Genomic DNA, 131,226 nt, shown 5'->3' on the forward strand with positions numbered 1-131,226 from the left:
TGTATTAGATAGTAAGACACAAAAACAAAATGAACAAAGATGGCTCCTGCCGATAAGAATGGAAAACACTGGGTGTTTGAGAACAGTGGGCTATTTTAGGCAGAATGCCAAGGTTCTGACTAACATGTCAGAGTTCTCAAAATGGGAGAACTTAAAGGTTTGCTTGGGGAGAGATTTGCAGTGCTAGTGTCTGGGTGTCACCCTGGTGATGGACATTACACTGTCGTAATTCCAACTGTGGCCTCACAGGAGGGATCATAACTAATGTGCTTGCAGCACATAAACCTGGAAAATATACATCCAACTTCAGATGTTGTTTAGCATTGGGCTTTCAAAGCTTGCTTTATAGAAGCATTTCTGATAGATGAATCCCCACTGCCAAAGAAACCACATAGGAAGCCACAGACAGATGGCAACGACAGAAGCTCTAAGGAGTAAATAATGATATTCCATATGGCACATTGTGTGGGGCTCATAAAAGTGGTTTTGACATCCAGAAATGAATTAACAAGCGATCATATAGGAATTAAATCTTCCTGCATGACCCTCATTGCAGTCCAGGAGTCCATTGCAAATCAGCACACATGCAGTAGGAAGAACAGCACCAAGTTAAAGTAAAATGAAATGCAAATCAAGCAATCAGCAATAGAACCATAAAGCTTTAGTAGGCTAGATCACAGTGGCAGCTATTGGTTGAAGGTGTTGAGATTTTACATGAACAGAGTTGGAATTTTAACATAGGAGCAATATTCTAACTAAAGGGTGAGTATGCTACAGCCCACAGCCCAGACAGGGCCCACTACCTATATTTGTGCAGCCTGTAAGCTAAGAATGGATTTTATATTTTTAAAGAGTTAAAAAAAAGTCAAAAGAAGAATAATATTTTATGACACATAAACAAATGAGCATGGCTGTTTTGCAATAAAACTTTATTGGAAGCTGTGGAAGTCTATTGAGAGTCCCAATAGAACTTTGAATTTCTATAATTTCTATGTGTGTTTATTTTATTCAGTGTTAGGAATATTATTCATACTCCTCTGCATTTGATCTGGATAAAACATCGCACTACAAGGTCCCTGCTTCCTGTGGACCAGATGACATAACTGGGAAGTATGAATGAATCTCAACCAGTGGGAAACAGAAGACAGGAGAGTCAAGCAGTTAAGTTTTCCCTCCTTTCTCTCTTCCAGGTACTACTCTGAGATGCTTCAGAGATACTGTAATCCTTCTGTTGAGTGCAACCCTGTTGCTCTTTACAGTTTGCTGATCTAGTCTGCATGGTAACACATTGCATTGCACCTTCTCTTGACTCACTTCCCTTTTGCCTCACCCTCACCACCCTGGGCTTGTACCTGACAATGAACTGTTAGCTTTACTTCCTAGAGAACCTGACCTGACATCATTGATCTGCCCCTTTCTTTTTAAACAGTTGCATAGTTTTCCAGTTATGCATATTTAAAATGTATTTAAGCAATCTTCTACTGGTGGACATTTAGGTCATTTCCAAATTTTTACAAGCATGAATATTTAAAATATTAATTGACTTGGGGATCTGTACTTTTATATCATCTCTTATTTGGCAGCATCACATTGCTATAGAATTATTATTTTTATCCTAAAAAGATAAAAGCTAAACACTTTTATAAGCATCTGGCACTAAATTTTCCATAAAGATTATTTTCTGTCTCTCACTTTTAAATTTCACATGATGGCAATTCTGAACTACTTGTAATTCCCAGAGCTCTCTTAAAACTCCCTGCCTTTGCAGACTGTCCTCTGCCTGGAATGCTCTGAGACGGTCTATCTGCTTGGCAAACTTCTATTAGTCCTTAAGCCGGTGTCTATATGTCCTCTATGAATCTTTCTCCAATTCCCTTTAGGTAGGGACTTCTTCCATAACGTAACTCTGCTCTGAGTATGTGACCATTGTAGCAGCTATCATGTTACATATTAATCATTTGTTTGCATTTGTGTCTCCACTGGTCCACTGTTCTCTATGAACAAGAATAACGATTTTTACCTTTGTAACTCCAAAACTGTAAATAATCAACAACAGTTAACAAAAAAAAGCTACACCATACTTACATCTAGGGACATAAACAGCGATCTGGTTTAAGTGGATTAGATGCCCTTCTTTATGAAATGAAGATTCTACTCATATGGCAAATATTTTGCCCTGTAAATTTGTCCCCCAAAAGGAAAGTATGGTTTAATTAAGTGAGACAGACCTGAGTTAGCTTTGCTGCTATCTAACTTATCTTGCTCAAGTCTCTCCAAGTTTGTGAACTTCAATTTCCTCACTAGTCAAATGGCTGTAATAGTACTTTCCTTGTGGGATTGGCTGTAAGGATTAAATGTAACAACACATGTATGTGTACCGTCTTTCCTGTACCTGGAATCAGGAGGATGCTCAAAGAGTGTTAGTTCTCTTGCCCTCCCCTCTCTCCACTGCTCTCTTCAGCATTGCATCTTTGCATAAATTGTGTGGTCTCTTCTCATTTCACAAGAGTTTTGAGATCTATAACAACAACACCAACAAACACTTTATATAGAGCACATTGTATGTCAAGCAGTATTTTATGTGTTTTACGTATATTGACTTAGTCACCAAAATTGATTAGAGCTATGTGTTGAGAGTGTTACCCTTTGATGGTCAGAATTAACTCTGAAAGCATGGAGCTGATAAACTATTTTTTATGTTGTCTTGGGTTGTAGTGAACCATACAAGGCTAGAGATCCCCATGGGCAGATGAGCAGTGCTGTTTTACTCAAAATAGAGACCAAGCATATATATTATGGCATCAGAAAAGTTGCAATCACCAAAGCAAAAGTTGGGGAGGGGGAGTGAACAGTTGACAAAGAGGACCCTCTTTGTCTTTCTTTACTTGTGTTGATTTGAAGTCTGTTTTATCTAATATGAGACTAGCTACACCAGCTTTCTTTTGATCTCCATTTGTGTGGAATATTGTTTTCCATACCTTCACCTTGAGTCTGAATGAATTCTTGTGGGTTAGATGTGTTTCCTGGGGACAGAAGATACTTGGCTTATATTTTTTAAATCCATTCAGCCAGCCTATGTCTCTTCAGTGGGGAGTTCAAGCCATTCATGTTTACTGAAAGAATTGATAAGTGGGTATATTTCTGTTCATCCTGTTGCATAGAATTTTATTGCTTTGTTTTACCTCTTGAAAGGTAAAATAGATACCATTGTGGTATCTGGGCTCAGAACTTTAACTTTTAGGTGGTTTTACACTCGTGGGTGCCAATCGTGCTGATCAGTATATAATGCAGATCTGAGTACTTCCTGCAGCGCCTGTCTGGTCTTGACAAATTCCATCAGCATTTATTTGTCTGAGAAAGTCTTTATTTCTCCCTCATTGTGCAGTCTCTGAGACTGATCAGATCATAGGCCACAAAAAGTATCTCCATGAATTTTTTTAAAAAAATAGAAATTATACCATGTATCTTCTCAAATCACGGTGGAATAAAATTAGAAATAAATTCCAAGACCAAGGTGGGTGGATTACTTGAGGTCAGGAGTTCAAAACCAGCCTGAGCAAGAGGGAGACCCCATCTCTACTATAAATAGAAAGAAATTAATTAGCCAACTAGTATATATAGAAAAAAGTAGCTGGGCATGGTGGCACATGCCTAGAGTCCCAGCTACTCGGGAGGCTGAGGCAGGAGGATTGATTGCTTGAGCCCAGGAGTTTGAGGTTGCTGTGAGCTAGGCTGATGCCACAGCACTCACTCCAGCCTGGGCAACAAAGTGAGACTCTGTCTCGAAAGAAAGAAAGAGAGAAAGAGAGAGAGAGAGAGAGAGAGAGAGAGAGAGAGAGAGAGAGAGAGAGAGAGAGAAAGAAAGAAAGAAAGAAAGAAAGAAAGAAAGAAAGAAAGAAAGAAAGAAAGAAAGAAAGAAAGAGAGAGAGAGAATTTCCAACAGAAACACTCACCTCTACACAAAGTTATGGAAATTAAACAACCTACTGCTGAATGATCATTGGGTCAAGGAGGAAGTTAAGATGGCAATCAAAAAATTCTTCAAACTAAATGACAAAGGGGACACAAGTTACCAAAATCTGGGGACTCTGCAAAAGCAGTCTTAAGAGGAAAATTCATAGCTTTAACAGAAAGATTACAAATCAACAAATTAATGAACCATCTCAAGGAATTCAAAAAGGAAGAGCAAATCAATCCCAAACCCAAACAGAAGAAAAGAAATAACTAAGGTCAGAGCAGAATGCAATCAATTCCATAAGAGTTATACAGAAGATTAATAAAACAAAAAGTTTGTTCTTTGAAAAGATAAACAAAATCAACATGCCAATCAACAGATTAACCAGAGACAGAAAAGAAAGGACCCTAATAAACTCAATCAGAAATGAAAAAGGAGATATTACAATTAATACCATAGAAATACAAAATACCATCTCTGAATACTATAAAAATCTCTATGCAAATAAACTTGAAAACATTGAGGAAATGAAAAAATTCTTGGAAATAACAACCTCCCTAGGCACAATCAGGAAGAAATAGAACTCCTGAACAGACCAATATCAAGTAACAGAATTGAAGCAGCAATAAAAAAATTTTCCTCACAGACTAGATGGTTTCACAGCCAAATTTTATCAGACCTACAAGGAATAACTGGTACCTATACTGCAGAAATTATTTCATAACATCCAAAAGAAAGGAATCCTCTCCAACTTGTTCTACAAAGCTAATATCACCTTGATACAAAAGTCAAGAAAGTACACAACAAAAAAAGAAAACTACAGACCAATATCCCTTATGAATTTATATGCAAAAATTCTCAATAAAATCCTAGCAAACTGAAGTAAGCTGCACATCAGAAAAATAAACCACAACCAAGTGGGCTTCATCCCAGAGATGGAAGGATGAGTCAACATACACAAATCTATAAATATGATTCACCATATAAATGAAGCAAAAACAAAGACCATATGATTGTCTCAATAGATGTAGAAAAAGCATTTGACAAAATTCAGCACCCTTTTATGATAAGAACTCTTAACAAAATAGGTATAGATGGAACATACTTCAAAATTAAAAAAAGAGAAATATGACAAACCCACAGAAAACATCATACTGAATGGGGAAAAATTGAAAGCATTCCCACTTAGAACTGGAACAAGACAAGGTTGCCCACTGTCACCACTATTCAACATAGTGCTGGAAGTCCTAGCGAGAGCAATCAGGCAAGAGAAGGAAATGAAGGGTACTGAAATGGGGAAAGAAGAGGTCAAACTATCACTTTTTGCTGATGATATGATCTTATATCTAGAAAACCCCAAACATTCTGCCAAGAGACTCCTGGATTTGATAAATAAATTTAGCAAAGTCTCAGGTTACAAAATAATCAGTAGCATTTCCTATATGCCGACAACAGTCAAACCTTTCACAATAGCAACAAAGAAAATAAAATACCTAGGAATATATCTAACCAAGGAGGTGAAAGTCCTCTACAGGGAGAACAATGAAACACTGAGGAAGGAAATCACAGAGGATGTAAACAGATGGAAAAACATATGCTCATGGATCGGCAGAATCAACATTGTTAAGATGTCCATATTACCCAAAATGATCTACAGATTCAATGCAATTCCCATTAAAATACCAACTTCATTTTTTTGCAGATCTAGAAAAAATAATTTTACACTTCATATGGAACCAGAAAAGAGCCCAAATGGCCAAGGCAACCTTAAGCAAAAAGAACAAATCAAGAGTCATCACTTTATCAGACTTCAAGCTATACTACAAGGCTATAGTAACCAAAACAATGTGGTACTGGCACAAGAACAGAGACATTAGACCATTGGAACAGAACAGAGAACCCAAATATAAAACCATTCTCATTCATATTGCCACTTGACCTTGACAAAGCAGACAAAAACATATACTGGGGAAAAGGATCCCTATTCAACAAATGGTGCTGGGAAAATTGGATAGTCACATGTAGAAGACTGAACCAGAATCCACACCTTTCACCTCTCACAAAATTTAATTCACAATGGATAACAGACTTAAACCTAAGGCACGAAACTATAAGAATTCTAGAAGACAACATTGGAAAAACTCTTATAGACTTTGACCTAGGCAAAGAATTTATGGAGAAGATTCCAAAAGCAATAATAGCAACAACAAAAATAAATTAATGGGACCTGATCAAGTTAAAAAACTTCTGCACAGCCAAGGAAATAATAGAGTAAATAGACAACACACAGAATAGGAGAAAATATTTGCATCCTGTATATCCATTCAATAAAGGGCTGATAATCAGAATCTACAAAGAACTCAAGCAAATCAGCAAGAAAAAAAAATAAGTCAACCTCATTAAAAAATGGGCAAAGAAACACATGAACAGAAACTTTTCAAAAGAAGATAGACTAATGGTCAACAAACATATAAAAAATGCTCAATGTCTCCAATTATCAGGGAAATAAATTCAAATCAAAACCACAATGAGATATTACCTAACTCCAGGGAGCATGGCTTTCGTCAAAAAAAATCCCAAAACAACAAATACTGGCATGGATATGGACAGATAGGAACACTCTTAGACTGCTGGGACAGCAAACTAGTACAACTTCTATGGAAAGAAGTATGGAGATTCCTCAAAGAACTAAAAGTATACTTACCATTTGATCCAGCAATCTCACTACAAGGTAGTGAGATGTCTTTCCAAAGGAAAAGAGGACATTATCAAAAAAGACATCTGCACCTGAATTTTTATAGCAGCACAATTCACAATTTCAAAGATGTGGAAACAACCCAAGTGCCCATCAATACATGAGTGGATTAATAAAATGTGATATAGGTATACCATGGCATACTACTTAGCCATTAAAAAACTGGCAAACTAACAATACGTCTTGTATTAACCTGGATGGAACTGGAGACCATTCTTTTAAGTGAAGAATCACAAGAGTGGAAAAACAAACACCACTTGTACTTATTATTAAATTGAAACTAATTGAATAACACTTATGTGTACATGTGCAAATAAAACTCATCAGAAATCAAGCAGGTGGGAGAGGGGAAGATGGAATGAGTAAATTCACCTAACAGACACAGTATACACTATCTAGGGGATGGACACACTTATAACATTGACTCAAAGTGTACAAACACAATATATATAACCAACATGTCTATACCCTAATAATATTCTGAAATATAAAATACATTTTTAAAAAAGAATCTAACATAGGGGGGATGGAGCAAGATGGCAGACGAGAAATACCACCAGACAGAGTGTCTCTGCAAAAAAAGGCAGTTTCTAGAAGAAATTAGAAGAAGGAAGCAAGCAGATGAGCATACATCGGCCGAGGGGCGGAAGGAGGGGTACCTGAGACCAGGGGAGACTCCACCAGAGGAGGCTGCGGAGGAGAACTGGAAGCAGGGACCTCCGGAGCAGCCCGCACACCAGCAGCAAGGGTAGGTGGATCGGTTAACTTTCCCCTCCCTTGCATCTCGGACAGCTGGTGGGCTCCCCAGCGGGTGGAGAGACCTGCGGACACCAGCCCAGAGACAGCCACCACCAGTGAGCGGAAAGCCTATAGCAGACATGGCACCAGGCTCCAAACCCCCTAAGGGCACCTCCGGGTGCACAGACCTGAGCCACGTGGCAGGTGCCATATTGCTATACTTTCCCCTCCCCCGACCCTATCCACGGCTACCAAGAGAGACAATATAGCCACCAGCTGGAGGCATTGCCAGGGACGTGATCTTCCCTTTTGGGGCCCTTCAGCTGACTGAGGGGAACTCAGACGGTGAGCTCCCTACCCGCCAGCCCTCCCAGGTGCTGCTGGCACGGTGATCCCAGGAGAACGGGGCAGACCCTGAGGCTGAGAGACATAGACCCAGCTTGGGCTCCTGTGGGTGAATTGGGACTGGCACTGCTCTCCCTGGTGGGGTTAGGGATTGAATTCTGGGGCCCAGAGGTCAGACCTGCAGACCAGATCCCGTGCACCCAGGTCTCGCATTGCCCGGGCCACAGAAGGGATATACGTGAACAGCCTGCTGAGGTGTGTGAGCCTTCAGGGGCAGACCAGCATCCTTGAGGGCAACCCTCCTTCCAAAGGGGGGCCGTGTGCCCAGCCCAGGTGGCATTCCTGCACAGGGAACCTCCCGTCCAGCATCACAGCCAGGGGAGGCCCGGTGGCGTGAGGTCTGACCTGCTGGCAGAGGCCCTGGAGTAGCTGCAGAGTTGGGGAGTGTGGAAAGGAGTGGGGCCCGCTCCAGACTGCAGGTCTCAGACAGCCCCACCCCATATGCAGACTTTCTGACTGAGTGGTGCCATTCCAGCCCCTCCCTGACAGCTTTTCCTGGAAGCAGAAAACAGAACCTTGACCCCTGCTAACGACATTGGTGGTGCCTGAGGGCAGGCTTACCCAACCCAGACCCAGACTCACTCCCAGACCAGCCTTCACTGAGGGGGAGAAAAGGACACATCTGGAAGTCCCAGGGCCCCACTGACCACCTGGGGCACTAGAATGCCTCTCTACAGGAACAAGAGCTGGTTACAGGACACACAAACAACAGTGTAGCCTGTTCCTCCAAGAAAGTGCCACCTACTGACAAGAAGGACATGATGCATTCCCTTTTCACGGCACCTACTGACTCATCATACAGGGTGTGGTCCAATCTTACCCACAAACACCACCTACTGGCTCAGAGACTAAACAGGGTATGTCATTACCTAAATTAAAACCTAAAGGAAAGAAGCAACAACAGATCCAGATGGGAAGAAATCAGCAAAGGAACTCTGGAAATATGAAAACTCAAACGGAAAACATACCCCTAAAGAGGAACACAAGCCCCTTAGAAATGGACACCAACCAAAATCAGACCACTAAAATGACAGAAGAATTTTGAGCGTGGATGATGAGAATATTCAATGAGTTGCAAGAAAAAACTGGATAATCAACACAAAGAAAATGCTAAAAGACTCCAGGACCTGGAACAAAAATTCACTAAAGAAATTGAAACAATGAAGAAAAGTCTAACTGAAGTCCAGGAAATGAAGAATCAATTCAGGGAACTACAAAATACCGTGGAAAGCCTCAAGAACAGGGTAGATCAAACAGAAGAAAGAATCTCAGAGATTGAAGATAACACCTTCCAATTAAATAAATCAGTCATAGAGATAGAGCAGAGAAACAAGAGAAAAGAGCAAAGCCTACAAGAGATGTGGGATTATGTGAAGAAACCTAATGTGAGGGTCATAGGGTTACCCGAAGGAGAAGAAGAAAACACTCAAGGCTTGGATAAGCTATTTGAAGATATAATAGAGGAAAATTTCCCAGGCCTTGCTAAAAATCTCAAGATATAAGTTCAAGAAGCTCAGAGGACCCCTGGGAGATTCAATGCAAACAGGAGGACCTCATGACATGCAGTCATCAGACTGACCAAAATATCAACTAAAGAGGCACTTCTACAAGATGTAAGACAAAAGAAGCAAGTTACATACAAAGAAACTGTCAAGAGAGCAAACAGACAACCCACAGAATGGGAGACAATTTTTGCAATCTACACATCTGATAAAGGGCTGATAACTACAATCTATTTAGAACACAGGAAAATCAGCAAGAAAAAATCAAACAACCCTATCAAAAAATGGGCAAAGCGCATGAACAGAAACTTCTCAAAACAAGACAGAATAATGGCCAACAAACATATGAAAAAATGCTCAACATCTCTAATCATCAGGGAAATGCAAATCACAACCACAATGAGATATCACTTAACTCCAGTGAGAACGGCCTTTATCAAAAAGTCCTCAAACAATAAATGCTGGCGTGGATGTGGAGAGAGAGGAACACTCCTACACTGCTGGTGGGACTGCAAACTAGTTCAACCTCTGTGGAAAACAATATGGAGATATCTCAAAGTGATACAAGTAGATCTACCATTTGATCCAGCAATTCCACTACTGGGCATCTACCCAAAAGATCAAAAGTCACTTTATGAAAAAGACACCTGAACTCGAATGTTGATAGCACCACAATTCACAATTGCAAAGCTATGGAAACAACCCAAGTGCCCATCAATTCATGAGTGGATTAATAAAATGTGGTATATGTATACCATGGAGTACTACTCAGCTTTAAGAAACAACAGTGATATAGCACCTCTTGTATATTCCTGGCTACAGCTGGAACCCATTCTACTAAGTGAAGTGTCTCAAGAATGGAAAAACCAGCACCACATGTACTCACCAGCAAATTGGTATTGACAGATCAACACCTAAGTGGACGTATAGGAGTAACATTTATTGGGTATTGGGAGGGTGGGAGGGGGAGGAGGGGATGGGTGTATACAACTACAACGAGTAAGATGTGCAGCGTTTGAAGGATGGACATGCTTGAAGCTCTTGCTCAAGCAGGGAAGGGGGTCTTGGGCATCATACGTAACTTTAACACTTGTAGCCCCATAATATGTTAAAATTAAAAAATTTGTTAAAAAAGAATCTAATATAGATAAGCTGTAAGAAGTATCAAAGATTTTAGAGCAATTTATTAGAGAAAAATATAAAAGTAAAAGTAAAATTTTTTTCTTTAGAGAAACCTCCATGTGGGCTCTCAGTGTGTTGCCAGGCTGGAGTCGGCTGCTATTCAGAGGCACAATCACTGTCGCCATAGGCCTCAACTCCCAGGCTCAAGCGACCATTCTGCCTCCCCACTTCCTGAGTAGCTGGCACTACAGGTGTGTGCCATCATACCTGGTCTTGAAATAATCTATTTTAATTTTTTCCCTGAATGGGTAAAAGTCACCCATTATTTGACTTAGTAGTAGTATGTCTAAGTTCAGTTTAGAGAACATAAGCACTATACCAAGATATTATGCACCAGCCATTCATTTAAAAGAGTGGTTTCGAAGAGATTAAAGTGGAGAAATCTTTTCTTCAAATAAAATAGTTACCCAGAATCAAAATATATAAAGCGGGTAAAAGAGGTGCTTCTGTGGTTAAAGGGGGCGGGACCGGAGCTTTCTTCTGAGGCCTTACTGCCTCCCTACAGGGCGTTCCCTACAATGCCCGGGACGCCTTCAAATGTAAAAACACTCATCACAAACAATCTTGTTCCTTTAAAAAAAACACACCACTGAAGTGGGTGGTATTCATGGGGAAAACTTTGGTAGTTATAGGTTGGCCTTTGTTTTAATTTCAAGTTACTCGGGGCAGAACTGGAGGGAACAAGGGAGAGGCCACAATGCGCCCAGTGCCTAGAGCTTCTGCGCAGCGCCCGCCCGGCTGGGCGCGCCGGGGCCTCTAAAGGAGGAGGGCGCGTCAGCCCAGGCGCCAGGTCGGGCTCCCGCCAGCCTCGCCGCGGGGCCTCTAAAGGAGGAGGGCGCGTCAGCCCAGGCGCCAGGTCGCGCTCCCGCCCGGCTGGGTGCGCCGGGGCCTCTGAAGGAGGAGGGCGCGTCAGCCCAGGCGCCGGGTCGGGCTCCCGCCAGCCTCGCCGCGGGTCCTCTGAAGGAGGAGGGCGCGTCAGCCCAGGCGCCAGGTCGCGCTCCCGCCCGGCTGGGTGCGCCGGGGCCTCTGAAGGAGGAGGGCGCGTCAGCCCAGGCGCCGGGTCGGGCTCCCACCAGCCTCGCCGCGGGGCCTCTGAAGGAGGAGGGCGCGTCAGCCCAGGCGCCAGGTCGCGCTCCGCCAGCCTCGCCGCCGCCGGCCTCCGGAGCGGTGCGGCTCGCTCCTTTCTTGCAAAACCAAGAAGTCTGGGGTCTCTTGAGTGTTGTCTTTCCTCTTCTTCGGCCTTTCAGCTGTGTCGTCGCTCGCTTGTCTTAGAAGTGTGTTAGCTCCCAACAACCAGTCGCCCTGCCTTCCGCCCACAGCAGGGCCGCCCAGGGGGCGCTGGTCTGAGCGCGCAGGCCCCAGGCCCCGCGGCCGCCTGAGACCTGAGCCCGGCAGGCGCAGGGAGCGAGAACAGGACTGAGACCCGCTCCTCTGGACAGGGCGCCTCAGAACAAGCCCTGGAGACACCTCCAGGCTTCCTGCCCAATAAAATTAAATGCCCTTAGGTATGAAACTATTAGAATTCTAGAGGAAAATGCTGGAAACACTCTCCTAGAGAGTTTATGAAGAAGTCCCCAAAGGCAATCAAAGCAGCAACAAAAATAAATAAATGGGACATGATGAAACTAAAAACTTCTGCACAGCCAAAGAAACAGTCATGAAAGTAAACAGACAACCTACAGAATGGGAGAAAATTATTGCATCCTACGCATCCAATAAGGGGCTGATAACTAGAATATACTTAGAACTCACGAAAATCAGCAAGAAAAAATCAAATAACCCTACTAAAAAGTGGGCAAAGGACTTGAACAGAAACTTTTCTAAAGAAGACAGAAGAATGGCCAACAAACATATGAAAAAATGCTCAACATCTCTAATCATCAGGGAAATGCAAATCAAATCCACAATGAGATATCACTTAACTCCAGTGAGAATGGCCTTTATCAAAAAGACCCTGAACAACAAATGCTGGCGTGGATGTGGAGAGAGAGGAACACTCCTACACTGCTGGTAGGACTGCAAACTAGTTCAACCTCTGTGGAAAGCAATATGGAGATACCTTAAAGCAATACAAGTGGATCTACCATTTGATCCAGCAATCCCGTTACTGGGCATCTACCCAAAAGATCCAATGACACTCTACACAAAAGACACCTGCACTCAAATGTTTATAGCAGCACAATTCATAATTGCAAGGCTGTGGAAACAGCCCAAGTGCCCATCAATCCAAGAGTGGATTAATGAAATGTGGTATATGTATACCATGGAGTACTATTCAACTCTAAGAAACAATGGTGATATAGCACATCTTATATTTTCCTGGTTAGAGCTGGAACTCATACTACTAAGTGAAGTATCCCAAGAATGGAAAAACAAGCACCACATATACTCACCAGCATACTGGTATTAACTGAGCAGCACCTAAGTGGACACATAGGTACTACAGTAATAGTGTATTGGGCAGGTGGGAGGGGGGAGGGGGTGGGTATATACATACATAATGAGTGAGATGTGCACCATCTGGGGGATGGTCACGCTGGAAACTCAGACTGGTGGAGGGGGGAAAGGGCATTTATTGAAACCTTAAAATTTGTACCTCCATAATATGCCAAAATAAAAAAAAAAAAAAACAGTGCCTGGCATCTAGTAAGCCTGAGTAACTGTTTTCTACTATTGTGAATATTGTTACTGCTAGTTATCAGACATTCAATAATATTACTTTCCCGTTACATTTACATATAGAACCTTGAGTAAGATAGTCCTTTCCATTGCAAATGATAGAAGCCAAACTCAAAATAGCTTTAGTCAAAAAGGAAGTAATAGGATCATTTAGCTGGGAAGTCCAAGTGCAATGATAGCCTCAGGTATGGCTAGATCCAGGAGTAAAACAGTGACGTTAAGGCTTTATCGCTCTTTTCCATCACTCAGTTCTGCTTCTTCTTTGGTGATGGGCAGTGGCAGCCTTTCTCCACAAAGGGCAATTTGGCACCCCACGCCTTAAGCGCTGTTGTCCACAATTCCAGAGGAAGAGACCGTGTCTCCTCCAGGAGACACACACCATTGTTCAAAGGTGACTCCAAGTGATCATAGCTGGTCTCAGAGCCAGAGCACTAAGAAGGACCAGTGTGGGCCCCAAGGCCACCACCGCTGGGACAACAGCCTGAGAGTCACTCTAGGCCCCTTGGGTGGGGGCAGGATGGCTACCCAAAGGCGTCGTGTGGACAAAGGTGCGTCTGCTCTCTCAGGACTGAACGTCCGCTTTTACTGCACACCCATTTTTGTGTCACCTGATCGCTGGCGTGTTCTGATCACTTACTGCATGTCAGGAACGACACTAAGGGTGAACATAAAAGTAAATGTAATAACAGTGAAACTCGATTGAATGCTTGATATGTGCCAGATTCTAAAATATGTATTCCGAATCTTCAATCTTCCTAAAATACCATGAAGGAAACACTATTATCATCCCCTATTGAGAAAATTGAGGTTAGAAGGATCTAGAAACCTGCCCAAACCCACACCCCTTAGTAAAGGACAGAGCTGGAATTTGGACCCTACATAAGCTGACCACAGAGACCTTGTTCTACATGTTCTGACTATTTGATTCTCATAAAAATCCTATGGGGTACTGTCTTATTAAGATCACTATGTTATAAAGGAAAACCCCACTATATTACAGATGAGGAAATTAGACTCAAAGAGGCCAAGTAAATTTCTCAAGGTTATGCTCAAGCACTGAGCTAGGCAAGTGGAAGACAGAGGTGAAGACATTGGCCCTGATAGGGCTGCTGTGTGTGGTTGTGGACATGAGCACTGCGCACAGGTGCCGGGCCCATGGGCAGAAGGGATGGCAGCAGTTAGGGGGGATAAGACTTGAAATTCAGCCGGAGCTCTGCTCATAAACCATGGCCATTACTCCAGCTGCATTGCAAAGAGTCTTCTACTAGCCAAGTTGTTTCTACGAGGCTGCAGCTAACCAGAGAGGGAAGTGTTTTACAAAGTGAGCAAAGCCCCTAGACCGGTTAACAAGAGCGCTGGTCCGGGACCACAAAAGCAGCCTGAAGAACAGATGATTACAATGGAACATGGTAAATACTGAGGGAGAGACTTCCCCAAACAACTATGTGGTATGGACACGTGCAGTTGGCTGCTCACCCTGCCCAGTCCAAACTTAAATAGGTCCAGGAGGTCCAGGGGCCCACTAGCCTGGCCACAGGCATGCAGGGCTGTGGGACGAAGGGTCCCACTCGAGTGGGAGTGCTGGGCCCTTCAGAGCCTGCTCTCTGGATCGACTCTGAGAAGAGCAGGCCCTGCGACCGTCTTAGCAGCCTTAGCCTGGCAGAAACACTAACTTTATTCCAAGACAATCATAAGACGTGGAAAAGATGTGTTCAAAGGTATGGCAATAGCTAGCAACTCACTGATCAGTATACAGAAAGACAAAGTTGGTCAAAGCCCCACGAGGGTAGCTGCTACTAGTTGCTCATCCATGATTATTCCCCAGCTCCTTCCTTTCAGGGCCCTGGTGTTCTGTGACCTTGGGTACCCACGAGTTACCCAGGTCTTGCCCAGCTCCAGAGGAATAAGTATTGATTAATCTAAGGTGACTGTCATGGTTTGAGTTCCTTCTTGAGTAAAGCCAAATACGATGAGTTGGTGCAAGTTGCCTATTTGGGAGGTGATCCCAGGAGGCTGTCTAAAAACACAGTTTTAGAGATCAAAGAAAATATATGTAAAGTATCAAGCACAAAGCCCTGATGGCAGTAGATGCTGATACATGATAACTGTCATTATCCTCTTGAGATAATTCCCTCCTGAGTTAGCATAGAGGTACCCAAAGCCATGTAGGACCTGAGTCACATGTGTGCTAGAATTACTGGTACCCTGGTGTCTAACATGCAATGCCGGGCTCACTGTCAACATGTGCTTGGATATGCAGCCCCTGGGGCCAACGGCATGTTTGAAATGCATCGCAACAATGTTTGCTTTATGGCAACACAGAATCAGTACTCAAGGAAGAAAAGTTAGTGGCAGGATTGGACTTGCTCTGGGAGTGATGGGGCCATCATCATCTCTTTCGGGAAGCAGGAAAAGGCATGAAGATTCTGCTCTGGCTGGGTTGTCACACTGCACTCCATGGAACTTTTACAACATAAACATAGCAAATTAGCCAGGTGTGGTGGTGTGCTCCTGTAGTCCCAGCTATTTGGGAGGCTGAGGCAGGAGGATCTTGTGAGCCCAGGAGTCTGAGGTTGTTGTGAGCTATGAGGACAGCTCTGTAGCCCAATTCTGTCTCAAAAAAAAAAAAAAACAAAAAAACATAAATATGGCTCAGTGCAGTGACTCAACCTGTAATCTTAGCACTCTGAGAGGCTGAGGTGGGAGGATCACTTGAGGTCAGGAGTTCAAGACCAGCCTGAGCAAAAGCGAGACCCCCATCTCTGCTAAAAACAGAAAAAATTAGCCAGGCATGGTGGTGCACACCTGTAGTCCCAGGTACTCAGGAGGTTGAGGCAGGAGGATTGCTTGAGCCCAGGAGTTTGAAGTTGCTGTGAGCCAGGCTAAAGCTATGGCACTCACTCTAGCCAGGCAACAAAGCAAGACTCTGTCTCAAAAAAAAAAAAATGTGTATATATATATATATATATATATATACACACACACACACACACAGACACACATATATCTCTGGTAAAAGGTGGGGGCAAATGAGAATGAATTCTGGCAGAGCACTTGAATCCACATCATAGTGAGGAATTGCTCTACTGCAGTCTTTTCTCACTTTTTCTCACATAATGAAGTTTCAGTTAAGCACAGGGCTGCCAGCCAGAGACTACATTTCCCAGCATCCCTTGCAGCTTGGTGCTGCCATGTGACCACATTCTCACGCCTTTTGTTTGGAAGAAATTGCTTTTCCCCTTCCTGGAAGCCCTTCACTTCGCTTTGACCATACAGAGAAGGGCTCATTTATTTTAAGTATTATCTTAGAAATAGATGCCCCTTCCTACAGTAAAACCCTGAAGTTCAGGATGTCAAAGGGTAGGCATATCAACAAAACTCCTGACCACACACACACACACACACACACACACACACACACACACACACCCACGCACAGGAGTAACGTAAGGCAACAAAAAAAAGCGTCCTTCCTTCCTGGAGGCAAACAGGGAGAGAGCAGGTAGGGAGGGGATGGATCTGCTGCTGACTCCCAGGCAGCATGTCAGTGACCTCAACAGCAAGATTTCTTTCTCTCATCCACGGGAGAGGTTGGCAGCTCCTCCAAACTGCGTGTCGCAGTCTGCAAAACCCCGTTTAGCATTCTTCAAAAAGATCAATGAGACAGTGTTTCATGTTCAGTGGTCAGTGGTAGCAGAGCAGGCTCAGCTTCCATGCGGACTTTCCCTGGGGGTCCGGGTCTCAGTAGAGAGAGTATCAGCTTAAGTACTCACCCGTGCCTCTGCAGGCATTCTCTCCAATGCACACACCCTGTGTGCACGGCTCGCCTTTTGGGATATAAGCATGTTTTTCTTTATTTTTAAACTTTTCTTAACAACATATTCAGTAATAAAGTTCATGTGAACATTTTTACAGCATTTCTTAACTTCAACATGGTTTTGAGTGGCGTGCAACACTGTCAAAGTGTATGACAATGTGTGTCTTCTTTTGTGGAAAGGGAAAATGAGACATCCTTTAAATATTTATATAAACCACACACATCACTATGGGATGGAGGAGCAACAAGATCCCTGAATGACCGCATGTAGCCGAGCCGTTCTGCCAACATGAACTTCCTGGACTGTGATTGGCAAGAGCAGAGGCTTCTTTCCGAAGCTACTGCACTTCAAAATGTCTTCGTTATTGCTGCTTAATCTTCTTGACAAATGCACTAAGACAGTAAGCAGACAATCAACATTTGCTGAACAAATGAATAAATATCTGAGTGATGTGTCAATGAACACAAGTTTCCTCGTGTTCCGAGAGCAGTGGGGCGTTCCGTGTTGCTTTGTTTGTTTCTGGGGCAGCGTCTCCAAGGACAGCTCCGACCTGAGCAGGGTCACGCTGAGCTGCAGCATGCCTGGGAAGGAGCGCCAGTTGCAGAGGGGAGACGGGTCCGCCTCTGCAGCAGGCAGCTGCCATGGGACGCTGGCACCTGGGGAGAGGCTCTGGCCTCCCGGGACTCTGGGAATGAAAACGAGAGCATCACCAGTATCCTCGGCACAAATGCTCAGATGTCAGAGTTTTTTAAGTGAAACAGTAAAGAACAGATGGCAAAATAAAGGCTTTATTAAATGCAATGTTGGTGCTTTGTCTGTATGTACGTTACACTTTTTGTGTGGAGTCAACATTTGTGCCATGTGTCATAGATAATGAGCTTATTTGCCAGCTCCATTTGTAGCTACTAACAATCAATAATCACAATTATTGACATTCTCTTTATTGTCATCTTCTACCACATGAGTGTTTATTGTCAACTCTAACAGACGTGGAAAAGAAAACTGTTGCAGAGATCTACCAAATTAGGTCTCAGGGTAAAATAGGTTTTTTTTTGTTGTTGTTGTTGTTTTGAGACAGAGTCTTACTCTATTGCGAGGGCTAGAGTGCCATTAACCAGCCTCGCTCACAGCAACCTCAAACTCCTGGGCTCAAGTGATTCTCCTGCCTCAGCCTCCTGAGTAGCTGGGACTACAGGCATATGCCATCATGGCCGGCAACTTTTTAATATATATATATATTTTAGTTGTCCGGCTAATTTCTTTCTATTTTTTTAGTAGAGGCGGGGTCTTGCTCTTGCTCAGGCTGGTCTCAAATTCCTGAGCTCAAATGATCATCTGTTCCAAAACAGTCGCTGGTGGTAATGCTAAATTGTAAACTTCTGTCTTCTTTAAACCACAGCGATTTTAGATTTCTTTGTTTAGATAGCTTAGCTTTTATCTGAAAAAATACACTCAGCAAGACAGGCTAAGTTCTTAATCAAATATCTGTTGAGGTTGGGCACAGTGGCTTGTGCCTGTAATCCCAGTGCTTTGGGAGACCAAAGTAGGAGGATCGCTTGAGGCCAGGAGTTCGAGACCACCCTGAGCAACATAGTGAGACTCTCATCACTACAAAAAAATTTTTAATTAGCTAGGCATAGTGGCACATACCTATAATCCCAGCTACTCAGAAGGCTGAGGTGGAAGGATCACTTGAGCCCAGGAGTTGGAGGCAGCAGTGAGCTAGGATTGCTCCATTGGACTCCAGCCTGGACGACAGGACAAAATCCTGTCTCAAAAAACAAAAACAAATACGTGTTGAGCATGTATACACGAAAGCTTGATTCCTAGAGGGATTTGCTATTATCATGAAGGGGTCAGTCAGGGTGAGGTATCAGAGGATGTTTCTAAGACGGTAGTGGAAAAGTAGGGTAACAAGAGGCCTAATACCTGGGATTGGAAGAAGAGAGAATTGGGGACTTGGTTTTCTCCCAGTAGGTGGATTTGCAGCTCCAGCAAGAAAATGCTAGCTCACATTCATACTGTACTGTATAGGTTAGGAGCCATTCTATCTTGTATGAGTGTTAAGTCATTGCATCCTCCCTCACAAGAACCTTGGAAACAGGTATACTTGTTCCCTCCCATTTATAGACAAGGAACACAAGTCCCAGAGAAATGAAAATCAATTGCCTAAGACGACAGAGCTGTCATCAGTGGTGGAGCTGGGATTCAAACCCAGAGTCGAGGTTGCTACCCTTCTGATGGACTGCCAAAGCTTGGGGCGGGTGGGGACTGAAATGCCACCAGTGTTCTGCGTGGCAAGCTTTGTGTCTGGGCATGGGACATGCCTACCCAGAGGAGGGGGCAGCTTTTTCTAATTGGCTCAAAGAGCCTTCTGCTGGTCAAGTTCTTGTTCTCAAGACATCTGTCCAGAGAGAACACCGCTTTCTATTCTCCTGCAGGTGAGGCAAAGCCTGGAGCCACCCTGTGCACCACGTCTCATCAGTGCAGGTCAGCGGTCAGGGTGGCTGGTGTGTGTCGCAGCTGCTCGCGTGCAGCTGGGCGCAGCTACGACCTGTGACTCCTACTTCCACTCCTGCTGATAACCGCGCCTTTGCGTCCTTCAGTCTCCATTTCCCTTCGCATGACCAGAGCAGCAAAACGGAACTACCACGACCGTGAGCTCGGAGCTGTGGCTGGCCACCCGCCATGCGCCCCCGGGTTGGGGCAGAGCTTTGCACCTGCTGTGCCGCCGGAGCAGGAGCGGAGAGGCTGTTGGGGGGTGGTACGAAAACCAAGGGCCACACTCAAAAGCTCTGCCATAGAACGTTTTTCTAGTGATTGTTTTCTAAGAAAAAAATTAAATGTTCTGAGTGTTCTACTTTTGGAAATAAGTACCAAGAAATTAAAACTTTAATTTTTCAGCAACAAAATGTGCACTGTGCTTCTACGTCCCAGCCAGGTGTGGGTTCAGATGCCTCAGGCCGGGACGGCAGCTTGGCCGCCTCCTGCTACATGGACTTGAGAAGTCACCTCAGCTCTCCAGAGCTCACTGTGCCCAGCAGGAAGAGGAAATCAACAAATCTGTCTCATAAGGTTGTTGTGAGAAACAAACAAGCCATACATGTGGAAGTTTCTAGAATAGTAACAGGCAGAGAGGAGGTCCTTGAGAAAGATTTGCTGAACCTAAAAAGACAGGAGAATAAGAAAGAGAGGAGGAGGGGGGGAGGAAAGAGAGGAAAGGAGGAAAGGGCATTGATTGGAGTCAGGTATTTTCTCGAAGGGTTATTCATACTGCATTTTGCACAAACCTCCTGAGGTAGCTGACACTACACCTGTTGTCATAAATAAGGTATTTCAGATGCAGAGAGATTGAGTGATTGGACCAAGATTGTAAAGTTTGGGAGTGATTGAACCAAAATTCAAAACTCTGGTCCCCATGACAACAAAGCCTCATGACAAAGTCTCATAATTCAGGTCTCAAGACAGCTTCGTGACTAGGGAGGAAGGTGGGAAATGGATAAATGGATAGACACACAGAGTGGTGAGAATGGGAATTGAGAGACACACCAAAGAAGATGAGGGTGACAGAAGGCCACCAGGCAAATAAACCCGTGTCTTCACCTGTTAGGAGTTACTGAGACTAGGGTCACACATCTGTGCTGTCATTTCATCGTTTACCTTCACTTTATTTCTGACCAATTCCTCAGTCGTCACTATCTGCAATCAGCCTGCCCAATTTCAAGTTTTTCCTTCTTGAAAATTCCTTTGTCCTTCCCTGGGCACCTCTGATGCGCTGAATAACGGCCACCCAAAGATGCCCACCTTCTGATCCCTAGAACCTGTGGACATGTGCCTTATATGGCAAAAAGGACTTTGCAGGGATGATTGAGTTAAGGCTCTTGCGATGGGGAGAACAGGTGAGCCGGGCGTAATCACAATGTCCTTATAAGAGGGAGGCAGTAGAGCTAGGGTCAGAGACAGGGTGTCGGGACAGAAGCAGAGGTCAGAAAGGAGAGATGACCCTCTGACGCTGGCCTTGAAGACGGACAAAGAGAGCCATGAACCAGAAAATGGAATGGACTCTAGAAGCAGGAAAAGGCAAGGGAACAGATTCTCACCTCGAGGCTCCAGAAGGAACAGCCCTGCTGACCCCTTGCCTTTAGCCCAGTGAAAGGGATTTCACACTTCTGCCCTCCAGAACTGTAAGAGCGTAAGTTTGTGTTCTTTGTGGTAATATGTTACAGCAGCGACAGCAAACTCATGCTATACCTGCCCCCACCCCTGTGCATTTTTGCCTCTACAGCTTGGTACTATGAGGGGTTCATCAGAATTACAAAATAATCATAGCCACTTGCAAAGAGCTCCAAGATGTGCAAAGAGGATCTCATGACGCTGAGCACCTACCCTGTGCATTACTCTGCCGCGTTGCCCGTCAGTCCCCATAAATATCCCATTACTTGTCTGCGGCTGCAATTGAGGCGAGGTTCAAACCCACATGTGCCTATTTAACAACCCACCTCTCAACCAGAACTCTCAGCTGCCTCTTCATTTTATACTATTCATGCAATACCTCATTTGATTCTTATGCAGAGCCTTTATGGAGGGTTTTTTTAAAAAAATCATGTTTCATTTGTAAATGAGGAAATTGAGGTTTAGAGAGTTTAAGTGATTTTGCCAAGATCGTTCATCCAGTAAGAGTTAAAGTCAGCCCTCAAACAGATCAAATACTTCGTGCCCTGACCCATTCATGAGAAATAATTGTTCCCCAGCCGAACCCCACAGGTCTTTGTGATTTCTTCTATTACTACACCATGGTCCATCATGCATGTGTGTAATACAAGTCTTTGGAATGCTAAACCCCTGTGACTGAGTTTTGTATGATGTCACTATTATAGAGGCACAAGCAACCGAAACCATTCAAAGAGGAAATCTTAATCTTTAACTTGTCTCTGAAAGATAAGGAGGGGGATTCATTCCAAATCTCCGGTTACACATTTCTACTCCCACCTCCCGTCTCCCCAGTCCTCTCACCCCACGAGCCAGAGCCTCGTGCTCACCTCCCGCCCTCCGGTTCTCTCTCCTTCCCTGGCCCCAAGAGACATTTTTCTCTCACTTTCTCTTCTCCTCTCTCTGGCTCTCCATTGTTAGATCTACTCAGCTTCTCCTCTTGCACATTCCTTTCATCCGCTTTTCAAAATTCTGCACCACAATTGTTTCCCTCTCCTTAGAGAGTGTTTCACACCAGAATCCATGTGAGCCAACTTGTGTTTCTTCCAGTCCTGCTCTGGGCAGCCTATCTACGCTCTTCCTGGTCTTACCAGCAACCCTGAGGAGCAGGCACTGCATTTGAATAAGCCAGTTCAGAGACTGCATGCTTCCACAGGACTCCGCCCCAAGCCCTCTCCTCTCCCATCCCACCCTACGCCTTGCCACATCTTCTAACTAAGCTGCTGAGTTCTTCAAGGTCAGGTGCCATGTCCTACTCGTCGTTTCCCTCCAAGAGCCTAGTACACAACTGGGCACCTAAAATGGATTTGAAAATGAACAAAATGCGATGCTTTCGTCATACTTCAGCGCAACTCCAAGAAATCATCTCTGGCTCCACCCACAGGACTCGTGATGTTCCCGGCCGTAATGCTCACACCTATCTGCGTTCTCATGTTGAATGTTCTCATGTTGAGCATTTTTTCATGCTTGTTGGCCATTATTCTGTCTTCTTTTGAGAAGTTTCTGTTCATGTCCTTTGCCCATTTTTTGATAGGTTTGTTTGATTTTCTCTTGCTGATTTTCCTGAGTTCTAAATAGATTCTAGTTATCAGCCCTTTATCAGATGTGTAGCTTGCAAAACTTTTCTCCCATTCTGTGGGTTGTCTGTTTGCTCTCTTGACAGTTTCTTTGGCTGTGCAGAAGCTTTTTAATTTCATTAGGTCCCATTTGTTTATTTTTGTTGCTGTTGTGATTGCCTTTGGGGACTTCTTCATAAATTCTTTGCCTCGGCCAATGACTAGAAGAGTATTTCCAACATTTTCCTCTAGAAGTCTAATAGTTTCACACCTAAGGTTCAAGTCTTGTTACCCAGCACAAGTTGATTTTTGTGAGAGGTGAAAGGTGTGGGTCTTGTTTCAGTCTTCTACATGTGGCTATCCAGTTTTCCCAGCACCATTTATTGAATAAGGATTCTTTCCCCCAGTGTTTGTTTTTGTCTGCTTTGTCAAAGATTAGTTGGCTATATGAGGATGGTTTTATATCTGGGTTCTCTGTTCTGTTCCACTGCTCAAAGTCCCTGTTCTTGTGCCAGTCAAAAGCTGTTATTTTTTCTATATCTGTGAAAAATGATGATGGTATTTTGATAGGGATTGCATTGACTCTGTCGGTCACTTTGGGTAGTATAGACATTTTAACAATGTTGATTCTGCTGACCCATGAGCATGGTATATTCTTCTTTCTGTTTACATCCTCTGCTATTTCCTTCTTCAGTGTTTCATAGTTCTCCCGGTAGAGGTCTTTTACCTCCTTAGTTAAATATATTACAAGGTACTTTATTTTCTTTGTTGCTATTTTGAAGGGAATTGAGTCTTTGATTTGGTTCTCACTTGTACTATTGTTGGCGTATATGAATGCCTCTGATTTCTGTGTATTGATTTTGTAGCCTGAGACTTTACCAAATTCATTTATCAGATCAAGGAGTCTCTTGGTTGAATCCTTGGGGTTGTCTAGGTATAATATCATGTCATCAGCAAAGAGTGAGAGTTTGATCTCTTCTGCTCCCATTTGGACACCCTTAATTCCACTCTCTTGTCTGATTGCTGTAGCGAGAACTTCCAGCACTATGTTGAACAGAAGTAGAGATAATGGACAACCTTGTCTTGTTCCAGTTCTAAGTGGGAATGCTTTCAATTTTTCCCCATTCAATATGATATTGGCTGTGGGTTTGTCATATATGGCTTGTATCATTTTTTTTTTTTTTGAGACAGAGTCTCGATTTGTTGTCCAGGCTAGAGTGAGTGCCGTGGCGTCAGCCTAGCTCACAGCAACCTCAAACTCCTGGGCTCGAGCGATCCTTCTGTCTCAGCCTCCCGAGTAGCTGGGACTACAGGCATGCGCCACCATGCCCGGCTAATTTTTTATATATATATCAGTTGGCCAATTAGTTTCTTTCTATTTATAGTAGAGACGGGGTCTCGCTCTTGCTCAGGCTGGTTTTGAACTCCTGACCTTGAGCAATCCGCCCGCCTCGGCCTCCCAGAGAGCTAGGATTACAGGCGTGAGCCACCACGCCCGGCCTTGTATCATTTTTAGGTAAGCCCCGTCTATACCTATTTTGTTGAGCATTCTTATCATAAAAGGGTGTTGAATTTTGTCAAATGCTTTCTCTGCATCTATTGAGAGGATCATATGATCTTTGTTTTCACTTCTGTTTATATGGTGAATTACATTTATAGATTTGCGTATGTTGAACCATCCCTGCATCCCTGGGATGAAGCCTAACTGGTTGTGATGGATTATTTTCTTGACTAGCACCTGGATTCAATGGGCTAGGATTCTGTTGAGAATTTTTGCATTTATATTCATAAGGGATATTGGTCTATAATTTTCTTTTTTTGTTGCAGCCATTCCTGGTTTTGGTATCAGGGTTATGTTCACTTCATAAAATGTATTGGGGAGGAATCCATCCTTCTCGATGTTGTGGAATAATTTCTGCAGGATAGGAACCAGTTTTTCTTTATAGATGTGATCAAATTCAGGTGTGAAACCTGCTGGTCCATGACTTTTCTTTTTAGGAAGGTTTTTTATTGCTGTTTCAATTTTAGTACTTGATATTGGTCTGTTCAGGAATTCTCTTTCTTCCTGGTTGAGCCTAGGGAGGCTGTGTGTTTCTAAGAAATTGTCCATTTCCTCCACATTTTCCAGTTTCTGTTCATAGAGGTTTTTGTAGTACTCATAAATTATATCTTGTATCTCTGTGGCATCCGTTGTAATTTCTCCTTTATTGTTCCTGATGGAGCTTATTAGAGATTTTTCTATTCTGCTTTTCATTAGTCTAGCCAATGGTGTGTCAATTTTATTTTTTCGAAGAACCTTTTTGTTTTGTTAATCTTATGTATGGCTTCCCTGTTGTCAATTTCGTTTAGTTGTGATTTGATCTTAATGATTTCACTTCTTCTGCTGGGTTTGCGGTTAGTCTGTTCTTCCTTTTCCAGCTCTTTGAGACAATTCATTAGGTTGTCTATTTGTGATCTTTTCGACTTTTGGATATAGGCATTTATGGAAATAAATTTTCCTCTCAGGACTGCTTTAGTTGTGTCCACAGGTTTTGGTAACTTGTGTCCCCTTTGTCATTTAGTTCAAACAATCTTTTGATTTCCATCTTGATTTCCTTGTTTATGAAGTGGTCATTCAGCAGAAGGTTGCTTAGTGTCCATGACTTTGTGTAGAAATGAGGACTCCCGTTAGGATTGATTTCTACCTTTATTCCATTGTGGTCTGAAAAGATACATGGTATAATTTCTATTTTTTTAAATTGTTTGAGATGTGCTTGGTGTCCTAGGATATGGTCAATCTTAGAGAATGACCCATGAGCTGATGAGAAGAACTTATATTCAGTGGTTTTGGGGTAGAATGTCCTGTAAATGTCAGTCAGGCCCATTTCTTCTAGGATTCTGTTTAAATCCATTATTTCTTTGTTGATTTTCTGTTTGGAGGATCTGTCCTGTGCTGCCAGTGGGGTGTTACAGTCTCCAACTATTATGGTGTTGTTGTTTATCCATTTGCTTAGATCAAGTAGAGTTTGATTTATGAATCTGGGTGTACCATGGTTGGGTGCATATATATTTAGAATTGTTATGTCTTCTTGTTGAACTGTACCCTTCACCATTATATAGTGACCTTCTTTGTCTTTTATTACTTTTGCTGATTTAAAAACTAAGTTATCTATAATCAGCACCGCCACGCCAGCTTTCTTTTGGCTTCTGTTTGCTTGAAATATCTTTCTCCACCCCTTTACCTTTAGTCTAGTTGCATCCTAGCAGCTTAGATGTGTTTCCTGAAGGCAGCAGATACTTGGCTTGTGTTTTTTTATCCATTCGGCCAGCCTATGTCTCTTGAGTGGAGAGTTCAAGCCATTCACATTTATTGAGATAACTGATAGGTGAGGCAGATTTCTGTTCATTATGTTGGGTTGAACTTTGTTGCTTTGTTTTCTCTCTTGAGCCATTGTAGTGTCTGGGCTTTGATCTTTAGCTTTGAGTAGATTTACATTTGTGAGTGTTTATTGTGCTGATCCGTGGGTAACACTGTTTTGAGTACTTCTTGAAGGGCTGGTCTTATCCTGGTGAATTCCCTCAGGCTTTGCTTGTCTGAGAATGTCTTGATTTCTTCTTCATATACAAATTTTAGTTTTGCAGGGAATAAGATTCTAGGCTTGGTATTGTTCTGTTTCAGAAAAAATGAGAATGGGGCCCCAGTCTCTCCTTGCTTGTAAAGTCTCAGTAGAGAAGTCTGGTTTTATTCAAATTGGCTTTCCCTTGTATGTCACTTGCTTCTTTCATCTTACAGCTCTTAGAAGGGCCCCTTTAGCTGATATTTTGGTCAGTCTGATGACTGCATGTTGTGACGTCTTCCTGTTTGCATTGAATCTCCCAGGGGTCCTCTGAGCTTCTTGAACTTGTATATCGAGATTTTTAGCAAGGCCTGGGAAATGTTCCTCTATTATATCTTCAAATAGCTTGTCCAACCCTTGAGTGTTGTCTTCCCCTTCGGGTAGCCCTATGACCCTCACATTAGGTTTCTTCACATAATCCCACATCTCTTGTAGGCTTTGCTCTTTTCTCTTGTTTCTCTGCTCTATCTCTGTGACTGATTTATTTAATTGGAAGGTATTATCTTCAATCTGTGAGATTTTTTCTTCTGTTTGATCTACCCTGTTCTTGAGGCTTTCCACGGTATTTTGTAGTTCCCTGAATTGATTCTTCATTTCCAGGAGTTTGGTTAAACTGTTCTTCATTGTATCGATTTCTTTAGTTAATTTTTGTTTCAGGTCCTGGAGGCTTTTTGTGGTTTCTTCGTGTTGGTTATCGAGTTGTTCTTGCAGGTTGTTGAATTTTCTTATGATCCACATTAGAAATTCCTCTTCTGTCATTTTGGTTGCCTGATTTTGGTTGGTGTCCATTTCTAAGTGGCTGGTGCTCCTCTTTGGGGGTGTGGTTTCCGTTTGGGTCTTCATATTTCTGGAGTTCCTTTGCTGATTTCTTCCCATGTCAGTCAGTTGTTGCTTCTTTCCTTTAGGTTTTCGTTTGGGTATTCACACGCCTTGTTTAGTTTCTGAGCTGGTAGGTGGTGGCTGTGGGTGAGATTCGACCACTCCCTGTATAATGAATTAGTACGTGCTGTGAAAAGGGTATGCAACATGTCCTCCTTGTCAGTAGGTGGCGCTTGCTTGGAGGAACAGGCTATGCTGTTGTTTTTGTGTCCTGTTATCAGCTCTTGTTCCTCTAGAGAGGCACTCTAGTGCCTCAGGTGGTGGGTGGGGCCCTGGGACTTCCAGGTGTGTCCTTTTCTCCCTCTCAGTGAGGGCTGGTCTGGGAGTGAGTCTGGGCAGATCTGGGTTGGGTAAGCCTGCCCTCAGGCAGAAGGAGTCCAAGTTCTGTTTTCTGCTTCCGGAAAAGCTGCCAAGGAGGGGCTGGAATAGCCCCACTCAGTGGGAAAGTCTGCGTGTGGGGGTGGGGCTGTCTGAGACCCACAGTCTGGAGCGGGCCTCACTTCTTTCCACCCTCCCCAACTCCGTGGCTACTCCTGGGCCTCTGCCAGCAGGCCAGACCTCACGCCACTGGGCCTCCCCTTGCTGTGATGCAGGACGGGAGGTTCCCTGTGCAGGAACGCCACCTGGGCTGGGCATACGGCCTCCCTTTGGGAGGAGGGTTGCCCTCTAGGATGCTGATCTGCCCCTGAAGGCACACACACCTCAGTAGGCTGCTTGCATATATCCCTTCTCTGTCTCGGGCAATGCAAGTCCTGGGTGCACAGGATCTCGTCTGCAGGTCTGACCTCTGGGCCCCAGAATTTAAACTATATCCCCACCAGGGAGAGGAGTGTCAGTCCCAATTCACCCATGGGGAGTCCAATCTGGGTCTATGTCTCTCAGCCTCAGGGTCTGCCCCGTTCTCCTGGGATCCCCGTGCCAGCAGCACCTGGGAGGGTTGGCGGGTAGGGAGCTCACCGTCTGAGTTCCCCTCAGTCAGCTGTAGGGACCCAAAAGGGAAGGTCCCGTTCCCTGGCAATGCCTCGGCTGGTGGCTATATTGTCTCTCTGGGCAGCCGCGGGTAGGGCTGGGGGAGGGGAGAAGGAGGCAATATGGCGCCTGCGCGCAGCTTGGGTCTGTGCACACAGAGGTGCCCTCGGGAGTTGGGAGCCTGGTGCCAGGTTCGCTACAGGCTCACCGCTTGCTGGCAGCGGCCGTCTCTGGGCTGGTGTCCGCAGGTCTCTCCACCCGCTGGGGAGCCACCAGCAGTCTGAGATGCAAGGGACAGGAGAGTTAACTGCTCTACCTACCCTTGCCGCTGGTCTCCGGGCTGCTCCGGGGGTCTCTGCTTCCAGTTCTCCTCCGTGACCTCCTCTTGTGGAGTCTCCTGGGGTCTGAGGTACCCCTCCTTCCGACCCTCGTCCGATGTATGCACGTCTGCTTGCTTGTTTCTTCTAATTTCTGCTAGAATCTGACTTTTCTGCAGAGACACTCTGTCTGGTGGTGTTTCTCGTCCACCATCTGAAGGACTTTTTAAACTCTTTGTTTACTCACGAGGAGACTGAGTCCAGGGAGGTCAGCCTGCTCCGTGCTTTTCTATCAATTTAAGTGGCTTCCCCTTTCTGAAAGGTAGTTGCAAATACAGAGCAGGAACTTGGCACCAACATTCTTCAGGTGATTATCTAGGTGCCAACCTGGACCTATTCCCAGAAAGCCATATGATTTATAAGTTATCTTCTTACATAATTTTCCAGTAAGTTCTATGCTTTATCACTGAACTTGGATTTGATTGAAACAAAATTCTCCTTTAATTCTGGGAAAGCCATTTGACCTCTGAAAGTGGATATTTACCCATCAAAACAAGGGAAGAGTGCTGACCCCAAGAATACAGGAGATTTGGGTTCTAGTCCTGATGCTGATATTTGGTCTTGGGCAATTTGCCAAACATCTGACAGCTGGCTTTGCCTTTAGGCCTCCCTGATGACCTTCCCTATCCTGCCTCTAGGATGCCTATAACCACCCTTCTCTTTCTCCCTCTTTTACTCATGCATGATCTGATGTCTCCTACCCTTGCCTGGGTCCCTACCCCCTACCTTGTCTCAGATGCTTCCTTTAGTAAACTCCTTGCACATATCTTGGTGTGTCTGCCTCTTGGAGAACCCAGATAAATACAGGCCTCCAGCCCACCTTTCCAAACACATTTTTTCATTATGCAAATTGGTCTCATTAAAGTCCCTCAATCATGCATCTATCTCCTTTCCAGACCAGGAATTCATTTTCATTCAACCAAGATTTACAGGACTGTTCATCTTGTGCCAGGCACTGTGCTAGGTGCTCGTGGTAACAGTGATGAACAGGCCAGATATGGTCTCCTGGAGTTTATGTTCTGGTGAAATGTTCTTATGCCTTTTTCTCTCCTTGTTAGAGTCCTACTATTTCTTCAAGAGCTCCATCTGACCTCTTCCCATGTCTACTCAAATCACCGCAGCCAAGAGTCATCTAGCATCTGCAGAACCTCCCTAGCTCTCATTGTTCATATTACTGTTCTGGTCCTTGTACTTCTTTGTATTGCATTTTGTGTTTCTGTAGTATCCATGCAGATTGATTATTAAGTGTTTGAGGGCAGGACCAGCTTTTCATATTTTTGTGTGCTAAAGCAAATGGGTATGCAATAAAAATGACATTTACCACTTATTGAGAGCTTACTATTTTCTAGGCAGAGAGAGTTTTTAAAGCCTTGAGGGTAGGTAAGTATATTAACCATGGCTTTTATTTTCTGTATTTGGATGCTTTGACATCTAGGGCTATGCTGACCCTAGAGTGACATCTCTCCATGTTGACCAATGCCTAGAGATAGTGAACAACTTACCCACTAGTATGTTCTTCAAATATAAGTCAATCCAGGGCCCAGACCTCAACCATCTCCTTTATGGGGCTGTCATGCTGCATTATCCATTCATCTCCCCAGGGCCAGGAACCAGACAACTGCAGATTATCCCTGTTCTTCAGTGCCTGCTAAAGCTATTGTGATTAGCCAGTGCTGACAGTGCTGGCCCCACCTCACCCTTTCACTGCCCACAGTTGCTTCCTTCCCTCCTGCTGACCCACCCTGGTGCTCCCCCATGGCATGGTGTGCCTCCTCCTCTAGGGAGCTGTGAGTGACAGACTTGCTTTTCAAAGGCAGTCATCTCCCAATCTGTTGGCCTTCCTGTACCACAAGTTTTCTATCAGTACACTATGGTTTAAATCCATAAGAAAGCTACTAGATTTTTTTTTCCAAGAGGAGGTTGTATAGGAAAAATTAAATAATGCCATTTTATTATATTTGGAAAAAAATATACAATTGTTCTAGAATGTCAAATGCAATAAAATCTGATTCCATTTTCTTAGTGGGTGCAAATATTGGGAATCTGCAGTGATTCTCCACCACTGTCTGCCAGGAAGGAAACACATGAGGAGGAGGAGACAGACTTTCATGTTTGTCTAAATGGAGCTGTATTTGTTAGAATAGGACTAAGATGTTGTAAGGAAAAGGTGCAAGGACTAATCTGGAGCTTAAAGGAGCTAGAAGTTCGTTGTCTTCCCAGGTAACAGCGGGAGGTTGTTAGGAGCTCTGCTCCATGCAGTGATCCAGGGCCTGGGGCCTTGGACTCATGCACATGATGGAGTCAGGGTCTCCACTTGTCCTAGCCAGGACAGGGAAGGAGAGCATGGAGGAGGCACATCCAGTGTCTTAGGCAGTAGCTCAAAGTGGCCCACATGGTGTTCACTCACATTGCATTGGTGAGAACTTAGTCACGACCGGCCACATCCAACTGCAAGGCAGCTGCCGTTCAGTGGCCATGGAAGGAGAGAGGGCTGACTTGGGGGGAGTGTCTCACTATGTTACAGCACCATAGGCCCGCTGGGAAAGACTAAGAAATGCATCGAGGTCCATCTATATAGAAAGAAAGAGAGAAAAATGAGAAATACAGCCTCCCACGCATCTTAAAAAGTATTATTTTCATTTGACAGTTGGGGGCACTTAAACTCAGAGTAGTAATTAATCAATCCAAGGTCACATGCATAGTTGAAAGCAGAATTTGAAGCTAAGACTATGGGCTTTTAAAGCTTCTTTTCCTTATTTTTCTTAAACATTTAGTATTCTTCAAATTTATTTCTGTTCTTACTAATCTTCTTCAGTTTAAACATGTGTCTTGTCTCTTTTAGTTTGAATCAAGTTTTTATTTGATTCTTTTTCCTTAAGTTGATAACTTATAAGATGTGCCTATCTATATTGATTGTGTTTTCTTTCAGCTCACATCTCCCTTATTTAACTTCCCTCCTCTTCATTTTTCTTACATTTGATCACTCTTGTTTCACATCTAAATTATCATAATTCAAAGATTGTTTTTCTGATCTATTCAGTGTTTATCATTATTTGTTTTGTTTTTATTTCCTCATCTTTTTAATAATAATTTATTCCTGTGGAAATATGAAGGCTTTTGGTCTGAGTTAGCCTATCTTGATTTCAATCAATAAAGTTCATGAAATAATAAGGTTACCTTAAATTTCCAAAATGTTTACATATGAAATATCATGCAATTTTATTAAATAAACTTGAAGTATACTATTGACTCTTTTTTAGTTCAGTGTTCAAAACAAGGTGTCACAGGGTAGGGCCACTGACATTCACACACTGACTGCCTGGAAACAGCTGGATTCTGAGCAATTACCTTGTCGTTCCCAGGTGAGAAAGGCAAACTTGAAAGTACAGGGGACAACTTGACAAACAGCAACTCACTCTCCTGGTACCATTATGTGGCCTCCCAATATACTTGAGCTTTAGTTTGGGGAAATGTTTATATAAATTTTATATTAGATTAATAAAGAGAAAATCAATTGTATTTCTAACTTACTAATTTTAAAAGAATATTTCAACTAAGTGAACAGTAAATTAATTTTTTGTTACAAGTAGATCTATGTAGATACAGTTCTAAAACTTTAAAAGTTTGTGTAGTCAAAAAAAAAGAAATTAAATACTATTTAATCCCCTTAATATAATAAATATTTTCTTATACCGTTTGTCTATGGTTCTAGTAGTCATAGAATATGGATTATGCATTTTCTTTAAAAAAAAAGTAACAAAAGTCACAAAAAACAGACAGATTAATGGCACTCCTCCAGGCGTGGATTAGGGAGCAGGTGTGGACGGCCGCGCAGACGCGGGCTGTGGACCGCCGCTGTGCTCTCCAGGCCCTCGCCGCGGGACAGTCAGCCCACGCTCGCACGCTGGGTCTCTTTTCATCCACAAAACAGTCCAGTGTGGGTGTTCCTGGCCAGGTGGCCTCCTGTGTGGCTCCAGACTCAGGCTCCTTCACTCTGTGTCTCCACTGCTCCCTGGGGCATTAGAATCCTCTGATTTCTAGCTTCACAGAAAGGAGGAAGCCAGAGTGGAGCATCGGGCAGACCACCACCCAGGGCGAGACTGGGAGACGTAGTCTGGCTCTATGCGCTGGGGGAAAAGGAAACAGGGTTAGGTGAACACTCAGGGATCACCGCCCTCCAGCAGCCCTTCTAAACAAAGGCAGCTAATTTTGAAAGTGTTCTCATTTACACCCATTTTTGTAGCCGAGTATAGAGTATGATGGCTAATTTTATGTCAACTTGACTGGGCTGGGGGATGCCCAGATAGCTGGTGAAACATTGTTTCTGGGTGTATTGGGAAGAGATTAGCATTTGAATGGGCAGACTGAGCAAAGAAGACCATCCTCACCAAAGCGGGCAGGCGGCAGCCAGTCCATTGAAGGCCTGAGTGGATAAGAAGAGAGGACAAGGGCAAGTCCACTCTCTATTTGAGCTGGGACATCCGTCTTCTCCCGCCGTCAGACATCCAGGCTCCCCTCTGCACTCGGACGGAAACCTCCACCACCAGTCCCGCGGTTCTCTAGCTTGCAGACGACAGGGCACGGGACTTCTTGGCCTTTATATACACGCACACAGTGGTTCTGTTTCTCTGGGTAACCACGATTAAATACAGGGAGCAACCATGAAAATGTCAATAATTATAAGGTACACCAGAATGCTCATTAGTGGCACATTTTATTAATATTATTTGCACATATGGAGTTAAGGCTACATTTAGATCCTCTCACACAAGATTAAACCATAGACAAATGTTTTAATAATAGTTCAAAAGACTGTATTGTCATAATTTGTAATTAAATTTAAAACAATCCTCTTCCTGTAAAGGAGCATGATCTCTGAGCAATTCCCCTCCGCCACCCCTTGCACCGTCCATCTAAGAATGCCGCCTCGCAGGATTTTTAGAGGCCTTTGCACACTGCAGAGTTGAAGAGAAGGGAAGTACATGAGTTGCCCATCTGTGTCCTGTTTCCCTTTCTTCCTGGAACCCAGAACAACTGCTCTTCTCCACTCCAACCCCCATCCACTTCAACATCACCAAAAAGAGATCTGTCCTCGGCAGAGGGAAGCAGAGGTTTATTGTCGAGTTAGAATACCTGCAAATTCAGAACAGGCTTCTATAATACTCCGTTTTCTATTTTTAAAAAATGAAATTATATGTAATTCAGAAAAGATATACAAAAAATGTTGACCCAGGTTGACCACTGGAGTGAGGGTCAGAGGTGGTAGGAAAAGATTACTTTTCATTTTATATTCCTATATACTGCCTGAATTTTTTCCTCTACATGTATGTGTTATTTAATTTTTATATTAGTATTTTCTAGAGGCACCCCACAAAAGTCTGATAAATACTTCTCTTCTAACATGACCATTGTTGACCGGGGCCCTAGCGTGGTCTGGTGTGCTGCCCCTCCTGGGAAACATATTTGTACCTTTCAGGGAGCTTTCTAGGCTCTTAATCCAAATCAGTTCTTCCGTGTGAAAGCTCTGGAATTGATGAAATATGCGGAGGTGTCTGAGGGCAGGCCGGCCTTCCGGTATTCCTAAAACCCTTCCCCAAATCCCCCAAAGTATTAGGTCTTCCCTACCCAAAAGCCTTCATTACCTATTTCTCATAGCTAATACTGTGTCAGGACAAGTTCATCATGGAAGCTCCTTTTGGTTTTGGGGTTTGTTTTTGTTTTTACTTTTTCTAGCTGATCTTTTCCCCCGTGTCACAAAGAGGTGCCAAATTAAAGCCAGTTATGTTCATTAGTGGCACATTTTATTATTTGCATATGTGGGGTCAAGAAGTCATGAATTGGGGCCATGAATGCCAGGGTCTGGGGAGAGGAAGGCATTTAACAGAGGCCCACAGGGGCATCCAAGTGTAGCCTCCTCATAAGAGGTTGGCTTTTCTGTGTACGGGTACCTGTGGCAGACAAAATATTAAAATGGTCCCCAAGATGGCCACTCTGTGCCGGATATCACTCCTGTGTTTAGGCGACTTCACACGGCATAGGTGAAAGGATTTTTCACCTGTAATTAAGGTCCCTAATCAGTTGACTTTAAGATACTCCAAGGGGAGATTATCTTGAGTGAGCCCGGCCTAATCAGGTGAGCCCATTAAAAGAGGTTCTAGCAGTCAGACAAAGCATAGTCGGAGAGACTCGAAGCAGAAGATGCTGTCTGTCGGCCTTTAAGAAGCAAACTACCATGTTGTTTTGAAGAACTCAAAGCCCTTTATAAATGTAGATAATGTCTATACCATTTGTAAACAAAACGTAGCTTTATGATTTATTTTGTACAGATGAAGTATCAACAAGTAATTTAACACTGCACCGGTAGCCACACGATGTCTGCATATTTGGGGATGTGTCTATGTGGCAGCTCCATTGTTCCTAAGTTGCTGTAGTTTGCATTGTTCTGTGAAGGTACTGGCACCAACATAACTGCCCAGCAATCACATCCCACCATTAGGCCTTTGTAGTTTCCCAGCACAGACACCATTCCTTCCACATAGTATTCTTGAACACGCAGAAGCTACTTAACATTGAACTCTTCCTTCTTTAAAAAGATAGGGTTTCACTCTGTTCACCCAGACCTAGAGTGCAGTGGTGTGATCATAGCCACTGAAACCTTGAACTCCTGGGCTCTTTTGATCTTCTCGCCACAGCCTCCCGAGTAGCTGGGACTACAGCTATGCGCCACCATGACCAGCCAATTTTTTCTTTAATTATTTTTTGTAGATATGGGGTCTCACCATGTTGCCCAGGCTGGTCTGGAACTTCTGGCCTCAAGCAATCCTCCCACCTTGGCCTCCCAAAGTGTGGGATTACAGGCGCGAGGCACAGCACCCAGCTTGAACCTTTTGAAATACCAAAGTCATAGTGATGTTTTTAATTTACAAATCTGATCGTGTCACTCACCTGGTTAAAATTACCCAGTAACACATCATTGTCTCCAAGATAAAGCCCAACTGACATCCTGATAACTCAGCCCCTGCCTCCCTCTCTGGCTCCTTCTCTTTGCCCTTCTCCATACACAGGCTCTCAGGTCTCATTCCAAACACAAGTTGTTACTCCCTGCCTGCATGTCTCAGAAACTCTGGCCTTCTCCTTCATCTTTGGCCTAACATTATTTATCCTCGAGGACTTTATTTCAACTGCCATCTCCTATCACATTCATTATTTGCTCCAATTATTTGACTCATACAAGCATCACTCCTCTCCAAATTATTCCATTTCTGAGATTGAATGGTGAGAGTTTAGATAGTAAGTTTGGGTATCAAGGGATACCATATCATCTAAATATATTTGATTCCTGAGTTTCAAATAGCAAGTATTAGGATTATGGATAGTGAGGGCTCTGAGCAGTATGTTAACATAAATGCACACACACATGCACATTACTCAGTTCCTGATATTAGACAGTAAGAATTCAGAAAGCGAAGCCTATCCGGTTTATAACGTACGTCTCATGTATACATGAGATACCAAAGGCAGTGTAGTCTACAGGGTTAATGGCACAGGTCTATAGCGAAACTGCCTGGGTTGAAATCCTGGCTCTACTGCTTACCAGCTTAACTCTCCTCCTGGCTTTCCACACTGCAAAATGGGGGTAATAACAGGGCCAGTGTAATCAAATTGAAAGGATTAAATGGGTTAAAATATTTAAAGCATTTAAGACTGTACTTGGCACATGGAAAATGCTCCATAAATATTAGCTATTAGCAGTAGTCATAGTCATTGTTTTGCCATTTATTCCAAGAAACACCGGGAGGCGGTGCGTGTGTCTGAGTATGCGGGTGCCTGTGTCCGGGGCGTTCGGCTCCTGCGCTAGCTTGCGTGCTCCCGGGGCAGCAGCCACGGCCTGTAACTTCTTTGTGTATTTCCAAAATGCCCAGCCCAGTGCCATGTGTACGGTGAATGCTTAATAAATACTCATTTCTACCCCCTCTTTCTCCTTACAATGTGCCAATACCACTCGCCAGCCCCCTGTATCTGCTCACAGCATGGCTGGCTCAGTGCCACGTGGCTCAGTGCCACGTGTGTGCTGTTTGGTTGGGCCGTAATTGACTGCTGCCAGCCTTCATGACCACAGGCGTGCCCAGGATGGATGGCCGCTGGCCCATTCAACGGGGTCTCAGCGACCGTGGTCACCGTGCCGCCCACGGGTTCAGTGCGCGGTGGCGGTGGTCGGCTCTGACACGACAGGAGAGAACAGGTTCATAATGACGATTTTAAATAGCTCTATCCCCAGTGGGCAAAGGATGACATTGTAGTGAAATAGAGTGCTCGTGAAGGAAGTCATGATTGACTTCCATTTGAAAACGTTTTTTACAAGTATGTGAGGGTCCATGGGCTTGAATGAGTACAAATGAAGAACCAAACAATTACTACTGCCAAAAAAGAGAAAGCTGCCCTGCAAATCCCGTCAGTTCCGCCGTTTCTCAAAGTGTCTCTCATGCAAGCTTAACGGGGAATTAAGGCGTCACAGGAATCTCATTAGGGCGCTGGGTCTGGGAGGATGGTTGTTCCTCGTGACCTTCTGTAGCCACCTGAACGATGCTCTCCACCCCCACCGGGCTCACAGTCTGGTGCGGGTGCATGTCCCGCGCCCGTCCAGGGGAAAAGGGGCCTCCTGCTCGGAGAGTTGTGCGCTGTGCAAAGGCAGTGATACCACTTAGGAAGGGAAACCTCTCATTAGGCTGAGAGGTCTAAAAAACAGAACAGAACAGAACAAAATCAAGAACCTGCATTAATGCTCATGCATTTAGATGCTAATATAATAAACACTACAGAGTTATGGTCTCTGACGGGTACAACGTCCCTCACATACTTGAACCATCATGTTTGTTTTCATTCACCCCTGAAAGCAAAAAGCAGAAACTTCAAGGCCTCTATCATTTCACATCTAGAGGGATCTCATGGTGACACATCTAGAGGGATCTCGTGGAGCTTTTGCTCCTCCCCACAGGTTTATGTTGGCTGATGGGGACAATAGGCCAGGAGGAGACAAAGACAAAGGGGCATACAAAAATAAATGACCTGCTTTTCACGAGGTCCCCTTTCTCAGTGGAATCTGGGACCGTCCTGTGCAGGCCCTTTGATGGCTGCTGCTAGACTGTCAAAGCTGCCCAAGCCGAGACGCAGGTAAAGAGAAGACAGAGGTTGGGCCGGAAGCACAGCCCTTTCCTGGTAGAGTGTGTCCCTGGGTGGCCCAGTGATCTTCATTGTTTCCTGCAAGACAAACAGACTTCTGGACCTCAAACACAACTTTGCTTAATGAAGGTTTGTTTCATTACGGAGGATGCTTTGTTTATATTTCTTTATGCTTTTAGATGTTACCTGTGGGTTCTGAGCACATGTGCCAAGATGAGGGCACCAAACAAGCACAGAGAAGGGATATTTTGTTCTGTGTCCTAAAGGCAGGGGTGGGGAGGCTCTGAGAAACCTGGGAACACGGAACATGTTTGCACGCTGGAGGAACAACATGGAGTGGGTAAACTGGTGTTTCTAAATACTTTCAAACAGGCAGAGTTACTAATTTGTCTTGTCAGATGCTCAGCATGATAAATCTAAACTAAATTCTTCTATCACACAAAGTACTCTTCCCGTAAGATTCAATTAATCATTGGAAATCAGAATTCTTACCTCTGTGGAGAAATGATACTGTGTGGTTAGCAAAAACTGGGATTCTGTTAGCAAAACAGGGCTGGCGCTAGGGCTGTGATCTGCACACAAATCACAAAGCTCATCGTCAAACGAGAGTCACAGAACAGAGGCGGTCTGGAGTTTATGATCAGCATTGTAACCCATTTAGGTCAGTGAGGTGGTTGGTTTGTCCCTAAATACAGCTGCACTGATTAATCCCCGGTGTTGGCAGCCTGCCTGTCTCGAGGTGGACAGCAGCAGGTGGGGGCGCCATCACGCTGGCATCGCCGGGCGCTGCGGTCGGCAGCTCCGTCTTCAGGCTGCCAAGGTCCCTGGGGAACAAGTGAACTGACCATTGTTGATGAACATTCATCATTTGGTCATTGTAACTGACTTGTTCTGATTAGAAAAAGTAATATGGCCTCACTATAGAAAAATGTAAAAATACAGGTAAGAATAAAGTAAAAGTTTTTTATTTTTAAAAACTTCCCATTACCATTAAAAAATACTCTCCCACTTTCTCGTGTACATTATATCCATTTGGATTATTTTTAGGATGTAAAAATGGTAAAGTAGCATGTAGCTCAAGGTTTCATTATAAAGTCAGATAATAAGAGAAGAAAACTTGTAAATTATCCCCAAACTGTCCTCATAAGGTACAGTGTACACAATTTTGTGGCCATAGCCCTAGAAAGTGCTTCTTATGCATACAAAGGTTTGAAAAGTGCTCAACTAGCCTAACTGAAGAAATAAGAGTAATATCTTAAAATAAACTGTAGGGGGGGAGAAGAATTCTAAAGTAACCATGCTTCCTGACAGTATTCATTCTGCTATGTTTTAATATTAAGCAACTATAAACTTGATACATACTACTAGATGTGTTTATTGTGTAGATTAAATATGATAAGACAGTCATACCTTTCTGGAAATTAAACTCTAAAGCTGGTGCCTAAGATACACATATGATGCAATGTCCCTCTCCTCTCTCTCTCTCTCTCTTTCTCTCTGTGTGTGTGTGTGAGAGAGAGAGAGAGAGAGAGTGAAAAAACATACCATACCAGCTAGCTGTTTTGGAGCCCACTTTTTCCACTTAGCAAGATATTTTAACTATTTTCCCATGACAAATGAAATATTCTAAAACACGCTGTCCATTTATGGCTATTGTTCAAAGTTTGTTTTAATCAAATTACATTTCTATAGTTTGTTTTAGAGAGATGTAACTTATCTCCTTGAACTTTGCTAATAATTTGCACCATAAGTCCTTGGGTGGGGCTTCTCTGGTACCTGGGAATGCAGAGGAACTCCATGCTGCTACGGCGGGGACTGCAGAGCAGACACTGAAGGGCCTCTGTGTGTGTCCAAGGAGTGAGCTCTCAGGAGCAAATGAGGGGCCGGGTGCAGTGGCTCACGCCTGTAATCCTAGCACTCTGGAAGGCCAAGGCAGGAAGATCGCTCAAGGTCAGGAGTTCAAGACCAGCCTGAGCAAGAGTGAGACCCCCATCTCTACTAAAAATAGAAAAATTAGTTGGGCATGGTGGCATGCACCTGTAGTCCCAGCTACTTAGGAGGCTGAGGAAGGAGGATTGCTTGAGCCCAGGAGTTTGAGGTTGCTGTGAGCTAGGCTGATGCCATAGCACTCTAGCCCAGGTGACAGAATGAGACTCTGTCTCAAAAAAAAAAAAAAAAAAAAAAAAAAAAAAAAAAAGGGAGCAAATGAGGGGGCATCACAGCCCCAGTATTACCATAACTAATTCTGTTCTGTTGTTAGTTTCTTACCCCCACCCAAGACATTTCATTTTCCAGTAATTTATTAATTATGCTGTTTCTCTGTGAAAGTGATTTTGCAGCCGTTTTAAGTGTAGGGCAATCCTAGACATCAACAAGCTAAATGAGGCTGAACTAGAAAGAGAAAGAGAAAAAGCTGAAGACAGAAACAAGGCAATTATGGAAATTTCAAGAACAGCATGGAAGACATTAGCAGTGAAGTTAAAAAAGGGGCTATATGAAAGTGACAGCTTTGAAGACCATAAGATAAGAAGAATTAGCAGGGATTGGCGATTAACTAGAATCCAGTAGAACCCAGACATCAGCCACGACCTGCTCACCCTCCTCACCCACAGCCCGTGGAAGCCCAAATCTCTCACCTGCCTGGATTTCTGCCATTCTCCAAAGGTGCATTCTCCTTCTTCTCCTGCTCTGTGACTTCTTCCTTTCTCTTGAACTGCTTCTGCTCATACTGTAACAGAGAAAATGGCCTGAAAAAAGGCAAAAAGGTCTTCTGTCTCTTCAAAACCCCCTCACCGTTTTTGAGAACTGAAACCTTCATCCCTGCCTTAGACCAGTGGTCAGGAGGGACAGGACAGTATCCTTTGTTCTTTGTGCCACAGGAGATGGCTCCAGGGACTTGTCTGGGTGGAGGTCACGAGATTGCCTTAGGGGAAGATGGGACGAGTCAGAACCTTTACAAGCTCTGTACTTCTGCTCACAAGGAGGGCATTGGTACTTTGAGATGGGAGTCTACCAACCGCCTCATTTGCTGGCAAATTAATAAACTTCTCTTTCCTTATCCTCAAACAGTTTGTCCTCGTTCTTCTGATGCAGCCTTGGGGACAAGTGCCAAGCTTGTGATAAAAATAGAAGATCCCCTCCCAACGCGAGAAACTCATCTCTGTCCTTCATTTCCCAAACTGGATCTGCACAGCCTCATCGGCGAGGGCAGGAGACGGGCAGCTGGTAGGCAGGCAGGTCCCCGTGCCCTCTCCCGTGCCCGCCTCTTCTGAAGAGACGAACGTGGACTTATTTCCTGTCAGCTCTTATGTTCAGGGAGGCCACAGTGATGCAAGTAGAGACTTTCTAAGGGAGTTTTGGGGAAAGATTTTACTTTCTTAAAAGAACACCACCTTCCCCTCCCTGTTATCTCATTATCTATTGCAGAAAAGACCTTTTCCCCCTTTCCATCTACCTTCGTCTACCTTCCTTGAATATGGGTTCATGTGTGAGTCCACAGCAGCTGCCAAGACTGCAGTGTGGCGAGCAGGAGCACAAAAGCCCACAAAACAAGGATGGTAAAGTGGAAATGGAAAGCGTTTGGGTCCCTGATGGAATCGTTGAACAGCTGAATCCAACAACTATAAACTGTTACCAAAAGCTTGGCACTTGTCCCCAAGGCCACATCAGACGAGGACAAGTGGTTTGAGGAGAAGGAAAGAGAAGTTTATTAATCTGCCAGCAAATGAGGAGGTTGGCAGATTCCCACCTCAAAGTACCAATGTCCCGCTTCTGAACAGAATTACAGAGATTTTAAAGGTTCTGACTGATCCCGTCTTTGGTTAAGACAATCTCAGGACCACCGCCCAGGTTAACCCCATTTTCAGCTAAAATAATCTCGTGACCTCTGCCCGGATTAATCCTATTTTTGGCTAAGATGACTTGGTGACAATTCCCTTGAACCATCTCTTGGGGCACAAAGAAATATTCCCCTGCCCCTCCTGACCACTGGCCTGAGACAGTGATGCAGGTCCTAGCTCTCCAATAGGAATGGGGAATGTTTCAAAGAGACAAAAAACATTTTTGCCATTTTTTCTAGCCATTTCTTCTGTTCCATATTCCCCCTGTGAACATCACACTTCCCTGTATATGGGAGGAGGGACAACTACTCTGTTACAAGACCACTGATTTTAAATAAACTCCCGTTCCTTTGGGCCACCGTGAGTCCAGTATTCTGTTACTTTCAGCCTAATGGGTCCCTAACAGAGAGAGAGGACCTCGCTTCTTCTCCAGTGATATTTGGGGCTCAGGGAGGTGAGAATTGCACAGCCTTCCAGCATCTTGCTTGTCCCTCACTCCCTCTCTTGCCCTTCCCTCATTCATCTCCCCATCTCTCAAAAGCAAAGCAGAATTTTCATCTCGTTTCCGTAGAACATTTGTAATCAGGATGACCTTTTTTGCTTAAATGTAACTTAGACATCTCTTCCTCCATCTCAAGTATTTACCAAATCTTTTTTTCCCAATAAAGTCAGCTGTCTCCCTAAAGGGAATTCTCATGCCAGGTGTTCAGATAAAAATACCCTCTACTTTCCTACATAAAATATAAAGCATTTCCAAAAAGGATACCAGTGCTTAAGCCCGAGAGATGGAGAGCAGGACGACACTGCCCGCATTGATGAGGTAATTCTGCACAGCAGTGAGACTCAGCGCCGTGCTGACCCCCTCTGAGTGCAGAGTGCTGCCCATGGAAGGCTGCGCAATTTGCTTTGTCCCTCCAGGCAAGGAAGGTCATCTCCATGGGGCTTATTCATTGAGCGTGCTCCCAGCATCTTGCACATCCACTGTGAGATGGCTCTGTAAACCCTGGAGAAAGGCCATCTGCCTCCCCCAGCTGCATCTAAGACCCTGCCCTGAGCTTGATTAGCCACAAAACGCCAGATGGAAACATGAGTCTGTACCTGGCTGGGCTCAGAAAGTTCCAACACACGGCCAGCAGAGGGCAGCTGATAAGAACGTTCCAGTAATCACATATAGTAGTAACATTCACCAGGTGTCAGGCAGGTGGGGGGGAGGAGGGGACAGTATACTCACACCTAATGGGTGCGGTGTGGGGGATGGACTTGCTTGAAGCTCTGACTCGAGTGGGGTAAAGACAATATAGGTAACCTAAACATTTATATCCCCATAGAATGCTGAAATTTTAAAAAAAGAACATTCCAGACTTGGCGTGGAGAGCTCAAGACAGTGGGTAGCTTCTTCAGCAATACCAGTTTGTGTGTTCTCTACTAGTAATAATTGAGACTACTCAGAATAGGCAACTTCACCCCAAAATATGGCTCCTTGATATATTGAGTATTTTGAATTAAAGGCTCTTAGAGATCAACAGATGCTGGAAGAGACTTTTCCCCTCACTACATAAAGACCAGGCTAACTGTAGTGGAGAACACTTGTTTTTCCTTCCCCTCCCTGTTATCTCATTATTTATTGCAGAAAGGACCAAGGATGCAACCATACCAGACTCCTTCCCAAGATAATGTCTCTCAGGCTCTTTCAATCTCCAGAGAGAATCATTTACAAATTAATCTCTGTTCCTCAATCCATTCATTCTCCCTAGTAACCATTTATTGCCCCTTAACAGAATCACTCATACTCCCTCTCTCTGCCCGCTCCTCTGAAATAAGGCTATATAAGTCTCTGGGCCCCTCTGAGGTATGGGAGTAATCACTCAGTAGTTCTACCTCATGTGCACGTTAATAAATTTGTATGCCAGTTTTCCTGTTAGTCTTTTGTGAGTTGTTTTGCCAGCAAAATTTCAGAGGGTGAAGGGAAAGCTTTCCCTTGGCCCCTACACACGAATCTCTAAACTCTCAACCATCTCATTCTCTCTGTGCCAGCCCCAGGTCCTTTGCCAGACCTGTCCAGTGCTTATTTTTGAAAAGAATACGTTCATGTCTCCAAACCAGTAGTTCTTATAAAGATGAGTTTGCCCCCGCCCCCACCCCAGGGGACAGTTAGCAATGTCTGGAGATACTTTTGTTGTCACAGCTGGGCTGTTGGGGGTGGGGGGTTACGTCACTGGCACCTGGTGGGCAGAGGCCAGAGACACTGCTGAACACTCTGCAATGAACAGGGCAGTCTCGAACATCAAAGAAGCATCCTGCCCAAAGCTAACAGTGCCGAGGTTGAGAAATTCCAAGATGAGTAAAAATTAAGAAAGAGAAAGAGAGTACTCTGAGTCTTCTTAGAGTCATGTTTAGTCCTTAGTTGTACTGATGTACAATGTATTTTGTACTAATGTATTTTTATTTGTTAATCACAGTGTCTGTGATTAATTCTATTGTAATATAATGTGACGAAATGTGTTCTTACAATCCAGTGGCAGTAACTGGATATTTAGAAACATTTGCCAATATTGAATTTCTCACCTACCTTCTTTTATATCACATTTTTGTTTTTTTAGTCTTTAAATAAAATAATCCCTTAACATCCTTTCTCCTTTTTCTTCCTTCTCTTCCTCTTCTTCTTCTTCAAGTTATTCAAACATCTCCTATTGTTACCCTTCTTTTCTTAATTTATTTTTTTTACAGATGGGGTCTGGCTATGTTGTGCAGGCTGGTCTTGAACTCCCAGCCTCAAGCAATCCTCCAGCCTTGGCCTCCTGAAGTGCAGGATTACAGGCGTGAGCCACCATACCCATCCAGCTTAGCATCCTTTCTGAAGTAGAATGATTTATCCAGTTTTGGACTTGTTCTTCCTCACAATCTGAGCATTCTACCAAGGAAAGACTACAAACATAATAATTCCTGATTGTTTGGCCCATAACAATTAGACAGCCATCACTGCACTGTTGTAATTAAACTCCTTCCTCTGAGTTAACATACTTCCCGATTCTATGCTTGACAGAGAAGTCATATTCTCTGGGTATCTGTGCTCACATCATTTCTTCTACTGATCCTCATTATTTCAAATTCTACCAGTCTCGTCTATTTTTCCTTTTTAGAAGCTCCTCTTCTTCTAAAAAGGAAATTCTGACTGAATTTGTTTTTAATCAGCTTTGTGTCTTCAGAATTCTAAGTGTGCTCCCTCTTCCACTCACACAGTGCTTAATCAGATCCATGTTTGTGATGGCTCTCACATTTTGGTCCATATAGTCATTAAACATTTATTTTCTCTCCTACTAGAGAAGCTCTTTTTTGGCAGGGACCGTGTCACTTTTGTGACATCCTGGAGCACCAGGTATAGGGCTCAAACAAAAAGGCATCGAATAAAAAGTGAATAAAACATAGATCATAAATGTATCTATTTAAGACAATGTAAACACACTATTTTATGTCCTCAGATTCCTAAATTGGCAATCATGAACTGAAGGAAAAGCATCTCATCTCCCTGAGAAAACCTTTCCTGCAATACAAATCGTAGGTAAGCTTGGCCAAATTTCACATGACTAAGTCCTGACCAAAAAGAAACTTGATCCATGACCTTCAGAGACACACTCAATGTAGAAATGTGAATGAGCTTAATGATTAGTGATGGTTGTTAAAAGTTAAGCCTTTAAAAAATCTGTTACTAAAGCCCCGCGAGCCCGGAGGTGTTAGGCGATGGCCTTGTTGACCTACAAGGAAGAGGCTGAGCCACAAAATGTGACTTCAAGAGTTCACTCGAACCAGAATGAGGACAGCTGCCCAGGCACACTGCCCACTGGCCTTGGGGAGTGTTTCATCAGCTTTTATTACAGCAGATTTTTAAAGGCAAGGGAACAAGCAGTGAGTGGGCTGATACCAAGCTGTCTGTCAGGAATGCCCGTTGGTTCGCAGGGCGACGTCTAGCACTGGCTGGCTGCGCATTCCTGAGCTGCATGCTGTGAGTTCTGGCGTCCAGCGTCTTGTGGCCAGTTGGCATCAGTGACTCTGGAGCCCACATGCCTCCAAAAGATAGTCATTTAGCGCAGAGGAGAGCAACGTGACTGCTGCTTCACGCTGCGCCCTCCGGGCCGGCGGTCTAAAGGGTGTGGCCCGGTGGCTGCGGTCCATCAGCATCAGCGCCGCTGCGGCTGGCGCACGGCCCCCACTGCTAGATCTGCTGGCTTTAGAAAAAAACAAAAGATAATTTAAAGAGGCTTATATTCTTCAGATAATAAGTTTCTTTCCTTTTTCTTCCTTTCCCACATCCTTCTGACCAAATTTGTTTCCTGTATTATTTTCCTTCTAATGATCTTCAGAGCAAATGGCACAGCTAAACCAACCAGAACAGCCACAGAAAACACATTTTCCACATACCTATTGCGTATTTTCCTCTTAAATGCATACTTGATCCCAGGACCAAAGACTTTTCTCAAAATAAATTCATTTAAAATACACAAAAATGGCTGGGCACCGTGGCTCATGCCTGTAATCCTAGCACTCCGGGAGGCCGAGGCAGGTGGACCGCTCAAGGTCAGGAGTTTGAAACCAGCCTGAGTAAGAGCGAGACCTCGTCTCTACTAAAAATAGAAAAAAAATTGATTGGCCAATTAAAAATATATAGAAAACATTTATCAGGTGTCAGGCAGGTGGGAGGGGGGAGGGGGGGATGGGTATATACAAACCCAATGAGTAAGATGTGCAACATTTGGAGGATGGACACACTTGAAGCTCTGACTCAAGGGGGGAGTGGGGGCATAGGCAATATATGTAACCTTAACATTTGTACCCCCATAATTAGCTAAAATAAAAAAATTTTAAAAAATTTAAAAAAGCAAAAGCAAAATATATATATATATATATAGAAAAAATTAGCCAGACACGGTGGCATGTGCCTGTAGTCCCAGCTACTCAGGAGGCTGAGGCAGGAGGATCGCTTGAGCCCAGGAGTTTGAGGTTGCTGTGAGCTGGGCTGACGCCACGGCACTCTAGCCCGGGCAACAGAGTGAGACTTTTGTCTCAATAAATAAATAAATAAATAAATAAATAAATAAAATACATGATTTCTTTAAAAATTTGAAGTTTAATAATAAAACAAGCCGGGCGCGGTGGCTCACGCCTGTAATCCTAGCTCTTGGGAGGCCGAGACGGGCGGATTGCTGAAGGTCAGGAGTTCAAAACCAGCCTGAGCAAGAGCAAGACCCCGTCTCTACTATAAATAGAAAGAAATTAATTGGCCAACTGATATATATATATAAAAAAAAAAATTAGCCGGGCATAGTGGCGCATGCCTGTAGTCCCAGCTACTCAGGAGGCTGAAGCAGGAGGATCGCTTGAGCCCAGGAGTTTGAGGTTGCTGTGAGCTGGGCTGACGCCACGGCACTCTAGCCCGGGCAACAGAGTGAGACTTTTGTCTCAATAAATAAATAAATAAATAAAATACATGATTTCTTTAAAAATTTGAAGTTTAATAATAAAACAAGCCGGGCGCGGTGGCTCACGCCTGTAATCCTAGCTCTTGGGAGGCCGAGACGGGCGGATTGCTGAAGGTCAGGAGTTCAAAACCAGCCTGAGCAAGAGCAAGACCCCGTCTCTACTATAAATAGAAAGAAATTAATTGGCCAACTGATATATATATATATAAAAAAAAAAATTAGCCGGGCATAGTGGCGCATGCCTGTAGTCCCAGCTACTTGGGAGGCTGAGGCAGAAGGATCGCTCGAGCCCCGGAGTTTGAGGTTGCTGTGAGCTAGGCTAATGCCACGGCACTCACTCTAGCCTGGACAACAAAGCGAGACTCTGTCTCAAAAAAAAAAAAAATAATAATAATAATAAAACACATCATTATTCATGATGTGAGTTTTTATAACTTTCCAAAAAAGTTTCTCTTTTGCCAGTAAATGCCTATCCTGCTCCCCACAGCCCTGGGAAAGTGTGGGTTTATTATACACCGTTTATCTCTAAAATATTTTTCTGAACCCCAAAGGAAAAGAACACATCACAGGGCTGGGGACGCCGTGCGGGGGGAGGCAGCACGACAGAGCTGTAGAGCGGCTGTGCAGAGCCACCACCGCCCTGCGCTGAGACGCCCGCGGGCCGCGTTGCTCCTCTGCCGCCCGGCCCGGCTAGCGGGGTGCCGCCTTGCTGGCGCGCCTCGCGACCCACGGGGGTGCCCGCCTTGCTGACGCCCCTCGAGACCCACAGGGTGCCCGCCTTGCTGGCGCGCCTCGCGACCCACGGGGGTGCCCGCCTTGCTGGGGCCCCTCGCGACCCACAGGGTGCCCGCCTTGCTGGCGCGCCTCGCGACCCACGGGGGTGCCCGCCTTGCTGGGGCCCCTCGCGACCCACAGGGTGCCCGCCTTGCTGGCGCGCCTCGCGACCCACGGGGGTGCCCGCCTTGCTGGGGCCCCTCGCGACCCACAGGGTGCCCGCCTTGCTGGCGCGCCTCGCGACCCACGGGGGTGCCCGCCTTGCTGGGGCCCCTCGCGACCCACGGGGGTGCCCGCCTTGCTGGGGCCCCTCGCGACCCACAGGGGTGCCCGCCTTGCTGGCGCGCCTCGCGACCCACTGGGGCCCGCCCGGCGCGGGCTGTCCGGGGAAAGGACAAGGGCGCTGAGGACGAGGGGCTGTAATTGGGCGCTCGTGGACTTCTTTGGCTTTTTGAAGTTTCAGAAACAGCGCTACAGCCTGGGCGAGCTGCCCAGCCCTGGAGGACGCTGTGCACGGCCAGGAACGCCGCGGGGCCGGGGCGGCGGGGACAGGGAGGACGGGGACGGCGGGGAGGACGGAGACGGCGGGGAGGGGGGGGAGGACGGAGACGGCGGGGAGGGCGGAGACGGCGGGGAGGGGGGGGAGGACGGAGACGGCGGGGAGGGCGGAGACGGTGGGGAGGACGGGGAGGGCGGGGAGGACGGAGACGGTGGGGAGGACGGGGAGGGCGGAGAGGACGGAGACGGCGGGGAGGGGGGGGAGGACGGAGACGGCGGGGAGGGGGGGGAGGACGGGGACGGCGGGGAGGGGGGGAGGACGGGGAGGGCGGGGAGGACGGAGACGGCGGGGAGGGGGGGGAGGACGGAGACGGCGGGGAGGGGGGGGAGGACGGGGACGGCGGGGAGGACGGAGACGGCGGGGAGGGGGGGGAGGACGGAGACGGCGGGGAGGGCGGAGACGGTGGGGAGGACGGGGAGGGCGGAGACGGTGGGGAGGACGGGGAGGGCGGGGCCATGAGGACGGGGAGGACGAGGAGGATGGAGACGGCGGGGACGGCAGGGGGCGGGGGGGGGGAGGACGGCGACGGCGGGGAGGAGGGGGAGGAGGGGGGGAGGGGGAGGGCGGGGCTGCGGGGCTCCTGCCAGGGACCGCCGCCCGCAGTCTGCCAGAGCCGCGGAAGCTCCCTTGTCCGTGTGGCAAATTAAGGATGTGGGGACATTATACATTTTTCTCAAAATTTAAAGATGCGAGCGCCTTTATCCTCCACATCAATGTGTTCATTCGTTCATTTATTTAACGAACTTGCACTAAAGTGTCCTCTGCCGAGCGCTGCAGACGCAAAGGCAGTAAGGCAGGGACTCTCCGCCCGCGAGAATCTCACGCTCCCACGGGGGCAAGGCACGTGACATCTCCTTTTGTCCCTCCAGATCCATTCTCCACCCTGCCCAGTGCCCTGGCAGCTAAGTCCCATGGACAGCCTCAGCTGGGCTCCCTCGCCCTCTGGCAGTAGCTGGGTTCCCGCAATAGAGAGCACAGAGGGAAAGCAGTGCGGAAGAGAAGGCAAGCTTGTCACTCCCCACCTCCTGCAAGGGGGCCTCCGCCAGAGCCCGGGACTCTCCCCCGGACTCTCCCCCGGGGTTGGCAGTGGCTCCCTACGGTGTAGGCACCGAGAGCTTTAGCATTCCTCTTGGTTCCCCTCGACCTGTAAATGACCCCTTTGTTAGACTTTCTCTCATTTATTTCCTAGACAACGAGACAAGGAAGCAAGCTGTCAGTAACATGTCCTGTGGCGTCAAGTGGGCAGTGAAGAGGGGCAAGGACTCATTGGTCCTTCCTGGGGGGCCAGATGAGGTGTGGCCTATTCGGTCCTGCTCTTAGTTAACCTTTCAGTTGCACACTGAAGTCTCCCTCGGAAGGTGGAATCAGCCGTCATTTTCCAGCAACTGCAATGGGAAAATGTGATGACAACCCAGGAAGCAAGTTCAATGGCCATGTGATTGACTGTATCATGAAGTTCCATTTATCTAAGAATAGGACTTTGCTCAACTTGCATTGATGCATCTTCCAGTTATGTGACACACTGCCTACTTAAAGTAGCACACAGAGCAAGTAAAGCTGTTTTTAAGATCTAATCTATTTCTAGTTGAGTAGAAACAAAAATGGCTAATGGTTATTGAGTTCCCAACTAATTACATACAGTATAATATAGTAATTATGTATGGAATTATGCATACAGATACTATGTATAGAACTATACATAGTTCTATGGTAATTTCTTACAGCATCAAGATGGAATAGTACCATTATTATTCCCATTTTATAGCCAAGGAAACTGAGGCTTAGGGAGATTTAGTGACTCACTCAAAGTCATACAGCTGGTAAGTGGCAGAGCCGGGATTTCAAGCCCATCTACCTCCACTCTCAACCACTATGCTCCCTAACAAAACATTTCCTCATATCGTGTTAGTTAAAGCAGCACTGGACGCTGTAACAGACCCCACATCTCAACGACTCGCCGTAGCAGCTTTCTCTCCCTCGTAGCAAGTCCATGTGGTAGTAGTTTATGCAGGAAAAGTCAGTTCCACGTAGACAGTCAAGGACGCAGGCAGACAGAGGCTCTGGCCTCTTCGACATATACTTCCAGGGTTGTCCTGAGTGTTAAAGAACAGTCAGCAGAAAGGAGAGAGAGAGAAGGAAGATTTTTGTAATTCAGGCTTGGAAATTCCAGACACAGATTCTACCCACATTCCTTTTGTTGGCACTTCATTGTGTGGCTGAGAAATCCAGTTGAGCTGAGCATGTAAGAGAAAAAAGAAAGGACTTGATGGACAGCGAGACACACCCCGCTTCCGATTGTAACTCCCACTTGAACAGAAGCATTCTCAGATGACAGGAAGCTCTGTCTGAATCTGATGACCTTAGAATTCAAAGGAAGATCAAGCGAATTCTATAATATTTACTTTTTGCTATCAATATTGTGTCAGTCAGGATCCAGTCAAGAGAACAGATAACACTCTAGGCCTTTCGAACAATGAAAATTTAATAAGGAATTTATGAAAAGGACTGAGGAGCCTACAGGGAACAGAGAGACTGCCCGAGGCTATGGGCACAGACTGGAAGGGCAGGAGGAAGAAGGGTGTTGCCACCACAGACCTGGGGCTTCCCAGCGAGGTGCCCAGAAGGAGGTGTGCTGGGGCAGGAGGCGAGACCACAGAGAGAGAGGACTGAGACTCTCTTCCTCATCGCCCCAAGTCTTCTAATAGTGCCTCCCTTCAGCTGAACCTATCACGAAGCCACTTGGCAAAGAAGCCTGAGAATGGCAGGTCCCCGCAGCACGGAGCAGAGCAGGAAGGGGCAGAGGACGGATCTAGGAGCAAACGGGCAAGTGAGCCACAGCAATATCCAACCCGCTCCAGACCTGCCCTTTAAACCTAGCAGCGGACAGATGGACTCTAATTGTTTCACTAATGTCTACACAAAGAAAGCAATATTAATACCTAGTTAGAGTTAAAAGCTAGTGAGACTCTTTTTTAGCCTTTGGTGGCTCTGTTATATCATATCTTGAAGTCAGGCAGACAGTCAGATTAAGTCATTGCCAGAGCAAATATTAGGTTCAACTTTCTGCCTTTTAAAAAATTAATCAGAAACTTAGAAAACTCTACAAAAGAAAAGAATCCATTCAGCATTCACTCACTTACTCATTTAGGTGTTAGGCTCTCTGCTATGGCCTGGGATAGGTCTACAACCTAACAATGGTCCAAACACCCAGCCACTTTCTTACTGCAATGAATAATAGCATTTCGTTGTTGTTTGTTTTCCTCTTCAGTGTCTAAACTGCCTTTCTGAGTATGGACAATTCCCCTAGTGAGAGTCTGCTAGAAGGTAGAGATTCACCCCACTATGGAAACTGAAGATGCCAGATACTTCTCTTTTCCTCCTGGAAGTAGCTATGGGACACATGACCAAGGCTTAGCCAGTTGGACGTTCCTGCCTGAGGCCTCAACTCTCAATGACCAGAGACGAATGGATAGTTTAGCAAGTATCATGCCTGCGGCTTCCAGACAAGGCAGGTCCAGAGGTGGCAGTGGTTGCCATGGCGGTTCCAGCAGAGCATCCTAGTTGGTCATTCCTGCGGTGGCTGTCTGATCTCCCCTGGTTCCCATTTGTTCTTCAAATCTAGTTTATCAGCCTCCCCTTTGATCTTCCAGCTATTCATTTTCTACTTAAGTAAGGGGTCATGTCTATTACTTCAGCCAACTGACTGACACATTTATCAATACTTGAACTCACTTGCCCCTTTGTTGTTCTTTTCGTCTGTCTGCAAACTTCAGCCTTTGTTTGTTGACTCTTGTCTCCCTTCTTTGTTCCCACATCCTAACTTTGGATTGGTACCAGGAAAAAAAAACCCACACTGTCAGACTGGAACAGCTTCACAAGTTCAGGCTCTGTGACCTCAGCCATCACCCTTCCAGGAACACTTGGCTCCATACCTGGTCCCCCAAACAGCCACTGGAACTTTTAGACGTTCTTCTCAAGCCCCACCTCCACCATCCCTTGTCCTCCTCATTCCCAAGAACTTGCAACAAACAACCTAACCGCCTACTTCACAGGGAAAATATTAAGAGACCGCAAGATAAACTCAATTGAATAAGCAATCATTGCATGAATTGTTAAAGCTGCTCTCAGTATGTAACTACTGTTTCGTGTGTCCCTGTTTCACCTTAAGATTATTTTTGCTAAAACAGACCCAAGTCATTGTCAGAGCAAATATGAGGTTCAACTTTTTGCCTTTTAAAAAAATAAATCAGAAACTTCGAAAACTTCCAAAAGAAAAGAATCCATTCAACATTCACTCACCTACTCATTTCAGTGCCAGGCTCTCTGCTATGAGCTGGGATAGGTCTACAACCTAACATGGTCCAAACAGACCACATAGACTTTTTCTGTCCACAGAGTATGTTAGTGTGTGTATTATGTGTGTGTACATATGTGTGCGCATGTGTGTCACATTGCATCTTTTTGTTGGAATAAACCCTCTATTTCTATTTATTTTGTACTATAAATGGATCAGCTATATTTGTGCTGTAACTAATGTTGTTTCTATTAAGTTTATTTATTTAGGATATACTTCCAAAATAGAATTACTGGATTAAAGGGCATGAAGAATGTTTAAAGAAGCAGCTATATAATATTCTCCAGAAAGATACAACCCTTCTACATTAGAAAAGCATATTTTGTTTTCTGAGAGTGACCATGAAGTGCTGGATACATTGGATATTATTATTTCTATTAATTTTTGCTACCTTATTTTATATTCTTTTTTTCTAATAGCTCACACACTCTTTTTCCATGAGACAATATACTATCCCTTCTTCTAGATCACCTTTAATGGCCTACTGAATGCATTCTACCTGTTGATTCTTATATTCATGTGCTTGCTATATTGGAACAATAAAGCTTTTATCAGATGTCCCATTTGTTTCCTCTATCTTGTTAATTTCTTTCAATATTTAGTAAATTGTGCATACATAAAATTTGAGTTTGACTTGACATATTTGATTATATGCATTGCATCCCTGATCAGAGCCAATACTTCTTAAAGCTCAAATACTTCTTTCTCCTCCACAGCTGGATTAGATTGGCAGGATGCTTTTCAAAAGATATTTTTCTTTACTATATTGTTATTAAATATTTAACTCTTTGACACATCTGAAGTTTACTTCAATATAGCATGTGAAGTACAGATCCAATGTAATTTTCCTCCATACTGCTATCTGCTTGCTTGACAATATTTATTAAACAGTGATTTATCCCCCACCCCCACACCCAGAAATTTTTTTAACTCCCAACAATGATTTTTCAATCCAATATTTTTCATTGTGCAGTCAAAGGAGTGAATCATTGGAGGAAGCTAACGTAGATAATTTAGACCTAAAAACTTTCCTTTAAAAATCAGGGATTTGGGGCTTCAAAAAAGCAACTGATGAGCACATGGAAAGTTAAGGCTAAAAGGAATTTTTAAATTATTTTGTTCAACTCTTCTCTCTTATTACAAATGAGGAAACTGAAGCACCGGGGAATTAAATATGGTACAAGGCACTCTGCTAGGGATATGGGAACGTATGGAGAACTAAGGCATGTAGCCAGAGATCAAGGAGATGCATTGCTGAAGAAAAATGCATACAAGCATAAAAAATACTGCCAATAAAAATATATAGCTTATGATACATGGAAATAGACAGCTAATAATAAAATATACCACTACTAATAAAAAATCTACAGCTAATAATAATGGCAGCTACTGTTAATTGAAGATTTATTTGTGGGCCAAGCACTGTGCATCTCTTTTAAGCCCCATAATGACCCTATAGACTATGTATCATTATTCTCATTCATATCCCTAGTAATTTGCCCAAGATCTGCCACCAAGTGGCAGAAGCCAGCTCCGAGCTTTGTCTCTCTGACTTGGAGGCCTTTTCCCACTACGCAACACTGCCTCCCAGCTACCTGGTGGTAAAAGGCATGCCAACCTCATAGACTCTACACTAAAGAACCTATACCTTTAACCACTTCCGGACGAGCATCCACTACAGTCGGCAGCCACAGATGCACGTGCGCAGCCCCGCGGCGACTGTACCGACAGCCATGATATGACTTTTCTAATTTTTCATTTATCAAAATAAAATTGTGAACATTTAAACATAACGTAATGAAAACATATATGTGCATGTTACCTGTTCTGATTTACATGACAAGTAAAGCTACCTGTAAAGTAAAACAAGCTTTCAGTGCTTTCAAGCTTCCCCATCACAGGAGAGCACAGCTGACTCCTGGGCCGGCAGCGCAGAGCGCATGCGCGGGCGGGGCTGGGGGCGCGGCTTCCGGCGGTGAGGACGAACCCAGTGGTTAAGACAAAACCCAACCACCTACAAAGTTCATTTGAAACTGGCTAAAAGAGCTGTCTCAGTTACTAAAATTATGTGATGTGGGACAAATCAAGGGACTATTTAGAACTCAGTTTACTTAGCTCTGAAAAGAGGGCATCAAACAAGATGAACTCTAAAATCTCTTCTGATTTTAAAATTCTAGGATGCTAATTTCTACTCACTTTTTGTTCTTCCATATATAATAAAAATAGAACAAAATTTTAAAAGAAGTAGAACCCATTTTTGACTGGATTAAAAATATTTTTCTGAAGCATAATTCAGGGCCAATACGCTTTATACAAATTAAGTTTAGAATGGTCATAAAAGGAAAATCATAAATTAACTGAAATATTTTACAACCATTTTATACTAACATATAATGTAAAAAGCTGATTTATTTTGACAGATTAAGTATGATGATGCTATAAGATAATATGGGAGAATAAACATTATGTTTCATTTAAAGTTACAATAATTATTATAATAATAAACATATACTTGTTCAGTGAGTGAACAAGGGAGCAAGTTTTATTTAACTAGGTTGTATTGCCTGGTCAAAAAATATATTTATTAATTCTAAGCTACTAATGCTACAACTTCAACTATATTTTTTAGCAATTATTAACTAAATGATAATTTTTGTTTAAATCATTTTCATCTATGAATGGAGGCATATGTTAAGTATTCGGGCTAACAAGAGTAGCCCACCAGATCTTAGATCTGAGTAGATTTTTTTCCTTTTTGAATAGAAACAGAATTCTGAAATACTTGCTAGAGCATAATAAGCTCCTGCCAATAAACAAGAAATTCAGCCTTTCCCACCACTGGTGCTGCCACAGACAAAAGAGGTATCTGATGATAGCGTTTCTGTAGTTGTACCTTAAATCTTCCAGGAAAGGGATCTAAGGAGTTTCATATATTCAAAAGAAATAGAAATTATGATTAAAAGGAAATGGGTATTTTTTAAAAAACCAATTAAACTAAGTCATATTATTAAATGGAAATAGAAAAAAATATTTACTGGAGATTTCTAAAAACAAAATACTTTGGACTGATTAAGGATAGACATTAAAAAAAAAAAGAATAGACATAAAATATCTCTCAAAATGCCTCTTAGTCGTGTGTTCTGAGTTCCTGGGATTTTTAAGTGCACATTTTCTATTCAAAATCTTTAACATTGGAGACATATTGCCTGGAGAGGGCGCTCTTTCCTTTAACACCAAGATCCATTTGCTAACCGCCTAATATGCAAACAGATCTGTGATGTAGCACCAGCTACATAGCACATTTCATTACTCAGATTTCCAGTAGTGATGCTTTTAAAAAAATTAAATTTAGTAAAAAATAGTCACAGTGTATGTTTTTATATAAAGAATACAGCTTAAAGCATGAGAAGGAAAGGGACTCTTGCATGTCCAGAATAAAAATTAAGAAATAGAACAATTCCAGTGACTTGGAAGTTCCTCTACATTTCTTCCAACTCCTCTCATTCCTAATGGAATCACTTTCCTGAATTCCATCTTGACAATTTCCTTGCCTTTCTTTATAGTTTTATTACCCACATACTATTTAATTTTGCCATTTTTCAGCCTTAATTGTAGTGTATCAAACAGCATGAATTCTTCTGGGACCGCCTGCCTTAACTGATGCCGAGTGTTTGAATGAAAGCATACTCACACGTGTAGCCGCAGTTGCTCGTTGGTGGCATGCAGTGTTCTGTCACGTCAACAGAGCACACAGAGCATGGCAGACTTTTTGCTTGGTTGCTGGCATAAGTAACACTGCTGTGAGCCTTTTTGCATGAGCCTCTTATACACCCGTGCAACAGTTTCTTTAACACAGGGACTGGCAAACTCCAACCCACGGGACAAATCCAGCCCACTGCCTGATTTTTACATTTTAAATGGTTGAAAAAAGACGAAGAAAAATAATAATATTTTGTGATATGAAAATTATATGAAATCTAAGTTTCAGTATCCACCAAGGAAGCTGTAAAACAACACAAACGTACCTGCTCACGCACGTGCCGTATGGCGGCCTTCACGCCGCAGTAGAGTTGAGTGGCTGTAACAGAGCTTCGGGCCCACAAAGTCCGAAACATTTACTATGTGGCCTTTTATGAAAAACATTTTCAGATCCCTGAGGTTATGTAATTAAGACAGAAAGGCTGAAACACAGAATATGTACATTTTAAGTTTCATTTGTTTTCCAAGGTGACTCTACCAATATACACCCCCATCACCAGTGTATTAACATTCTCAGTGTTCTCATGGGGGATACAGGAAAAACCCATCCGCTATAGAAATAAAGAAGCTACTTTTCTGTGTACATATGACTTGTGGTAGCAGTTTGCAACATTTTTGCTATAATTGCAATAAACTATTAATAATAATTATGGTGGTCTTCGCTAATCTCGGATAATCTCCCTTTGTTTAAGCCTGTCAGTCCTGGAGTGTTAATATCGTCCAGTTGAAATCCTCCCGTGGCACCTTGACGAAGGCCAGGCCCTGGGGTGCCCGGCCTTTCCACACAGAGGGTCTCATTGACTGAAACCATCCGTGGGCCTCCTACAACACCAGGATGGTACCAAGTGAATCGATACAGATGTAGATATATAGTCGGTACAACGGCTGTGTGCTTGTGCGTTTGCCCTGCAACCCTCCCAACATAAGCTTTAGTATTTCAGATCTTGTTTTCCTGGCAGGCCTCATGATAACTGATGTGTCTTCATGCAGCAAGTATGTCAACAAATATTTTAGTATCAACCATGTATGCTGTTCCAGGCTCTGACAAGAAGAAAAATGGCATCTATTAGAGAAAAAATGTCAAAGGACTCAAGTAGTATAAAAGAGAAACCCCTTTTATACTTAATACAAAATAATTATACAGTATTAAGAAAGAAAATACTGGATTCAGTTAAGTGTGTCGGGGCTGTACCCTGTTCTAACTCCACTTTCTCACGTGGATGGAAGGGGGCCGCCTTTGCAAGAGGCGGCTCACGGCAGTGGAGATCCAGTGCGGCTGACACCTGCGAGGTGTTATGTTTTAACTCTTTGCTCTTTTTTTTTTTTTTATAAGTTGGTCCAACTTTATTAAAACCTTTTACAGAAGACACCATTCAAATAATCAGTTTGTGGTTTTAAGGCCTGTAGAAATCTGAGTTATGTTTTACTACAAAAGAATATAAAATACATTAGTTCAAACTATAGCATAAAAAGAAATTTTAAAAATGAACAGTATATCTTCATAAAATGTTTGCAAATAATTTCTTTCTAAGCACTTACAACTAGTTACAGCTCTTTTAAAAATGCAGGTAACCAGTTTGAATTTAATGAGAAAACCTATACTTACCATAACATGAAACGTGTTCACATTGAGGTACTTCAGCCCCAACTTTCACAAACTATTGCAAGTTAGAAGATACTTTGTTGCTAAATGGAAAAAAATTCACATTTTTTCACATCAGGGAAAATTATACTAGACTTAACAGTTTTAAATGAGCAGTAGCTCACATTAGAGAGAAATCACCTCTTGCCTCACAAATGCAAAATAAATTCTCTAGACTCCCCTTTCTGTAGAGACTATCAGCTCCCTATCAAAGCTTGGACCTCAGTAATTAGCACATTTAGAAATGAAAACACACTTCAATATGAGAATTGGCTAGAATAGACATCTCCTGCAGGAAGCTTCTGTGATTGTTTTTGTTAAGCATTCTCTCAATCTTCAAGCTCCTTAAAACCCACTCCATTCCCAAGATCACTGAAAATGAAAAGAATAAATCAGATGGCCCTGACAGCAACCTTCATCATGTCAAGGCATTGTTTTAACTTGTGTCTCTGATACTTCATCCCATTTCTGACTGCAATGTCTCCCCCACCTCTTGGAGTATTTGAGGTTCTTCATATTACAAACTCTTGCTTTTTTTTTTTTTAAGCTTTAGGTATAACATTTACATTTTTTTGAAAAAATGTGTTTAGTAAATACTCTTCAAGTCTGCACCTAATTTCCTGATATGTAAAGCATAGAAGCTTTAGTTCCCTGGGACTAAGGCTTGCTTTTGCACCAACTATTAATATTTAGGAAGGCTCCTTGTTTCTAAGTTTTCCTTTAACAATCAGAATTCATAAAAAACAAATTCAGTTGTGAAACACCTGTTACTAATTTAGAGCAAAGCTATACAACATAGCAAAACCCCATTTATTAAACTTTATCTCATGCAAACTTAATAATTCCAGGCCCCAGTATAGATCATGAACCTACTTAGACTCAAACATGGTAAAACAAATTTAAAATTTTTTCCAGTCTTCCTAAAAGAAGTGCAGATCAAATCTGTTGCCAAGGAACACAGTTTCTGAAATGGTAACAGAAAATCATTCTGGTGACCCGACACATGGCCAAGATTCTAAGACTAGAATTAGAGGCATTCTTTTGTATTCTGTCCTTTAATAATTTTCAGAGGAAAACCATGAAGAGGCTTCCAGCTCAGCAGATAATGATCACAGCCTGGTAAAAATGAGCTGGTTTGAAGACCTTGGGTAAGGTTCAATAAATTCAACAGGCCAAAGGAGTGAGTTTTTCACCGATGGAGCTCTCACCACTCACTGGTTTTGTGCCAGTTTTCCATAGCCTCCTCTCCCAGCATCATAGTCTTGCCGATACTCATCTCGTGCCTGGCCCCCAGATCGCCCACGTCCGTACTGCCTGCCCTCCTTAAAGCCTGCATCCCAATCTGTGCGAATGATCCGGTCACCCAGACGAGTTCCATTTATGTACCGCATGGCATTTTCTGCATCTGCTCTTGAATAGTATTCCACGAAACAGAATCCGCATGCTGTTTTTTTCATTTTATCCAGACCGAAAATGATTTTCTTTATGTCACCGCTTTTGCTGAAGAGTTCATAGATTTGTTCTTCAGTTGTGTAAAAGGAAAGATTTCCAACATACAATGTACAGCTTTTCTTCAGTAATTTTTCCTGTTCTTCACTGTCACCCCGGAAGTGCTGGTCCCGGTACTGGCTCAGCTCCACTAGGAGTCGCTGCGCAGCGCCGTCAGGCCGCCCGACATAGTGCAGAGAGGTGGACAAGGACGCGGCACTCCGGGAACAACGAGGTGGCGTCCTCTTTGCTCTTTTATATAACAAATTAATTTCGATAAATATCATGTAATAATTAGTCATAATATTCAACTTCTTGATTTTATAGTTTAAAACCATTAACAATTTAAAAATGAATGCAATCCAATTGTAAAGATATGTATCCAAACACACTAAACTGCTTCACATAATTCAAATTTGCATTTTACCAAAAATATTACACCTCATAGTTTCTACGACATTTCACTGCTTTAAAATTTAAACACACATAAAACTCTAAGTGTCCCAGGAGGGGAAGTAACTCACGTTCTGTTTCTCGTCTTGTGGGAGCGGTTTCCTTCGAACCTGCAGTTTAGCTGCGGGCACACCTGCCGCCAGGCGGGCGCTGCACCTGCGCCTCGGCGGGGAGGACGGCGGGCTCTGCGCCTGCGCCTGGGCGGGGAGCTCCGCGGGGAGGACGGCGGGCGCTGCGCCTGCGCCTGGGCGGGGAGCTCCGCGGGGAGGACGGCGGGCGCTGCGCCTGCGCCTGGGCGGGGAGGACGGCGGGCTCTGCGCCTGCGCCTGGGCGGGGAGCTCCGCGGGGAGGACGTCGGGCGCTGCCCCTGCGCCTGGGCGAGGAGCTCCGCGGGGAGGACGGCGGGCGCTGCGCCTGCGCCTGGGCGGGGAGGACGGCGGGCGCTGCCCCTGCGCCTGGGCGAGGAGCTCCGCGGGGAGGACGGCGGCCCGACGCCGGGAGCTTTCCAAGTCTGGGGTTCTCCTCAGTAACTTCCACGTGGCATCCAACATTTATTCAAGAATCAGTAATACAAATGCACTGCATCGAAGCTGCCACAGACACGGCCAGGGACCGGGACACAGGGAGAGTCAGCAGGAGGCTTTGCGACTTGCCGCGACCGCAGGGCTCACCGTGCCCCGCGCCGTGTGCGGTGTGGAGCCGCCGGCCCGCGCGGCCGCAGAGCGAGAACCCAGGCCGGTCTGCTCGGCTCCTGTCAAAGGCTGCAGATGGTAAAAGAATGGAAAACATGTGTTGTTTTAACCTGCTAAACTCTAGGGTAGTTTGTTATCTAGCAACAGAAAACTAACACAGTAGAAAAGAAAAAGGAAAAAATGACGTTTCAAGATACCCATAAATTGTTTTCTTACTATTCTCTTAATATTTATATTAGCTTTAACTTAGCCAACATTTAATTTTAATGGACATTGAACAAAATTATTTTTAGATAATTAAAAAAGAAATATTTTCATTCTGCAGATGGATGGTGGTAATGTTTACACAACAATGTGAATATACTCAGTGCCACAGAACTATACGCTTACCAAAGATTAAAATGGTACATTTAGTGTTACATATGCTTTACCACAATAAAAAATGTTATTGATAATTTAAAAATTTCAGAGAAAATAATAATAATAGAAATGAATAACCATTAATATTAACACAAAAAATTATTTGGTATTTTTACTGTTACAGAAAGTCACAGTCTCACTCTGTTGCTCCAGGTAGAGCGCAGTGGCATCATCACAGCTCACCACAGCCTCAAACTCCTGGGCTCAAGCGATCCTCCTGCCTCAGCCTCCCAAGTAGCTGGGACTACAGGCACGCACCACTATGCCTGGCTAATTTTTTCTATTTTTGGTAGAGACAAGGGTCTCACTCTTGCTCACACTAGTCTTCAACTCCTGAGCTCACTTTGGCCTCCCAGTGTGCTAGGATTACAGGCGTGAGCCACCGCACCCGGCCGTACAGAAACACTTTATGACTTAAAAGATGTCTGCAGGATTAAAAACTGAATCATGAACTGTTTGATGGCTAAGTTGTTCTTTTACAAAAGCCTTTGACATATTAAATACCAGTTTGCGTCTCTGTCTCAAAGCCTGTCTAACACTATCATTGAAAAGACTGACCCTTCACCCCGGAACACTTGCCCCACGTGGCTTCCAGGACAACACGCTCCCTGGCTTCCCACCGCAGTTCAGGCTGTGCCTTCTCAGGTGCTTTTGAAGTCTGGGGTCCCCTAGACTTCAGTCCTCGAATGAAAACCAAGTGGGCCAAATTAATGTGCAGCCTACTGGGCTTTACCGCAAAGCCTCTTCTTTGATACAATTTTTTTTTTAATTATATTTTTCATCAAAGTTATACTATCCATAGTTTAAAGAGTTACATAATTCTAAAAGGCTTGTTAAGGAAAGTACCAGCCTCACAACGCCACCGTTTCAATATAGTGCCACTACATTTCACTCTTTTTAACTGATATTCTGGTATTTCCCTCAATAGCTCTAAATAGTATTCTTATATAGATATGCTTTGATTTTTTTTTAACTTTTAAACATTATTTATTGATTTCTCAACATAGGAGATGATGATCTTGCAGGCTTTTTTATTAACAAACACACACACACTCCTCTCAATGTCCCCCTGCAACTATGTTATAAGTTTGGTTAGATCAATATTCAGCTTTTCCCTTTTATGGCTATGTAGTTTGTAAGCACTGTTGATAGCTAATTCATTTATATTTATTTTCCTTTCCTGCACAATTTATTTCTCTAGAGCTTATAACTGCTTTTTCAAAGAATGTGCCTAAATTTCTAAGTACATAATGCTGATTTATTACCAACTTTTCCTCCAGTTGAGCAAAGCTCCTCTCAGTACTTTCAGACACAGCGGGTGGAGGCTAGGAGTTCCTGAAGCTGTCTTTCCAGTGCCTTCTCGCCTGCTCGTCTGGACTGACTGATGTGTGGGCCAGCTGCACAGAGGCCATTCTGGTCTTCCCGCAACTTAGAGTTGCCTTCCGCCTGTCTCTCATGGATCACCTGTTTCTTAGGTCCCGTGTCATCTTGTGGGGTTCACTCCCTCATTTAGGAAGAATGTTCTGAAATTTCACTGTCATGTGTCTTAATGTGGATCTTCTTAGATGTATCAGGTACTCAGTGAGCATCTTTAAACCTGGAGACGTGGCCCGGCACGGTGGCTCATGCCTGTTATCCTAGCACTCTGGGAGGCCGAGGCAGGTGGATCGTTTGAGCCCAGGAGTTTGAGGTTGCAGCAAGCTATGATGATGCCACGGCACTCTAGCCTGGCAACAGAGTGGGACTCAGTCTCAAAAATAAAAAGTAAATAAAAAAATAAATCTGGAAACTCAAGTCTGGGGATTTTTTCCGAATTATTTTTGATGATTTCTTTCCCCTCCATTTTCTCAACTCTACTTTTCTGTAATTCCTAAATTATGCCTTTAATTTTTCATTTAAAAAACACATTTTTCCTTTTCTTTATTTATTTTGTTCTACTTTCAGGAAGACTTCCTAAACTTTTTCTTCCATCTATTTTTTGGTATTTTTCACTTTTACCATTATGTTTTTAATTTCTACAAACTATTTTCTATTCCTAAATCTTATTTTTAATTATCCTATTCTTACTTAATACAAATTTTCCTTATCTTTCCCAAGATATTAACTTTGCTTTTGTTTCACTTTCTCTTTTCTGCCCATAATATCTCTTTTGTATAGGTTATTTCCTTTTTCTTGTTTGTTTAATTTGCCCTTTGTCTTTCACAATGGAGGATTTGCTCAAAATCTACTGATTCTTGGCTGTCATCTCAGATTGAAGAGTAGGGCACAAAACGCTGATTAGAAGTTCTGTGTGATGCATGGGCTTCACTCCAAGGTGACTTGGCTACACATTTGATTGGGGGATCTCTCAACCTCAGTAGTTCTTGTTCTTTCTTCTTGAATGTTATACTCTTCACGTGATGTTCTACCAGCATTCCAGGAAAATAGATGAACAAGATGCATGGGGTGGTATCAATACTCCGTCTACAAATCTGTACTTATTCCTCCTATCTTCACTCTGGTCTCCTGATCTTAATCCATACCTGAGGTTCCTCAGTCAAGAAATCCTCAATTTACACATCAGAGACTAAGTCCCCTGTCCTCCGCCGCGTGAGTGGCAGGGCGCAGCTGGCGCGAGCGCGAGAAGCCTGGGCCGAGTTGCCCGCAGACTGCCGCCGGCCTTCCCCTCTCCGTGCGCGTGCGCGTGCGCGTGGCCCGAGAGCGCCGCCAGCGGCTCTGGACGTGTGGGCCCCGCCCACGCTGGCTGCGTGGCTTTCCCGCCGCCAGTGTGGGATTCGGCTCTCTTTTTCTCTTATCTTTTTTTTTTTAATTTGAAAGCGATTTTATGTGTGAATGAAAGAGAGGAGAGAGCAAACCAAAGAGAAGAGACACAGGGCAAAAACCTTGCGGCCGGCCCGTCTCTGGGCCGGGCCCGCCCTCTAGGTGCGCGGGCACCACGTGGCGCCGTGCGCGGGCGCGCGCCCGCTGCTCCCCCACGCGGTGCCGGGCTTCCCAGCCGCAGAATGCCTGTGCTTCCCGCCTCTTCCCGTTCTCTCTCCCGGGGAACTTTTAAATCTTGCTAAAATATCCCTTTATTTCCGTCTTAGTGTGGTTGTAAAAGAAGTAGAAGCAAATGTTTGTGACTAACTAACTATTTTTGATGCAAAGCCTCAATCCAGCCTTTTCCATTAATAAAACTAATATTAAATGTTTATCCGGCAGGTTGATTCTGTGATTTAGAGTTACTAATTAACCTTTCTGAGCCCTTTTTATCTGTTTTATCATGTTCATTGTAGTATCTCCCACATCTAGCCTTCTGTCTACTAGAGATATCATTAATGTTACATAAAATGAACCATGCACTGTTTTAGCAAATTCTTATACATAACATGTTTTTCTTTGAGACAGAGTCTTGCTCTGTCACCCAGGCTGGAGTGCAGTGACATTACCATAGCTCACCGCAACCTCAAACTCCTGGACTCAGTCTCCCAAGTAGCTGGGGCTACAGGCAGCCAGATGCCCGGCTAATTTTTCTATTTTTAGTAGAGACAGGGTCTTACTCTTGCTCAGGCTGGTCTCCAACTCCTGAGCTCAAGCAATCCTCCCACCTTGGCCTCCCAGAATGCCAGGATTACAGGTATGAGCCACTGCACCCAGCTGAAAAACATTTTAAAAGGCCATTTAAAAAAAAAAAGCCATTTTATGGTTGAACATGTAATTTTTTCCTCCATAACTAAAGCTAAAAACTAATATGTACATATATGCACACATATTTCTATGGATTGCACATTTGTGTCACCCAAATTCATGTTGAAATCCTAACCTGAAGATGATGATATTAGGAAGTGGGGCCTTTGGGAGGTAATTAGGTCATGGGGGTAGAGTCCTCATGGATGGAATGAGGCCTCTTACAAAATAAGCCAAAGAGAGACCCCGCACTCCTTCCAGCACTGGAGGACACAGGGAAAAAGTGCAGCCTATGAGAACTGGCGGCCTCACCAGACACCAAACTGGCCAGCACTTTCATCTTGGACTTCGCAGCCTTACTGTTCTAGAACAGTAAGAAGTAAATTTCTGTTGTTTATAAGCTGCCTAGTCTATGGTATTTATTGTAGTTGCCTGAACAGACTAAGACATATATATATATATACATAAAAATATAAATGAACATTAAGACACAAAGCTATGGGAATGGGATATTCGACATACAAAAATGATTAAATTTACTGAAAACCTTTAATTATTTAGATGTCCAACTATATAATTACCTAAGCCTTCAATTTCAAAAGGAGCTAGTCTAGATCAAATTGTAGCTGTCAACGCACATTTTAATAAGATTTCATCAAGTCAAAATGTGACACAGTGGCCGGGCGCTGTGGCTCACGCCTGTAATCCTAGCTCTTGGGAGGCCGAGGCGGGCGGATTGCTCGAGGTCAGGAGTTCAAAACCAGCCTGAGCAAGAGCGAGACCCCGTCTCTACTATAAATAGAAAGAAATTAATTGGCCAACTGATATATATATAAAAAATTAGCCGGGCATGGTGGCGCATGCCTGTAGTCCCAGCTACTCGGGGGGCTGAGGCAGAAGGATCACTCAAGCCCAGGAGTTTGAGGTTGCTGTGAGCTAGGCTGACGCCACGGCACTCACTCTAGCCTGGACAACAAAGTGAGACTCTGTCTCAAAAAAAAAAAAAAAAAATGTGACACAGTATTTTTTAGACTGTGATAATTACCAGTATTCAGGAATTGGAAATTTTCTTCCTTTGTGCTTTTTTGCAGAAGATGCCTGACTGGCATCTCTGTGCCAGTCAGAGGACATTTTGTAAAGCAAAACATGAAAATTTTGATAGTAAAAACTTTTAAATTATTTTAGGTATATGGTATCTGGAGTTTGCTAAGAAATAATTGGTTTTCTTATCATTAAGAAGGGGTTTAAAAGTCTGGTTTTGTCTCCTAAGACAAAAGGTGGTATAATCCTCCTACGAGGAAGAGGCTGTATGAGTCATCTAAAATGATGATGTCATCTCTATAGGTGGAAAATGGAGAGAGGGAGAGCAGAAGAGAGAGGGAGAGAGAGATTGAGTACTTAAATCATTGAAAGAAAATGGGATTAGAGAAAAGTTGCAGAGCAATTAGTATGGGAAAGCTCAGGGGTTTAATTTTTTTTTCTTGAGTCAGACACAATAGTACTTTAACAAATTTAAGGCTGTATCATCCACCTTAAATCATGACTTGTGGGCTATCTTTGATACATAATTTTATTTGAGGTTAGTATTTCTTTTAATAGTATACCTAGGTCTTCTTTCTAATATTGTTCACTTCAGGAAGTACAGACTAAATTCCATACTAATGCATGTAGACCTGGAAATGACAGCAGCGAGAAGGTGGCAGATCAAAGTAATTTTGATGAAAAAGAAAAACACAGTGTCATCAGGCAGCTTCATTTGGAGCACAGTAACTTCCCAGTGGCTGCCCAGACAGACACTTTTGGTTCTATGGGTTCTGACTTAAAACGCAAGGCTGAATATTCAGTTGCCAAAACAGTGATGTTTTGGCATCAGGAAACATCAGGAATGATGTGGTGCTCAGAAAAAAACAAAAACCAACCAAACAACAACAACAACAAACATCTTTTCCTTCCTACTAAGTCTCTTAAATTCAATGCTTTGTAGAGATGCAGTTTTTAGTGCAAGGCTTAGTCCCAAACTGGAATGAGTATCTTAACACTTTAGAGACTTGAAGTTGTCAAACACAAATCTTAGAGGATCATATGGGTAGGGCATCTGTCTGACCAAAGCAGAAACTAAAGCACAATTTGATGATCTTGCTTCCCTAGGTTCCCCAGCTCATTAGTGCTGGTCCAGTACCTAAATGCCTCAGGCAAAAGGATGCTTAAATGGACACCAGCCCCTTAAATAGAATGTCTGACTCTTGCCCTGAGATCTGGCTGTGACAGGCAAGGGTGGGAGAGGGTGGGGGTGCTAGACAACAGGGCACCCTCAGGAGGAAAACAGAAGAGGAGAGAAGAAGCTGGAGCCAGACTTGGTGTTAAATTGTTAATGATCAGAAGGCCTAGTGGTAATTTAAGTGCAAAGAATTATTAAAATGGATAACAAGAGAAAGCTAGACAATTTCATGAATTTAATGAAAATAGGCATAAATAATTGATATTTTAAATTTTTACCGAGGAAGACCATTAAACTCTAGCTGGTCTGCAGAAATGCTTGCTGTTGGTGTGCTTTGAGTTTATGGCAGTACCGAGTACACTGATAAAGCCCATCGGCACATTATTTACTCATTCTCTCCTCAGCCTTGAAATTGGGGCACTGAAGAATAGTGACAAGAGGTTCATTTGTCTTTGTTAAATTCAGAAACATTAGCTTGTTTTAGAGAAAAGGTTTGTGCAGTTTTCATGCTTGTATCTTATAATTATATTCTATTTTTATTTTTTCTTCATGAGTGTAAAGGAACCCAGTGATTCATTCTTCAGCAAATACTTATTGAACATCTATTATGAACCAAGCACTGTTCTAGGTGCTGGGGATTCAGGGAAAATGAGCAGAAAACATAGACAATATTTTAAAAAATCAAATATATAAGACCATAGCAAGTAGTGATAAACGCTTTGAAAAAAATAAAGCAGGAGAAGAGGGTGGTGAAAAGCCCATTTTGGCTACAATGAACAGGAGAGTCAATGACAACAGCTTGTGCCAGCTCATGAGAGCCCACTATTAAATTTTTAGGAATTTTGTGAGCCAGATGTTAAATGCAGCCATTATTGAAAATTAAATTGTATAAACTTAAAAGCAAACACATTATATTAAAACAAAGGTAATAAATACTTGAAGTTACCATCTCCTATTCAGTTTACTACCTCTTACCATTGTCTGTGCTTTCTGAGTTATTTATATCTATTGTATCTGTGCACTGTAAACATTCCATAATGATTTGCTATTGTGATCTCCTCCCAACTCCAGGTTTGGTGATGTCACATGTTGCTTGAAATCAGCCATGATGGATGGATTCACACCATGGAAATCCTCAAATACTAAAATCAGGGCTTTTTATCCCAGAGAGCCAGTTGTTAAACATTCCCCTGCACTTTACAGAAAAGCGGTCCTTCTCATGAGCTGGTATTTGAGCAGAAGCCTGAATTAAATGTGGACATTAGTCACTGGAATATCTGGGGCAGAGCAATGTAGGCAGAGACTTGAGACCACTTGCTTGACATGTTGCAGGACCAGCCCAGAGAACAGCACGGCCCACCACAGTGAGTGAGAAAAGTGGCAGGCAATCAGGGGACAGATTAAGTAGAACATCGAAGCCCATGGCAAAAGACACAGATTTTATCGTAAGTTATGAAGCCATGGGAGAACTGAAAAACACAAGAGGGACATGATCTGATTTATATTACAAAGGATCACTCTATTGTATGGATGTAAACAGACTGTTCTATCAGATGGTGGCTCTAAATTTCAACTAGTAATTGAAATTACTAAGAATTACTCCGTGCTTGTTAGAAATATACTAGAACCATTGATATTTGCAGCCATCCTAACATTTAAATACAGGCAACACAGAATGTATGCTAGTGTCTGCAAGGGCTCATCCCTACTCAATTCTCTTCTCCATCCTGAGCACATGGGTGCCCTGTAGTCCAGCACCCTGTTGGTTCAGTGGGGTTGTGTGATGAGTTCTAGCTAATGAAATGTGAGCAGAAGTGATATGCGCCACTTCCGGGCAGAGCATTTAAGAGCCATTGTGTGACCTCCATGTTTTTCTCTTCTCCTTCCATGGTGACTGCAGAGGCCACATACTGAGATGGGGCAGCTCTAGGGGGAGCTTAGGATGCTTGAGTGACTGCGTGGAGTGTAGCATTCATTGACCACCCTGGATGTATAAAATAAGCCAGAAAAAAAAAATCTTAGTTTCCTGAAGTCCTGAAATTCAGTGATTAATTTATTACTTCAGCTTGGCTTGGCCTATCCTGACTGATGCAGACTGCCACACCAGTAGGACTTCCATAATAATAGCTAGGTCTTTATTTATTCATTTATTGAACACTTACTCTATGTCAGGCACTATGCTAAGCATTTTACGTGTATTTTCTCATTTAAGTCCCGCGTCCCCGCATGAGGTGGATACTATCATCACCTCTATTATGGAAATAAGAAAATTGAGGCCAAGAGAGGTTAAATGACTTGCCCAGGGTTGCCCAGAAAATGAAGTGTGAAACCAAGATCCAGTCCCTGGCAACCTGACCCTGCCTGAGGAAAGAACCAACAGCCACCTGGTTTTTTCATTTCTTTGTCCATTCATTGGGCACTATACAGTGCTAGGCTCTGGGTAAGCAGAGATAAATAAGACACCGTTCTTGCCCTCCAGGAAATTAGAGTCCAGGTAGGGAGAGCTCACAACGAGAAAATTATAATGGAATTGAGCTTGCAGGAAAGACAGGGGGGAGCAGAACATGCTGAAGAACACCAGAGATGCAATCTGCAAAATCGAGACCAAGAAACCTGACAGGACAAACAACCTAGTTGCAACAACAAATAAATTGCAAAGACACTGAGGCAGAACGTACGGAATAAAAGAGACCTAAAAGATTTATCAACCAATGGGAAGATTATTTGGTTCCTGATTCAAGCAAACTGTAAAAAACAAAACAAAACAAAACACCATAGATGTATGGAAATTAGAACACTAAATGGACATTTGATGATATTAATGAGTTATTAACTTTAATCTTTAAAGTTTTAGGTGAGATAATGGTTTTGTGGTTATCTTTAAAGTGTCCTTATATTTCAGAGATGCATGCCAAAATATCTACAGGTCAAATGACATGGTGTCTAGAATCTTCTTCATACTAGCACAGGAGGGGAGTGGGTGGATGAAACGAGCTTGCCCACGGACTGACCAGTGTTGAGCTGCGTGACGGTTACATGGGGATCAATTCTAGTAAATATTTAAAGGTTTCAAAAAAAAAGTTTTAGGACTATTTCTGGCTGGATACAAAGGAACCCATAGAATCACTGACTAAGTGTTTGAGGACATTGGGAAAGCTTGCAAGGAAATTGGGATACCCATATGTGAAAGGGTTCTTAGGCAACAAGGACCATGCAAACAGACAAATGAAATTATTTTAAGCATCAACTAACTAACCTATCTATGTCAGACATAGTTAATATTTGTTTTTCATCAAGAGCCTGCTGTTATCACATGGAAGCAGGTTACCAGAGTTCATGGAACTTCCTTTGAAATGGACATGTGTAGAAATGGGCTGAGTGGAACAGGAGAGGTGAACATTGGATTAGGAAATCCAGGGACCGAGAGCGAGAATCCTGGCCTGGTCATTAACTGGGTGTGTCTTGGACAAGGGCTCTTAAATTTTCAGTCTCCATTTCTTCACCTATAAAATTATAAAATCTAAGCTGTCCCCTAAGAACCTGTCCTGGTGCAATGATCTACTACTGAATATGGGCTTCCACAGACACAGAATGATACCTGTGGGGCCACGCGCAGGAGGTCAGCGCCCTCGGGTCACTGGAGCGCCACAGCCAGCGCCTCCGGCGCCGGCGCGTTTGTTACAGGAGAGCCTGGAAGAGTCTCAGGCAAGCAGAGAAGCCCTCACGCAGCCACCGGCTTCCCGCTGGGCGCAGTGGGAGTAACAGAGTCTGACTATTGTGCATTGTTTTTCGGCAGCACCTAAGATCTTGGCGTCTTAGTAAGGAAGGAAAATTTATTTACAATTTGGTAATTTCCTTGTTAAAAGTTCCTGTTTGAAAAACACTTGCTTTCTTCCCTTGTTTCTATAAAGAAATATTGGAGAAGTCTGCTCCTTGGGCCACTCCCACACCTTGGAGCCATAGCAGAGACTCAGCTATAACCGCCCCCATCTTGGAGGGACCGATATGAACTCAGAGTCCCAGAAAACTGCTGGATATTTGAGACACATTCTCCCCTCCCTCCCCTACCTTAGCAGAAACCTGGAAGCCGCACAGACCCATCTGGGGGAACTCTGGCATTTGAGGGGAAAACAAGGGTGCGTGAGACCGACCTGCTCTATGATTCTATGTCCTCAATTTCTGTCCTGCTGTGACAGAGAAGAAGGCTGGTCTGGTGCGGAGCGAGGAGACAGCGTGTGTGGCAGACCCAGAAAAAACCTGACAGACGGTGAAACCAAGGCTACATATCCTCCTCCTCTTCTCTGTGCTCCAGTCTCCCAGGCCCTGCAGTTCAGCGGGTGGACCACACTCTAACTAGAGAGCATTTTTCCAGGCTGTCTGCCCCGATGTCAACCACATCCTTCTTCCCTTCCTGACTAGGGCGGCCTCTGTTGACCTGAACCCTCCTGGGATCACCTTGCTTTCCTTTCAGCATGATCAGTTTGTAATTATGTGCTGACTACCGCAATTGTATGATTAGTATGCCTCTCTCATTACACTTAAACAGATATCATAGACCTTCGTTACATGTTATTTTTTAAAAATTGAAGAGCACAGAGAAAATGCACAGCTCATGTTAGGACAGCAAAATATTACAAGGTGAACACACCTGCACAGCCACCACCCAGGTAGAGAAATGGAACAGTCCTAGGATCCCAGAAGGCATTTGCCCTCCTGCCCAAGGGTAACCACTCTTCTGACATGCATAGATTCATTTTGCTTCCTTTTTATCTTGATTTTTAAAAAATTGCAATATAGAAAAACTTCATCTGTCTGGAAAAAATGGCAGAGTAAAGGTAACCCCCCCGGACTGCTACTCCCAGAGAAGGAGACACAGATCTTGGTCTCCTACACGTGAGTGGATCTCCCCACTACAAGGACAGTATCGAGAATCCGCAAAGGTTCAATGTGGGACTCTCATAAAAGGAAAAACAGGAGATACACAAGCTCTCAAGGAACGGAGTCTGAACAAACCCAAAATGACAGAAGAAGAATTCCAAAATTGGATTGTAAGATGACAGAAGAAGAATTCCAAAATTGGATTGTAAGAAAGCTCAATGATATGCAAGAAAAAATGGGTAACCAACACAAAGAAACTACAAAGAAGATACAAGAATTGGAACAAAGATTCACTAAGGAGATCGAGATCTTGAAGAAGAATCAATCAGATATCCTTGAAATGAACAATTTATTAAGGGAAATTCAAAACACAGTGGAAAGCCTCAAAAATAGGGTGGACCAAACAGAAGAAAGAATCTCAAAGGTTGAAGACAACTCATTCAAACAAATAAGTTAATCACAGAGTTAGAGCACAAAAATAAGAGACATGAGCAAAGCTTACAAGAATTGTGGGATTATATGAAGAAAAATAACCTGCGGATCGACTGGATTCCAGAGAAGGAGGAAGAAAAAACCCAAGGGTTGGATAAGCTTTTTGAAGAAATAATTGAGGAAGACTTCCCAGGTCTAACCATTAACCTAGAATTAGAAATACAAGAGGCGAAAAGGACTCCTGGGACATACAATGCAAACAGGAAAACACCACGCCATGTAGTCATCAGACTGACCAAAATATCAACAAAAGAGACCCTCCTACAAGCTGTAAGGTGAAAGAAGCAAGTTAATTACATACAAAGGAAAACCGATCCGAATAACGCCAGATTTCTCAACTGAAAGAATACAAGCAAGGAGAGAATGGGGACCCACTCTCGCTCTTTTGAAACAAAATAATGCTTAGCCTAGAATCTTGTACCCTGCAAAACTAAGCTTCATATATGAAGGAGAAATTAAGACATTCTCAGATAGGCAAAGTTTCAGAGAATTCACCAAGACAAGACCAGCCCTACAAGAAGTACTCAAAACAGTGTTACGCATGGAACACGATAATAAAAACACACAAATATAAAAACAACCAAAATCCAAAGATTAAAGGCCAGATATTGCAATGGCTCAAGAGAGAAATCAAAGCAACAACATCCAACCCAACAGAATGAACAGTAATCTACCTTACCTATCAGTTCTCTCAATAAATGTGAATGGCTCAAACTCTCCACTCAAGAGACATAGGCTGGCTGAATGGATAAGAAAATACAGGCCAAGCATATGCTGTCTTCAGGAAACACATCTAACCTGCAAGGATGCATATAGACTAAAAGTAAAAGGGTGGAGATCAGTATTCCAAGCAAGTGGAAGCCAAAAGAAGGCTGGCATGGCAGTTCTAATTTCAGATGATTTAGTTTTGAAACCAACAAAAGTAATGAAAGATAGAGATGGTCATTACATAATGGTGAAGGGCACAGTTCAACAAGAAGAGAGAACAATTTTAAATATATATGCACCCAACTTAGGTGCACCTAGATTCATAAAGCAAACCGTACTGGATCTAAGCAAATTGATTAATAGCAACTCCATAATCACCGGAGATTTCAACACCCCACTGATGGCACAAGACTGATCCTCCAAACTGAAAATTAGTAAAGAAATAATGGACTTAAACAAAACTCTAGAACAACTGGGTCTGACTGACATCTACAGGACATTCTACACAAAATCCACTGAATATATGTTCTTCTCATCAGCTCACGGGACATTCTCTAAGATTGACCATATCCTAGGACACAAACTAAGCCTCAAGAAATTTAAAAAAATAGAAATCATACCGTGTATCTTCTCAGATCACAGTGGAATAAAAGTAGAAATCAGCCCTAACAGAAACTCACATTTATACACAAAAACATGGAAATTAAATAACCTCCTACTAAATGATTACTTCATAAATGAAGAAATCAAGATGGAAATAAAAATATTCTATGAACAAAATGATAATGGAGAGACAAGTTATCAAATCCTCTTGGACACAGCTAAAGCAGTTCTGAGAGGAAATTTTATTTCCATAAATGACTATAAACAAAAGTCAAAAAGATCACAAATAGACAAACTAATTAAACGACTCAAAGAGCTGGAAAAAGAAGAACAGACCAACCCCAAACCCAGCAGAAGAAGTTAATCAACAAGATCAAATCAGAACTAAACCAAATTGAAAACAGGGAAGCTATACAGGAAATTAATAAAACAAAAGGTTGGTCCTTTGAAAAAATAAACAAAATTGACAAGCCATTGGCTAGGCTAACGAAAAGCAGAAAAGAGAAATCTCTAATAAGCTCCATCAGGAACAAAAAAGGAGATATCACAACTGATCCCAAGGAGATACAAGATATAATTTATGAATACAGCAAAAATCTTTATGCACACAAACTGGAAAATGTGGAGGAAATGGACAAATTTCTAGAAACACACAGCCTCCCTAGGCTCAACCAGGAAGAAATAGATTTCCTAAACAGATTAATCTCAAAAGCTGAAATATTAACAGCAATTAAAAATCTCCCTAAAAAGAAAAGTCCCGGTCCAGATGGTTTCACACCTGAATTTTACCACACTTACAAAGAAGAACTGGTGCCTATCTTGCAGAAATTATTCCACATCGAAAAGAATGGAAATCTTCCGGACACCTTTTATGAAGTGAATATTACTCTGAAACCAAAACCAGGAAAGGATGCAACAAAAAAAGAAAACTACAGACCAATATCCCTAATGAATATAGATGCAAAAATTTTCAACAAAATCCTAGCTAACCGAATGGAGATGCTTATCAAAAAAATAATCCATCACGACCAAGTGGGCTTCATCCCAGGGGTGCAGGGATGGTTCAACATACGTAAATCTATAAATGCAATTCACCACATAAACAGAAGCAAAAACAAAGACCACATGATTCTTTCAATAGATGCAGAAAAAGCTTTTGACAAAACTCAACACCCTTTCATGATACGAACACTTAAGAAAATAGGCATAGAAGGGACATACCTAAAAATGATACAAGCCATATATGACAGACCCATAGCCAACATCATACTGAATGGGGAAAAATTGAAAGCATTCCCACTGGAACCAGAACCAGAACTGGAACCAGACAAGGCTGCCCACTATCTTCACTTCTATTCAACATAGTGCTGGAAGTCCTGGCTACAGTAATCAGACAGGAAAGTGGAATTAAAGGCATCCAAATAGGGGCAGAAGAGATCAAACTTTCACTGTTTGCTGATGATATGATATTATATTTAGAAAACCCCAAAGATTCAACCAAGAAACTCCTGGAACTGATAAATGAATTTAGTAAAGTCTCAGGATACAAAATCAATACACAGAAATCAGAGGCATTCATATACGCCAACAACAATCAAATTGAGAACCAAATCAAATACTCAATTCCCTTCACAATAGCAAAAAAGAAATTAAAGTACCTAGGAATATACTTAACCAAGGAGGTTCAAGACCTCTACAGGGAGAACTATGAAACACTGAGGAAGGAATAGTAGAGGATGGAAATCCATACCATGGTCGTGGGGCGGCAGACTCAACATCATTAAAATGTCTATACTTCCCAAACTGATCTACAGATTCAATGCAATACCTATTAAACTCCCATCAGCATTCTTCGCAGATATAGAAAAAATAATTTTACGCTTCTTATGGAACCTAAGAAGACCCCGAATATCAAAAGCAATTCTAGGCAACAAAAACAAAATGGGAGGTATTAATATGCCAGATATCAAACTATACTACAAAGCTATAGTAATGAAATCAATATGGTATTGGCACAAAAATAGGAATATTGACCAGTGGAACAGATCTGAGATTCCTGATATAAAACCATCCTCATATAGCCAACTAATCTTTGACAAAGCAGAGAAAAACATACGCTGGGGAAAAGAATCCCTTTTCAATAAATGGTGCTGGGAAAACTGGATAGCCACCTGTAGAAGGCTAAAGCAGGACCCACACCTTTCACCTCTCACAAAAATCAACTCACGCTGGATAACAGACTTAAACTTAAGGTATGAAACTATAAGAATTCTAGAGGAAAATGTTGGAAACACTCTCCTAGACATCGGCCTAGGCAAAGAATTTATGAAGAAGACCCCAAAGGCAATCAAAGCAGCAACAAAAATAAATAAATGGGACATGATCAAACTACAAAGCTTCTGCACAGCCAAAGAAATAGTCATGAAAGTAAACAGACAACCTACAGAATGGGAGAAAATCTTTGTATCCTATGCATCAGATAAGGGGCTGATAACTAGAATATACTTAGAACTCACGAAAATCAGCAAGAAAAAAATCAAATAACCCTATTAAAAAGTGGACAAAAGACTTGAACAGAAACTTTTCTAAAGAAGACAGAAGAATGGCCAACAAACATATGAAAAAATGCTCAACATCTCTAATCATCAGGCAAATGCAAATCAAAACCACAATGAGATATCACTTAACTCCAGTGAGAATGGCCTTTATCAAAAAGTCTCCAAACAATAAATGCTGGCGTGGATGAGGAGAGAGGGGAACACTCCTACACTGCTGGTGGGACTGCAAACTAGTTCAACCTCTGTGGAAAGCAATATGGAGATACCTTAAAGCGATACAAGTGAATCTACCATTTGATCAGCAATCCCATTACTGGGCATCTACCCAAAAGATCTAATGACACACTACAAAAAAGACACCTGCACTCAAATGTTTATAGCAGCACAATTCATAATTGCAAGGCTGTGGAAAGAATCCAAGTGCCCATCAATCCAAGAGTGGATTAATGAAATGTGGTATATGTATACCATGGAGTATTATTCAGCTCTAAGAAACAACGGTGATATAGCACATCTTATATTTTCCTGGTTAGAGCTGGAACCCATACTACTAAGTGAAGTATCCCAAGAATGGAAAAACAAGCACCACATATACTCACCAGCAAACTGGTATTAACTGAGCAGCACCTAAGTGGACACATAGGTACTACAGTAATAGGGTATTGGGCAGGGGGGAGGGCGGAGGAGGGCGGGTATATATATATATAATGAGTGAGATGTGCACCATCTGGGGGATGGTCATGCTGGAAACTCAGACTTGTGGGGGGAGGGGTGGAAAGGGTATTTTTTGAAACCTTAAAATTTATACCCCCATAATATGCTGAAACAAAAAAAATTGCAATATAAGTTACATGCAGTGAACTTTACCCTTTATAGTCCACAGTTCTATGAATTTTGATAAATGCATAGAGTTGTGCAACCACGAACTCAACCAAGATACAGAACAGTTCCATCACTCCCCAGATTCATTTGTGCCCTTTGTGGTCGCCCCTCCTCCCATCCCCAGCATTTGGGAGCCACTGATTTTTTCTTTTCTATTATTTTTTGGGTGGTGGGGGTCTGACTTCTTTCACTCAATGTTGTGAGTCCCCCATGATGTTGGGTATAAAGTAGTTCATTTTGATCGCTATATGAAAACGCCATAATTGGTTCATATGAATTGGTATGAATAGACCACCATATATGTATCCATTGTAGTGTTCATGGACAGGGGGTCATTCCAGCTGGGGGTTTCACTAACAATGCAGCTAGAAACACACCTGGGCATGCCTTTTCACGCTCAGGTGCCCGCTCTTGATTTACACCGACATGGAAGATGTACCTCTGTGTTAGTTTCTAGAAGTTTCATTTTACCTTTCATGCTTAAAGCTGCAATTGCCCAGGAATGTGCAGTGTGGTCAGGTTCCCGCCCTAACCCTAACCCTAACCTCTGTGTTAGTTTCTAGAAGTTTCATTTTACCTTTCATGCTTAAAGCTGCAATTGCCCAGGAATGTGCAGTGTGGTCAGGTTCCCGCGTGGCTCCCGCGGCCGCCCCGCCCCGCCTGTCCCGCCCCGCCCCGCCCCGCCTGTCCCGCCCCGCCCCGCCCCGCCTGTCCCGCCCCGCCCCGCCTGTCCCGCCCCGCCTGTCCCGCCCCGCCTGTCCCGCCTGTCCCGCCCCGCCCCGCCTGTCCCGCCCCGCCTGTCCCGCCCCGCCTGTCCCGCCTGTCCCGCCCCGCCCCGCCTGTCCCGCCCCGCCTGTCCCGCCCCGCCTGTCCCGCCCCGCCTGTCCCGCCCCGCCCCGCCCCGCCTGTCCCGCCCCGCCCCGCCTGTCCCGCCCCGCCTGTCCCGCCCCGCCTCGCCTGTCCCGCCCCGCCTGTCCCGCCCCGCCCCGCCCCGCCTGTCCCGCCCCGCCTGTCCCGCCCCGCCCCGCCCCGCCTGTCCCGCCCCACCCCGCCTGTCCCGCCCCGCCCCGCCTGTCCCGCCCCACCCCGCCTGTCCCGCCCCGCCTGTCCCGCCCCGCCCCGCCCCGCCTGTCCCGCCCCGCCTGTCCCGCCCCGCCCCGCCCCGCCTGTCCCGCCCCGCCTGTCCCGCCCCGCCCCGCCCCGCCTGTCCCGCCCCGCCTGTCCCGCCTGTCCCGCCCCGCCCGTCCCGCCCCGCCCGTCCCGCCCCGCCCCGCCTGTCCCGCCCCGCCAGCCGGAAGGCGACTCGCTCCCGCCTCCGGGGCGGCGGCGCGGGGATGGCGGCGGCGAGCGGGGACGCCCGGCTGCAGCTGGAGACGGCGCGGTGGCTGCTCTGGGACAAGGTGAGTCTGGCGGGACGCGCCGCGAGAAGGTACGGGGCCTCTCTCCCGGCGCGGCGGCCTCCTGCCCTGCCTCCCGCACCCGCGGGCTCGGCGCCCTGAGCGGGGACGCGGCCGGCTGCGTGGGAGTTGGAGTCCGGCCGGGCGGGGGGCGGGGGGGGCAGGAGCGGTGTGAGCGCGGCCGGGCGGAGGGCGGGGGGGGGGGCAGGAGGGGTGTGAGCGCGGCCGGGCGGAGGGCGGGGGGGGGCAGGAGGGGTGTGAGCGCGGCCGGGCGGAGGGCGGGGGGGGGCAGGAGGGGTGTGAGCGTGGCCGGGCGGAGGGGTGGGGGGGCAGGAGCGGTGTGAGCGCTGGGGGGGGCAGGAGCGGTGTGAGCGCTGGGGGGAGCAGGAGAGGTGTGAGCGCTGGGGGGGCAGGAGCGGTGTGAGCGCTGGGGGGGCAGGAGCGGTGTGAGCGCTGGGGGGGTAGGAGAGGTGTGAGCGCTGGGGGGGCAGGAGAGGTGTGAGCGCTGGGGGGGGCAGGAGAGGTGTGAGCGCTGGGGGGGGCAGGAGAGGTGTGAGCGCTGGGGGGGCAGGAGAGGTGTGAGCGCTGGGGGGGCAGGAGAGGTGTGAGCGCTGGGGGGGGCAGGAGAGGTGTGAGCGCTGGGGGGGGCAGGAGAGGTGTGAGCGCTGGGGGGGGCAGGAGAGGTGTGAGCGCTGGGGGGGCAGGAGAGGTGTGAGCGCTGGGGGGGGCAGAAGTGGTGTGAGCGCTGGGGGGGCAGGAGAGGTGTGAGCGCTGGGGGGGCAGGAGAGGTGTGAGCGCTGGGGGGGGCAGGAGCGGTGTGAGCGCGGCCGGCCCGCGCTCGGGCTGGTGGAGGCGCGCTGGCCTTCCTGTGGCCGACTGGTCCTCTGGTCCTCTGTGCGTCCCCAAGGACCCGGAACCGCTCCGTTCGGCCCGTCCTCTTCGCCTCCGGGCAGGGTTCCGTCCCCCTCCCAAGGCCTTGGTTCCAAACACGGTCCCCCGGGAGGGCCCGCCTGGCGTCAGGAGTCTCCCTGAGAACTGGAAGGTGAGGACGGTCCCTTTGGGCCCAGCGCAGCTGTTTTCCTCTTTATTCCCTTTCCCTTCGCTAGAGCAAGAAGGGGCGGGGCCAGCTCTGGACGTCACTCCGCTCCTCTCGCACTTGAGGCTCCCCCTGTTCCTTCCTCCCTCCCCGCCCCCAAGGCTCCTCCCTGCTCTTCTCTGCTGACTCTGTTTCTCCTTGTGACTCATGTTTCCGGTCTGAACCTCCAAGTGGCCGACAGAGAGAGTCCTTCCCTGGCTATGAAGTGAAATTATTTCTCCCTAATAGTCTCTCTAAACAACTTGTTTTTTTCCCTTTGTACCAGTAGGTCTTACTGCAATTGGTAAAAACACCCCCCCCCCAAAACCCACCTGTTTGTAGGTTTGTTCAGCGCCTGTCTCCAGGGCTGACTTCGGGGCTATGAAACCTCTGCAGCCACGCAGGACCCGTGCTCCTAGAGTGGCCCGCTCCTGGTTTAATGCTCCCTGTTCTGTTTTGAAGTTTTTAATTGTTGGACACGGGGTCACCCGTTTTCATTCTGCGCTGGGCCCCAGCGTATTCTGTAGTTGACCCTGTCTGCTCTCTGCTCCCGCTGACTTCCCTGGTCTGCAGTGCCTGGCACAGCACGTGGCACTAGCAGGTCACTATTTGATGAATGAGTGAAGGAGATTGCAAGCTCTGTCGGCCGGGCCAGATCTTTGTTTTTATTTACCATTCTCTGGCCCCTGTAAATGAAATGGCACCAAATCGGGGTCCATCATGCTATTGGCAACTCCTTGGGTGTCTTTTCTGCTCCTGGAACTTTGTGATTCTTAGTGGGGAAAATGTTTCCATTTCTGATAACTTAGTAACTTACAGAGTATAGGATTCTTTTGAAGTCAGAGTTGGTAATGCTTCTTCCATAAAATTTCCCTTTGAAGTAAAAAAAAGTAAAACCCAAATTCTACAGTGTTGCATCTATATGGAGAAAGACTGTACTTCCTTGGGATGAGGGATGTTGTCGTTTTTTATTTTTGAATTGTTACTACTCCTCTTGTTCTTTCTTCTCTCAAAATTTCTTCTTTGGCTTGAGAGAGGCTCCTGTGTGGGAAGGAGCCCTTGCACCCTCCTGTGAGCCTCCCAGCAGCCCTGTCACCTGATGCCCCCACTGTGGCAGGGCGCCCAGTGGGTGCCGCGCATTTCCGCTGGGCCTTCTTTCCTGCTGTTTTCTGTACTGTTGGTTTTGGTCGCTTTCAGGGCTGCTTCTGACCTCTGTTCGCCTCTTGACTTTTCCTTCTTATCTCTGTGTCCTTTGTTCCTCTTAGGCTAGTTGGTCTTTTATAGACGTCACAGGCCAGTTAGGGTTTTCCACACCTACGCTGAACAAGAGAGGGTCACTGGACATTGGGTGTGACAGTGAAGTCTGTGTTTTCTCATTCGCTCCACGAACATTTATTGAGCCTGTTTTGTGTACCAGCTCTGGGCTCTTCTTTGGGGCACCTGACAAACTGATAGGTAAGACTGTGCTCTGTGTGTAATGCCTACTGCTCTTAACCAAAAAAAAAAGATGAGAGTTACTTGATCCTTGTTGAGCCTGGAACAATCTGAAATGTGAGCTTAAGTCCAAAAAATGAAGGTTTTATTGCAATAGCATTTCAAAGTATAGTTGCGTGGCCACATCTTTCCTGAGTGTTCATCTGAATGGATGATGTCTGTCAGATAGGAACAGAAAGTGCTTTCTCTGTTGTTCCCCTGGACTCATCATGTAAAAGTCTCATATGAAATTAATGTGATTGTCATTATTTTTCTTCCATCTTAACATTATCTGCAATTGTTGTACAAAGAAAATAGAGCAATGTATAATAAACTTAAATGATTCGTGTCAGTGTCCGTTTGGAGCAGTTAATGTTACAGAAGAGGCACTCGATTAACGCTTATCATGCAGCTTAAGCAGGCCACTCAGTCTCTGAGGCTTCCACATCAGTAAAATGGAGTTTTTGTTATTTGCCTGTTTCTTGGTGTTGTTGCAAGATTCAAACTTGACCAGGTATGTGAACATTACAAAAGTGAGGGGGGTTTTGTTGTTGTTATTTGTTTCTTGAGACAAAGTCTTGCTCTGTTGCCCAAGCCACGGTGCCATGGCATCATCCTAGCTCACTGAAGGCTCAAACTCCTGGGCTCCAGTGATCCTCCTGTCTCAGCCTCCTGATGAGCTGGCACTATAGGCACGTGCTACCACACCCAGCTAATTTTTTTCTATTTTTGGTTGAGACGGGGTCTTGCTCTTGTTCAGGCTGTTCTTGAATTCCTGAGCTCAAGCAGTCAATCCTCCTGCCTCAGCCTCCAAGAGTGCTAGGATTACAGGTGTGAGACATCCTGCCCGGCCAAGGTTTTGATTTAGATTGTATAATCTATCAATCTATGGGAAAATATGAGGACATTAAAGAAGAAAATGTATGTTTAATCACAACAAAGTGCCAGGTAGAGAATAATACTTTACATTCATTTGATATAATTCTCCTAAAACCTTAAAAACTGTGTAAGGGAGGTTCTAGATTGTTTCCATTGTACATATGGGGAAACTAAGAATTTGAGAAGCTAAGTAATCCACCAAGCATACAGAGTTAGTTGGTAAGTGGAGTGGCTGAAATCCCATTCTGGGTGTTAGACTGTGCTAAAACTTCTATTACCATTTCTCCAAAAGTGCTTAACCTTGGTAGGAAATAAAAGAATACTTACATTTTAGTGTCAAATAAACTAGTTTCATGTTTCAAATTTCAAAAACGTCAGAAAATTGAAAAGCTTATGTATATGTATATAATTTTCCCCCCATAGGTTAGAATTATTGCAGGGCTTTTTACATTTCAGACTTTTCTTTCTCTTATTTGTCTGGCTGTATCTGGTCTATACATTTCTGTTTTGCAGAATCCTTTGACTTTGGAGACAGTGAAAAGACTAATAGCGGAAGGCAATACAGAGGAACTACAGAAATGTTTCGGGGCCCGAATGCAGTTTGGGACAGCAGGCCTTCGAGCCGCTATGGGGGCAGGTGTTTCTCGGGTGAATGACTTGACCATCATCCAGACCACACAGGTACCACATTTTTTATAGTTACTAGTTGCTCTTAACTTATCCCCTGGTTCCTTTTGTGTCTGATAGAACTAATTTGTTTCAGTCATGAACAAGTCTTGTGAGCTTGGCTGGGCGCAGGGAGTCCGCACTGCGTACCCTGTGAAGTAAGGCCTGTGCAGTTGGCCGAAGCAGCACTGGCTTCAGGACTCATATGGCCATGCACCCGTGCATTCATTCATTCGTTTACCAGATTCCTTGAGTGCCTACTATGTATGTGCCGGGCATTGGAGATATGAGAATGACTAGAACAGACAGGTTCCCTCGCGGAGCTTTCATTCCAGTACAAATGCACCAACTAAGCTGACCAACTTTTAAGGTCTTAAAATTTTTGCCATGATTCTATGGATACAAGCACTGAAAAACTTTTCTGCCAAAATTACCAAAAGCAGATTCTATTCTGTTTTAATTTATGGTATGGATTAAATCTATTGTTGAGTTTTCTTGCCTTAATTTGTGAATTTTGTTGTCAGAGTCTAGACCCAGCTTTTAGGAATAGAGATGAAAACTTTGAAAAAACAGAAGAGCTGCCACTGAGTATTGGAAGTACTGTTTGTAAGGAAAATGAAATAGAATAGATTATTCTCACAATTTCTTCAACTTAGACTTGTTAAAAATGGATGTCACTTTAATTCTGGGAAAGTAAAGGCTAGAAAAATTGCCTAATAATGATTACGTGTGCCTCATATGTACATCCCAGTGTGAAAGAGTCAGGCATGTTCTAGTGAAACCCCGAAAATGTAAGGATACAGAATTGCCATGGGAACTCCTGCCCACAAACTCTTACCAAGCTAGAGATCTTCTGGGAGGGAAGACTTGGAGTGGAGTGAGGATGGGAAGCCTGTTCCAGTCATTAGGGCTGTGTACAGTTCATCCAAAACATAGTGATTTATAACAACAGCCACATTTGTTTTGCTCACAAGTCTGTCATTTGGGTAGAGCTCAGTGGGGACAGCTCATCTCTGCTCCATTCAGCAGCACCTGGGCCAGTTTGGAGGTTGGACTCATTTGGAGGCTCCTTCATTTACATGTCTGCTGTTGGCTGGGCCCTTAGCTGGGCTGGGTCACCCACGTGTGACCTCAGCTTCCTTGCAGGACAGTGGCAGGTTTCTAGGGGAGCTTTCTGAGAAAGGGAATGTGCCAGTGGAAACTGTACTGGCTTGTATGACCTAGCTTTGAAAGTCACGCAAAGTCACTTGCACTATATTCTGTTTGTTAGAAGTGAGTCGATTGGGCTGGATCATACTCAAGGCGAGGGCAGACACCCTCTTTCCACTGGAGAAACTTTGACATCACGTTACAAGAAGACCGTGTGGGATGGGCTATATTGCTGTGGCTGTCTTTGGAAAATCCTTTTGGTCCCACCTGCTATGAAGCCTAATTGTTAGGGGGTTCTAAGGGATTCTAGAGTAACCTTGAGACTTTTTTCTTATATTCATCTAGTTTCCAAGAATGATGAAATGTATTTCCATTTAGGACCTATGTCACCCACCCTTTCCCCTTGAAGAATTGGGAGTAGACCTTGTGGTAGTTAAGGATCTGATAAAACCAAGATGATCAAAATAATTTGAAGATCATCTAGTTCAATCAGCCACCCCCTTGCGATAATTTTCTCCACAACGCCACCTCTCTGAAGTGTCATCTTGCCTATATTGGAATGGTTATAATAGGAGACAAAGATGTTAAGAGTTAAGAAAGTTGTATCTGAGCAGCGGGTGACTCTTTAAAATTTTAGGAATGGCTGTGAAATTAGGGGAAAGAGGCTTCCCAGAACAGACCGCTCAGCTCCCACCGTGGCCTGGGCCGTGTCCCGGCAGAGTGCTGATGTGCGGGCACAGTGATCGCCGTCCACCGTTCTGACTTTCACTGTGGCGTAGGTTCCCTTCCTGCTGGTCTTCAGGTGTGGAGTCTCGTCCTAATGTGCCCCCAGATTTGCCTGGTTAGGTTAGGAAGCAGGTGGATGTGATTCAAGAACATCTCATAGGAAACAGGATAGAAACTGGAGGACAACTTTTGTCTTGTTTGCCTCATTCGTAGAGGTTATAATTTCCTTTTATCAATGAATTTCTGCTCTAGTTTATGCTTGATTTGTGATCTATGTGTTCTCAGTTACTTAATCTATCCATGTCACGTCAGTGAAGGAGAATTCACTGTCCTCTGAAACAGCCCATTCTGTATTTTGTACAATTTTCATTAAAAGATAGTTTCATTATTTTGAGCCCAAATCTGCCTTTCTGTAGCCTTCACATATTTGTTCTGATTTTTGAAGCCATATAACAAGCTTGATTCTTGTGTTTTATAATATTTCAATTCTGAAAACCTCCCTCTTCTCCCACTGAGTCTTTTCTTGAGAAGCATTCCCTTTTCCCTTAGCCGGTTTTCTCAGGAGCTCATCCTCAGCCGGCCCCAGAAAGTGTTAGAGAATTTGGAGATGGTTTGGGCTACAGCGGAATGCTTGTTGCCCCCTCTAGCACTGGCTCCAGCACAGGGGTAACCAGGGAGGGAGGGGTGCTGTCATGTGGAAGCCTTGGCGTGTCAGGCGGCTGAGCACCTGCCTTCTGGGGAGCCCACAAACCAGCACACGCCAGTCTTTATTTCCTTTGGCACTCAACCTCAGAAGTCACGCCCAGTGCAGTGTTTGTCAAGGAAGACTCTAAAGTCATTCTGGGGGTGTGATGTGTCCCCCTAACAAAAATTAGAGTTACATATATTATTTATGAAACTTCCTATAGCCAAAGTGAAAGAAATAATAAGAACTGTCATTTTTGCCGAGTCATCCAGAGTTCTCTTTGTTCTATAAGGCTTTGAAGGAAAGTAACAATAAAAATAATTCTTATAATGGCAAACACTTACCTAGTACTTACTTGGTGTTGAATTCTCAGCATTTTGCATATTTTAATTAATTAACTCCGATAATAGCCCTATGAGTTGGGTACTATTGTTATTTCTGTTTTACAGAAGAGGAAACTAAGGCACCAGGAGATTAAAGAACTTGTAATTTGCTTATAGGGGTCAGAGTGAAGTACAAAGCCACAGATTCTGATTCTTGAGTATTTGTTTTTAAGCCCTTCACTGAGCCACCTCTTACCAGACCTGGGTACAAAACCAGGTTCTGGTGCTTGCGTATCTGAAACTAGGCAAGTGACCATATCTCTCTGAGCCTTTGTTTTCCCATCTGTAAAGTGGCATTTCTTGGCAAAGTTGATCAGGGGTTAGAGATAATAGATACTAAGTGCCCAACACAGTGCCTGATACAGAGATAGATAGATAGATAGATAGATAGATAGATAGATAGATAGATAGATAGATAGATAGATAATAAAGCTGTTGCTTTCTTACTGTTCAGTTTGTTTAATTACTGGGAGGTTTTCCCCCTTCTGCTATAATGCTCTCCTATGAAAGTTGAGAAAACTTGATTTTTGGTTAATTATTCTATGTCATATAAATAAAAGATGTGTTAAACATACAGTCTTTCAAGCCCTGGGGCATTTTTTTAGGGATTTTGCAGATACCTGGAAAAACAGTTCAGTGACCTGAAGCAGAGAGGCGTGGTGATCAGTTTTGATGCTCGAGCTCACCCGTCCAGTGGAGGCAGCAGCAAAAGGTATTTAAACATTTTTAGGAAACGATTTTTTTGTAGTTTATTTTGCTGTTTTATTTTTAATCACCATTTCAATATCTTGAATCTTGACTTAAATACATCTGTTAGCTACCTTGCTTACCTATGAAAATGATAGGTAAATTCTATTTGCAGCTTTGTAAAATTCTGGTTATATACTTAGATTAAGAAAATAATATTATCTAGATGATTTAGAATATAATACCCATCTAAATGAAAGACATTTTTTTAAACTGGCAATATTATTTTTCCCTCTCATTTACTTCTTTTTATGTAATTTTCCCCCTGCTATTCATAAGTCTTATGGCCCACTTCTCATGTCAAGCTGCATTTTTAACATTCCCAAACTCATGGGACTCTCTTAGTAGCTTTAGGTATAAGATGATGGTGATAGTGATAGCAGCAATACTGATTATGAGCCAGGCACTTACATATTTATTCATTGAATCCTCCCAACAACCTGTAAGGTATGCACTGTTATCTCCGCCCTGCGATCATAAAATGAGAGGAGGAGTCACAACAGCATAAAGAGTCTGGTGCTAGAGGTCAGCAAACTTTTTCTTTATGGGGCAGATAGTCCGTGTCTTACACATTGCACACCATATGGTCTTTGTCCCAACTACTCAACTTACCATGAAGCACAAAAGTACCCATAGACAATACATACATGAATGGGCATGGCAGTGTCCCAATAAAACTTTATTTACAAACTGGGCTGTAGTTTAGCAACCCCTTCTCTTAACCATGTTATATGACCCTCTTTTAAATTAAACACTTGCCCTATTATGATGAATTTTTGATCATTCCAGAGCATAAGTATTAATAGTTTCTCAGATTGGGAGAACATACAAATCTTACTCTTAATGAAAAGTCTCATTAACTCTGCAGAGCTGGATGAATTTATAGAGTCCTATCTTTGCCCACCCAGAGCTTCCAATCTAAGAGAGAAGCATTGATGGCAGCAAATGTGTGGCCGTGAGGAAGGGAGTGTGGCCGGGGAAAATCCCCAGATGACATCAGCCCCCAGATTGAACTCAGGAGGGCATAAGATTTTTAGTTTTCAGCATTGAGGCTCAAAAATGTGATTTTTTTCAATAAAGCAAGAGAAATGTTGTAGCTCTGGGGGATAAAGGTGCATGAAAGACATGTGATGTGGTATAAACCAGAAGTCAGCTTGTCGTTTATAGTTAGTGAATGTGCAGTTTGAACAGACCACCAGCATGTTCTGCTGCCCCCGGGCAGATCCTCTGGTCAGAGTGGTATGTGTATGTGCACATTGAGTATCTGAGGCTAAATCTGCCTGGCTGGCTTCTCGAATTTTTTCATTTTAGGCTGACTACCCTGCTTCTGGTTGATACATCCTTCAGATATAACGATTAAGGTATAGCTATTTCTTGCTCTGGCCTTCGAGCCATATCATTTCCTTAAAGTACTTGATATTACAGATTATATTTCAGTTTATGGTTCAGGTCTCACAGTTTGATGGGATAGGATGGAGCTCAGGGCTACTCTTTGTCACCTACAATGTGTAAGACATTTAGAGACTGACATAAATGTTAAACCAATGCATGACAAAACATTCACAAGTATTAATAAATAGAATCTTCCTAAAGGGTTGAAAGTATTCCAGTTCCATAATTTTACCTAAAGAAATGTTTGTTAGTTTTTTGTTTTTGTTTTTTTTGAGACAGAGTCTCACTCTGTTGCCCGGGCTAGAGTGCCGTGGCATCGCCTAGCTCACAGCAACCTCAAACTCCTGGGCTCAAGTGATCCTCCTGCCTCAGCCTCCCGAGTAGCTGGGACTACAGGCATGCGCCACCATGCCCGGCTAATTTTTTTTAAATGTATATATTTTTTAGTTGTCCAGCTAATTTCTTTTTATTTTTAGTAGAGCCAGGGTCTCACTCTTGCTCAGGCTGGTCTTGAACTTCTGAGCTCAAGCAATCCTCCTATCTTGGCCTCCCAGAGTGCTAGGATTACAGATGTGATGTTTATAGTTCTTTAATCTTCCCATTTTAAATATGTCGTGGGGAACGTAAGCAGTAACTGTTAAGCATATGAAGAGAACACACTGAATAATTTCCGTGCACGTTTGTAGCTGCGCGTGCGTGTGTTTGTGTGCATGGGCACGGAGGTCTCCCCTCTGCCCCAGCCCGCCCCTACGATGGTGTTGATGAAGCTGGTGCTCAAGAAAGGTTTCGAGGGAGAATGAATGATCTGATTGTTTAATCCAGTAATGGCACACTGCTCATTCTAAGTAAATTGCTCGTTTGTGGTAAAGTATCTTACACCATGCATGAAGACAGATTTGATGCCAGTTGCAGTGGAAGCTGAGAAAAATGTCAAAGGTTCAAGTTTTCTTTTAAAGGCTAATTGGAACCAAGATATGTGTGTGTGTGTGTGTGTGTGTGTGTGTGTGTGTGTGTGTGTGTGTTTACGCACATGCACACCAATATGTCCTATGTTTCAAATAAAACCATCTGTAGTCCAGTGCTGGTCTGCACGGTGTATACAGGTTTGTCAGCCTCTGCACTATTGACATGTGACTTCACGCTGGCTGGATAATTCTTTGTTGTGGGGACTGCCCTGTGCATTGTAGGGTGGGCGTGCAGCAGCACCCCCGACCTCTACCCACTAGCTGCCGGTAGCACCTTCCCCCTTTCCCCAGTGTGACAACCCAAAATGTCTCCAGACACTTCAGGGGGCAGGGGCAGAGTGACCACAGCTGGAGCTACTGAGCTGGATGGCAGGCGAGCTGAGGCTGGGAGCGACCTGGCCCAGCCGCTTACTGGCTGTCAGACATGGGCAAGGTGCCTGGCTTTTCTTGGCTTTAGTCCCATTTCTGTAAAACAAAGAAGAGGTGGAATGAGGTTACTTTTAAGTGTTCTCCAGCTTTAAATGTCCTGTGCCAATGTAAAGATTTGGAATAAATGTTGTCCTTGATACTGGCTGCTGTGTTCTACCTAAGGAAGGGTCGGGCATTCATTCCTTCTTCTGTCACCTGAGATCTTGACATCTAGACTCTTTCTTCCCTGTCACTCTGTATTCCCAGGTTTGCCCGACTTGCTGCAACCACATTTATCAGTCAGGGGGTTCCTGTGCACCTCTTTAACGATGTAACCCCGACCCCCTTTGTGGTAAGTAACTGCTTCCTTTTATAATTTCCTGTCACGGGATCAGGGATGAGACTTGGCTGAATTTTACAGTCTTTAGGGCTGTTGGGGCTGGGCTATTTGAATGACAGAAGAGCTCAGCATTAATTGGGCATTCTCTTCTCTCTCCAGGGAGGCTTCTCCCACATCCTATGAGTTTTCTTTAGTATTCAAGTTTTGATTCATCAGCAATGATTTTTTAAATGTGCAATTTTCCTTTTGCTTGCATTCTAAAGTATTTTAGCAAGTTAGCAAAATGATGTTTTGTCTGTTTGTCTTTTACTTTGATGTGTAGTTATTTTTCCCAGCTGTCACAATTAGGAAACTTCTTGTGTCTGAATCTGAATTCACCTCAAATCCTGTCTTATCATGAATATTTTTGACAAATTGCTGCACCTGCCTTTTATACAAATGTTCCATGCTAAATGCTATTCATGGTTCATACAGAGAGCATGCTTGGCATGTCTGAGTAAGACATCTTATCAAATTCTTCATGTAGCAGAACCTAAAGAAAAGCTGTTGCTTTGATGTAGTCAGACTTTTAAGAGCTGGGCTAGATGCTAAGAATATATGATTTTAGCAAATGATTTGGATGCAGTTACTTGCGTCAAGTAGAAACGAGAGTGTATCAATACAGAAGTCAGTCCCACTTGTTTTGTGTTTGCTATTTCTAGTGCACCAGCAGGTAGATGCAACACCTCCCAGATTGTAAATAGCCCAGGACACACTCTATGTCAGGTCCAAATGTAGTTCAAGTGTTGTTGGTTTTTTGTTTGTTTTTCGAAACAGGGTGTCTCTCTGTCAGCCTGGCTGGAATGCAGTGGCACAATTACACCTCACTGTAACTTCAAACTGGGCTCAAGCAATCCTTGTGTCTCAGCCCTCCAAGGAGCTGGGACTATAGATGTGCACCATAGAACCTGGCTATTTTTTTTTTTTATAGAGACTGGGTCTCACTGTATTGCCCAGGCTGGTCTTAAACTCCTGACCAACTTCAAGCCATCCTCCTGTCTCAACCTCCCAAAGCGCTGAGATTACAGACGTGAGCCACCGTGCCTGGCCAAGTTTCATTGTTTGATGGAAAAATTGCAGTGTGTTCTAGCATCCTGATTGTCTTCCGTACCAAGTATTAATAGCTATTATTTTTATAACAGACATGAATTAAATGAGTGTCTCATGATCATTCCCCACACTATGGAGTGGTCCTCCCCTTTCCTTTACCCCAGGTTATCTGGGAGATGTGACATAACTTTCAAGGGGGCAGGAAACTGCAGCGATTCTTGGTGGGTGGCTAGAGGGGACCAGCGGTTCTGCTGTCAGGTTGCCTGTGTGCAGTGATCTCGTTTGCAGCCGTAGGGGGGACTCCAGCCCCTCCCCCCATCGTGGGCAGCCATCTTGTGACGATGGGAATTAAGTCACAACTAAGGGAGGGATATTTAACCCTGGAGTGAGAGATAAATGCGCAGCCTGTAAGAGCACTGTTTCCTTTCCTCTCAACCTTTTCCTTAAACGCAAGTGAGAAAGAGGAGGAGAAGTTGAAGCAGTTGGAGGGAATAAACGGAATTTATAAGCTCCTATTCCAAGCGGAACATGGAGGCTGGACACGGTGCTCGCACCTGTAATCTCAGCACTTTGGGAGGCTGAGACAGAGGGTTGCTTGAGCCGAGGAGTCCGAGGCTGCAGTGAGCTATGATCGGGCTACTGCACTGCAGCCTCGGGGACAGGGCGAGTCCCTGTCTACCAAAAATAGAAGGTTGGAATAGAAGCTTAGACCGTTTTTTTGTTTGAAGTGGTTTTCTAGCCCTAGCAAGTGGAAGACAGGATGAGAAGACGACGCCTAGGAAAGGACCCACCTTTCTTGTTGGGCCCCACGCCCTGCGACTGTGAGCAGCCGTCAGCTCAAGGGCAGCGAGAGTGCGCTGGGTGGCTGCGGCACCGCGGCGGATGACGCGTGATGATATTTGTGTGCTGTGTTTATCGAGAGGGGACAAGTTGGCATAAACAACACACAATAGACATTGTAAATGTATCTAATTTTTTGTTAAAAACTGTCTGCTTTTATTTCTTGCTATGTTACAGCCCTACACAGTGTCACATTTGAAACTTTGTGCTGGAATCATGATAACTGCCTCTCACAATCCAAAGCAGGATAATGGTTATAAGGTATTTTTATTTTTCTCTCCACATTTATGTCCTTCTATAGGAATCCTGTGCCTTTACTGTTTGGAGGCGTAGGTAGTGGATGCTTTATTTTCATTAACTCTAAACTTTTCGAATGTGTTCTGGGTTCTCTAGGTCTATTGGGATAATGGAGCTCAGATCATCTCTCCTCACGATAAAGGTATTTCTCAAGCTATTGAAGACAATCTAGAGCCGTGGCCGCAAGCGTGGGGCGACTCTTTAATTGACGGCAGTCCACTTCTTCACAACCCCAGTGCTTCTGTCACTAAAGACTACTTGGAAGACCTTACAAAATACTGTTTCCACAGGTAAATGGATTGTGTCTTCACTGACCTTAAATGAGTTAAGTTAATGTGATTCAGCCAAATTCTTTCAATTTTCATGACATTTTCTCTTGAATTGGTGCACACAGTGCATCTGATTTTAGAGGCTGTAGACTAGGGTTTGGCAAACTTTTCTTGAAGGGGCACACAGGAAATATTTTTGGCTTTGAGGGCCACATGAATTCTTTCTCAGCTGTTCAACCCTGCTGTTTTATGAAAACATCCATAGATGATACGTCACTGATGGAGTGTAAACACAAAAGCAGGTAGCTGGCTCTGTCACCTAGACTCTGGCATCATCATAGCTCATTGCAACATTGAACTCCTGGGTTCAAGCAATCTTCCTGCCTCAACCTCTTGAGTAGCTAGGGCTATGGGTGGGCACCAGCAGGCCTGGCTAATTTTTTCTATTTTTTGCAGATATGGTGACTCACTAGGTTGCCCAGGCTGGTCTTGAACTCCTGGGCTCAAGCAATCCCAAAGTGTTGGGATTACAGGCATGAACTACCACACCTGACTCATCTTTTTTTGTATTTCTAGAACTTCTTTATGTAGAAAACTATATTTTTCTAATTAAATTTATTTATTTTAAAATGTTTTCCCTTTTCTTGTTACCTTTTGAATTTTTTTTTTTTTTTTTTTTTATGAGACGGAGTCTTGCTCTGATGCCTGGGGCTAGAGTGCCGTGGCGTCAGCCTAGCTCACAGCAACCTCAAACTCCTGGGCTCAAGCAATACTCCTGCCTCAGCCTGCCAAGTAGCTGGGACTACAGGCATGTGCCACCACACCTAGCTAACTTTTTCTGTTTTTAGTAGAGATAGTGTCTTGCTCTTGCTCAATCTGGTCTCGAACTCCTGACCTCAAGCAATTCTCCTGCCTTTGCCTTCCATAATGCTAGGATTATAAGCATGAACCATCATGCCCAGCCACCTTTGGAATTTTTTATTGAAATCTTTGGTGAACTGTTTTTAAAAGTTTGATAATATTTATTAATCTTTTAATTATGGCTTCTGGGTTTTATGCCATACTCAGGAAGACTTTCTCTAGACCAGGCATCCTCAAACTATGGCCCGAGGGCCACATGCGGGTGTTTTTGCCCATTTGTTTTTTTACTTCAAAATAAGATATGTGCAGTGTGCATAGGAATTTGTTCATAGTTTTTTTTAAACTATAGTCTGGCCCTCCAACGGTCTGAGGGACAGTGAACTGGCCCCCTGTTTAAAAAGTTTGAGGACCCCTGCTCTAGACCAAAGTTATTTATTTTAAATTACCCATGTTTTTTCTAAAACTTTCATGTTTACATTTTGTAATATTTCAATCTTTCGAGTCATCGGTAATTTTTAATTTGTATGGAGTGCAAAGTAGGAAAGCAGATTTGGCTTTTTCTAAAAGGTTTGCTAGTGTACCAATACAATAAATTGAAAAATCTATCTCTTTTTTGGCTAATTGGATATGATACCTTTATGAAACTGTTTCTAACATTAATCAAGTGCTTATTATATTATATATGAGATAATTGCTAGAGGCTCTTCACATACAGTTTCATTTTAATCCTCATGATAATGCTGAGGGTAAGTTCTGGTACCTTACCATTTTGTAGATGAGAAAACTGCAGCCGAGTGTGATTCAGTAAACAGGCATCAGTCGCGCCGCGTGTGGGCGGCAGAGCTCCGAGGCTTAAGTTTGCCGCTGGTTCCAGAGCGTGTTGACCACTGAGCTTTACTGCTTCCAATGTGCATTTCCCGTTTCAAATTGGGTCAGCTTCTGAGCTCTCTCTTATGTTCCTTTTGTATGCCTTTTTATATCTAGTACCAAGCTGTTTTAATTATCGTAGCTTTATAAGATATTTTAATATCTGAGAGGTTTTCTTTCAAATTTTCCTCCCTGATCTTGCACATAAGGGTATGTTTGTTTTAAAACACTATTCTCTTAGAAAAGACCTTGTTTGTTTATTCATTTCCAAAAGAAATGGATAATAACCTAAGATTCTAGCAGTTAGAGCATTGGAAGTTTTAAAAATCTTATGTTTACTTTTCTATAACTACTTTCAATTTTGATGTTTATTGTTATTCTACATTAAGTCCCTAGATCATGGTACTTTGCCAAACAGGATTGTTACTTGGCAAAGAAAAGTTTTATTTTTTATACTGAGAGTCATTTCCGAAGCTGGGACATGCGGAGCGCTGGGGCTGGCACCGTCCGGCTCTGGCAGGCAGCCGCGCGAGCGAGCTGGGGCCGCAGCCTGCGGTTCTCCGCCGTCTCCCGCTCTAGACGTGAAAGCTGCTCCATAAAAGAGAATCTGTAAATAATCAGATCTGCTGAAAATAACCACAGAGTAGAATGTAAAACTTGAGTATGTTGGGGGGATGTGTATATTTGAGAGAGAGTGGATTTTTTTTTAATGGAATTGGAAACATATTCAGTTGTACATTCTTATTACATCAGTTTCTTACATTCTTATGACTCAGGCTCCTTGACATTCTGCAACCCTTCCAGTTGCGAGAGGCGTATTTATGCCTTTTATCATTTCCATGGTGTGCCTGATTCTAGGAGTGTGAACAAGGAGACCCGGATGAAGTTTGTGCACACGTCTGTCCACGGGGTGGGGCACGCCTTCGTGCGCTCGGCCTTCGAGGCCTTTGACCTGGCTCCTCCTGAGGCTGTCGCCGAACAGAAAGATCCCGATCCGGAGTTTCCGACGGTGAAATACCCGAATCCCGAAGAGGGTAAAGGCGTCTTGGTAACCACCTTTTTTTAAGATTCTAAAATCTGCCTTTTATATTCAAAGCTATTACTGTCAAATAAAATATGCTTTTATGTGTTTTCATGGTGCTGAAGAATAACTGATTTCATCGCTGGAAATATGTATATTTGTTAGTCATTAACTTCTTAAAGATCTTTCAAATTAGATATCCTAGCATCGGGATCTGAGAGCTGAAATCTAAATGCTGCTTTAAATTTAATTAATTTAATGTAATTTTAGTTTAATTTACTGTACTCCCTTAATGCCAAAAAAAAAAGAAAACAGTAATAGAATGGAGTTTTATCATATTATGACTTTTATTCTTTAACTGTCATCTTTCTAATATGAAGAAGTATTGTTTACATTGTTACAAACCTGTAGCATTTTAAAGGTTGGTGTAGCAGCGGTATTCAGAGCGTTGGTCATTTGGTTTGTTGGTGCGGCTGACCACAGCCGCACACGCTCTGCCTTGTGTGCAGCGGGTCACTCGGGCAGCTTTGGGCCACACACGGATGCTCCCATTATCTGATCTCTAACTTAGGAAGGTAATGTTTGACCGACCAAGACCGGCTCCAGAAATAAAATTCAGCCTTCATTTGGGGAAAGTACTCTTTTAATTGTTACAGAACTGACTGTTTTTAAAGACTACCATATGCTTGATTCTTGATTTAAGTAATCTTTTATTTTCATACTCTTTTCAGACTTTATCTTTTGCTTTGGCTGACAAGACCAAGGCCAAAATCGTTTTAGCGAACGACCCAGATGCTGATAGACTTGCTGTGGCAGAAAAGCAGGACAGGTAAATGAGTCGTGATTACCTACATTACAGAAAATAGAAAGCAGTAAAGTGTTCCTGGGGCCACTGGACCTATGTGGAAACCTTTCCCATTTATTTTGCAAACGATCATCTCACCGGACCTTCTGTGGAGTCTCCTGGTGCAGAGTGAGCTGCCGGCCTAGCGGGGCGAGGCGGGGCGTCGCATGTTGGCAGGCATAGTGTGGAGTAGACAACCCAGTATGTGTTTGGGATTGAAGTTCCTGTTTGTGATCTTCCCTTAATTTATAATGTAGAGGGATGCAGGGAGGAAGAGGAAGAAAAAGATTCATAATCGAATGTGTCATAGTGGCGTACCAGTGCCTGCTGAGGGCAGAGTACTTTGGTGCTGGCCTTGCAGCTGAGTATTTGCTGATGGGTTTGGTAAGGAGCTGAACCTTCAAGGAATGGCTGAATTTAGTTTGGACAGACCAGAAAGGAATGCCTGTGGGTACTGGCACAGTATTTAAGATAAGTCTGACCATAGAGATTGTACAAAGGAAAGTAAGTAAGTGGGAGAAAAAATTGAAAGATAGGCAGGGTCCAAGGAACTTTGGGTGTCAAACAGCCTATATGATGTTTTGGGGGCAGTGGGGTACTGCTGAAGGGATAGGGTTTTAGATTATGATAAAATAGGTTCAATTCTATATCAGTGTTTAGAAAGTTAGGCCCAGGGGATACGTGATGGTATGTGACATTTACTGCTAGTCGCCTGGACCACAGAGAGGAACAGAAATCACATGTCTACTCTTTGGTGTTCTGACCGCGTTAGGGCGGAGTGTGATCTTAAGGAATGCTAAGCTGTCACCTCTCAAAATCAGCAATAGTGACCAGTCCAAAAGTAGAAAGATCAAAACTTATTTTATACACGAGGGGGGTCTTGCCAGCATATTTCTATTATGTTTAAAACCAAAGCTTTTGCCAAAGATTAAAATAAAAGCATTATGTGTCATCACTGACATACTTTAAAAACAAGTATGACCCTACAACATTAGGGCCTTCACGCAGGGCGTGTGTCCAGGCAGACTGGGTGGTACGCAGTATCCACGCGGTGTTTATGAAGTGGCAGTTACTGTCGTAACCGATTATTTAAAGATGATGAATAACAGAACAGACTGGCAGAAAATACTTAAAGACTCCATTGCTTAATTGTCCTATTCCAGTGACTTCTAGTGTCTTCCTTAAGATCCCGGAAATGAATAGCTTGTTTTCCTTTCAGGGGTGACTGGAGAGTGTTTTCAGGCAATGAGCTGGGGGCCCTTCTGGGTTGGTGGCTCTTTACTTCTTGGAAAGAAAAGAACCAGGATCGCGACGCCCTCAGAGACACATACATGTTGTCCAGCACTGTCTCCTCCAAAATCCTGCGGGCCATTGCCTTAAAGGAGGGCTTTCATTTCGAGGTAAGGTATTTGTGGGACTTGCTCATTTTGCTTTCTTTTGCTCTGCAGAAAATCTAAGGCATGTCTTGTTCTTTTGGATTATCCCTTCAGGAAACATTAACTGGCTTTAAGTGGATGGGAAACAGAGCCAAACAGCTAATAGACCAGGGGAAAACTGTCTTATTTGCATTTGAAGAAGCTATTGGTAAGATGTGATAATGAGGATCATAAAATCAGTTAATATAGAATGTAAGTAAATGAGAAAAAGGTTTGGATTTGGGTTTAAAATATCCATAGTGAAACAGGAACACACAATTTACTTTGCTTTTGTAGTGCTCAGGTTGACCGTTGAACTGTCCTGCTCCAAAATTAGTATCTCAGATATTTTTCAGCAAAAAGGAGTATCTTACAAATAATCAAGCCATTAACGCAAGAACCCTTTGTCCAGTTGACAGTGACGCCAAGTCCAGCCAGAATGACTGAATAGCCCTTGACTTACACTGTCTCTGCACATGGACAGAAAGGAGAGCTCACAATAAAAATTTGAAATTCATGTTTGTGCCAAAAATTTAGCTATTACTTTAGTAAAAACTAACATGCATTAAGTTTGTTTGTTAACATATTCGTCTGCACATTCCCTGCAGCGCCAACATACACACATGATTTAACTAATTTAATAAAGTGTAATAGCTCAGCTTTTGCTCCTTTGTTGTCAGATTTGGCAGACTTGTCTCTATAGGTTTTTAGTTTTTAATAAAAAACTTTTCTTACATTCGTTTGTCAAATATCAATTGCATATCTGTTACTCAGCGACTCTGAAAGAAACGGATGGCACTGACCTTAGCCTACAGCAGCTTTATAGATCTAGTTAGTAACCACACAAGGGTGTAAGAGGCCAGGTGTCAAAATGAATACTGTAACTAGGAAGGATATTGGGATTCAGAGAACAATATATGTTGACTAGAACAACTGGAAACAATTTCATGTGAGCTGGAGGGACTTGCAGCAAATCTCGTGAATGAGCGCCACTGGCCCAGGAGTGGAAACCTTCCTCACAGGTTCTTCAACAAACACTTCTTGAAAGCCTGCTATGTGCCTGGCACTGGGCCACATTCTTTAATCTGTGATGATAAGTGAGGAACATGCGTGCACTCAGCAGCGTGCAGCCTCTGATCTGCGGTGGCCAGCACGCACACACGTATGTGGCTAGACACGGGACTGTACAGGAACCCACTCCTGGGGGGTGACGTGTGTTTCTGCAGGATACATGTGCTGCCCTTTTGTTCTGGACAAGGATGGCGTCAGTGCCGCTGCCATAAGCGCAGAGCTGGCTAGCTTTCTCGCAAGCAAGAATTTGTCTTTGTCTCAGCAGCTGGAGGCCATCTATGTGGAGTAAGTTGCTGTTGACTGTTTGATTAAAGTCTTATTTTTATGTGTTCTATTATGTTCTTGTGCATGAGGTACTACTATTCTTTCTAATGCTCTTTGGTGATGAAGTCTATTTTTTTTTTTTTTGTACCTAGAAAGGTCAAGCATTTTATTTTTATCAAAATTGTTATGTACACAGCAAAAGACTTCCCTGTATAATAACAATCAATGTAAATAGAACTAGTATTGAGCACATAATGGGTAATATTTCATAAAACTCTTTTCTTTCCCTTTATCAACATCTGCTTCCCCATATAATGAATAAAGACTTGATATTTACATTACATGTGATGTTTCTGGAGGATTGAAGTCTATTTTTTATGATGACTAAGAGATTACCTTTTCCTTCTGATACACTTATTATGGTTATACTTATTAAGTGATTGCCATTTGTGATTGCATTCATTCTTAACAAATAAGAACATTAGTCGCAGAAATGACTAATGAAGTTAGTCGTTAAGTGACCGATCTCAAAAAAGATGAAATGTATTCATAATATATCTGCTCAGTCTTTGTAGCAATTACTCAAGTCTGCCTGTGTAATACAGAAGCTTCCAGAGACTACAGAAAGCCAGCGAGGGAGTGCGGGCTGTACTTACAAATGCAGGCCGAAGGCCAGGCTGTCGTTTCATGGTCCCTGGGGTAGCCGGACCTCTTTTTTAGTGCTGAATTATTCCTTTGAAGTTAGTTATGATTATTTGTTTCATGTTTTTAGAGCATACTGGTTGATGCGCATGTCCTATGTCCACTGTGTGGAATTATTTTGTTCCTCAGTTTGCATGGATTTGCACTTTTTTTACAGGTATGGCTACCATATTACCAAAGCTTCCTATTTTATCTGCCATGATCAAGACATCATTAAAAAATTATTTGAAGACCTCAGAAACTATGATGGAAAAAATAATTATCCAAAAACTTGTGGCAAATTTGAAATTTCTTCCATTAGGGACCTTACAACCGGCTATGACGATAGCCAACCTGATAAAAAAGCTGTAAGTAATGTTTACGTTTATCAGCTAAACCTCTTTTTCTATTTTCTTTTTTTTTAATCATTTGAGTAGATTAACTTATTGACTCATATAATTAATTGAAGCTGATCTTAGGCATTTAGGCATGACTGTAAATAAGCTATAGAAATATATGGAAAGCTAAAAATCATGGGCTAGAACTAAAAGAGATCTTACTCGTCACCTAAGCCAACACTGCCGTTTCACACCTTAGGAGATCAGTACACAGAAGTGTAGAACTTGTCTGTGGTCCAGGAAGAATCTGGGTCTTTTGACTCAGGATCCAGTTCTTTATCCGCATGAGCAGTACCCGCTTTTGAGGGCGCGTCAGTCCCTGGCAGGCTGGTTAGACAGAGTGCTGGCTCCGGCCTGGGAGTTTCTAATTGAGCGTGTCTGGCATGGGGCCAAGAATTTGCATTTCTAACAAGTTCCCAGGTGATGCTCAGGCCCCTGGTCCTCACTTTGAGAGCCTGTTTGCTTCCAGTTAGTTTTCCCCTGTACTCTGAAAGTATGGGGTCTGTAAAGCATGAGTTTGCATTCCTCACCCCTGGTGGACCCTCGTGGGAGTCAAAAGAAGGCCCAAAGATGGCAGAAGAGAATTGCCAGCCATGGCTAGGGGTGGGGAGAGCAGAGCATGAATATCTTTATGAGAGGTTAGACGTGTTCTTTGCTATTTACCTTTCTACGTTTTTAACTGTCATTTCCCCCCAGTGTATTTTTAAAAGATAAATCGTATTTAAGAGAATTGTGATGAAACACGGCAGCCCCTCCTTCTGCCGCCTCGCTGCCATGTCGCCCAGACAGCGCCTTCTCGCTCGTTTCTCCAGTGTTTACGGCCAGATTCCTAAATAATGTGCTTTTATGGTGATGCTTTGACTTATCCGTGTTACGATTGATCGATTTTCTATCACTGAGATAAGGATTTAGCTCTTACGCTTCCCACGTGCGATGCCCCCTTCCCCTGTCCTCACAACACACACGCCGCAGCCTGTGGTTGGGTGGGATCCCGCGCCGTATTGTTTTGACTAGTGATTGTCCCCGCCCGCCCAGCCAAGTGCTGCATTTTGATTAGGTTTCCCTAATGTGTATAAAGACTTACATTTCTTGTAATTAACAGTTGCTTTGTTCTCTTGTTTGCCTCGATTTCTATGTGACTGTCGCTAGATTTTCCTTCAAAAACCTCTCAGTGGGGTTTTCCCCGTGGCTGTTTCCAGCGGCCTCCCTCCCGGGCCTCCCTCCCGGGCCCTCCCTCCCGGGCCCTCTGTCTGGGCCAGGCCGGCTGTCATTCTGGGACTGTCCTCTCCAGGCTTGAGCCCCTTGCTCCTAGACCCCAGGCTTGCTTACTCCTTCTGTATTCATTTTCCTCGATCACATCCTCGAGAAGCTTTCTGAGGAAGAGCGAGTGGGAGGCAAAATTTTGGAAGCATTAGGTTTGAAAATGCCTTGTTGTACCCTCGCACTTCACTGCCTCGCGGCTTTGAAAGCTTTGCTCCATTATTGTTTGCTTTCCAGTGTGGCTGTGGGGCTGCAGTCATTCATTCATTCATTCATTCAGCAGACAGGTGAAGCCTGCCGTGTGCTGGGAGCGAGGGTGTGGATGCCACACTGGTTCGGCCCTTTCTATGCAACTGGGTTTTATTTTTGTCCCTGGGAAAAGTTAGGAACTTTCCTCTAAGCTTCAGGTTCAAAAACACTGTAGTGTGGGTCTCTTTTTATTCACTTTTTCCTGTGCACTTGGTCTGTAGAATTATTTGTTTTAGTTTTAAGGAGATTTTGGATTATGTGTCAAAAAGGGACTAGTTCATTGGTTTTTAAGCAGCTCCTCCCCTGTGTTTTCTGTCCTCCCACTCCTAAGTAGTTCCTGGTCGGGCGCCGGCGTCAGAGCGGGCCTGCTGCGCCTCTTTCCTGGCGTCCAGCCCTGCCCCTGTGCTGTTTCTGGGAGATTCCCTCAACTTTAACTTTCAGTAACTCTTGGCTATTTCAGTTCTTACTCTCTAATTTATTAAAAATAGTGTCCAATTCTTTTTTTATGTACACAATTTCTCTCTAAAGATATTAATTACAGCTTTTAAAAATATAGATCTTTTTCTCCTATATTCTCTTTATTTCCTTCAATTTTTTTTTTTAATTTGTTCTGGACTTTGTATTTTATCTAACGTCTTTTCCAAAAGTCTGGTGATCCTTGATTGTCCTTTGGACACTTAAGAGCGGATCGAAAACTGTGTGCCTGTGGCTCTGTGTACACACGCAGGCCAAATGACTCGCTTCACTCGGGGTGTTGGGCAGCAAGTCAACTTTTTAATGGGCCCCGCTGGAGGGGTTTCTCTGGAGGCGCTTGGCCTTAATAGAGTGCAGGGGCTACGAGCTGAGCTGCCAAGCCCCGGAAGCATGGGAGGGACAGCTGGGGTCTCTTATCCTGGGGGCTTTCACTTGATCCCTCTGTCACCAGACCTGCCCTCCATGGTGCCTTATGTCCCTAGCTCCTGAGCCTTCCCGGTGGTTCAGTCTCCAGAGAATAAACTACCTTCTGCAGAGACAGAGAAGAGGTGGTTTCCTGGCTGCATGGGCTGCAGCGAGCATCTGGGAGGCTCTGACAGCTTCTTTCAAACGATGCTCCTGCCTCCACCCCTGCCTCACACCTGCCCCTGCTGCCCTGGCTCCTGAGCCTGGCCGGATTCTGCAGAGCACACTGTCCTGGTTCTTGTCGGTGTCTCCTTCTGCAGACACTCGCATTTCCTTGTCTTGTGTCCCGTCAGACGTTCTGATCCGCCGTCTGTTTCCTGACTTGCACGGTTGGTTGGCAGTCCCATCGACTGCTATTTTTTCTTTGCCTCTTTGCCCTTGTGTTTATGCTTTTTTAAATACTTCTGTAATTTTAGTGGAGTTTTGGGAGCTGTCAACTACAAATACACCTGCCAGAAGCTTTATCTTAAAAAAAAAACTCTATGGACTTTTTTGTTTTGCAAAATTTCATTTTGTAACAGTGAAATATGATCTAGTTTGGGTGTATTCATTAGTATATTATTAGTCTATTTAAGTTAATTTCTTGTGAAATGATGTGTTTCATTCTTAATAAAACTTTAAGTAACTTTAATAGAACTAGGAAGGTAAAAGCCAGTATACAAAGTTACTTAATTTTCATTTTTTAATTAATTTAGTTATATTAATTGACAAGTAAAAATTGTATCTATATATGCATATGTAAATATGTATACATTGTGATGATTAACTGAAGGCAATATGTGCATTACCTCACATGCTTTTCATTTATTTGTAGTAAGAGCACTTAGAATCTACTCTTCTAGCAATATTTAAGTATACAATACATTGTTATTAACTATAGTCACCATGTTGTACAAGAGATCTCTTGAACTTATTCCTCCTAACTTATCTAACCAAAACTTTGTCCCCAACATCTGTCCAGCTGCCCTGCCCCTCCTCCCCAGCCCCTGGCAAGCATCATGCTATGCCTGCTTCTAAGGCTGTGACTCTTTCCAGTTCCATGTGTGAGTGAGATCTGTGTCCGGCTCATCTCCCCCAGTGTAATGTTCTCCAAGTTCATCTATGTTGTCACAGATGACAGGACTTCCCTACTTTTTTAGGCTGAATAGTATTTCACTGTGTGTATACATGCCACATTTTTTTAAATTAGCAGTATCACTTCGTGTTCCATTTGTATGGAGTACATTTTCTGATTTCCTCAAAAATGTTCTTTCCTAACCAATATATTTGTTTGGCATTTATTTTCTTGTTTATGCAAGGGAAAATATTAGTTAGGCCAGAAGAGTATATGTTACTATTAAGATTTATAATATAAAAAAAAAGATTTATAATATGTGTAAATTAATTCCTAGGTTCTTCCTACTAGTAAAAGCAGCCAAATGATCACCTTTACCTTTGCTAATGGAGGCGTGGCCACCATGCGGACCAGCGGGACAGAGCCCAAAATCAAATACTATGCAGAGCTGTGTGCCCCTCCTGGAAACAGGTACGATGTGAACGGCAGCTGGTAGGATTTTTATTCCTCAAACGTCTAACTGGTTATTCAAATGCTAAGTAAAATGTTTCATCTTTCCAATATAGAGTTTAATTAGAAATACTGTTTCAGAACCTGCAACAATATTGTGATATTAACAGCTGCTGTGAGTGTCCAAGGATAAGAGTGCTTAGTTCTTCCTTAATTACTTACTTCTGTCCTAACTTTCTTTGTATAGGAAAATTTCATCCCTAATTTAAGTAATAGCAATAAAACTTCCTTTTTCTAAATACTTTTCATTGGTGGCTAGCATCAGTGAGTTTTTCTTTTTCTCAAACTGCTGTCTTTCCATGTCTCTGATAAAGTAAAGTAAAATCCATTCCATATACATTCAGCAAATATCTTTGAGCACCGCTTGTCTATAGGCTTGTGCTAGGTCCCAGGGAGAGTAAGGAACCTCAGCAGAAAGACGACTTGCTGCCAGTGAGCTGAGGGGCTGGTATTAATAGCCCCAGGGTCATGTTTGTGTGACCTTGGTAAAGAGTTTGAGCTGGTCACCGTCCAACAGCCTTAACATTTTGAACTTTAACACCCTCAGTGCATGTACTTAGCACGTGTAGACGTGATGTCGCACACCCAGCTGCCCCGTCTGACGCTCAGTCCACCTGTACTTCCTTATTTAGAATACAGGTGTAAATCAGGAAAAGTTTCCTAAAGATGAATTAAGGCAGTGTTGTCCAAGAGAAATAAAATGCAAGTCACAGATGCAATTTTAGATTTTCTACTTGTCACATTTTAAGCATGAAAAGAAACAGGTGAAATTAATTTCAATAATATATTTAACCTAGTTTATCTAAAATATTATCATTACAACATGTAATCCATGTAAAAATTATTAGTGAGATGTTTTACATTCTTTTTTCCACAGAAGGAAAGACTTCTAAGTCCCCCAAATCCATTCAGTATTACAGCATATCGCAATTTGAATGCTAAACTTTTATTAGAAATACTTTATCTGTATTTAGATTTCATAACATTTTGAGTAGAAAAAGTAAGTTTTGATACCCAAGTTGTTCCAAAAGTATTTAAGTTTTCTAATAACTGAATCAAATGTCAGTTTTTAAATTTTAATTAACTAAAGTAGAACAAAATTAAAAATTCAGGCCGGGCGCGGTGGCTCACGCCTGTAATCCTAGCACTCTGGGAGGCCGAGGCGGGCGGATTGCTCGAGGTCAGGAGTTCGAAAATTAAAAATTCAATTCCTCAGTGGCACTAGCCACCACATTCCAAGTGTCTAGTAGCCACATGTGGCGAATCGGTGCCATGGCAGACAGCACCAGTCTAGGTCATTTTGACTACAAAGACAAACAACAGCTTTGCTCATAGAAAACTTTTTCCAGGGCAGGCACAGTGACCCATTCCTGTAATCCCAGGACTTTGAAACGGCAAGGTGGGAGAATCTCTTGAGCCCGGGAGTTTGAGACCAGCCTGGGCAATATAGCAAAACCCTGTCTCTACAAAATAATAATTTAAAAAATTAGCTGGGCATGGTGGCCACCTGTAGTCCTAGCTACTCGAAAGGCTGAGGTGGGAGGATTACCTGAGTCCAGGAGTTGGAGGTTGCAGTGAGCTATGATCACACCACTGCACTCCAGCCTGGGCGACAGAGTGAGACCTCATCTCTAAAAAAAATTTTTTTTTAAATGAAAAAAAGAAAAGTTTTTCCAGGCTTCTGAATCAAATTTGCAATATGTGGGAATAAAAGCAGAGGAATTGCCAGACTAGTAGCAGATTAAATGTAGCAAATGAAAGGAATGGGGAAGGAATTGCTATAGTTAGACTCTCCTTAGGCAAGAAGTGATTGCTGATAGCAAAGAAGGAAATACTAAAGCAAAACAAAACTATGTCACATGTACATATAACTTAGAAAGTTCACCATTCCAGGAGTTTATCAGAAGGGAAATAGCATTCCACACCCAAATGTGCCTTGAATCTTTCCTTCTGAATGATAGCTCCAGTCTAATAGTGAAAGTCATGATTATGGCTCTCAAACATCAAGATGTTCAATAAAAATACATTTAAGAAGTCATGGGACTATGTAATATATTAAATATTTTGCTATGGATTCCCATTCAAAACCTTTTTGTCCGCCTGTAATCCTAGCTCTCTGGGAGGCCGACGCGGGCGGATTGCTCGAGGTCAGGAATTCAAAACCAACCTGAGCAAGAGGGAGACCCCATCTCTACTATAAATAGAAATAAATGAGCTGGGCATGGTGGTGCATGCCTGTAGTCCCAGCTACCCGGGAGGCTGAGGCAGGAGGATCGCTTGAGCCCAGGAGATTGAGGTTGCTGTGAGCTAGGCTGATGCCACAGCACTCACTCTAGCCTGGGCAACAAAGTGAGACTCTGTCTCAAAAAAAAAAAAAAAGAAGGCCGGGCGCGGTGGCTCACGCCTGTAATCCTAGCACTCTGGGAGGCCGAGGCGGGCGGATTGCTCAAGGCCAGGAGTTCAAAACCAGCCTGAGCGAGACCCCGTCTCTACCATAAAAATAGAAAGAAATTAATTGGCCAACTAATATATATATATATATATATATAAAAATCAGCCGGGCATGGTGGCTTGTGCCTGTAGTCCCAGCTACTTGGGAGGCTGAGGCAGCAGGATTGCTTGAGCCCAGGAGTTTGAGGTTGCTGTGAGCTAGGCTGACGCCACGGCACTCACTCTAGCCTAGGCAAGAAAGCGAGACTCTGTCTCAAAAAAAAAAAAAAAAAAGAGAGAGAAAACCTTATTGTCCTTAAGGGGCAAAAAACCCAGCTACTAAGTAAACATATAAAACAGCTCATTTCCTAAGTATCCAACATTTTATTAAAATATTATGCAAGCATATTTCTATGTGCACTAAATAATAGGCTATTTGCTACTATATTGAATATGGTTTTCCATAGACATTTCTTTATAATTCTCATTTTCACTTAGTATTTTCATATTTGTTTCATTCTTTTAAAAACAAATACATATTGGTCCAACTTAAGGATCTATTTTATCTGTATCTTTGTCCTTTTTATTACCCTGTGAAAATAAATCTAACATTTCAGAAAATTTTCCTTTATAATAATAACACTATTTAATGTTTAATGTTCTGTGGTATTTAAATTTTTTACTTGGCTCGTTAAGGGGACTTAAATTCAAATATTATTTTATAAATTGCTGAAAAAACTTTGAAACATTGTGTTTTTATTATATTCATTGAAATGCTATTCCCATTTATGATTGCAGATAGGATGTGTGAGGTTTTTTTCTGAACCATTTGAAAGACCTCATGATGCTTCACTCCTAATATTTCAGTATTCATCTCCTGTAAACAAAGACACTCTCTTAATATCTTAATGCTGTTGGATAATTGTATCAGGCAGGGTTCCAACAGACCAACAGAACCAATGGGCTAGATTTATTAAGGGATGTATTGCGAGAAATTGGCTTGCACAATTGATTGTGGGGACTGGCTCGGCAAATCTAAAATCCACAGGGCAGGCTGTCCGGGAATTCCAGGCAGCCTGGAATTCTCAGGCATGGGTTGAGTTGCAGTTTGCAGGTGGGATTCTTCAGGAAAGCCTCAGTTCTGCTCCTAACGCCTATCAACTAGAATCTAGCCCATCCAATGGTCTAGAATAATCTCCTTCCCTTAAAGTCAACTGATTATAGACATTAACAACATCTACAAAATACCTTCACATGAACATTAAGATTAGTGTTTGACTGACTGGGGACTATAGCTTAGCCAAATTGCCACATAGATTCAAACTTGCCCCCAAATCCCCAAAATAGCTTTTTCTCCCAATCCATAATCAAATCAAGAACACTGCATTGCATTTAGCTGTTATTTAGCTTAAATGGTTTTTCAAGATAGTTGGAGAAAAATGAGTGCCTTATTATACATGATACTTTGCTATTCATTTCTATAAAGAGTTCTATCTAGATTTAGATTTTTCCGAAACAGAGATTCGTAACCCTAGCTTAAATTATCATAGGCTGTATTTTGTGGTTTAAAATGTTACGAAATATTCTCAAACTGTAATTTAAGAAATGAAACAATTACCAATTAGTATGCAGACTTGTAAGACAAAATTATGGTTTTAGGTATTATCGTACCCTTAAATCTTACACAGTAGTACTGATTTGTTTTTTTACACATAAGAAATATAGTGTCAGAAACATATCAATTTATAAATGAATCATAGTATACATACATGATAAAAAACAAATTTGCAAAATAAGTTAGTAAATCACTGAATTTTAGTTTTAAGTATATGTTTTTAAAAAATAATTATTAGCTAACATGTCTTCCTGAGAACTGTTGTTTTCTTCAGAGCATATTTATGGAAAAGGAAAAAAAGACTGATATAATTCATATATATTTATGAAGCGTAATTATTTTATATGTTGCCGATAGGGATAGAAATAGTTGTAATGACAGTTATATTTATTGAGGTCTTTGGGGCAGGTCTGTGCTAATTGCTTTCTATGATTTATCTCAATGTGTACAACACCTCTCTTGAGATGGTAAAGTCTTTATCCCAATTTTACAAATGAGGAATCTGGGCCTTAGAGAGGCTAATCCATTTGCCTAAGGGCGCACAGCTAGTAAGTAGTAGAACCAGAATTAATGTCTGGAATAAAATGGATTGTTCAGTTGTACTGTTTGCTAGTACAGTGTAAAAATGATCTTCACTAATTATAGGAATTGCCACTTCCATTAAGATAAACTTTGCATATTAAAGATAGAGTATGAAGTGATGGAAAGTATGAAGGATTTAGTTTTTTAAATTCAGCTTTTCAGTATTAAGTAATTATAGTAACTCACACTAGGTTACATAAGCTGCTGCAAACCTGTTTAACTGGAAATCAGTTTTAGGCATTATTTACCTTCCAGTTATTCATATTCGCATATAAATTAGTGTTTCCTACATCCTTGAAAACTTTTTCTTATAGGGATTTTCTTATAGGGATCTATCTCCTTAGATTCTTGTATATACTTTAGTTGTGACTTTCTTTTTTTTTTTTGAGACAGAGTCTGGCTCTGTTGCCCAGGCTAGAGTGCTGTGACATCAGCCTAGCTCAGAACAACCTCAAACTCGTGGGCTCAAGCAATCCTCCTGCCTCAGCCTCCCAAGTAGCTGGGACTACAGGCATGCGCCACCATGCCCGGCTAATTGTTTCTATATATTTTTAGTTGTCCAGCTAATTTCTTTCTATTTTTAGTAGAGACGGGGTCTTGCTCTTGGTCAGACTGGTCTTGGACTCCTGATCTTGAACAATCCTCCCTCCTCAGCCTCCCAGAGTGCTAGGATTACAGGTGTGAGCCACCATGCCCAGCTGTAGTTGTGACTCTTGTTCTGGAAATGGTTTCATAATGACAGAACTTCAGGGGGTAGTGGGGAGATCTGATTTCCTGGTGTTTGACCCGCCACATCCACCTGCAAACTCCCCATCTCTGACCATTCTGGGCAGGCCGCGCAGACAAGGTGCAGCTTAGCTGCCAGTGGTTTCAGGACAGACGGCATCAGGAGCACGCGTGTTCTAGGGCAGTGGTCCCCAGCCCTTCTGGCACCAGGGACCATATTCATGGGAGATGCTTTTTCCACAGACTAGGGAGTGGGGGAGACAGTTTCAGGATGATTCAAGCACATGACTTTATTGTGCACTTTATTTCTGTTATTATTACATTGTAATACATAATTAAACAATTATACAACTCGCCATAGATTGGGCACCCCTGTTCTAGGAGAAATATCATTTGTAAAACCTAAGCAGGATTTAATGGCAACTGACCTCACAAAAGTTTCTCTACACTATCAGGTACAGAATTTTTAGATCTTTTACAGATACTAGGCCAAAATTTATGTTTCATAAAAATTCTCATGAGAAGAGTAAGGGATAATTTTGTTTATAGATGAGAACTTGGAAAAAAACCTTTGGGGAAAATAATGCATATTGTCTCAAGAGGGATTTTGTCTGAGTCAACAGATGTGTTCCCATGTGCGAGTCACCGGAGTTCTGTTTGTCATGATTAGTCCTCCTCTTAAGGTTAAATTTCAGTGTCACTTGGTCAAGGGGGAGAGCATTTAAAATGTGCTTTGGAATAATCCCTTAATCTGGATTTTTTATCCCTATTTTCCAGTGATCCTGAGCAGCTGAAGAAGGAACTGAATGAACTAGTCAGTGCTATTGAAGTACATTTTTTCCAGCCACAGAAGTATAATTTGCAGCCAAAAGCAGAGTGAAATATTCCAACCCTGGGCATAGTAACAGTTACTGACAATTAAGCTGAGTTTGATTTGTGAAGCACTATTTTTGAGGGCCATCTGATTCAAATTATCACTATAAGTATTTATATTTTTAAGAAAAATCTGCATTCCTCATTATTTCATGTTGATCTTTAAAGTGAATGAAGAAAAGTTGGCCAAACCTACCAAACCAACATTCCTACTAAAATGTTGAGCCTGAGCATTATCTGAATTTTTATAAATGAATATTTTTAAAATACTTAACTTTAAAAATAGATTATAATTATTTGCCTTAATTTGCATAAATTATAAATATATGTATTCTCTGTAATTGTTTTTATATGTACTTGAAATAGCAGGAAAACCATGCAGTCACTAAATTTTGGGCTGTCATATGTAGGATTGTCACGTTTTAGGTTATGTTTATAGATAGATTTATGTTTCCATCATTCCTTTATAAAGTAAAATAAATGAAAAGACCAAATATTGTGTTCATGTTTGGATAAAATACAATTTGCAGGAACCTAGAAAGTGCAGCAAAAGATGTTTTAAAAACAGTAAGTTTTTTTGACCCCAAACCTTTTAATAGCCTAAAACCTAATAATATATCATTTTACATTGTACATGTGCTAGGGAAAAACAGCTTAACTGTCTTTGTTCAATGTGTTGAAATTCATTTTATCTTTATAAAACTTGAAAAACAAACAATTGGTTACTTGAAACTTGAAAGTAGTTTATTATTGAGTTTTTTGCTTTAGCACAATTTAATGTAATTCTTGGTTCAGAGGCAGCAAGTTCTATGAACAATAACAATTTACCTGACTCTGATTTTTTTCTCTTATTCCTATGTGATCCAAAACATAAAACCAGAGTTTATTACAATAGATTTCCTATAAATAGATTTCTGTTTAAATGGTATATTGTTTAACCTGTGCCTTCTACCTCCTTATAATTCATGCTCTTACAGCCTTCCAAAATGCCTCCATTTGAGCACCCATGAGCTAGGACCAAACTGTTCTTTATATACTTTGTATATTTTGTGTCATTTTCTATTCTTAAAGCACATGATTATTATAATTATTATATCACAGTGAACCTAAGTGGTTACTGACAGTTTGAGAACAATGACTATTGACAATTATTTTTCTAAAGTATGGGGAAAACATGGTTTTGTATCAGTGACACATAGATTGTATCCTGTCAGAATTCTTAAATCTACAGCATCAGTTTATCCTACCAATTGCATCGTTGTAGAAGCCGTATTTATTTTTGCCTTATAATGTTTTCCAGTCTCCAGCTGTACTCTGGAGAAACGAAATGTCATGTGTGTTCTGTGTGCGTTTTTTGAGCATAACTCATACTCTGCACCCACGTGGCTGTTTGCAGAAATACAGCGCCGTCCGCCCTACGCTGCGTGGCGGGACTCCCGCGGGCGGCGCCGGCACCGCGCTGTAGCGGGCTGCCCGGACGGAGCCTTTCTGCCGGAGGGAGAGCCTCGCGGGGGGGGCACGAGGGCACGCTTCGCCCTGGGACGGGCGCCTTCAGGGACGGGCGGCAGCTGAAGACGCCCAGAGCACAGCGCCAGCGAGCGGAGACGCGGGCAGGGGGCGCCGGGGCCGGCCGGCGGGGGCGCGCAGGGGGCGGCGGGGGCGGGCAGGCGGGGGCGCGCAGGGGGCGGCGGGGGCGGGCAGGGGGCGGTGGGGCCGGCCGGCGGGGGCGGGGGCGCGCAGGGGGCGGCGGGGGCGCGCAGGCGGGGGCGGGCAGGGGGCGGCGGGGCGGGGCCGGGCGGCGGGGGCGCGCAGGGGGTGGCGGGGGCGCGCAGGGGGCGGCGGGGGGCGCGCAGGGGGCGGCGGGGGCGGGCAGGGGGCGGTGGGGCCGGCCGGCGGGGGCGGGGGCGGGAAGGGGGCGGTGGGGGCGCGCAGGGGGCGGCGGGGGCGCGCAGGGGGCGGCGGGGGCGCGCAGGGGGCGGCGGGGGCGCGCAGGCGGGGGCGGGCAGGGGGCGGTGGGGCCGGCCGGCGGGGGCGGGCAGGGGGCGGTGGGGCCGGCCGGCGGGGGCGGGCAGGGGGCGGGGGCGAGCGCGGGGCGGGGCGGGGCCGGGCGGCGGGACAGCGGGCACGAAGGCCAGGGCGCGTGCCGCCTCGCCCACTCCGCTGCCCCTCGCGTGGCCGGGTGGCTCCTTGGGACTTTGCGGGCACCCGCCAGCTCTGCTCTCACCTGCACTTCTGAGACAGCAGCACCTGCTGCTCCTTAAGTGTCTCTCCCTTTCTTCCCGTCGCCGCGGGGCGCAGCGCAGCCCGGAGCGCCCGCCGGCGTCAAGTCAGCGACCTCGCAAGCTCTCACTTTTGTCATTTTTTTAAAAGACCTTTTTAAGGGCAGTTTTAGCTCCACAGCAAAATTGAGAGGAAGGTGCAGAGAAATCCCAGGTTCCGCCTGCCACGCGCGTCTCCGCCTGTCCGCGCCGCCAGGGAGACGCGCGGGCCCCCGAGGAGCCTGCGCCAGCCCGCCAGCCCGAGGGCGGCGCCTCGCCCCTGTAATGCTGGCACTCTGGGGGCCGCCCGCAGGGTCAGGAGTTGGAGACCAGCCTGAGCAAAAGCCCATCTCTACCACAAATAGAAAAGTTAGCCGGGCATGGTGGCGCATGCCTGTGGTCCCAGCTACTCGGGAGGCTGAGGCAGGAGGATCGCTTGAGCCCAGGAGTTCAAGGTCACAGTGAGCTGTGATGACACCACTACACTGTACTGGGGGTTAAAAGAGTCTCAAAAAAAAAAAAAAAGACTGCCATGCAGGAGGAAATACAGGCCAACCTGTCTTTACTTTTCTTCCTTGTGGTCTCTGGAATAGTGGCTGTTCTTCTTTCCATTACGAGAGGGCAGGAGTACCCCTCATTTATCTAATTGATTTACCTCAGTCATGATGCTAGTGAGGAAAAGCTATTTCATTGCCATTGGAATCTCATGTGGGTTTTTTTTTTTGTTTAATTTCAAGAAAATTTCATATTTTAAAAAGAAAATATGAAAGCATGAACATTTTGGTTACATCTTCTATCTTTGCCTCTCCCTAGCAAATTAGAGGTATGCCCTTCCCCTCCACACTGCTCACACATCCCTCAGATATGGGACTACCTCCCCAACCCCCAAATCCCTGGTGAACACCACCACCCTTTGAGCACCATATTGATAATCAGTCAGTACCAATGTGATGGCGAGTACATGTGGTGCCCATTTTTCTTATCTTGTGTCAGTCACCTCACTTTGGATAACAGGCTTAAACTTAATCCAGGATAATATAAGCGGTGCTAGCTCTCTTAGAATTGAGTAATATTCCATTATAAACATATACCAATTTTAACAATCCACTGATGAATTCACGGGCACTTAGGTTGTTTCCACGTCCTTGCAATAGTGAATTGTGCTGCCATAAACATCTGGGTGCAAATGTCTTTATAATAGAATATCTTATGCTCTTTTGGGTAGATACCTAATAATGCTATTGCTGGGCCAAATGGTATTTCTATTTTTAGCTCTGAGGTATCTCCAAATTATTTTCCACAAAGGTTGCATTAATTTGCAGTCCCACCAGCAGTGTAAGAGTGTTCCTATCTCTCCACATCCTCACCAGCATTTGTTGTTTTGGGATTTCTTGATACAGGCCATTCTCACTGGGGTTAGGTGATATCTCATTGTGGTTTTGATTTGCATTTCTCTAATGATTAGAGATGTTGAGCATTTTTTTATATGTTTGCAGGCCATTATTCTGTCTTCTTTGGGAAAGTTTCTGTCATTTGTATTGCCCATTTCTTCTTGATGGGGTTGTTTGATTTTTTCTTGCTAATTCTTTTGAGTTCTAGATAGATTCTTGTTATCAGACCTTTATCAGAAGTGTTAGAGAGCAAATATTTTCTCTCATTCTGTAGGTTGTCTATTTGCTCTAATGGTAGTTTCCTTGGCTATGCAGAAGCTTTTTAATTTGATCAGATCCCATTTGTTTATTTTTGTTGCTGCGGTGATTGCTTTGGGGGTCTTCTTCAAGAATTCTTTGCCTAGGCCAATGTCTGGAAGGGTTTTCCCGACATCTTCTTCTAGGATTCTTAAGGTTTCATGCCTTAGGTTTAAGTCTTTTATCCATCTTGAGTGGATTTTTGTGAGAGGTGAGAGGTAGGGATCCTGATTCATTCTTCTTCATGTAGCTATCCAGTTTTCCCAGCACCATTTATTGAAGATTCTTTTCCCCAATGTGTATTTTTGTCTGTTTTATCAAAGATTAGGTTACCATATGCAGATGGTTTCATTTCTGGAATCTCAGTCTTATTCCAAAGATCGATGCTTCTGTTCTTGCACTAGTACCAGGCTGATTTAATTATTATTGCTTTATAGTACAGCTTGAAGTCAGGAAGACTGATGCCTCTCAGTTTGTTCTTCTTACTTAAGATTGCTTTGGCTATGTGAGGTTTTTTTTCTGGTTCCATACAGAGTGAAGAATTATTTTTTCTAGATCTGCAAAGAATGGTAGTTGTACTTTGATGGGGATTGCATTTATTCTGTAGATCACTTTAGGTAATATTGATATTTTAACAATATTGATTTTACCAATCCATAAACAAGGTAGATTTTTCCATCTGTTTACATCTTCTACAATTTCTTTTTTTAGTGTTTCATAGTTCTCCTTGTATAAGTCTTTCATATCTTTCGTTAAATATATTCCTAGATATGTAATTTTCTTTGGGGCTATAGTAAAAGGTATTGCATTTTTAATTTGAGTTTCGGCTTGACGGTTCTTGGCATATATGAATGCCTCTGATTTGTGTATATTGATTTTGTAACCTGAGACTTTACTGAATTCATTTATCAAATCTAGGAGTCTCTTGGACAAATCCATGGGTTTTCTAGATATAACATCATATCATCAGCGAAGAGCGAGAGTTTGATGTGTGTTCTGTTTTGAAGGAATTTTTTTTTTTTATATGAAAAGACATTTTATTATTACTATTTTACTGTATATTAGTGAATACACCAGATTACATTTCCTCAAATGGCAAATGAGGGGCATTTCTCTCTGATTCCCTGGAGATCCTCAATATTATCTGTCCTTTGGAGGATTCAGTTTCTTACGACGAATGTGATACTGTCCACGAGGATACCAACGGTGCTTAGTAGTAAAGAACATTTTGCTAAGTTGTTCTATCATGGGTCCTTGCTCAAGGTTTTCACTTTTTTCTGCTAATCTGGTTTTTAGCATGTGATCATGTGTTTCTTCATTATTATGCACAGGATCTGGTCGAGGGATAGGTTTTGTGTGTTCATATGGAATGTCCACCGAAGGATGGTAGCATACTATCGTCCTGCCATCAGATGTCAAAGCAAGCTCAACTTTGCAATTATAGTCATCTGGTAGAGAAGAATATGTAGATTTATGACAAACACAAGATAAAGCTCCATTTGGGATTGGAAATAAATGTTTCAAGATAGGTCTCTTTGCTATCACCCATTTTACTGCTGCTGTGGCCATGGTGTTCAAGATGCTTATCAGGTAGTATGAAAAAAGATGTTTTTTTTTCAGAAGGAATTTTTGAAAGGATGGCTGGAATCTAAATTATATTTATGGTTTCTACATCCTAAAAGATTGCATGAGCTATTTGTGCATTCATTCCTATGTTCGCTGATTGCGTCATGCTTGAATCCACCAGGAGCCAGGCAGTTTTCTAGATACTGGTAACAAACATGCAGTCCTGATCTAAAATGAAGTCTAGGGAGGGACATACATGTACACAGATAATTGCAATGTAGCGTGCTGCACTGCAATAGTAAAGTGTTTGAACTCTGGGCCAGCAGTTCTGTAATGCTCCCTTTTGTACTCGTCTCTTTCAAAGCTATCAAATTCAGATTCCTAACATTTTGTGTTTAAATCCAATGACTCTGAGAGGCTGTTTGTGTGTCATTCTGTGTCATCCATGTGTTCCATTCTTGCTACAAGCATATTTGTGTAGAGTAAGTCAACCAGTGAAACAAGGTGTTGCACTCCTAGGCGGGTGAGAATCCAAGTTTAAAATAGCATCCTTTCTACAGACTCTGCCGTGTGCACGAAGCACGATGACTGCGCAGGCTAACTGAGGGAGAACGAGAGCTGGAGAGGTGAGCGCTCCGACTCGGCCGTGCCCGTGGCCGTGGTGGGCGGGATACAGAGCAACATTGGGAAATCACATTTTTCCCGCCTGGCTCCCTGTGTAGGTCCTTGAAAATAAGGTTTGAGAAACAGGGCCGTCAGCCACCTCCCACTTGAGTCCAGCCAAGAATACTTTAGTGCACCCAAACCGGGTGCAGAGTGGAGTTGGGCGCATAGACCTAACCGCCAGCCCCAGGTCTAAATAGTTTTTGAAACCATTTCAAAACAGCATTGTGCAAGTTCCAAAGGGAAGTTAGTGTTGCAAGTTACAGAGATGACAGAGCCTGATTGTGTCCTTAAAATACTTTGTTCTGAACTCTTTCACCTTAACTGGAAAAAGACAAATTTTAAAAGTCCCTAGGTGGCAAGGGTAAAAGGTAGCTCCATATCTGACAGATGTTTTCATGGTTTAATAAAACAAAATAAACTGTAGGTGGAGGCTTGAGTTGATCACCTCCTTTTTTAGTTCAGCAGGCTTCCTTTTCCCCCTTCCTAACCCTTAGTTGGTTCATTCCCTACGGTGTAATGGTTCTCTGCCTTCTTAAAACTTCTTTATGCATCATAGCTTCAGGCTATGATGTCCTAAGCATAGAACTGCAAACACCTCTACCACACTCTGACCCTGCATCACCACTTCCCTACTCGGACTCTTGCACTCTCGAAGTCCTCAAATCACATTAAATGTAGGCGGGCTCCAAATTTCCCACATTTCCCAGCTCCCTTCCTCCAGTCTACTCTATACACTATACTTCAGAACACATGCCCACAACCTTTGGTGACTTTAATGTTCGACTTTCACCTGTCCTTTTCTTACAATGAGAATTTATTCCCTTTTTTTTTTTTTTTTTTTTTTTTTGAGACAGGGCCTCACTCTGTCACCTAAGCTGGATTGCAGTGGTGTCATCCTAGCTTACTGCAACGTCAAACTCCTGGGATCCTCCTGCCTCAGCCTCCAGAGTGGGACTAGAGGCACACACCACCAAATCTGGCTAATTTTGTTATTATTTTAGTAGAGCCATGGGGGAAGAGGGTCTTGCTCTTGCTCAGACTGGTCTTAAACTCCTGACCTCAAGAGATCCTCCTGCCTTGGCCTCCCAGAGTGCTAAGATTGGCATGAGCCACCACACCTGACCTTATTTATTCTTATTATAGAGAATTTCAAACTTATACAAATAATAGTACAGAGGACCATCTGTACAGTGGCCATCACCCAACCATAGCAAAACCTCAATTCACAGCCAGTCGTGTTACATCTGTGTCCCTCCCCATCACGCCACGGGACAGGTTAGCAAGTCCCAGTTACACACACACAACCGTACTACCGTTGTCACACCTAAAAAGCTCACAATTCCTTAATACCACAATTACACGGTATGCAAATTTCTGTTTGTCTCATATATTTTGTTTATACTTTGCTTGAATCGGGTTCCAAATCGTATCCATTCGGGCCCCTTAAAATCTCTTTCCATCTAAAAATTCGTCTTTTTAAAAATTTTTCTTGTAATTTATTTCAATTATCAAATCATTTGTCCTTTAGGGTTTCCCACATTTTGGGTTTTGGTAATTGTCTCCTAACACTGTTTAACATGTCCCTGTCTGCCCTGCATTTGCTGCGAATTGGCACAATTAGATCAAGAAGCACGATCTGACTCAGGTTTGACCTCGGCAAGAATGCCTGGTGGGAGCCGGGCGGTCACACCGCCTAGGTGTTTTCCGGGTCTGCCCTCTCCTGCTCTGGCCTGCGTGACCAAAGGGCAGTCAGGCACGTGGCAATGGATCCAGTTACAAAGAGGGGATGAATGGGCCTGCCGGCTCATGCCTGTAATCCCAGCACTTTGGGAGGCCCAGGCAGGAAAATCACTTGAGCCCAGGAGTTTGAGGCCAGCCTGGGCAACATAGTGAGAGCCCCCATGTCTACAAAAATAAAAAAATTAGCAGAGTGTTGTGGCACATGTCTGTAGTCCTAGCTACTGAGGAGGCTTAGGTGAGAGGGTTGCTTGAGCCCGGGAGTTTGAGGCTGCAGTGAGCTATGATGATGCCACTGCACTCCAGCCTGGGCTGTGTGAAGCAACACCCTGTCTCTGAAACAAGAAAGAGAGGAAAAGGGGTTAAATCAATACATCGCAGTGTCACTGGCAGAATCCTGCCAGAGTGATGGAGGCAGGACTCCCGCATAAGGGCACAGAAAGGGCTGACGAACTGTTCCAGACAGGCTCGGCAGTTTATGTCGGCTTGATGATGGAGTACTTGATACTCTCAGAGAGCTCTACTGGGCTTCAATAGTTCAAAGAAAGTGATTTGTCCGCGGGCACAGTGGCTCATGCCTGTAATCCTAGCACTCTGGGAGGCCGAGGCGGGCGGATCATTTGAGCTCAGGAGCCCCAAGACCAGCCTGAGCAAGAGCCAGACCCTGTCTCTACTAAAAAAATAGAAATTAGCTGTACAACATATATATATATGTATATGTATATATATATTTATATGTGTATATATATATATATATATATATATATATATATATATTTAGCCGGGCGTGGTGGCGCATGCCTGTAGTCCCAGCTACTCGGGAGGCTGAGGCAGGAGGATCGCTTGCGCCCAGGAGTTTGAGGTTGCTGTGAGCGAGGCTGACGCCACGGCACTCTAGCCCGGGCAACAGAGTGAGACTCTGTCTCAAAAAAAAAGGAAGTGATTTGAAGCTCCTTTAGGTTCTTAGTGGATCCTTTAAATGGATTACTTGCCTGTTCAAGAACAAAGTCACAATTTTGTGTGGAGGCCTGAGGGGGAGGAATGGGGGCCGTGCGGGCGGGGCGGCGAGGGCGGGGCCGTGTGGGCGGGGCGGTGAGGGCGGGGCGGTGTGGGCGGGGCGGTGAGGGCGGGGCCGTGCGGGCGGGGCGGTGAGGGCGGGGCGGTGAGGGCGGGGCGGTGTGGGCGGGGCCGTGCGGGCGGGGCCGTGCGGGCGGGGCCGTGCGGGCGGGGCGGCGAGGGCGGGGCCGTGCGGGCGGGGCCGTGCGGGCGGGGCGGCGAGGGCGGGGCCGTGTGGGCGGGGCGGTGTGGGCGGGGCGGTGTGGGCGGGGCCGTGCGGGCGGGGCGGTGAGGGCGGGGCCGTGCGGGCGGGGCGGTGTGGGCGGGGCCGTGCGGGCGGGGCGGTGAGGGCGGGGCGGTGTGGGCGGGGCGGTGAGGGCGGGGCGGTGTGGGCGGGGCGGCGAGGGCGGGGCGGCGAGGGCGGGGCCGTGTGGGCGGGGCGGTGTGGGCGGGGCGGTGTGGGCGGGGCCGTGCGGGCGGGGCCGTGCGGGCGGGGCGGCGAGGGCGGGGCGGTGTGGGCGGGGCGGTGTGGGCGGGGCGGTGAGGGCGGGGCGGTGAGGGCGGGGCGGTGTGGGCGGGGCCGTGCGGGCGGGGCGGCGAGGGCGGGGCCGTGTGGGCGGGGCCGTGTGGGCGGGGCCGTGCGGGCGGGGCGGTGAGGGCGGGGCCGTGAGGGCGGGGCCGTGAGGGCGGGCCGTGAGGGCGGGGCCGTGAGGGCGGGGCCGTGAGGGCGGGGCGGTGTGGGTGGGGCCGTGAGGGCGGGCCGTGCGGGCGGGGCGGTGAGGGCGGGGCGGTGTGGGCGGGGCGGTGAGGGCGGGGCCGTGCGGGCGGGGCCGTGTGGGCGGGGCGGTGTGGGCGGGGCCGTGCGGGCGGGGCGGTGAGGGCGGGCCCGTGCGGGAAGGGCGCTGCGGGACCGGCCGCGTGGCGGCAAGCGCCGGCAGTGTGCGGGCTGCGGCAGCCAGGGCTGGGCCAGCTCCACAGAGCAAGACAAAGGAAAAGGCTGGAAAAGTTTGCGCCGTCGCAGCGTTTGGTCAGTGCGGTTCCCTGCCGTCCGGTCTCGGGCGCCAGCAGCACCGTGGCAGTAATAAAACGATGTGGGTCCTGCTTCTTCGAGAGCTGCCAGTCAGCAGCACAGCCGGAGGCTGGACGATGAGCGAAAACCTGAAAACAGACAAGTGTACTTACAGTTGAATGGACTGACCCGTGGACGGAAGAGACCCTGAACTTGTGGCCAAGGAATGGTTTTATCTGGGACAATCTTGACAATCACAGTGACGAAAAAATCACTCATTTCTGCTGAGCTCAGAAACCTGGACGGGACGAGGACGCGGGAAGTGCAGCACCTGCTCACAGACGCCGCCGCTCCGGCCCTGGTTAAGGGTGGACGGCGCTGTGGGGACCTTTCACCAATGTGACGCTGCTGGGGCTCACGTCATACCTGTGTCGCCTTCCTCGCCTCCCAGCACACGACAAATGCTATCTTAACAGCTAAAATATCTTTTTGTTGAAAGGATGTCTTGAGAGGATCTGTATGAGAACACTTTATACGTGGCAAAGTATTGCCATCGTTGGGTAAATGAACAAACTAGATTTATAGTCTGAGCCTATTATCCACCCATTTACTGTGTGCAGCTCTGTTTTAGAAAACGAGTATCTGCTTTCTACACTGCATCCCGGATAGTGACAGTAATCTTTAAAAAAAATCATTTCTCTTTTGTTGGGACTTCCCTCTTTTTTTAAGGCTGAATAGTATACCACGATTTCTTTATTGATTCATTTATCAGCAGACACTTAGGTTGCTCCCATGTCTTGGCTAATATGAATAATGCTACAATGAATATGGGAGTGCAGACATCTCTTTGAGATACTAATCTCATTTTCTTCCAATATATACCCAAAAGTGGGTTTGATGGAACATATGGTACTTCCATTTTAATTTTTGGAAGAACTTCCACACTCTCTTCTAGAATCACTATACCAATTTACATTCCCACCAATCATGTACAAGGGTTTCCTTTTCTCCACACTCTCACCAACACTTACCTCATACCTTCTTGATAATGGCCATCCTAACAAGTATGAGATAATATCTTATTGTGGCTTTGATTTGCATTTCACTAATGATTAGTGGCACTGAGCACCTGTTGGCCATTTGTATGTTTTTGCTTTTCTTTTTTTGAGACAAGAGTCTCACTCTGTTGCTTGGGCTAAAGTGCCGTGGTGTCAGCCTAGCTCACACTAACCTCCAACTCCTGGGCTCAAGCCATCCTCCTGCCTCAGCCTCCGGAGGAGGATTGCTGGAGCTCCAGCTGAACCTGGAGGACAATATGTTACGTGAAATAAGCCAGACACAGAAAATCACATACTGCGTGATCTGATATGTGGAAACTAAAAAAGTGAAACTCATAGAGGCAGAGAGTAGAATGATGGTTACCAGAAGCTGGAGTCCAGGGATATTGGGAAAATGTTCAATGGGCACAAACTTTCAGTTATAAAATGAACAAGCTCTGGGGAACTAATGTACAACATGGTAACTATAGTTAACGATACAGTACCATATACTTGAAATATACTTGAAATTTGCTAAGAGAGTAGATCTTAAACGTCCTCACCACACACATGAAAAAATGATAACTAGATGAAGTGGTAAATATGTTAACTGACTTGATTGTGATGATCATTTCACAACATATGTGTATATCAATGTGTATATCAATCATCATGTCTTATACTTTAAATTTATATAATTTAATTTGTCAATTATACCTCAATAAAGTTGGGTGTCTTGGCCTGTTTACAGGATGGAGTATGAACACAGAACATAAAACACAAATGCAAAACACAAATAAAATGCGGACACACATATAGACAGTTGACTCCAGTAATAATACACCAGGTCTGTTTTATTTTTATACTTTAAAATTTTAAAGTCAGTTCCTCGTACGTAACCACTCAGGCATTGCAGCAATGGCCATAAATTCCATAATGCGTAGCCTTAGGGAAACAGATACCCCTTGACTCAGAATTTCAAGGTGGTTGTTCTAGGCACTAGTCATAGATCATGGACCAAGATTAGCAAGGATGGGCAAGGTGAGCCACAGGGGGCATTTCTCATCCCCAGCTTTTCTTAGGGTGATCCCCTGAGATCTTCTGCTGAACCCTGGAAGCTTTACCTGGCATAGGTCGCCCTTCCCTTGAGGGGTCATACCTGTCATTGACTAACCAGCCATCTTATGGGGTGTTTACCGTGTGGCCTCAAGACCCTCAATGCTGTAGGGCGGGGTAGCTCTTGCTTACTTGCAACTCAGGTCCTAGGTTATGCCTATAGGCAACACCTTGTTTTTGTTATGCCTCAAGGCAATAGGGGCCTTGTCCAGAACATATTATTTTTAAATGTTCTGGGCAGAGCACGTACATTACTAAATTTAATACTTAAACTAGGAAAATATATGTCAGTCCCCTACAGTTGGGAAAAAATACCATTTCTAGGTTGTGTCCACCACAGCCTGTAGGAGTTAAGGCCGTAGGCTCTATAGCCAGACTGTCGAAGGCTCAGTTCCAACACCCCTACTTTCTAGGTGGTAATGGACAAGTTTCTAAACCTCCGTGTCTTCCTTGTAATGGGAATCAAATCAAATAATTCCTTCAAACCATTGTTAAAGATATTTTTTAATTGCTTTAGATTATAGATGACACTAGTCAGTGATAGGGAAAAATTTAAGATTGTAAGAAGAATTGTATTGCCTATCAGAGGAAACCCCATAGGGTGTTAGACCCATGGAGGATGTGCAGAGGTGTCTGCTATTGGTCCTGCCTGGATAAAAGGTTGCTAGGAAAAATAAGCATATAAGAAGGAAATGAGGAGGAGGAATCAAGATGGCGAGTGAGAAACATCGCCAGACAGAGTGTCTCCACAGAAAAGACAGATTCTAGCAGAAATTAAAAGAAAGAAGCAAGAAGACAACCATACATAGGACGAGGGTGGGAAGGAGGGGTACCTGAGACCACGGGAGACCCCACGGGAGGAGGTTGCGGAGGAGAACTGGAAGCAGAGACTCCAGAGCAGCCTGGAGACCAGCGGCAAGGGTAGGTGGCACGGTTAACTTCCCCTCCCCTGCATCTGGAACAGCTGGTGGCTCCCCAGCGGGTGGAGAGACCTGCGGACACCAGCCCAGAGACAGCTGCCACCACTGAGCAGTAAGCCTGTAGCGGACGTGGCACCAGGTTCCCAACTCTCCAGGGTACCTACGTGTGCACAGACCCAAGCCGTGAGGCAGGCGCCATATTGCCTCCTTCTCCCCTCCCCCGACCCTACCTGCGGCTGCCGAGACAGACAATGCCAAGGAACAGGACCTTCCCTTTTGGGGCCCTACAGCTCACTGAGGGGAACTCAGACTGTGAGCTCCCTACCTGCCAGCCCTCTGAGGTACTGCTGACCCGGTGATCCAAGGAGAACAGGGCAGACCCTGAGAGACATAGACCCAGCTTGGGCTCCCCGTGGGGGAATTGGGACCGGCATTCCTCTCCCTGGTGGGGATACAGTTTGAACTCTGGGGCCCAGAGGTCAGACCTGCAGACCAGATCCTGTGCATCGAGGTCTCGCATTGCCCGGGACACAGAAGGGATATTCGTGAACAGCCTACTGAGGTGTGTGTGCCTTCAGGGGCAGATCAGCTTCCTAGAGGGCAACCCTCCTCCCAAACGGAGGCCATACGCCCAGCCCAGGTGGCGTTCCTGCGCAGGGAACCTCCCGTCCTGCATCACAGCCAGGGGGGGCCTGGTGGCGTGAGGTCTGGCCTGCTGGCAGAGGCCCAGGAGTAGCCGCAGAGTTGGGGAGGGTGGAAAGAAGTGAGGCCCGCTCCAGACTGTGGATCTCAGAGAGCCCCACACACACACAGACTTTCTGACTGAGCGGGACCATTCCAGCCCCTCCTTGGCAGCTTTTCCTGGAAGCAGAGAACAAAACTTTGACCCCTGCTAACAGCACTGGTGGTGCCTGAGGGCAGGCTGACCCAACCCAGCTCCGCCCAGACTCTCTCCTAGACCAGCCCTCACTGAGGGGGAGAAAAGGACACACCTGGAAGTCCCAGGGCCCCACCCACCACCTGAGGCACTACATTGCCTCTCTACAGGAACAAGAGCTGATAACAGGACACAAAAACAACAGTGTAGCCTGTTCCTCCAAGCAAGCGCCACCTACTGACAAGGAGGGCATCCTGCACAGCCTTTTCACGGCACGTACTGACTCATTATACAGGGAGTGGTTGAATCTCACCCACAGATACCACCTACCAGCTAATTAACTAAACAAGGTGTGTGAATACCCAAAAAAAACCTAAAGGAAAGAAGCAACAACTGATCGACATGAGAAGAAATCAGCGAAGGAACTCCGGAAATATGAAGAAACCAAACGGAAACCACACACCCAAAGAGGAGCACCAGCCCCTTAGAAATGGACACCAACCAAAATCAGGCAACCAAAATGACAGAGGAGAAATTTCTAATGTGGATCATAAGAAAATTCAACAACCTGCAAGAACAATTTGATAACCAACACAAAGAAACCACAAAAAGCCTCCAGGACCTAGAACAAAAATTCACTAAAGAAGTTGATACTATGAGAAATAGTTTAACTAAACTACTAGAAATGAAGAATCAATTCAGGGAACTACAAAATACAGTGGAAAGCCTCAAGAACAGGGTAGATCAAACAAAGAAAAAATCTCAGAGATTGAAGATAACAACTTCCAATTAAATAAATCAGTCACAAAGAAAGAGAAACAAGAGAAAAGACCAAAGACTACAAGAGATGTGGGATTATGTGAATAAACCTGATGTGAGGGTCATAGGGTTACCAGAAGGGGAAGAAGAAAACACTCAAGGGTTGGACAAGCTATTTGAAGATATAATAGAGGAGAATTTCCCAGGCCTTGCTAAAAATCTCGATATGCAAGTTCAAGAAGCTTAGAGGACCCCTGGGAGGTTCAAAGCAAACAGGAAGATGTCACGACATGCAGTCATCAGACTGACCAAAATATCAACTAAAGAGGCTATTCTAAGAGCTGTAAGATGAAAGAAGCAAGTAAAATACAAAGGAAAGCCAATCGGTATAACACCAGACTTCTCTAATTAGACTTTACAAGCAAGGAGAGACTGGGGCCCCATTCTTACTCTTCTGAACCAGAAAAATGCCCAGCCTAGAATCTTATTCCCTGCAAAACTAAGTTTTGTATATGAAGGAGAAATCAAGACATACTCAGATAAGTGAAGACTGAGGAAATTCATCAAGACAAGACCAGCCCTTCAAGGAATACTAAAAACAGTGTTACCCACGGATCAGCACAATAAACACGAATATAAATCTACTCAAAACTTAAGATCAAAGCTCAGATACCACAATGGCTCAAGAGAGAAAACAAAGCAACAAAGTTCAACCCAACATAATGAACAGAAATCTTCCCCACCTATCAGTTATCTCAGTAAATGTGAATGGCTTGAACTCTCCACTCAAGAAACATAGGCTGGCCAAATGGATTAAAAAACACAAGCCAAGTATCTGCTGCCTTCAGGAAACACATCTAAGCTGCTAGGATGCAATTAGACTAAAGGTAAAGGGGTGGAGAACGATATTTCAAGCAAACGGAAGCCAAAAGAAAGCTGGCGTGGTGGTGCTGATTACAGATAACTTAGTTTTTAAATCAGCAAAAGTAATAAAAGACAAAGAAGGTCACTATATAATGGTGAAGGGTACAGTTCAACAAGAAGACATAACAATTCTAAATATATATGCACCCAACCTTGGTGCACCCAGATTCATAAATCAAACTCTACTGGATCTAAACAAATGGATAAACAACAACACCATAATAGCTGGAGAATGTAACACCCCACTGGCAGCACAGGACAGATCCTCCAAACAGAAAATCAACAAAGAAATAATGGACTTAAACAGACCTCTAGAACAAATGGGCCTGACTGACATTTACAGGACATTCTACCCCCAAACCACTGAATAGGCATTCTTCTCATCAGCTCATGGGTCATTCTCTAAGATTGACCATATCCTAGGACACAAAGTATGTCTCAAACAATTTAAAAAAATAGAAATTATACCATGTATTTTTTCAGACTACAATGGAATAAATGTAGAAATCAATCCTAACAGGAGTCCTCATTTCTACACAAAGTCATGGAAACTAAACAATCTTCTGCTGAATGATCATTTCATAAATGAGGAAATCAAGATGGAAATCAAAAGATTCTTTGAACTAAACAACAAAGGTGACATAAGTTACCAAAACCTGTGGGACACAGATAAAGCAGTCCTGAGAGGAAAGTTTATTTCCATAAATGCCTATATCCAAAAGTCAAAAAGATCACAAATAGACAACCTAATGAATTGTCTCAAAGAGCTGTAAAAAGAAGAAAAGACCAACCCCAAACCCAGCAGAAGAAGTGAAGTAACAAGATGAAATCAGACCTAAACAAAATTGACAACAGGGAAACTATACAGAAGATTAATAAAACAAAAAGTTGGTTCTTTGAAAAAATAAACAAAATTGACACACCATTGGCTAGACTAATGAAAAGCAGAATAGAAAAATCTCTAATAAGCTCCATCAGGAAAAATAAAGGAGAAATCACTACTGACACCACGGAGATACGAGATATAATTTATGAATACTACAAAAACCTCTATGCACAGAAACTGGAAAATGTGGAGGAAATGGACAATTTCTTAGAAACACATAGCCTCCCTATGCTCAACCAGGAAGAAATAGAATTCCTGAACAGACCAATATCAAGTACTTAAATGGAAACACCAATCAAAAACCTTCCTGAAAAGAAAAGTCCTGGACCAGATGGTTTCACACCCAAATTTGACCACACCTACAAAGAAGAACTGGTGCCTATTCTGCAGAAATGATTCCACAACTTTGAGAAGGATGGAATCCTCCCAAACACATATTATGAAGCGAACATAACCCTGATACCAAAACCAGGAAAGGCTGCAACAAAAAAAGAAAATTATAGACCAATATCCCTTATGAATATAGATGCAAAAAGTCTCAACAAAATCCTAGCCAATCAAATCCAGGTGCTTATCAAGAAAATAATTCAGGCCGGGCGTGGTGGCTCACGCCTGTAATCCTAGCACTTTGGGAGGCCCAGGCGGGCGGATTGCTCAAGGTCAGGAGTTCGAAACCAGCCTGAGTGAGACCCCGTCTCTACCAAAAATAGAAATAAATTAATTGACCAACTAAAAATATATATACAAAAAATTAGCCGGGCATGGTGGCGCATGCCTGTAGTCCCAGCTACTCGGGAGGCTGAGGCAGTAGGATCGCTGAGCCCTGGAGATTGAGGTTGCTGTGAGCCAGGCTGACGCCACGGCACTCACTCTAGCCTGGGCAACAAAGTGAGACTCTGTCTCAAAAAAAAAAAAAAAAAAGAAAATAATTCATCACAACCAAGCGGGCTTCATCCCAGGGATACAGGGATGGTTCAACATATGCAAATCTATAAATGTTATTCACCATATGAACAGAAGCAAAAACAAAGACCATATGATCCTCTCAATAGACTCAGAGAAAGCATTTGACAAAATTCAACACCGTTTCATGATAAGAACGCTCAATAAAATAGGCATAGATGGGGCTTACCTAAAAATGATACAAGCCATATATGACAAACCCACAGCCAATATCATACTGAATGGGGAACAATTGAAAGCATTCCCACTTAGAACTGGAACAAGACAAGGATGCCCACTATCTCTACTTCTGTTCAACATAGTGCTGGAAGTCCTCACTACAACAATCAGACAAGAGAGCGGAATTAAGGGCATACAAATGGGAGCAGAAGAGATCAAACTCTCACTCTTTTCTGATGACATGATATTATACCTAGGAAACCCCAAGGATTTAACCAAGAGACTCCTTGATCTGATAAATGAATTTGGTAAAGTCTCAGGATGCAAACTCAATACACAGAAATCAGAGGCATTCATGTATGACAACAACAGTACAAGTGAGAACCAAATCAAAGACTCAATTCCCTTCAAAATAGCAACAAAGAAAATAAAGTACCTTGGAATATATTTACCTAAGGAGGTAAAAGACCTCTATAGGGAGAACTATGAAACGCTGAAGAAGGAAATAGCAGAGGACGTAAACAGATGGAAGAATATACCATGCTAATGGGTCAGCAGAATCAACATTGTTAAAATGTCTATACTACCCAAAGTGACCGACAGAGTCAATGCAATCCCTATCAAAATACCATCATCATTTTTCACAGATATAGAAAAATAATTTTACGCTTTGTATGGAACCAAAGAAGACCCCGTATAGCAAAATCAATCCTAGGCAATAAAAACAAAATGGGAAGTATCAATTTACCAGACTTCCAACTATACTACAAGGCTATAGTCATTAAAACAGATTTTTTACTGGCACAAGAACAGGGACATTGACCAGTGGAACACAACAGAGAACCCAGATATAAAACCATCCTCATATAGCCAACTAATCTTTGACAAAGCAGACAAAAACATGCACTGGGGAAAAGAATCCTTATTCAATAAATGGTGCTGGGAAAACTGGATAGCCACATGTAGAAGACTGAAACAAGACTCACACCTTTCACCTCTCACAAAAATCAACTCACACTGGGTAACAGACTTGAACCTTTGGTGTGAAACTATTAGATTTCTAGAGGAAAATGTTGGAAATACTCTTCTAGACATCGACCTAGGCAAAGAATTTATGAAGAAGACCCCAAAGGCAATCACAACAGCAAGAAAAATAAACAAATGGGACCTAATCAAATTAAAAAGCTTCTGCACAGCCAAAGAAACTCTCAAGAGAGCAAACAGACAACCCACAGAATGGGAGAAAATTTTTGCAAGCTATACATCTGATAAAGGGCTGATAACTAGAATCTATTTAGAACTCAGGAAAATCAGCAAGAAAAAAAATCAAACAACCCTATCAAAAAATGGGCAAAGGACATGAACAGAAAGTTCTCCAAAGAAGACAGAATAATGGGCAACAAACATATGAAAAAATGCTCATCTTTAATCATCAGGGAAATGCAAATCAATACCACAATGAGATATCTCTGAACTCCAGTGAGAATGGCCTTTATCTAAAAGTCCCCAAACAACAAATGCTGGCGTGGATGTGGAGAGAGAGGAACACTCCTACACTGCTGGTGGGACTGCAAACTAGTTCAACCTCTGTGGAAAGCAATATGGAGATACCTCAAAGCGATACAAGTAGATCTACCATTGGATCCAGCAATTCCACTACTGGGCATCTACCCAAAAGATCAAAAGTCACTTTATGAAAAAGACACCTGTACTCGAATGTTTATAGCAGCACAATTCACAATTGCAAAGCTGTGGAAACAACTCAAGTGGCCATCAATTCATGAGTGGATTAATAAAATGTTGTATATGTATACCATGGAATACTGTTCAGCTTTAAGAAACAATGGTGATATAGCACTTCTTTTATATTCCTGGATACAGCTGGAACCCATTCTACTAAGTGAAGTGTCTCAACAATGTATAAACCAGCACCACATGCACTCACCAGCAAATTGGTATTAACGGATCAACACCTAAGTGGACACATAAGAGTAACATTTATCGGGTGTCGGGAGGGTGGGAGGGGGTGGAAGGGATGGGTGTATACAGCCACAATGAGCAAGATGTGCAACATTTGGGGGATGGACATGCTTGAAGCTCTTAATCGAGGGGGGAGAGAGGCATGGGCAATATAAGTAACCTTAACACTGGTACCCCCATAATACGCTAAAAATAAATAAATATATAAATAAATAAATAAATAAATAAATGAAGGAAATAAGCAATGAAGAAAATATGAGATAATTCTTTTGTAATCTTAGAGCAGGAAAGGCCTTCTAAATGTCTCCAGTTATTGAAAAAAAAAAAGATTGTGAAATTCGCCAACATTAAATAAAATCTTCTGCAACAAACTAGGAAAAGATATTTGAAACTTGTGCCACAAAGGACTTGTCTCCCTAACGTAAAAAGAGCCCCTAGATATCAATGCCAAAAAGGATTAATAACCTAATAGAAAAAGGGGCAAATGATATGGAAAGATACAGGAAACACAAATGACTTTTTTTTGAGACAGTCTGGCTCTTTCACCCCAGGCTAGAGTGCAGTGGTGTCAGCCTAGGTCACAGCAACCTCGAACTCTTGGACTCAAGCGATCCTCCTGCCTCAGCCTCCTGAGTAGCTGGGACTGCAGGTCACCATGCCTGGCTAATTTTTTCTATTTTTAGAAAAAAAAGAGCAAGACAGGGTCTTGCTTTTGCTTAGGCTGTTTTCGAACTTCTGACCTCAAGCGATCCTCCCACCTGGGCCTCTCAGAGTGGTAGGCCTGTAATCCACAGGCATGAGCCACCGCTCCCAGCCCACAAATGGCTCTTATACATTTTTTTAAAGTGCCCAACAGAATTTTATTTACCTCTCTTTGCTTTCTGTGACATTTTAGTGATACATTCCATTTCAACTCTTTTTGTGGTTACTCTTAAAATCTTAACATCTCCACTTGCTTAATCAAATCTAAAGTTGATATCTCTAGCTTCTACCCAAATAATACAGGAAATTTAATTTTTACTTAGATAATATGTTCAAATGGCAAAAAAATTCAAAAGATACAGTGAAATATCTCTAGAGTACCCTTATTCTCAGCCACCCAGTTCCCATGCATTTAAGGCAAACATCTTTGCCAGTTTCAATTGTATTCTACCACAGATCTTGTATATAAAATAATTATGTGATAAATTCTTTTGTCTTAATTTATTTTATTCAAACGACAGAACACTGAACACACTGCACTCTATTTTCTTTTTACTTAGCAATTGTGAAATAGTGTTTGATGTTTGCAGTCATCCATGTTCTCCTCCCCTATAGATGGAGAAAATGAGAAATCCATGTTCATTGTTACAGCCCTTGAGATTCTGTAGTTAATGCAGAAAAATATAACTCATATGGAAATACATTTATTCTATATCATGCTTAAAGATATATTTCATTCTTTGTATTTTTTTATTTTTTGAGACAGGGTCTTAGTCTGTTGCCTGAACTAGAGTGTAGTGGCATTAGCTCACTGCAACCTTGAACTCCTGGACTCAAGCAGCCCTTCTGCCTCAGCCTCCTGAGTAGCTGGGACTACAGGCACACACCATGATGCCCACCTTTTTTAATGTTTTGTCGAGATGGGGCCTTGCTATAGCTCAGGCTGGTCTCAAACTCATGGGCTCAAGTGATCCTCCTGCCCAGCCTCCCCAAGTGGTAGGATTACTGTTGTGAACCACATGCCCTCCCTATTTCTTTCTTTTTAATGACTAAATAGTATTCCAATATATGGATGTAATGCAATCTATTTAATCCATTCCTTATTGACAAATATGGAGGTTGTTTCTAATTCCTGCTGTTTCAAACAATACTGTAGTGAATAACCTTGCCATGTGTCATTTCATGGGGGGGGGCGTGTGTGCGCGTGTGTGTGCGCGTGTGTGT

The 131,226-nt window shown here is 43.8% G+C and overlaps 1 protein-coding gene, 2 long non-coding RNA genes and 2 pseudogenes across 4 annotated transcripts; 1 reads left to right on the forward strand and 4 right to left on the reverse strand.

Moving 5' to 3' along the window:
- Positions 1-31,838: 31,838 nt before the first annotated feature.
- On the reverse strand, positions 31,839-41,197 carry LOC109730612 (uncharacterized). The gene is made up of 3 exons (XR_012918649.1): positions 40,437-41,197; positions 33,009-33,248; positions 31,839-32,747 (listed from the first exon to the last, which is right to left on the reverse strand). It is a non-coding gene; the product is annotated as an uncharacterized LOC109730612 (long non-coding RNA).
- A 7,981-nt stretch (positions 41,198-49,178) lies between these two features.
- On the reverse strand, positions 49,179-60,308 carry LOC105874848 (uncharacterized). Its single transcript, XR_012918648.1, has 5 exons — positions 60,214-60,308; positions 58,166-58,245; positions 56,826-56,981; positions 50,385-50,539; positions 49,179-49,831 (listed from the first exon to the last, which is right to left on the reverse strand). It is a non-coding gene; the product is annotated as an uncharacterized LOC105874848 (long non-coding RNA).
- Positions 58,998-59,941, reverse strand: LOC142870087 (nuclear cap-binding protein subunit 2 pseudogene; annotated as a pseudogene).
- Positions 60,309-78,510: 18,202 nt separating the features above from the next.
- On the forward strand, positions 78,511-111,027 carry PGM2 (phosphoglucomutase 2). 2 transcript variants are annotated; one of them, XM_012771009.3, is made up of 15 exons: positions 78,543-78,659; positions 79,564-79,698; positions 82,597-82,764; positions 86,298-86,404; positions 89,472-89,556; positions 91,651-91,734; positions 91,867-92,060; positions 94,626-94,815; positions 95,520-95,617; positions 96,852-97,032; positions 97,123-97,216; positions 98,274-98,403; positions 99,242-99,431; positions 103,301-103,434; positions 109,604-111,027. In XM_012771009.3, exons 1-15 carry the CDS (start codon positions 78,594-78,596, stop codon positions 109,704-109,706), a joined length of 1,959 nt encoding a protein of 652 aa, XP_012626463.2. In that variant the 5' UTR covers positions 78,543-78,593; the 3' UTR covers positions 109,707-111,027. The 2 variants fall into 2 exon arrangements, with proteins under 2 accessions (XP_020141909.1, XP_012626463.2); XM_020286320.2 differs by lacking the exon at positions 79,564-79,698 and having other exon boundaries at positions 78,511-78,659.
- Positions 111,028-114,662: 3,635 nt separating this feature from the next.
- Positions 114,663-115,251, reverse strand: LOC105874852 (large ribosomal subunit protein mL42 pseudogene; annotated as a pseudogene).
- Positions 115,252-131,226: the final 15,975 nt, after the last annotated feature.

This window comes from Microcebus murinus, chromosome 3 (genome assembly GCF_040939455.1).
Source record: "Microcebus murinus isolate Inina chromosome 3, M.murinus_Inina_mat1.0, whole genome shotgun sequence".
Lineage (NCBI taxonomy): Eukaryota > Metazoa > Chordata > Mammalia > Primates > Cheirogaleidae > Microcebus > Microcebus murinus.

Coding starts and splice junctions, on each gene's coding strand:
- PGM2 (XM_012771009.3), top strand. CDS start 78,594: ATGGCGGCGGCGAGCGGGGACGCCCGGCTGCAGCTGGAGACGGCGCGG. Junction 89,557..91,650: donor TAACCCCGACCCCCTTTGTG/GTAAGTAACTGC, acceptor GCTATGTTACAG/CCCTACACAGTGTCACATTT. Junction 91,735..91,866: donor AGCAGGATAATGGTTATAAG/GTATTTTTATTT, acceptor TGGGTTCTCTAG/GTCTATTGGGATAATGGAGC.